Genomic DNA, 101,034 nt, shown 5'->3' with positions numbered 1-101,034 from the left:
TATTTTTATAATAAAGCGTGTATATTTTTATATGTTTGGAGCCATGACTGGTTTTTGATGTATGAGCGATCAATTATAATGAGGCTTATTAGCGCAGTCTGTGATTTATTTATTTTCTATCTTTTATGGGTATTCACAAATCCCATAGTATAAGACGTGCTGCTTTTTTTCTTATTAACTTAAAACAACTGTGTATTTATTTATTTAACCATTTATTGATAAGCGCCAGGATCATTAGTTTGTGGTTTGATCTGTAATAATGTATCACACGAAGGGAATTGATGGTACTTCAAAGATACATTTCTCCAGTTTACAGAAGAGTTGATTGTAGCGAAGGTGGTAGAGAACCTTTTGACATGTAGATGATGGGACTTTAGGGCCTGATTCAGAGCCGGACGCAAGTGGCTGCTCGTTCGCTCCGAGCGATGTTTGCCCAACTGCGCATGCGTACGGATCATAATACGCATGCCCGAACCAGTCAGTGCGGCTGAAAATTGTTTGTTCGCTATATTGCGAATGCCTGCTATTTTGAGTGACAGAATGAGGCGTTTGTGGGTGGTAACAGGGGAAGGTGCTTGAAAACGGGGAGTGGAGATCCGAACGCAGGCGTGCTTAAAGGTCAAAGCGGGCGTTTTATGGGTGTGCATAATTAATACAGCAGCATCACTGACCACGTCACTGAGTTATTTTATAGCCAGAACTGCTCGCAAATTTGTGGTAGCAAAAACCAACCACAAGAATAGCGAGCAGTTCATACCCTGGTCGATGTACTCGATTAATCTAATAAATAGCGGACATGACGTAGGATGCGAGCGGCCAGGGGGCGTAGTTTACCAAACAACGATCGCAAGTTTTGTTCGCTCGTTCAGACATAGAGGCGTGAACAGACCGCAAAGAGCGAACGGTTCATTTCAATAGCCACCCCCTTTTCCCGAACGACCGTCCGCAAATTGCGTCCGGCTCTGAATCAGGCCCTTAGATTGTTGGCAAAGATTAGAATGTCATCAAGATATACAACCATGCTCTTGTAGAGAATGTCATGAAAAATCTCATTGAGGATATGTTTTAATACGGCAGGAGCATTGCTTAACCCTGGGCATGACAAGGTATTCGAAGTGTCCATCCCTTGTGTTGAAAGCGGTCTTCCACTCCTCTCCTGCACATATCTGAATTAAATTCTATGTTCCTCTCAGATACAGTTTAGTGAAAATCGCTGCCTCTCTGACCCAGTCGAATAATTCTGTAATCAGTGGTATTGGGTAATGATTTTTAACTGTGATTTGATTCAGACCTCTGTAGTCGATGCAGGGTCGAAGACCCCCATCGTTTTTCTTGACAAAGAAAAAACCTGCACCAGCAGGAGAAGAGGATGGACAAATAAAGCCCTTTTTGAGATTTTCTTTGATGTACTCATTGTCTGGATTTCTGGAAGAGATAAAGGATAGGAGGAGTTTTTCTAAGAATTAAATCAATGGGGCAATGCACCATAATTTATAAAAATATCTGAGAAGTCTCTGTAAGGCAAGGGAGGAAGATCTTGAGTAGGAGTATCAGTAATCTGTAGTGGAAGTATATCTTGAAGCAGGCATCCCTGCTGGAAGAATCCCAAAAAATGATCTGTGAAGCATTCCAATCAAGGTGAAAATTGTGTTTATGAAGCCACTGAAGTCCTAACACCAGGGCATGAGAAGCTTTGTGTCACAAGCCGTGGCCGCATCTTGGACAACGGTGCTCCTGATGATTCTATTAGGCCTGTTGCTGGGAGACAGAGATGCCACGCTGTCAACTCATGAAGTCCTCCCATTTGGCTGTTACGTCATCTCTTCCAGGACTAGGATTGGTTCCTCTTCCTTTTTTCTTTTCTGCTGGTGCGTTGCTTGGGTGCTGGTCATAGCGTTTTACACATGTTTCCGGTTCCATAGAGTTGGTATCTCTCATTGTGATTGTCAGCATCTCCAGTCCCAAGTCTGTCGAGTTTCCTGTCGAATAACATCTCAGCAGCATTAACTGCACTGCAGCGTCTGAGGTTCCAGCAAAACATCGAGGCTATCTCCGCTGCAGAGTGCTTCCAGCCTTCCAAGCGCTGTGTCATATTCCGGCAGCACAGTGCGCACTGCTGCGTCCGAGGGTATCCAGCAGTACACCGCAATTTCCTCCGCAGTGTGTGTACACCTCATCTCTCCACTGCCACACCATTCGGGTGGCATTAACCTGTCACGGCTCTACCGACACATGAGACTGCTGGAGGGAGGCAGGCCTATTAGGCACAATAAACTGGGGTGGTCTTAGTAATGACCTTTTCCATGAAACTCAGTAGCACAGGATAAAAGTAAAATAGAATTTATTCACATAAGAATTATAAACACCAAGGTCTCAAATAAAGTCTCAAACAGCACAGAGGTTCACATATGCAATAACAGGGCCGGATTAAGGTCTGTGGGGGCCCCTGGGCAACGAACGTGTTTTGGACATTATACATACATATACACACACATATATATATATATATTATATATATATATATATATACCTGTACACATATAAATACATAAGTATATACACATATTCACACACATATATAGCGTTCCCGCTAGGCTGTTTTAGCGGGGCGCGGCGCCCTGCCCTCCTTCTGGAGGGCAAAAAGCACCCTGCCCTCCAGGAGGAGGGCAAAAAGCGCCCTGCCCTCACAGCCTGCGGGAGCCGTTCTCACCCACGGGACACAGTGTCTCGTGGGTGGAGAAACATACGGTGACCCTGTCACCACCGGAGAATAGACGCCGGGCGCATGCGCCCGGCATCTATTCTCCCTGTCTGCAGGGCTTGGGGGCTGCCCGGCATGTCCGTAAGTGCCGGGCACGCCCCCAAGAGAGACGAAAAGGGGACGCGTCTTATAGACAGGCCCCCTTTTCCGATGACCACGCCCCCTTCTCGGTCGCGCGCCCTCTCTAGCTCCGGCGCCATGCCTCCCGCCGGAGCTAGAGGGAACACTACATATATACTGTATATATACACATACCTGTACACATATAAATACATACATATTATATACACATATTCACACACATATAAACTGTATATATACATACACATACCTGTACACATATAAATACATACATAATATATACACATATTCACACACATATATACTGTATATATACATACACATACCTGTACACACATAAATACATACACATATGTATATATATATATATATATATATATATACGCACAGATAAACATGATCTGATCTTACATGATCTCGTGGTGTCAGCGGCAGCGGCGGGCCGGCAGCAACAGCAGGACTTGGACCACCAGATCACTGGCCCGATTCGCGGCTCTTTCAAAAGGGGGTGGAGCCTAATGTCGGGAGGGGCGGGGCTTAAAAGCGGGTCGTGCCGTGGCAGGCGACTGGAGTACATCAGAGGGATGTCTGTGGCAGGGGGCCGGGGACAGTGTGTGGGGGCCTCCAATGTGTGGGGGCCCCAGGACGACCGCCCCCTGTCGCCCCTCCTATAATCCGGCCCTGTGCAATAATATGTATAGGAGAGAATCCCCAAATATATATAAGCAGTCTTTAGTATATAAGAACTAACGTAGTAGGGAACCCCAAGTCCAGAATGAGGCTAACACCTCAGGATGACATTAAGGACCTTTGCCAGGGTAGAACCCTATAGTAATGCAAATCCGGAGCAGAGTGGGCCCTGCAGAATAATATAGTTCCGAGACAGGACCGAGCTCTGCGGTGCAGTGAGAGATGAAGCAAACTTGAGCCTTGTGGAGTAGTGAAGTCGGAGCAGGGTTAAGCCCTGTAAGACGATGAGATTCCTGGACAGCATTAAGCCCTGGTGCGTAGCTAGAGTTCGGAGCGGGGTTGAGCCCCGTGATACAGAGAGGATTGTAGCGGGTTTGAGTCCCGTGATGCGGAGAAGATTGTAGCGGGGTTGAGCCCCGTGGCGCGGAGAAGATTGTAGCAGGGTTGAGCCCCAGGATGCGGAGAACATTGCAGCGGAGTTGAGCCCCGTGATGCAGAGAAAATTGTAGCGGGGTTGAGCCCCGTGATGCGGAGAAGATTGTAGCGGGGTTGAGCCCCGTGATGCGGAGAAGATTGTAGCAGGGTTGAGCCCCGTGATGCGGAGAAGATTGTAGAAGGGTTGGGCCCTGTAGTGAGGCTAGGGTTCGGAGCGGGGTTGAGCCCCGTGATGCAGAGAAGACACTGTAACAGTGCAGTTAACAACTGTAACAAGGATGAGTTCAATATCCACAGGAACGGAAAGACAACAGGCAAAATAAATAGTGCAGCAAAATGGTGAAACTGCAGTGATGGAGCAATCAGCAATACTTAGGCAATAGGAATGCTGGGCCCTGTAGTGCAGCGGGTGACTGACATCAGAAGTTCATCTGGAATACAACAGAGTAAACAGCAATCCACAGGCACAGCGGGGATCTGGCAGGAGTCCAAGAAAATACCTGAAAGCAACTTTGCACAGACACTGAGACACAGTTAGTAACAGGCTTTATACTAGCGGTCTGTGATCCATAGGAAGTTTCAGAACATGTGACCCAAATGGAATCAGGTTTGAAATAATGGAATCCCACAACCTGACGACACCTGGGAAACAGATGATCAATTTAACACTCTATCCCCAGAATGAGAAGCATGCCAGCAAGCAGGATAGCTCCTCCAACGACCACAATGGAACTTTCGCAAAAGTAGTCTATCTTTATGTACTGAAATAGTCGCAGTCCTGACATAACCACAGTACAGCGTCTTCGGTCATCACAATTGCCGCATCATCCTGGATGCATTTACCACAGTGCTGCGTCTTCAGCCATCACATTTCTGCACCATTCCGTCGGCAATAACTGCAGTGCAACCTCTGAAATGGACTATATTGTTTACCATCTTGCCAAGCACCCTCAGCCTTCAAGGCTGCTCCGTGACCATCAGGTCACCATCTTGCCAAGCACCTCCAGCCCTCAAGGCTGCTCCATGACCATCAGGTCACCATCTTGCCAAGCACCTCCAGCCCTCAAGGCTGCTTCATGACCATCAGGTCACCATCTTGCCAAGTATCTCCAAGATATTAATTTCACTGATTTTTTTGAACACTAACACCATGAATTTACATTTCACCTCGCACTTTAGCCACAGTTATATTGACTTTCTAAATGTTACTTTGTCAGTTGTGTCTGATAGAATTGTCTCGACTCTCTACACTAAAAATGAAGACTGCAGCTCGTACCTTCATTATACTAGTGGATATTATCGCCCTTGGATCGATAATATCCTGAAGAGCCAAATGGGGAGAGTCAGGCGTAGTTGCAGTAGGGACGAAGATTATCATATACATGCTGACAAACTGACAAAAAATCTTTTGAAGAGAGGTTATCCTCTAGGTCTGTAAAGGCGGGTATCCACTACTAGATATACAAATGAGAGCACGATTATGACATTGCAATCGTGCTCTCGTTTGTATATCTAGTGATGCGCCTAGACTGAACGTTCACTCATTCAGTCCAGGCACATCCATCATCCCCGCACATGCTGAACCTGACGGGATCGTCAGGTTGACCAGCATTTACGGGCGCTGATAGATGTCGGAAGTGACCAGCGTGCATGCGCATTGCTGGTTGCTTCCGACCAAAACATGCTCGATGCATGCGCAATTTGCAAGCGATTGCCCGATAACGGCATCGTTGTCGTGCAATCGCTTGCAAAAATCACCTAGTGAATACCCCCCTTTAGACAATGCTAAGATTCATGCAGAACGTGTACATGAGTCCAAGTCAGCTATCATTGCCCCATGTGCCAGTCCGAATATTGAATTGACTGGAGCTTCAGACATTGAGGAGAATGATATGACAACTAAATCTATAAGATCAACTAATTCTACAAAAAAGGACACCTCTTTGTTATATATTTCTCAATATAATAATGAATCTAAAAGGATTAGGTCTATTATTAATAAAAACTATAAAATCTTACAATGTGATCCAGTCCTTTCACATGTTATTGCTCCGAAACTTAGCATTGTCTTTAAAAAGAGCAGAAACCTAAAAAGTTTTCTAGCCCCTAGTGCCTTTGTTAATGATAATAAAAACAACAAACAAGACATAGCAAGGACTGATAGTTGGCTTCCAACTAAACCAAAAGGGTGCTTTTCGTGCAATCATAATAGATGTCTTACATGTAAACATATCATCAATAAAGGCAAACAAGTTTCATCAACGAAGATGGGTTTTGCATTTGATATTAACAGTTTTATCAATTGTGAATCCAATTTCATGGTGTATGTATTGATCTGTGATTGTCCCATGCAATATGTGGGTCGCACTACAAGGACCATTAAAGAACGGTTTTGTGAACACCGACTCAATATATTCAAAGGTCTGGAGACACACAGTGTCTCCAGACACTTTTCTGAGGTCCATCAGAAAAATCCTGCCTGTCTAAAGATTATCGGGATAGAAACCATAGGTGTTATGATTAGAGGTGGTGACAGATTCAAAAGGTTATGTGAAGCTGAATCAAAATGGATCTTTCAGCTTCAAACGTTATCTCCAGATGGCCTCAATGAAGCACTGAAATTTCATGAATAGTTTTGTTTGGAGATGTGGGGAGGGTCGTCATAGCTCCATATGCTACTGTCTGGTCAATGGAGCGATCATGACCCCCTCCCCCCCCTTACCCTCCCAATTATCCTCATCAATTGAATTTTATTTCCTTATCTCTCTTTCTGGTCCTTACCTCAATAGGGATATCCTTGGTGACACTTTGTTTCTCTAGTCTACATTTGATGTGTAGTTATATACCATATGTCTATATTCCTCTAGAACCTGATGGTTGGAAAATGTCCTTGTTCCCTAAGTCTTGCTAGTTTTTCTATTAATTTATTTCTTTGTCTATTAATGTATTCCTATGTCTACAATCTCCTTTCACTTCTTAGATTGATTTTTGTAGCCCAATGTTGGCCAGTTTAATTCAATAAGTGTACTAGCTAGGGTTATAGACCCCTTTTCATTATATTGTCATTGAATGTGTCTGTAGTTAATAATATAACTATATAATATATGTTATTAGGTCTACATTTAAACATCTATTTCATACGTCTCTAATATGTGATTAGTCAATTTTATATAATGCTTTTTCAATACATAATATATAATCAACATTGATACTAATATTGACATATATATAATTATTCATCTAACTTTATGGTGGTAGATTGGTTTCATATTTATTAATATTAGAATTTAATGAGATTCCACAATAACCAATTTTTTCTATTCAAGTCTATTGACATATACAAATCATGTTATTTAATATAATTTAGTCTCTTTAATTATTTATATAACCAATAACCAATACTCTGACATTTCTATGTCATATTTTTGCTGGGACATCAGACTATAGCTAAATCAAATAAGTATATTTTTACTGTGTTTGTGTATAAAGGAATGATTTGTTTTTGGTTTGAATATCTGCTTAGATTGTGTTACAATATACATCTATTGCAATCAGAGGTTAAATGAGATCACTAACAGCTGAGTCTTAAGACAAGCCAATAATGAGTTAAATTAGATTAACTAAGTAATAATTTATGCTTGAGTGCTATTTAAACTGCCCACTAATGGAGGTGAGCAGTTCAGCTTGAAAAAGGCTACGGTTGGTAGTCGAAACGCGTTGCTGCTCCCCCAATTGTGAACCGGAGATCGACTTTGGGCTTGATATCTCACACTGATGACTACTTGCTTGGCTGACGGAGTAACGCTGCATATTCTATCCCTGCTGGTGATCCAAAGTGGCTAGGTGAATTGACACATGAGCTACTTTGATCTAGTGCCGATATATATGGTCAGTGTTTCCGGCTCCCTCCACGCTGTGCCACCCGTGCTGTCTCTTGGGCTATATGACGGTGACTGAGTGTTCTGCGGCTGACCATTACATGTGTGCCGCTGCCGCTTTCTGAGATAGGAACTGTGAAGTGTTCAGTGGCGGATAACACACTGGACTTTCCTTTCCCTGGTCTGAAGCACAGCCCTGATTATAGGGTGCTAAGTGAGTATCCACTCTCAACTATTTGCTGTAATCAGACACAATCACACGAGACTCTTATGCTCAGCAGTGGATATACAAACTTACAATCTCCCTTAGAAGACGGCACACTTTTTGCAATTTATTAATGCCGGGACATTTGTATCTAATCAGAAGTGAATTGTCACATATATATCGCCCTGAAAGGATCTCCGAGGTACCACCTAGAGTTACCAATTGGTATCAGTTAATTAGATGCACACTTCTCCACTGGATACATTTGTGGTTATATTAACTCTGGTGGACATTTTGTTATGTATTTTGATGATTTTTATTTAATATCTTCGTTTGCAACTACTTTTTAAGAGTCTGGTCAACTCTTATATAGTTGAATGCTTAAATTTTTTATGCTTAATCTGATTTACTGTATCAATTGTTTTTAATTGTTTATAATAATTTACTTTTGATGTGTATATGGGCATTTGCCTTGAATAAAATACATATGTACAATTTTTATGCATATTATGTGTGCTGTACTGGTGTCCCAGCTTAAATATTAAGGAGCAGTATTCATTTCCTAAGTATCTCCAAGCCCTCAAGGCTGTTCCGTGACCATCACGTCACTATCTTGTGAAGCACCTCCAGCTCTCAAAGCTGCTATGTGACCGCCAGATCTCCATCTTTGTCTAGCATCTACGAAGCTGGGTAATAACTGAACTATCTTTCTGAAGAAAATCTCCCTTGGATTCATTACACTTTGGTAATGATCAGGATATTCAAGAGTTCTAAATTTAACACCCCACCTTTAATTTCAATGGCAGAGTTTGATGGGTGATAACGTCTTCAGGAATTCGACTGCAATCTATAGCTGTGAGATATATGGGTTGAGGTAATGGCTCTGTAGAAAGGACTAACTCCAGGGGCTATATTTACTAATGTGTGGGTTATAGAAGTGGAGATGTTGTCCGTAGCAGCCAATCAGATTCTAGCTTTTATCTTCTTGAAGGTGCTAGATGAATGTTAAGTAGAATCTGATTAGTTGCTATGAGCAACATCTCCACTTCTAAAAACCTGCACTTTAGTAAATATACCCCCTGGACTAGAGATGATGTTATAAAAGTCCCAGCAGCCCGCCCAATAATTTAGGAGTGCAGAAAGAAACTTTGGATTTTGGAGATTATTCCAAAGTGACAGGAAATGTGCAATTCAATTTTTTTGTAGAAATGGCAGCTACTCTTAACATTCTCCTCTGCAAGTTAGGAGCAAGAGTTTCCAGTCCGTATGGTGCAGGTTTCAAGCAGATACCTTGGGGCTGCACAGTATATGCAGAGGTTCCCGTCAGCATCTCTGACCTTCCTCTGGAGTCAAACAATAGCACTTTATTTGCATTGGTTACTCTCTATGAGGAGAAGACTGCTGTGGTTGGGGAAGTTGGCGTGACTTGTAATGATCATTCCTCCCCATCTCTAGGGCTCGTTCCCAGAAACGTAAATTTACCTTTACATAAAGAAATCAGATCACTGAGTGTGGCAGGCAAATCACGGGTAGATAATTTATCCTTGTTTCTGTCGGATAGTCTACTCCAAAAGGCTGCGAATAAGGCTTCATCTTTCCATTTCAGTTTGGCGGCTAGAGTGTGAAAGTGAACAAGATATGGATCAGTACCCACGGTTCGAGGACCCTGTCATAACCGTAGAATCTTGGCTGAAGCAGACGTAGTTCTACCAGGCTCATTGAAGATCCACCAGAAGGTTGAAATAACGTCTGGATATGATGACAGTAGCGGATCACTTATCTCTGTCAGAAGTGTGAAGTTCAAGTGAATGCTTGCCCAGAGAGTAGTAAGATGATGTATGCTACTTTAGTTCTATCTGTGGAAAAGTTCCTAGGCTGTAATTCAAAGTGAATTTCACATTGGTTCAATAACCCCATGCATAACTTGAAATCTCCTTAAAATTACTCAGGAGTTGGGAGATGAAGACGAGATGCTGGCACAGGAATCAAAAACCAGAACACCTTGAGCAGACCCAGAAGATGATCCTGGACCACTAAGAGTTAGTTGGATATTATCCAATCATGAAGATAGCTCCAGAAGGAACTCCATAACCTGTCTGTGTAGACTCTTCATTCTCCAGATGAGTCACAAAGCTTTGCATGGAGCCTGCTCTTTGAGCTTGATCTCTACCTGAATCCATGAGTCCAGTACAAACTGTAGAACTATGGTTATCTCTGCTGGCAGAACTGAGGATTTTTCTGTTCCTCGAACTGGAGGTTACAGAATACTAGATGGTTTAATAAAGTTCCTTCGCATGAAGAAATGACTGAGATGAGGAGAGAGTATCCCAGGGGTTACATAAAACATTAGAATCGGGTAACCAGACTTGTACTAGTATGGCAACTAGTAACCGGACTGGGACCAGTGAAGCAACGGGAACTGGTAACCAGACTGGGACCGGTAAAGCAACAGGAACTGGTAACCTGGCCGAACCTGTATAACAAAAGATATCGGTAAAAGGACTGGGACCGTTATAACAACAGGAACTGGTAACCGGGCTAGGATCGGTATAGCAATAGGTATTTGTAACTGGGCTGGGACCGGTATAGCATTAGGTAACTGGGCAGCAACTTCTATGGCACTAGATAACCAAGCTGAGACTGGTATGGCACTACGTAACCCCGGCTGGGACTGGTATGGCACTAGGTACGGGCTGGGACTGGTATGTCACTAGGTAACTGGGCTGGGACCAGGTATGGCAATACGTAACCATGATGGGACCAGTAAGGCACTAGGTAACCGGGCTGGGAACGGTATAGCACTTGCAGGAACACTGAAGATACTGCAAACATTGCTGGACCAGAAATGGCACCTGGAACAAAGACATACTGGCAACTAGACAGCTCTCCAGGAACTGATTAGCTGCCGTAGTCGGGTGAAGCAAAAATGCACTGTGAATAGAGGAGTCACAGTCTGCTGACCATTTCCTTCATGGCGGCCCCCATACACCAGAGTCATTGGGAACTCAGGCGTGCCGACAGTTTGAGCTGAATTCTGCAGGAGGCAGCGTGGACCAGAGGACTTCAGGATGGATGGGGAGAGACAGCGCAAAGGTAAGTATCGGAGTTTACCTTTCTGGTGTATTTCTGGCGTGACTGGTGTGAGTGGGAGTACTTATTTAATAAATTACTTTTCCACAATATGTGTGTCCTGTTTTTTTTTCTTTTTAAAGGTGCACTGCTGGTTCCAGCAGGCGCTGATGTCAGGGCTTGCTGGTATTTGTGGTTTTTCCAAGAGCCGGCATAACCTGGCAGTCATTTAAATTGGGCATGACAGGGCAAGCTTCGACTAGTGCAACAGAAAAGAACAATACTGTCTCTATTATTACCAATATTTATTAACCCCAGATTCACCTCATTAGGGGTGTGGGGAATAGCACAAGAGCTCTTTGGTTTATTTATAGATATTGCTAATGTTTCTATATTTCAACCAAATTATATAGAGAAGGGTGCACAGATCCTAGGGATTTTTCGGTGGGTAAATAAGGTGGTTTTTATGCCTCTAATGAGGAGAAATTGGGATGGTGATTTTATTCTACAGTGTGAGTTTTTAGCAGTGTTGAGCTTAGTAAATCAGTTGGATACAATCTCTCATCATTCGTCACACACAGGAATAGCATCTACGCATGACACACATACAGAAACAATATGTACCTGAGGCACACACCCATACAGGAAAAATATACAGATGTGTCAATTTATAATGTAGCTAAAGTCGCAACAAATACTCCCTCTCGCTGTGCAAGATCCTCGGTGTCTCTGCCGCAAAGAGTGTCCTTTTCGCTGAAAATGTGCTTCTTATTCACAAATTTAATTACTGGAAACGACAAGATAGCATTGCTAGTGTAAGCAGACCACTGGAATGTGCGACAGTTGTGCATCTGTGTCTGATTTAGTCAGAATCTGTGCAAAAAAGGCTCTCATGCAAAAATCCGCAGCTTTACCTCACGCCATATGTAAAAACAATTCCTGTGCGGTTAAAGTTGCAGCCATAGCGTCTATGGTCTCTGGTACACTGTGTGTGGCTTTTCTCTCCGTTTGTGATGCAAATAAGATGCACAATTTAAAGAAAAGTACACTATGCTACTGATCTCATAGCGTCTCGGTCACGCCAGGTGTCTCACTCCATATGATCTAAATACGCTCATTGTATGAGAACACATCTGTATATGTGTGCAACACACATAAAGGAATAACATGTATAACACACGCAAACAGGAAAAAAATATATGCATGCCACACACTCAGCAGTAACATATACTGTATGTATCACACAGGAATAACATATATGCATGACATACACACAGGAATAACATGTACTCATCACACACAAGGGCTGATTCAGAGATGTATGCTAATGCCATCGCAGCTGCAATCTCATATGCAGCTGCTGTGCGAAAATATGCAAATGTCACAGGCACCGAATTGAGAAGCCCACCTGCGGCGTTGCACATCCAAGCATCTGCGTACAAAGTCGCAGCATCGATCATTCGATTATCGGTCTTCTGAGTAACAGATGCCGGAGACATTTGTATTGCATACAGGATAGTAGACACAGGCCCCGAAAATAGTTGCAACATGCCTGCGTTTTTTGAGCCACTCCCCATTACCTTTTCCAAATGCTGCATTAGTGTCAGTAAAAAGGCCTGTCACCTTCCCTCCTCTGATTAGCTGCCCGGTTGCAGCCTCTCGTCCATATACTGTATACCTACTTTTTATAACTCATGTCCGGGAAAAAGCCAGAGAGAAGTTGCTGCTGGCCAATCGGGGGGTGGGGGGTGTGAAGTCAGCACTTAGTGTCCTTAAGGCCTGCCCTTATCAAGGCATAATCCTGCAAATCTCGGGTCTAAGAAGAGGAGATGGAGTCAAAATTATGAGATTCACGTCTTATTGACCATGCATCCTCCTTACAAACCAGCAATTCCAGATATTACTCTCCTCATTCACTTCGGAAGTGGGCGGGTTGCAGGAGATCCACCCAGGGCCGTAACTAGGGTGGTATGACATGTGCCATGACACCGCAGGGCAGGGGGCACCATTCGGGCCTGTCACTTTTTTGTTTATAATCATTCTCACTTATAACTACCTCTTCTTTTATCTCAGGCATCTCCTGGCCGCCCCCCTGTCTTCTCCCTGGCTGACTCCCCCTCCATCTGGCCACCACCAAAACACCTTCTGTCACATTCTCTTTTATTTACACACACATTTCAAAATACAGTCATAACCAAGACTCAAACCCCACACCCATCACCTCTCACATGGTAGTCAGACACCTTACACATGGAGCTATCTGCTCCACAATTTCTGATCAGAAACTGGAAATTTTGGGGTTGATTCTTATGTCCATATTTGAAAAAAAAAGGGGGAGGGGGGCACTGATACTCTTTCTGGCCCAGGGCTCCAAAAAGTCTAGTTAAGGCTCTGGATCCACTCACTCTTCCAGGGTCCAGAGGACTACGCAAAAAATATTGTGTCTTCTGGACCTTCCAGAAGAGCATGTAAGTATGCTCTCCTCTCCACATCAGCAAACCGGAACTTGGGGAACACAAAGGAAAAAAAAACCCTGTAACAGCTAGTAACCTGGCAAATGACAGTGAAATACTAGTAAAATACTAAAGTTCAGTACGTAGCTCCGTAGGGATATGTACAAAAATCTGCAAGACCGGGGTTTGATGAAGTACCATTGCCAACATTTCCACCCTGTTGTGACTGCAACGTATCTCTCTGGTGACTAACTGAATTGACCACTATAAATTAAATGTGAATATTTTTTCTGTTGTAGTCAAAATATAATTAAACTAATACAAATAGATGACCTTAACTTGATATAATAAAAGCTGCAACTCTAATGTTAATTACGTAAAAGGGTCACATGGCAATCAGCGAATCAGAAATGCCTAGACAACACTGCTGATGGTCTAAATTATCATTGTGTCATTTTGCACCAACCCTCCAGTACCTGTAACATTAAACACTCACACACACTTTGACATGTAACTGACAACCAGCTAGCCTAACGATTGAGAAAACACGATATCGTACATACACACTAAACAATCATTGTACCAATCTGAAAGATATCTCTGTTCAGAGGATTGTGAGCTACCAATCATGTCTCTGTATACAGTATACTGTCAGATCATCCGTACACACTATACATTATTAACGACATATCTTCCAGATATATCTCATCTGCTGTATTACAGTATTTTATCTATACTAGCAGTCTTTTAAAGAATAATTGAATGAACACACTTTTAGAGATAATCAGGACAAAATATCGCTGATCGTCTCTATATCGTCTAGCACAGAGGTTCTCAAACTCGGTCCTCAGGACCCCACACAGTTCACATTTTATAGGTCACCCAGCAGGTGCACAGGTGTATTCATTACTGGCCGACACATTTTAAAAGCTCTGCAGATGGAGCTAATTATTTCAGTTGTGATTCTGTGAGGAAACCTGAAAAACATGCACTGTTTGGGGTCCCCAGGACCGAGTTTGAGAACCCAGTGTCAAACGCAGGATTTCTAGAGGGGGGTTTCCAAATGCTTGATTGTGATTGAGTGAGTGTGGCCAGTCCATGAAGAGGACATAATTAGTCATTATCCAGCTTTAATATGCATCATACAAAGTGTCTTGTATATCATAATTCCAACATATACAGGGCCAGCGATCACAGTAAACATTAAATGTGGCAGTAGGGCCATCCGGCCTGAGCTGAATGTTTTTATTTTAGATGTAGGCACCAGTCCAGAGCATTGGAGCCTGGGGCAGTAGCAAAAGAACCTAGCACTGCCCTGGACATATACAGTCAGGTCCATAAATATGGGGACATTGACAGAAATTTCATATTTTGTCCTCTATTCACCACCACAATGGCTTTGAAATGAAACAAACAAGATGTGATTTAACTGCAGACTTTCAGATTTCATTTGAGGGTAATTACATCCAAATCAGGTGAACGGTGTAGGAATTGCAACGGTTTCTATATGTGCCTCCCACTTTTTAAGGGGCCAAAATGGGACAAACTAAACAATCCTAAATCTAACTGTCACTTTTTAATACTTTGTTGCAAATCCTTTGCAGGCAATTACAGCCTGAAGTCTGGAACGCATACACATCACCAGACGCTGGGTTTCATCCATGGTGATGTTCTGCCAGGCCTCTACTGCAAATGTCTTCAGTTCCTGCTTGTTCTTGGGGCATTTTCCCTTCAGTTTTGTCTTCATCAAGTGAAATGCATGCTCAATCGGATTCAGGTCAGGGGATTGACTTGGCCATTGCATAACATTCCACTTTTTAGCCTTAAAAAACTCTTTGGTTGCTTTTGCAGTATGCTTCGGGTCATTGTCCATCTGCACTGTGAAGCGCCGTCCAATGAGTTCTGAAGCATTTGACTGAATATGAGCATATAATATTGCCCGAAACACTTCAGAATTCATTCTGCTGCTTTTGTCAGCAGTCACATCATCAATAAATACAAGGGAACCAGTTCCATTGGCAGCCATACATGCCCATGCCACGACACTACCACCACCATGCTTCACTGATGAGGTGGTATGTTTTGGATCATGAGCAGTTCCTTTCCTTCTCTTCTCTTCCCATCACTCTGGTACAAGTTGATCTTTGTCTCATCTGTCCATAGGATGTTGTTCCAGAACTGTAATGGCTTTTTTAGATGTTGTTTGGCAAACTCTAATCTGGTCTTCCTGTTTTTGTGGCTCACCAATGGTTTGCATCTTGTGGTGAACCCTCTATATTCACTCTTGTGAAGTCTTCTCTTGATTGTTGACTTTGACACATATACATCTACCTCCTGGAGAGTGTTCTTGATTTGTCCAACTGTTGTGAAGGGGTTTTTCTTCACCAGGGAAATAATTATTCTGTCATCCACCACAGTTATTTTCTGTGGCCTTCCAGGTCTTTTGGTGTTGCTGAGCTCCCCAGTGCGTTCTTTCTTTTTAAGAATGTTCCAGTTGATTTGGCCACAACTAAAGTTTTTGCTATCTCTCTGATGGGTTTGTTTTGATTTTTCAGCCTAATGATGACTTGCTTCACTGATAGTGACAGCTCTTTGGATCTCATATTGAGAGTTGACAGCAACTGATTCCAAATGCAAATGTCACACCTAGAATCAACTCCAGACCTTTTACCTGCTTAATTGATAATGAAATTACGAGGGAATAGCCCACACCTGTCCATGAAATAGCTTTTGAGTTGATAGTCCCATTACTTTTGGCCCCTTAAAAAGTGGGAGGCACATATCGAAACCGTTGTAATTCCTACACCGTTCACCCGATTTGGATGCAATTACCCTCAAATTAAATCTGAAAGTCTGCAGTTAAAGCACATCTTGTTTGTTTCATTTCAAAACCATTGTGGTGGTGAATAGAGGCCAAAATCTAAAAATTCTGTTGATGTCCCAATATTTATGCACCTGACTGTATGCACATATTGGTCTCCAGTGCATAAGGAGACCATATTATACATTATTATTAATTAAACCTATCGATGGTCTATAGCAGTGCACCCCTAACAGTGCATGTTTTCCAGTTCTCCTAGTTGGTGCACAGGTGTATTTATTACTGGCTGACACATGTTAAAAGATCCACAGGTGGTGCTGATTATTTAATTTGCGATCCTGAGAAGAACATGCAGCACTAGTAAAATTCTATTATATTACAATTTCTATTGTGTGATGGAGAGGGGGGGAGGTTCCAGGCAACCGGAAACCCCCCTGCTTTTGCCTATGGAACCTGTGGTCTAGTGCAGAGGTTCTCAAACTCGGTCCTCAGGACCCCACACAGTTCACGTTTTCCAGATCACCTAGCAGATGCACAGGTGTAGTCATTACTCAGCAACACATTTTAAAAGTTCCACCGGTGGAGCTAATTACAGGTATTTCACTTGTGATTCTGTGTGGAGACCTGAAAAACATGCACTGTTTGGGGTCCTGAGGACCGAGTTTGAGAACCTGTGGTCTAGTGTGTACTCAGCATTAGGATATGCAAGCCAATGACCAGTTTTATCTGCTCTCACCGCAACCGCGCAAATTCGGTTCTACAAGCAGCAGCTCAACATTTTGCAGTGGGAGTGGGTAAATTTTGGAAACATAGGTAATGCTTTGAAAAAGCCGGAAAGCATGTAAAGTGTATTGAAAAAGCCGGAAGTCTTATTAAATGCATTGAAAATGCTGGAAACCATAGTAAATTATTATTATCGTTTATTTATATGGCGCCACAAGTGTTCTGCAGCGCCTTACAAGGTACATAACCAAAAAGTGACTTACAGTAATATACAATACAATGAAGGACAAGCACATGGATAATTTACATTGATACATAGGTGGTAGGTGGCCATAACACCCACATAAGCAACAAAGTATAGGCACCAAGTGTTAGATGTCCTAGTGGTGAGTAAGAAGTAGATGAACATAAAGTAAGGAGAAGCACAAGAGGGTAGAGGGCCCTGCTCGCACGAGCTTACATTCTGAAGGGGAGGGGCAGACAGATGGGCATGATACAGATGGGGAAGACAGGGGGGAGGGAGCATGTAGTAGCAAGTTAGGATGACAGCTGGAAAGCATTGATGAAGTAGTGGGTCTTGAGAGCCCGTTTGAAGGATTGAAGAGAGGTGGAGAGTCTGATGGGGAGAGGGAGAGAGTTCCAGAGGTGGGGAGCAGCACGGGCAAAGTCTTGGAGGTGGGAGTGGGAGGAAGTAATCAGTTGGCATGAGAGGCGGTGTGCATTTGTTGAACGAAGAGTGCGGACAGGAAAGTGAAGGGAGATGAGGTCAGAGATGTAAATGGGAGAGGAGTGTGTGAGGGCTTTGTAAGCGAGTGTGAGAAGCTTGAATTGGGTTCTGAAGGGGAAGGGGAGCCAGTGGAGGGCTTGTAGGAGAGGGGAGGCAGATGTAGAGCATTTGGAGAGGAAGATAAGCCGTGCAGCAGCATTAAGGATAGACTGGAGAGGAGTGAGATGGGATTTGGGGAGGCCAGATAGGAGGAGGTTACAGTAATCCAATCTTGAGATGACCAGTGAGTGTATTAGGGTCTTAGTAGCATCCTGGGTGAGAAAGGGTCTGATCCTGGAAATATTTTTAAGATGGAAATGACAGGACTGTGAGAGGTTCTGGATATGTGGTTTAAAGGAGAGGGAGGAGTCCAGGATAACTCCAAGACAACGCACTTTGGGGCTAGAGGAGATAGTTGTGCCATCAATTGATAAAGAAATAGTGGGAGGTGAGGTTATGTGGGAGGGTGGGAAGATGATCATCTCAGTCTTAGACATATTAAGTTTAAGAAATCGATGGGACATCCAGGAAGATATAGCAGAAAGACAGTTGGAGATACGAGTGAGGAGAGAGGGAGAGAGGTCAGGGGAGGAAAGGTAGATCTGAGTGTCATCAGCATAGAGATGATAATGGAGGTCAAAAGAGCTGATGAGTTCACCTAGAGAGGATGTATAGAGGGAGAAAAGGAGTGGACCAAGAACAGAACCTTGGGGAACACCTACTGTGAGAGGATGTGGGGGGGGGAAGATATGCCATGAGAGGAGACAGAGACGGATCGATCAGAGAGGTAGGAGGATAGCCAGGAGAGGGCAGTGTCACGTAGACCAAGGGAGTGAAGGATTTGCAGCAGGGTGGTCCACAGTGTCGAAAGCAGCAGAAAGGTCAAGGAGAATGAGTAGAGAGTAGTGGCCTTTGGATTTGGCAGCAAGGAGGTCGTGGCTGACTTTAGTGAGGGCAGTTTCTGTGGAGTGGAGAGAACGGAAGCCAGACTGAAAAGGGTCAAGGAGGGAGTGGGAGGAAAGCTGGTAAGGCAGTTGTAAACAATACGCTCAAGGAGTTTGGATGCAAAAGGAAGGAGAGAGATGGGTAGGTAGTTGGCGAGAGTGTTAGGATCAAGAGTAGGTTTTTTAAGAATGGGGGAGACAAGGGCATGTTTGAATGCAGAAGGGACAGTGCCAGATGATAGGGAGAGATTGAGGAGGTGGGCAAGATGGGAACAGGCACAGGGAGAGAGGTAGCAGAGGAGACGTGAAGGGATAGGGTCAAGGGGGGAGGTGGAAGGGGGGGAGGACTGGATAAGGGCCATGACTTCCTCTCCAGACACAGGGGAGAAGGATGTAAGTGTAGGTAAAATGGAAGGGGAGGGATGACCCGGGAAAGGAGGAGGTGTAGTGATGGGGGACTGGTGGGATATGATATCCTGACGTATGGAGTCAATTTTAGATGTGAAGTAGGAAGCAAAGTCATGGGCAGAGAGCAAGGAGGGAAGGCGAGGAGGGGGTGGGCAGAGGAGGGAGTTCAGGGTGGTGAAGAGACGCTGTGGATTTGAGGACTGGGAGGAGATGAGGTGCTTGAAGTATGACTGTTTAGAGAGGGAAAGGGCAGCACTGTAGGATGAGAGCATAAATTTGAAATGGAGAAAATCTGCCTTAGAGTGTGATCTTCTCCACTGTCGCTCGGTGGTTCGGGAACACTTTTGTAGATATCTGGTGCATTTTGAATGCCAGGGTTGAAGTGTGGATCTGCGAGGGTGAGTAGTGATCGCCGAAGCAACAGAGTCCAGAGCAGAAGTAAGGGAGGTATTGTATAGGGAAGCAGCTTGTTCAGGGCATGAGAGAGAGAGCAAAGGAGACAGAAGCGAGTCAAGTAGGGAAGAAAAGGATACGGTGTCGATAGCCTCAATGTTACGCCTAGTGATAGTGGCCTTGGGAGGTAGCGGGCGGGAAGGGGAGAGGGATAAGTTAAAAGAGAGAAGGTGATGGTCAGAGAGGGGGAATGGGGAATTGGAATAATCAGAAATATCACAACGGTGAGTAAAGACCAGATCAAGCGAATGCCCATTCACATGAAAGGGTAAGGAGGTCCATTGTAAATGCATTGCAAATGTCAAAAACAAAACCGGAAACCATAGTAAAAGTATTGAAAAAGCTGGAAACCATATAGAGTGTATTGAAAGCCAGAAACTATAGTAAATATATTGAAAAAGCTGGAAAGCATGTAAAGTGTATTAAAAAAGCCAGAAATCTTATTAAATGCATTGAAAATGCTGAAAACCATGTAAAATGCATTGATAAAGCCGGAAACCATAGTAAAAGTATTGAAAAAGCTGGAAACCATATTACATGCATTGAAAAAGCTGGAAACCAGGTAAGATGTATAGAAAAAGCCAGAAACCATAGCAAATGTATTGAAAATGCTGGAAACCATGTCAAATGCAATGCATTTCACATGGTTTCCAGCATTTTCAATACATTTACTATGGTTTCTGGCTTTATCAACGAATTTAATGTATTGATAAAGCCAGAAACCATAGTAAATGTATTGAAAAAGCCAGAAACTATAGTAAATACTGTATATTGAAAAAGATGGAAACCATAGTAAACTTATTGAAGTGTTTACTATGGCTTCCGACTTATTCAATACATTTTAATATGATTTCCGGCTTTTCCAATAAATTTACTATGGATTTCTAGCTTTTTCATTACATTTACTATGGTTTCCAACTTTTTCAATACATTTACTATGATTTCAGGCTTTTTCAATACATTTACTATGGTTTCCGTGTTTTTCACTACCTCTACTATGGTTTCTATCTTTTTCAATACATGTAATATTATTTTCCGGCTTTTTCAATTCACTTTACATTGTTTCCGGCTTTTTCGATGCATTTACTATGTTTTCTCTGCTTTTGCTCTCTTCCTTTTGCGGCTCACGCTCATCACCATTGGTGTAGCTGTCACCTTTATAATTAAGGGGTTTGTGAACAGAGTAGCCCCTATCTGCCAAAGAAAATGAGGATAAACAGCATTGGGGGGGTTACATAGGCATTTCTCATTTCGGTGCACAGTACGTAAATGCTAAACATATTTCCATACATAAATATTGTGGCTCTAATTTAGAGTTTTATGTTTTTCAGGAAATTCATTTTGAAGCGCCAGCCACTCTGGCACATTAGCGCTTAACAAAAGGACCAGAGCATCAGGAAAGGAGGCTGTGTGGCTTTTCACCTGTTGTGGGGAACTAAAAGTGCCAGCATAACTTGTTATACAAAAACTTTAAAAATAATCCCATTAAAACAGTACAGCATGAAGTGATCTACCTCTATGCAAGATGAGAGCATTCAGAGGCGATAATGAAACAGTACTATACTGGCCTGGATGGGGTCCCGGCCGGGTGTATCCTGGTCTGGATACTAGCCCTTTGAGAGACCCCGCCCCCTTCCCCGTTGCTAAGGACGCTGAGCAGGAGAGGCCGCTGCACTGCGGCAACCACGCGCGGTGCAACCCAACCCTTCCGGACGTCACACAGCCTGCCCACACTATCTCATCTCTCTATATTGCCAGCGCATCCCTGTGTTTTCATTGGTCCACAGCCTAAGACTCTGCCAGCGGATTGGTTAGCTGTTTTACAGGTGTGGTAGAGCGAGGTAGGTTGTTAGATGAAAGACTGTATCACCCGGCTCCTTACTCTGTCCTGGGCTGTTCTGTCTGCGGGCTGTGACGATGACGGAGTCTCTCTATGGACAGTGAGTCTGCAGGTAATTGCTTAGGGGACGGCAGATTATATGTACTGTATACACTCAGTAGGAGTATACACATAGCAAGTACAGCCTGACATGTACAATGCATGCCTTATGCATCCATACAATACACCTGATAGGCATTATACAGCATGGCATATTCTATAATTAGACTAACGAATTAGTTTAATATAGGAAAAAGGCAACGCTATCTAGTATTGTGTCTGTATGCGTGTGAGTATGTATATGTGTGTGTATGTGTGTATATATATATATATATATATATATATATATATATGTATTGTGTCTAATTGGATTGACCCCAAAGTGATTATACAATCCAATAGCTGCACTTTACGGCGCCTGAATTTGCTCAAAACTAAACAAATTTGGGCTGGGAGCAGACTGCGAGGGCGCAAGATGCGGTGCCGTCGCCGTTGTTTTAACGCCGTGGCAATGGCAACTCGTACCCTTTGCGGCTAATTGGATTGGCCCCTTATGCCGTATACACTAGACAATAAGTTGGATGATATGAACGATAACGTTACTGTTTATTGCGTTCAATATCGTCCAGTGTGTATACATGACATTGTTGACGATGCGCTCTCCCGTGGATTGTTAATGATGTCTTTCAGTGTGTATGCTCAGTGTCGTTAATGACATTGAGCCTGGCATTACAAGGGGAACACTTATACCCCTTTTACACCGGAGCTAAAACCCGGGTTTTTGAAGGGTTAACCCGGGCAGCTCCCTGGTGTAAAAGGGCAGAGGGTTGGATCGCCGGGTCGAGTGACCCGGCAATCCAACCCTGGTAACTAGCAGGGTTTAACACGGGCGTAGCCCGTGAAAACCTCCCATGGGAACAGCGCACTCCGGGTCACGATGACCTGGAGTGCGCTGCTAGCCGGCCGATTGGTCCGGCTTCAGTGGCGCTTGGAGATTACGTCATCTCCAAGCGTCCACTTTCACTCCGCAAAAGCCGGGTTTATGCAGACCCGACTGCGGTGTGAGCGGCGCTGACTCGGGAATATCCCGAGTCAGCGCCGGCAAAATTCCGGGTCTGATCCGGATAGAAACTTTGTTCCAACTCCGGGTCAGACCCGGAATTTAGGTGGGAAAGGGGTATTAATGATATCGCTCATGGTGCATATCGTTAAGTGTGTATGTGGCTTAAGTGTGAAGAGTGTGCCTACATGCAGTTTATAGCCATGACAAAGCACCACCCAGAGAAAGGTGCACAGCATTCTGAAGGTATGTGGAAGTAAACCATACCCACTCTTCTACGGCTCTTATTGTGACACTATCAAGCTCCATTCACTTACATGTGCCATAATATTCCATATTTTTATTAGAATATAGTTGAAGTGGAGCTATTGTATATCCTTGTATTATCATTATGACAATAAGACACATTTGTATTCTTAGTGATGGAACTGGTTCATGTAAATGTGAGGAAATATTGTGAAGCTAGTCTAGCTTTATAATCATGACAGTGCACCATACAGAGTACATGACTAGTGCTATCTGCAAAATATGTAACTTAATAATGCACAATTCATTAATTGATGTTGGTTCATTAGTAGTATATTTACATGCTGCATATTTTAGGGAAATTATGTATGTATGTTATCTCTATATGCTGTGGACCTGATTCGGAGTTAAATAAATATACCACACTTGGGGATGTGGTATAAAAAAAACTGATTAATAGAATATTGACACCGACATAATGTCTACATTATCAATGTTTACATTCAGCATGTCGACAATGTGACTTTGCATCCATTTTGCGTAACGCTAACCGCAGCCTAATCCTAATCTAACCCAAACCTTAAAATCAGCTGTTGACATGTTAAATGAAAAATATGATCTGATGATGATTGGTAGCTGCTTCTGATTGTGAGGAAACCTGCGCTCACAGTGTGTATGGTGCTCTTACATGTGGAGGGGAGCAGCTGTGACAGAGCGATGTCCAGCCACTAGACATACTGTACAGCAGCATTTCTCAACTATTGTGCCGCAGCGGTCAGCTCAGCGCACTTGTACTGTAGTGTGTGTTATTCCTGTGGAGGCCAATGTAGTGTGTTTTATTCCTGTGGAGGCCAATGTAGTGTGTGTTATTCCTGTTAAGGCCAATGTAGTGTGTGTTATTCCTGTGGAAGCCAATGTAGTGTGTGTTATTCCTGTGGAGGCCAATGTAGTGTGTGTGTGTGTGTTATTCCTGTCGAGGCCAATGTAGTGTGTGTGTGTGTGTTATTCCTGTCGAGGCCAATGTAGTGTGTGTGTTATTCCTGTGGAGGCCAATGTAGTGTGTTTTATTCAAGTGGAGGCCAATGTAGTGTGTGTGTGTTATTCCTGTGGAGGCCAATGTAGTGTGTGTGTTATTTCTGTGGAGGCCAATGTAGTGTGTGTGTTATTCCTGTGGAGGCCAAAGTAGAGTGTGTGTTATTCCTGTGGAGGCCAATGCAGTGTGTGTGTGTTATTCCTGTGGAGGCCAAAGTAGTGTGTGTGTTATTCCTGTGGAGGCCAATGCAGTGTGTGTGTGTTATTCCTGTGGAGGCCAATGTAGTGTGTGTGTGTTATTCCTGTGGAGGCCAATGTAGTGTGTGTTATTCATGTGGAGGCCAATGTAGTGTGTGTGTTATTCCTGTGGAGGCCAATGTAGTGTGTGTGTGTTATTCCTGTGGAGGCCAATGTAGTGTGTGTTATTCCTGTGGAGGCCAATGTAGTGTGTGTGTTATTCCTGTGGAGGCCAATGTAGTGTGTGTGTGTTATTCCTGTGGAGGCCAATGTAGTGTGTGTGTGTTATTCCTGTGGAGGCCAATGTAGTGTGTGTTTATTCCTGTGGAGGCCAATGTAGTGTGTGTGTGTTATTCCTGTGGAGGCCAATGTAGTGTGTGTTTATTCCTGTGGAGGCCAATGGTGTGTGTGTTATTCCTGTGGAGGCCAATGTAGTGTGTTTTATTCCTGTGGAGGCCAATGTAGTGTGTGTGTGTGTGTGTGTTATTCCTGTGGAGGCCAATGGTGTGTGTGTGTTATTCCTGTGGAGGCCAATGGTGTGTGTGTTATTCCTGTGGAGGCCAATGTAGTGTGTGTGTTATTTCTGTGGAGGCCAATGTAGTGTGTGTGTTATTCCTGTGGAGGCCAATGCAGTGGGTGTGTGTGTTATTCCTGTGGAGGCCAATGTAGTGTGTGTGTTTTATTCAAGTGGAGGCCAATGTAGTGTGTGTGTGTTATTCCTGTGGAGGCCAATGTAGTGTGTGTTTATTCCTGTGGAGGCCAATGTAGTGTGTGTGTGTTATTCCTGTGGAGGCCAATGTAGTGTGTGTGTGTTATTCCTGTGGAGGCCAATGTAGTGTGTGTGTGTGTGTGTGTTATTCCTGTGGAGGCCAATGTAGTGTGTGTGTTATTCCTGTGGAGGCCAATGTAGTGTGTGTGTGTTATTCCTGTGGAGGCCAATGTAGTTTGTTTTATTCCTGTGGAGGCCAATGTAGTGTGTGTTTATTCCTGTGGAGGCCAATGGTGTGTGTGTGTTATTCCTGTGGAGGCCAATGTAGTGTGTGTGTGTTATTCCTGTGGAGGCCAATGTAGTGTGTGTGTTTTATTCCTGTGGAGGCCAATGTAGTTTGTTTTATTCAAGTGGAGGCCAATGTAGTGTGTGTGTGTTATTCCTGTGGAGGCCAATATAGTGTGTGTTTATTCCTGTGGAGGCCAATGTAGTGTGTGTGTGTGTTATTCCTGTGGAGGCCAATGTAGTGTGTGTTTATTCCTGTGGAGGACAATGTAATGTGTGTGTTATTCCTGTGGAGGCCAATGTAGTTTGTTTTATTCCTGTGGAGGCCAATGTAGTGTGTGTGTGTTATTTCTGTGGAGGCCAATGTAGTGTGTGTGTTATTCCTGTGGAGGCCAATGTAGTTTGTTTTATTCCTGTGGAGGCCAATGTAGTGTGTTTTATTCCTGTGGAGGCCAATGTAGTGTGTTTTATTCAAGTGGAGGCCAATGTAGTGTGTGTGTGTGTGTGTGTGTTATTCCTGTGGAGGCCAATGTAGTTTGTGTTATTCCTGTGGAGGCCAATGTAGTGTGTGTTATTCCTGTGGAGGCCAATGTAGTGTGTTTTATTCAAGTGGAGGCCAATGTGCGTGTATGTCATATTTGCTACTGTTGAAAAAGCATTTCAGGGAGATTGTGAAAGCACCACCTATGAGTGCGGTGGTAAAGTGGGCGTGTCCTGCTACATCTGAGAGGCGTGTCATAACATTGATTTACATCCACATGTAAATGAGCCCCAAAGCAGTTAGTAAGATCTACTTGTTGATGAAAATACACTGATACTTCTCAGAAAATACATGTAACCATAGGGATCATTGGGCCTGATTCAGAGCCGCTTCCAAAAAGCGTGCGCTCGCTCTGAATCAGGGCGTGTGTTTTTTTTTTTTTTTGTTGCGGCCTCTTGGTCGCTTGCATAGCTGTGGGTTACCACCCACAGCTTATGCGAGCGGCCATGATGATGGTCGCGATGGTCAAGACCATCGCAACCATTGGGCTTGCGACGAGACCCTTGCGGTAGGGTCTCGTTGCCGCAAGCCCCAGTGGACTTCCTGCACTATTAGAGCAGGAAGTCCACCTACTGACATCACTAGTGAATAAAACAAATCACAGGAATAAAACAAACTACATTGGCCTCCACAAGAATAACACACACACTACATTGGCCTCCACAGGAATAACACACACACTACATTGGCCTCCACAGGAATAACACACACACTACATTGGCCTCCACAGGAATAACACACACACTACATTGGCCTCCACAGGAATAACGCACACACACTACATTGGCCTCCACAGGAATAACACACACTACATTGGCCTCTACAGGAATAACACACACTACATTGGCCACCATCGACCCGCTTGCGAGCGGGTCTGAATCGGGCCCATTGTGCCTTATACCCAATGCAGGGAATTATACTAATTATCCCATTTGGATGTATATATCTCTGTTTTTTCTTTTATATAACAGTGTCATAAGGGGGGTAAGGTGAAATCAGAGAGATTGGTAGACTCTTCAGGGAGGCAGGGAGATTGCTGCTATTTCAGGGAGTCTCCCTGACAATGAGGGAGAGTTGGCATGTTTTTTATGTGGGAGCCAATGTGTATGTTTTTTCATTGGTGATGTACACCGCATCGCCGGATAATGTGCCTTTGCAATTTTAAAATCTTGTGTAGAGTGCCTCAAGTTGAAAAGGTTGAAAATCACTGCTGTACAGTTATGGAGGCACTTACAGTGCTCACACTCAAATATCGTGTACAGAATGGACAAACAATGTTACATCAATTTAACTTGTATCAAACAGAGGAGCTATAGAACAGTGAAACTAATGCTGGGTACACACTGGCAGATATGTTGGCCGTCCTTCCGTCCACTTGCTGCAGAGGAAGCTGACACCACGACGCTACCCATGGCCACCGGGACCAGTGATGGTTGTTCATTGTGTATAAACAACCATCATATGCAGAAATATCTTTTAGGTGTGTACCCAGCTTTAATTGTATTTATTTATACAATGTATTATGTTAGTGTCAGAGTAGCCAGTGACCTGAGTACATACCTAACAGATATATCTGCAGATGATGGTTGTTCATACACACTAAACAACCATCATCTGCCAAGGGTCCCGCTGGCCGGGGGTCGCGTTGCGCTCCCCGCCTGTAAACACAGCACAATGTGCAGATAGATCTGCAGATATATCTGCCATCGGCTGTTCTGCACAGCCGACGCAATATGTATGTGAATGAAGTGGTTCACAGACATATCGTCTGTACAGCATTCAAATGAATATTTTTCAATGCGCTCTACATGGTTTACAGCATTTTCAATACATTTACTATGGTTTCAGGCTTTCAATACACTCTACATGGTTTACAGCATTTTCAATACATTCACTATGGTTTCCGGCTTTCAATACGCTCTACATGGTTTCCGGCTTTTTCTATACATCTTACATGGTTTCCAGTTTTTTCAATGCATTTAATATGTTTTCCAGCTTTTTCAATACTTTTACTATGGTTTCCGGTTTTGTTTCCGACATTTTCAATGCATTTACTATGGTTTCCAGTATTTTCAATGCATTTACTATGGTTTCCGGCTTTCAATACGCTCTACATGGTTTCCGGCTTTTTCTATACATCTTACATGGTTTCCAGTTTTTTCAATGCATTTAATATGTTTTCCAGCTTTTTCAATACTTTTACTATGGTTTCCGGTTTTGTTTCCGACATTTTCAATGCATTTACTATGGTTTCCAGTATTTTCAATGCATTTAATAAGACTTACGAAGGTAAGTAACGGGGTTAGGGTTAGGCACTAAGGCGGGAGGGTTAGGTTTAAGGTACGGGGAGGAGCTGGTTAAGTTTAGGCACCAGGAAAGGAGGGTTAGGGTTAGGGAGAGGGGAATGGTTAAGATACTGACCGACAAGTGTTGGTATCCTAACCCTGTTGGGATGCTGGCTTTGGGCTTCTGACCTCTGGGATCCCGAGCGCCGACATCCCATACCCAACTCATGTATCTTCATATGGCATGATGTCACATGGTGTGGAGGAGACACTGGGCCTGATTCAGAGCCGGTCGCTATTTGCAGTCGTTTGTTCAAAAAAAAGGGGTGGCTATTCAAATGAACCGTTCGCTCTTTGTGGTCTGTTCACGCCTCTAGGTCTGAACGAGCGAACAAAACTTGCGGTCGTTTTTTGGGAAACTACGCCCCCTGGCCGCTCGCATCCTACGTCATGTCCGCTATTTATTAGATTAATCGAGTACATCGACCAGGGTATGAGCTGCTCGCTATTCTTGTGGTTGGTTTTTGCTACCACAATTTTGCGAGCAGTTCTGACTATAAAATTACCCAGTGACGTGCTCAATGACGCTGCTGTTTTAATTATACACACCCATAAAACGCCCGTTTTGACCTTTAAGCACGCCTGCGATCGGATCTCCACTCCCCGTTTTCAAGCACCTTCCCCTGTTACCACCCACATACGCCTCTTTCTGACACTCAAATTATCAGGCATTCGCTATTTTGCGAGCACTTGAATTTCGACCGCACTGACTGGTTCACGCATGCGTATAACGATCCATACGCATGCGCAGTTGGGCAAACATCGCTCGGAGTGAACGAGCGGCCGCTTACGAGCGGCTCTGAATCAGGCCCACTATGTGGTGCAAGGAGGGGTTATGAAGCTTTCCACTGCCATTTATATTATTGCTTGGAATTCCCACACCTCTTGTCCATATGGGCGGATAGGCATGGTAAAGTGTGGTGGCAGCCCTGTAGGGTTTTAATGGGCAGGACTTTGGATGACGGTAAAAACATTTTCCTGCCTCCACGGGTCCTGTTGGTGGTGGGCTTGCTGCTCCACCCACTCCTTTATTAATCCGACCCTGCTAAAGAGGCAGAATATAATATGCATCTTTGTAATTGACTTATTAACCTGTTAGTAGGCTGTTAACAGAGTGGTTCCAAACTGTCTTAAATCACGGCACCCTAGAGTATCAGCATTTTTTTCACGGCACCCTAGACCCAAAGGCCCCTATTTAACAACGAAAGCAAATACCGACAGTTTTTCATTTAGTATAACTGTGAAACTAACGAAAACTCCACTGGTACTTACCAATACTTACAGCGAGGTCCCGCAAAGTCCTCCTCCTCGGCGAGGTCCTCCGCTTGGCTGCTGCTAGCCTAACACTGCCTGCACCAGGCGCCGATGTAATGCGCATGCGCAACGGTCCGTCTGTGGATGTGCATGACACGGGGACCCGGCAGTGCCTGGAAGGCTTCGCTGTTGCCGTAAAGGCACCACTGGGTTTCCATTGCCAGAAATGGGGTGCGCATCGCTCTCACCATCTAAAAGATGGTGAGAGCGATGCTTGACAGCTGCAATCTTAGGTTACTGCTGTTTGTTAAATCCTGAAAGGGTGGCATAACCCCTTTAGCAAGCGCTAAAAGGGTTATGCTTCCTTGTTAAATAGGGATTAAAGTTTCTTAGAGAGAAATTTAGCAAACATATTAAATTAGGTAAATTGCTCTTACCTGTCATTCTTGGGTTCAGTAATGTAGTGGTGGACTGAGTTGTGCTTCTGTTTGTCAACAAGTTTTGATGGTTGGCTGCCACCACCACTGGTTTGCCTATCGCAGAGGTTCCCAAACTCTCAAGGCACCCTAATGGTCCAGGTTTTAATGATGTACATAATTGAGCACAGATGGTTAAATAAAATTGATTGTACTAATCAAGTCACCTGTGACCAAGCACAGTTATTCTTAAATCCTGGACTGTTATGGTGTCTTGAGGACAGAGTTTGGGAACCTCTGGCTCATATCATTGACTCTAAATAATTTGATTTGGCTTGTTTGTTTTTTTTGTTTTCTTCTCAGCTGTTCCTCCTTTTTTCTTTTCTTTTTCTCTTCGCACTGGTGTGATTGGTCGTAAAGGAGCCTTTTCCTCTTACGACATTTAATATATTTGTTTCTAATGGTTCTCCTCGATTACTTTCTCTCTTTCTCTCTACTACTTGTTTATTTCTTTCTCTCTATATAATATCAAAATATTGTACAGATATGTTTTGTTTGCATTGTTTCTTGTCTGTTTACGCTCTCTGGTCTACCCCCTTGAACCCCAAGTGCACAGGATGTGCTGTTTCTATGGTGCAACTACTTTGGCCTGTGGATCAGACGCAGTTCCCTTTCTACCCTCTATCCTTTACTAACAACCTTCCCTTTGTCCCTTTCACTCTACTGTTTCTCCCCAGTTGGCTATGGGTGTCTCCCGAGTGGGCAATCACAATATATGAGCTCCGTCTGAGACTTTCCCAATGTCCCTGAAACTAATTTCCCTTAATGTAAACAGCCTAAACTCTCCCCATAAGCGCTCTATGGCCCTTCAGTATCTTAAGCGATGACGCATTCATATAGCACTGCTACAGGAGACTCACTTTTTGAAAACTTATCCACAGTTAATGAATAAAACTTTTCCTCACGCCTATTTTGTGTGTACTGACCATAAATCCAAAGGAGTTGCTATCCTCATTCATCAGTCCTCCCCATTCATTGTAGAAACCTCGCACATTGACCCCCAGGGTCGCTATCTCTTCCTTGTAGGTTCTAGTGGTAGCGTCCCAGTGACGATTGCAAATATTTATGCTCCCAATGCCTCCATGGTCTTTTCTAAGCTGTTTAAAATTGCGAGAGGCAGAGTAATAATTGGTGGAGATTTTAACGCGATCCTCTCCTCTCATATGGAGAGGTCCCACTGGATCCTCTCCTACTCAACTTAGGGAATCAAATAAATTAGCCTCGCTCCTTAAATTATACAACCTGTATGACTCTTGGAGGGTTCTGTATCCGTCAGCTCGCGAATACTCGCATTACTCTCACTCACATAAGGTTTTCTCTCGAATAGATCTCTTTTTGGTGGATCATTCCACAACTCCCATTCTACAGGGTTCGGAGATCTCCCCGGTCTCCTGGTCCGATCGCTCGGCGGTTTTGCTGGATCTAGAGTTCCCCTCCATTTGTCCCCATCAGTTTAAGTGGAGAATGGACGACTTTCTTACTTTTCCTACGCTCAGATGTTCATACCCAAATCCTTCAGGCAATCACTGATTTTAATCAACATAATGACCCTGACAACACTTCACATGCGATTAATTGGGAAGCACTAAAAGCTTCACTCCGGGGCCATTTCCTTCAAATCTCTTCCACCTGTAGAAAAGTGGAAAGAAAGGAAATTTATAGCTTAGAAGCTAAAATCTCGGTCTTGACTGAGAAGTGCCAGAGGTTCCCTAAAGATAAATTCTTCGCCAACTTCGTTCTTGTAGAGCCCAACTGAGCCAACTTCTCTCATCAAAGGCGTCCCGTACTCTCAAATGGCTACAACAAAGATTCTACGAGCATGGAGATAAGGCAGGGATTTTACGAGCAAGGATTTTAGCTCGTAAGCTTCAAACTAAGCGCACCAAGAATAGGATCCTAAAAATTCTTGACCCTGCAGGTTGGCCTCAATATGATCCAAAATCCATTGATAATATTTTTAGGGATTTTTACTCTTCGCTTTATTCTCTTCAAGATCGAGATCTCCCTCTTCTCTCTCTACAGCCACTAGTACCTATCTTGCTTCTTGTAAATTGCCTCGTTTATCCCCGTCACAGTTATCTGCCCTCAATGAAGACTTCACTTATGATGAACTGGAACTAGTGGTTAAGTCTATGAAGTCCTCTTCTGCCCCTGGTCCGGATGGGTTTCCTGCGTCCTTCTATAAGAAATTTCTTCCCTCCCTCTCCCCTCTGTTGTTAAACCTTTATAATTCTATACTAACAGGTCGGAAGTTTGACGAGGCCACCACCAGGGCTGAAATAGTGGTTATCCATAAAGAAGGTAGAGACCCCGACTCGTGCGCTAGCTACAGACCAATATCCCTTCTGAATGTTGATCTGAAAATTTTTGCTAAGCTCCTGGCCTCTCGTCGCGCTCTGGTTATTCCCTCCCTGGTCCACCGTGATCAAGTGGGATTTATTCCCGGCCGACAGGCCTTTGATAATACCCGGAAGGTCATCGACCTCATTAATTTTGTCAATACCAAGTCGGTTTCTGCCCTGGTGGTGGCCTTAGATGCTGAGAAGGCCTTTGACAGGGTTGATTGGACCTTCTTGAGATCCACTCTTCAAGCATTTAGTTTCAGTGGCAACTTTATAAATGGTGTCGCCTCTCTAGATTTTAATCCCTCTGCTTTGGTCCTGGCCAACGGCTTTGCTTCTTCTCCGTTCAGTATTTTAAATGGCAATGATAGAACGTTTGCCTTGATTCAGAGTCGTCCTGCTATGACTCCTTAATGGAATAATAGGGACTTTGGGCCTGGACTTGATCCTAAATCTTTCACTCCTTGGATGGCCAATAATGTAAAATTTTTGAGAGATATTGCTCCTGTTTGCTCGTTTCCCGAGTTCTCCAATCTACAAGACAGATTGGGAATTCCGACAAGATACTTCTACCAATATCTTCAACTGTGTCATCTTTTTACCACAGTAATCGGTTCAGGGTCACACCCATCTTATTCTCTTTTAGAGTCCCTCTGTTTACTCCACTCCGGCTCTAAAGGGCCTATCTCCACTTTCTATAACCTACTCTTAGGTCATAATCATCCCCTAAAGGAGCCACACGAAACAGCCTGGGAGAGAGACATGGGAGTGTCCTTGGATCCTAAACATTGGATCAAGATCCGCGAGCTGACGGCGAAGTCTTCCATATGTGTCAGATTTAAGGAAAACACATACAAGAGAATGTACAGGTGGTATCTGGTCCCTACACGAATTCGGGCTATTTTCCCTCAGTCCTCAGATAGGTGCTGGAGGGGCTGTGGAGGAGAGGGGACCCTGGCTCACATTTGGTGGCATTGCCCTAAAATTAAAGGCTATTGGGAGAGAGTGCATCGGTTGATTCTACAGGTCACAAATGTCTCCATTCCCCCGTGCTTATCCTTTTCTCTCCTCCTGCGACCTGACGGTAGCGGTGACAGACTCACCCAATCCCTTGTTAGGCACATTCTCAATGCCGCTAATTGTGCGATTGCATCGTCTTGGAAAAAACTGGACTGTCCGTCCATGGCTACCCTGCAGGGCTCGATCTGGCTTACATATAACCTAGAATATATCACTAGTCAACTTCATGAAAATGTTTCTAAGTTTTCGGAGACTTGGGCTCCGTGGCTAGCCTATCAGGAGAGGCATTCCTAGCCTAATATGACCTCTCGGAGGTGACTCCCCATGCCAACTCTTCCCTTCCTGCCCCTTACCCCCCCTGCTGTTCCTTACTAACACTCCCTCGCGTCCCCCCCTCTTTGTTCCCCTTTGTCTTTCTTTCTTCCTTTTCGTTTCTGATAGTGATATTGCTTATCACCTATAAAATAAACGGGGCTTGATTCATTCTATAATTGCGAAGCCTATCTGGGTTCTTGTTATTTCTCATATGGCTAGGAATATTGTTTCTTTTTGTGTCATTTGACTCTTCTATGCCAATGTATAAGCAGATGTGTTTTACTTGTTGTACCCTGAAAATTCCAATAAAATTATTAAAAAAAAATAAAAATTGATTTGGTACTGGACCAATAGCCCAAGGCACTCATGGCAACATCCACTGATAGGCTGAGAGCAAACCTTTCCATAAAAAACGTCTGTCTCTTAGCCAATAAGCGATTGCTATTCAAAGACTGCCCAGTGAAATGAGTGACAGGGGAGGCCGTTTGTAGGTGGTAACAGGGGCAGGACACTAATAACAGGGGAGTGGAGGTGCGAACGCAGGCGTGCCTGAGTGTTTCAATGCCGTTTTAAAGGCGTGCATAATTAACATAGCCAAAGTGGGCGGGCTAATGCCTTCCCGAGCGAGCGCCTGCCATGGTGTCACTTTGCCATCGGGCCACTTGCGAGCGGCTCTGAATCAGGTCCTATGTCATTGAAAGAAAGGGACTGAGCACAGCCAAGTAGGTGGTAAGTATAAAGTGTGTATTTGTGTTTTTTTTTATTTCATAAAATGAATAAAGGATTAAACCATCTTGGGCCATATTTATCATCACTTAATTTCTACAAAAGTAAGTGAAAATCAACATTAGAAGTAGAAATTAAGTATTGGGACCTTTCCTCATAAAGGTAACACAGGAGATATCACTGATATCTCCTGCTTACTTTTAAGTTCCGATCTGTCCTGCTGCCCTCATGCATTAGTACGGGGACCTAAATTTATTAAGCTCCGAAATTACAGTACTATATTTTCGGAGCTTGACTGCGGGAATATTCGCCATCTTCAGATAGCGTTTGCTCCTGCACCTCCGCTCCTTCCCTATGGAAAAGAGTCCCGGGTTGTAAAGAGGCCATTGCGCGCCCGTGTGAATAGTTATAGTCAGCCTCGGCAGTGCTAATTTTCACTGATATGAAAGTAGCGGTAAAATTATTTGTGGAGACAAGTGATTTTCATATCAGTTGTCTCTGTGCCGGAATAGTGATGAAATGACCCAGCTCCCTCCGCGAGTAAGAATGTTAATTACTGGGGTCTGCCCCTTGGTGTGTGTGTCCTGTCGTTATTGTAACATTTTCTTCACAGGAGGACTACAGGTGACAGTAGGCCCTTAATATCCGGGCATGCTGGCACTTGTTGTTCCACAAGTGCTAGCATTCTGGGGCAGGCTGGCTGTGACCTGTAGTCCCACTGGTAAGAACAATATTAAAATCTATTTTTAAACCATTAACCCTGCACCCACTACCTTCAGGGGTGTGGGGAATAGCCCTAGGCTTTCAATACAGGGCTGGTAGATTCTCTGGTCCTCTGGAGGGGGGACCCCAATTTATTGTTGGGGTGCCGACTTTCCGAGGACCAGATTCCGGCTGGTTTTACATGCGATGTGTTTACAAGATGCGAGTTTTGTCCATTGCATTGCACACATAACTTGCACAAGTACGGTGGCCTAATATCATGCATTTTCCTGTGCACACCTATTAAGGTGTAAGGTTGAATGGATGATGTAGCGGCATTACATCTCATGCGTCCTTATATTTTAGAAGGAACAGAATCTATATTGGTCCTAAACCATGTACGGGGAATGTCACCAGGTCTTCCCAAGTGTCTTTTTAAGATAGGTGCTAACTCTACCACATGACAAGATGCTGCCTGCTGTCAGCACTGAAGATGCTGATGAGAAACATTATTTAAACACAGTTTCACTGAGAGAAGCAGATTAACAGCAGAGGAACGTATCATCCACTCTGCCATGCAGGGCCGTAGCGAGGTCGGTGCAGGCGGTCTTGTTGCCCTGGGGGTGGCACAACCGCTGCTACAGCCAATGATGTTTCTTCCAGCCCGCAGTATAAACCGATGATAGATAGGCAGCGTGCTCTGCTCCCCTCCTCTTGTTTAGGGAGGTACAGTCAGTGGCGAATTCGACTAAAAACTACAACATTATAACGTCTCATCCAAGAGAGAAATTCAACAAAAGGATCGGCAAAGAGGAATCAGTGCCAACCCGGCTAGCCTGAGCCCCAATCAGAGAGAAGAAAGAAAAGGAAAGATATAAGAACGGAAGTAGGAAGAAGAAGGCATATGTGGTGTAGCATGTAAGAAAAATAAATAAAGGAGCTGGTGGCCAAGGCAAAAAAATTATTTTAATATATATTTTATGGGTCTCCATATGCGTGGTGTAAAGTACTTTGGGCATTGGACAGCCGGGTTCGCATATAGGTGATGGAAAACAGTTATGACATCAGACAGCTGGGTCCCGATGTGCGTTGGAGAAAATATGAGCGGCGGCACAAAGGGCAGTTGGGGTTTCTCATTATCCACCATGCAAGGCATGAGTGATGGAACGTATGCGCACAGGGCAGCTTAGATAATTCCTCGCCATATTCATAGCCCATAATGCAGATTACGCAGGAGTCAGTTGTTTCACCTCCTGCGTATTGGTGACGTGGCAGTCTGTCTCTTTGTCTTACTTGGATAAAGTACTGTTGCTGATGGGGTGGCTGTCTTGGACCTGTGATGTCATTTGGTCTCGGTGGTACAGTATTCTCTGATCCCTGAGTACGTAGAGGACTCCGAGATGGAATACTCTCCTCTCTTACTCTCCTTCGAGAGCTCAGTGTTCTACGAGTCCCTTCTCTGTCTATTATCGTGTTCTATGTCTCCTGCAAGATGTCTTCTGCGATCTGATTTGTGATCGGAACAGATTCGTCTAAAAATATATGTTATATTGTAACTATAATAATTACCCATAGATAACATGGAAAAATAAATTAATGTTGATCAAGAACATGAGCTGTAGCAATAATAATTTGATTTATTACCTGTTAATAGTGTTAAGGAGAAATTTGGTTCCGTATGATGCGATACCAGACATCACTGTGATGTTTGGCTGCGCACATTACCATCTAAAATTTGCTAACTTTCCTGTACACCACTATATTATATAAAGCTAAGCTAATGTGCAGATAACTCTAACTACCATCCATGTGACACACAGAATGACATGTCTTAGTTTGATTATATTGCCCCACACATTTTACTTACCTAGATCATCATATCCACTCCATCCTCTGTGATCCTCCATAAGCCTCTATAATTCTCTCCTACTCATTTTGCTTTAAAAACAATTGTTTTGAAACAACAAAGGCAAATTCCAGCAGCCAGTTCTGGAACTGAAGAAATGCCACTGATGGTCCTGTGCTCTGGTGTTTTATACCTGCCCATATGCCATTATGATGTCATAATGGGTGACCCCCACCTGACCATAGTGACATCACTGCAGGCAAGATGGAGAAACCAGCTCTTTCTGTATTTCAATGAATTTATTTATTCGTAATTAACAATTATTTATATAGCACATGAAGTTTCTGCAGCGCTTTCAATAGAACGGACTATTGCTGCTGATTAGTGTACATATTATTTCCACAATCTTTACAACAAAGCTCAACCTACTACCCCAGTGGTTCCCAACATTTTTCTGTTCTTGGCAGCCATACTGTATGTATATACAGTTTGTATGTGTATGTATATATATATATATACATATACATATATATATATATATATATATATATATATATATAGATACACACACACTCTGCCACTAAACAAGCTGACTGCCTGTAGTGTAGAAAAAAAACAGTCTCCCAGTTTTCCTCAGGGGAGACAGTTGAAACGATAGTCGGGCTACTGATAGCTGATGCTGCATGTTCTTTTCTTGTACATGTGAATAAACCTGTGGATTCTTCATCTAAACGTGACTGCTGTTTTTTTCTACACTACAGGCTGTCAGCTTTATTAGTGGCAGAGTGTTTATATGATTTTTTTCTGTACCAGGCACCCCCCTGCTGTTAACTCCATTAGAGTGCCATCTCTTATGTTCTGTATATATATAGTAACACGACCGGATTAGGGGTCCCTCTCCGGGGGTAGATGGACTCCCTCTTCACACACACTGCAGCCGGAAAAATAGTACACCAGTCTGGGGTCTCGTACTAGCTGGTCGGTACCAGTCTTTATTGTGCAACATTAAAGGAAAACAAAACATAAAAGTAAACGCTAGCCCATCTGGGTGCTAACTAGACAAGAGGTTCCCTCTCTAAAGAAATAGTGGGGCCTACTGCCTCCACCATCAACACAAGCGTATGCACAAGACTTACAGGTAGTTTTCACCAAGTGTCTCTGAGCCAGCCAGTCTGCTTGCTCTCCCAGGTATGAGACACTAGCTTACAATCACACACAGCCTATATTAGTTCCAGGTGCAGACCCTAATGAGCCTGCTAACAGGCCAAAACCTGGAGTGGCCTGTGGATGGAGCCCTCCCTCTCCTCACATCCACACCCCCAAGACCCAAAACCGGCTTTTCAAAATGCTGACACTCAAATCCGCTTCACTGCAGACTTTTCTCCTGGGGTTTTTTAGAACACATAGGTCAAAAACCTAGGACAAATGTATCTACCACTGACCACTTTACCAGTGTTCCTATCACAATATATATAGGTTTTAGGCAGGTGTGGAAAAAATGCTGCAAAGTAAGAATGCTTTAAAAAATAGAAGTGTTACTATTTTCTGTGACCACCCTTTGCCTTCAAAACCACATCAATTCTTCTAGGTACACTTTCACACAGTTTTTGAAGGAACTTGGCAGGGAGTTTGTTCCAAACATCTTGGAGAACTAACCTTCTGTGGATATAGGCTTGCTCTAATCCTTCTGTCTCTTCATGGAATCCCAGACAGACTCGATGATGTTGAGATCAGGGCTCTGCGGGTGCCGGAATGGGTATGTAATACCGGCAGTCGTGATGCCTCCTGTCAACATAATGACAGCTACATCCCGATGGTCGGTATTCTGACAGGGGTTGCGTAAGTATACCTACCCAACCCATTCTCACCCTAACCTTCCCTTCTTGTAGCCTAACCATAACCCTCCCCACCCCGCACTCTAACCTTCCCCGTTAATGCCTAAACCTAAGTCTCCCCACTTAGTGCCTAACCCCCCCCCAGTGGTGCCTAACACTAGCCTCCCCCCCAAAACCTAGCACTATCCCCACTATGCTTCCTAAAAACCTAACCCTCCCCCCTCCCCTGTGGCTAACAGCTAAGGCCGCCCCGACTTGCCTCATTCTGGTTGGCGTCTGTCTGTATTCCGGTGTTGGGATTAAAATAGGTGTCAGTATTTGGACACTTATCCATCCGCCGCTCTGCTAACTACATCCCGTGGGGGCCATATCATCACTTCCAGGACTCCTTGTTCTCTTTTATGCTGAAGCTAGTTCTTAATGTCATTGGCTGTATGTTTGGGGTCGTTGTCCTGCTGCAGAATAAATTTGGAGCCAATCAGACGCCTCCCTGGTGGTATTGCATGATGGATAAATATCTGCCTGTATTTCTCAGCATTGAGCACACCATTAATCCTGCTCAAATCCCCAACTCCATTTGCAGAAATGCAGCCCCAAACTTGCAAGGAACCTCCACCATGCTTCATTGTTGCCTGCAGACACTCATTATTGTACCGCTCTCCAGCCCTTCGGCGAACAAACTGCCTTCTGTTACAGCCAAATATTTTAAATGTTGACTCCATCAGTCCAGAGCACCTGCTGCCATTTTTCTGCATCCCAGTTCCTATATTTTTGTGCATAGTTGAGTTGCTTGGCCTTGTTTCCATGTCGAAGATATGGCTTTTTGGCCACAATTCTTCCATGAAGACCACTTCTGGCCAGACTTCTCAACAGTAGATGGGTGTACCTGGGTCCCACTGGTTTCTGCCAGTTCTGAGCTGATTTTCACTACTGAACATCTTCCATTTTCGAAGGGAAGTAAGCATGATGTGTTTACATCTGATGCACTAAGTTTCCTTGGCCGATCACCATGTCTACGGTCCTCAGAGTTGCCCATTTCTTTGTGTTTCTTCAAAAGAGCTTGAACAGCACCTTTTGAAACCCCAGTCTGCTTTGAAATCTTTACCTGGGAGAGACCTTGCTGATGCACTATAACTATCTTGTGCCTTGTTACTGTGCTCTGTCTTGCCATGGTATATGACACAGATCCACCTAACACAGATCTTCACCCCTCACACAGATTCATCCCTTACACAGATCTCTACCTAGCACAGAAGATCCCCTCCCACATATCTCCCATTAGCACAGAAGAACACCACTCACACAAACATCCTCCTAGGACAGAAGACCACACCTAGCACAGATCTTCCCCAATGCAGATGATCTCCCCCCTAGCACAGAATATCCCACTCCACTCGCTGCACAGATCTCCTCCCTCACACTACTCTCCCATCAAAAATGTCTCTTTCCAACCTTGCTATCTTTTCCAAATTGCCTGTTGCTGGGTCTGAATATCTTCAGTCTGGTCTGTTGTCACAGTGATAGAAGAGGAGGTGAACAGGACCACCAGGGAGGCAGAGGCGGTACCACGGGGGAAGAGAAGGCCACCACCATGGAAGAAGAGGAGAGGGGGACCACCAGGGAGGCAGAGGCGGTACCACAGTGGAGCAGGAGGCAGGGGTTGTGCATTTTAGTAATAGGCTGCATGGCCCCTGCACTGCACAGTAGTGGAGGTGTAATGTGCAGTCTTTTAAGTTAAGGTTAAAGACCCAGGACCAGGAGTGACAACAGGCCAGAACAAAGATATTCAGACCCAGCAACAAGTAAGTTGGAAAGGAGGGGGCCATGCAGCCTATTTGCATAGCCCCTGTCCTGTCCGGCCGCCGCTCCTCTGACCTATTTCAGACTGGCCTCTCCGTTTCAGCACCTATGGCTATCGATAATTTTATGTAAAGTAGTAGATAAATGACAGCTGGAATCTGATTAGTTGCTATGGGTAACACATCCCTGGGTGTATCCACACAGGGATGGCCCTCGCCGGCCGAGGGGGGCGCCGTTGCCACCCGACATCATTAACAAATGATGGTCTCCTGTTGGCTCTGCGCAGTGTGCCACAGACAGCTGTCATTAGTTAATGATCCCTGGCTGTCATTAGTTAATGTTCCCTGGCTTCCTTCGGTCTCCTCTGCTCTTATCAGTGTCCTCCATTGATTGTTAATGTGTATCAGGCTTCTTATATGTCCCTTTATATCAGAAACATTTAAAATTAGAGAGACTAATTTTTTTTTTTCTTCAAATATATCTCTTCTCCCACAATACCCACCACATACCAATCACCACTCACTAATTCCCATATGTCAACCTTGCAGGAAAAGAGTGTAAGCACCACATCAACCACAATGCTCTATTCGCAAGATAATTTGCATATATGCAAATTATCTTGCCCACAATGTTTGTTATTTGTTATTGATGCCCTCTTTTCCTGTATTGTTGACATATAGAAATGAATAAACAGTGCTTGCATGTAGTAAGTGTTATAACTGAAAAAATATAAATATATATATATATATATATATATATATATTGTCTCCCTATTTCTACAGGCGTGTAAGTTGAACTACCCCCAGTGTAAGTACTAATAAATTTATCTTTTCCCAAGTATGGGGAATTGACCATGATCTTTATAGATTGTGGATACTCAGGTGTCAGGATTAAGATATAATCCTTATGGGCTGTTTTTATTATTGTGTGTGAGATAGCAATGGACCCATGTGGGCGGTTTTACCAGTGAATTATATGGCAGAGTTCAAAAAGCATATTGCAGTGTACAGGCCAATTTGAATATATGTAAATTATTTTACCCATAATGCATGTTTGTTTTTAATGCTATGTTTTCAAGCTTTTCCTGTGTATTTTGGCATTAGTAAATAGTGGTTTGCAATAGAGTAAGTTCTATAAAAGATATATATATTAAAAAGAGAAAAAAATACATATTCTCCCTATTTCTACAGGTGTCTGAATTAAACTACCCCCAGTGTGTGTTATTTTATTTTTTCAAGTAGAAGCAGTCATTGGAGGGGGGCGCCAGTCCCTTAGTTTGCCAGGAGCGCTTGGACCCCAAGTTACACCCCTGCATCCACATGTTCTTTTTGCAAGGTTTGATAACGCTTCTGCAGCCTTTTTACACAGTCTGTTGTGGAGCAGAGATTTTCCGCTCTCTCATACAGTAAGAAGTACATTAATTTTGTGAGTGATAGACGGAGGCTTTGTCGAATCTTATTTTAGTGTTAACAGCTGAAATTGGGTGATTCAGCGGTGGACGCATGGAATTTGCCTTTGTACGTAAATATATATATATATATATATATTATGCAATTAGCAAAGTTGCGGCACTCCTGGCATAGAGAAAAATCTCAAGCACAACGGAAATGCATCAATGTTTCCATATATTCTCATATTGGGCCTGATTCAGAGCCGCTCGTAAGTGGCCGCTCGTTCGCTCCGAGCAATGTTCGCACAACTGCGCATGCGTCAGGGTCGTAATGCGCATGCGCCAACAAGTCAGTGCGATCGGAAATCGAGCGCTCGCAAAATAGCGAGTGCCTGCTAATTTGAGTGACAGGATGAGGCGTTTGTGGGTGGTAACAGAGGAAGGTGCTTGAAAACGGGGAGTGGATATCCGAACGCAGGCGTGCCAAACGGTCGAAACGGGCGGTTTAATGGGGTGCATAATTAACAAAGCAGTGTCATCGACCACGTCACTTGGTTGTTTCTTAGCCTGATCTGTTCGCATGATTGCGGTAGGATAAACCTACCACAAGCACTGCGTGCAGTTCAGATGCCTTTCGATGTACTCGATTAATCTAATAAATAGCGGAGATGACGTATGATGCGAGCGGCCAGGGGGCGTCTTTACAAAATAGCGACATAGACATAGAGGCGTCAACAGACCACAAAGAGCGAGTGCTCAATTTAAATAGCCGGCCCCTTTTTCTGAACGAGCGAGCGCAAATAGCGTGCGGCTCTGAATCAGGCCCATTGTCTTCAGGATAACAAAGAAAACAGTGTACATACCTTTTATAACAAGTCCACCACATGCAAAACACCGGAGGGGAGGGGAGGAGAGCGTGTCCATCGTGCATCCGCCCAACATTAGTGACGTCAGTAAACCGAGACGCTCACATAGTACTAGTAGTGATATCCCATCACCAAGGCAACAGTGTATACAAATACTGCGCAAATATACAACTGCACTATATTTTCCAAAGAACATGAGCACAATAGGATTGAGAAAACATAAAAGGATGGAATAAAGCCTTGCCCTAATAGTAATGTAAACAGTTTTGATACAATATACACTGGCGTAACTACCGTAGGTAGCAGCCGTGGGATGCAATCGGGAAGCCGGCTGACATTATACTGACATTATACCCGACTGTCATATCCCAGCGAGGGTGAAATGACCGGCGTCTAGATGTAGACGCCGCTCATTTCCCCGATGCCGGGAAATCGGCGCCCGGCGGTTCCCGATCGAAGGGATGCCGGGCGCCGCGAGTGGACAGCCGCGCGCGGGGGGGGGGGAGGCTTTTGGTTTATGACTCCTCCGGGGGGGACTTAGGGTTAGGCACCCCCCCGGGAGGTTAGGGTTAGGCTAGGGGGAGGGAGGGTTAGGGTTAGGCACCCCGCGGGACTTAGGAGTAGGCTGCGGGGAAGGGGGGGCTTAGGTTTAGGCACTTAGAGGGGGAATTAGGGTTAGGCACCCCTAAGGAAGGGTTAGGGTTAGGGGCGTAGGTTAGGTTAGTTAATACTTACCTAGGGATGATTGGGAGTTCCAGCGCTGTTGGGCTGCCGCTGCCGGGATCTGTTCCACTGTCGGCCTGACGCTGCCGGGAGTCGAACTGCCGGCCGTGCCCCCAGCAGCCGTACCCCCTGCATTACGCCAGTGTATAGGGTACTGTAACATAAATACATTGGATGCTATTTATACATGATGAGTACATCAGTACGGAGTAAGCCTAATATTTATTCACATCCCAGAGTAAATGAATTGCGTCGCGTGAATTTCATCTGCATTGAAGACCTTTACCATAAATGAAAGTAATAAACTGTCACATTCACGCATGGGTTCTTTTACTATGATGCTTTTCAACTGAAGGCTGCTGAACTATAGAAAAACAAATTACCATTTTAATCAATCCAGCAGCTTTCGGGCGTCTATGTGTACTTGTGTTTCCTGCATTGCAGCTCTGTTGGCAACTAAAGGGTTTTACAAGTCTGGCAGCATTGGCGTTATTCAGTCACACCAGCAGTGCCATCCTGTCACTACATTATATATGAGCTCTAATTAGAATTAAACAGTTTCTGCCCTTTTTCACAGACCAAGCTTGCAGAGGCAGAGCTTATTTCATTGGCTGAAGCAGTTCATCCTCTCCTGCCTGCAGCACCAAGCACTGAGCCTCACATCCTTCCACCGGCTCACTGCAGGGGCATTGTGCCATCAGGCTTCGTGCAACACCGCGCCTGCTATTCTGCACAGGTAACCTCTGGTAGGAAACTATATACTACTGTTGTTGATGATGATGATGATTATTATTATTATTATGAAAGAAATAAGGTAATACTAATAGTTTTTATTGTTCTTTATGTGTTTTTTATTATCTTAAGCTACCACCAGACAAGATGAGTCGAGGATATTCAGAAAACAATAATTTCCCCTACGACAATAACCAGATGGTTTTGGATATGATTCTGTATTCGCTGGTGGGTGTCCCTCAGCCCATTAATTGGGACAGTGTTGCGAGGCTAGTTCCAGGATATACATCAAAAGAGGTAATTTTGTTACAGTCGTGGAATGGTTTATCCATAAACCACTTATCCTGAAAATTCCAGACACTGCATCAGGGGTCTTCAACCTTTAAGACCGTGTGGGCCACATTAAAAAATTAATCGAAGCCCGAGGGCCACTAAGCTATACTGCAGTATTTAGAGACTGCTCCCTCCTCACACAATTATGTCCCATAACTGCCCCCTCCTAAAATTTTAATTAGTGTCCAGAATGGACCCCTTCCTCCCACAATTATAATTATTTAGTAAAGTAAATGATAGCGCCAATAGGCCTATCCCGGACACAAGAGACACATACGTCAACTTTATATAGATATATACATTCATTGCACTGTGTATAGTAAATATAGTTATATTCTAAAAAGACAATCAATAAGCAAATGTTCAACACATATATATGGCCTACATGTGGAAAATAATACTCATAATAAAATAGGATAAAAAGAAAGAACGATCTCAAATAAGTTCACAATCTTTTTCCAAATTGTATATGAGAAGAACCAACTGTATGCTCCAATAATTATGCAGATTAAACCGTTTATTAGTGTCAGTCAATCCTTGGGTGAAGATATGTTAGAAAATGTCATGCACAGTACGCAACAATCGTCCGTCTGCGTACGCTTTAGCAATAGCGATCCTTACTGAATTTATCTTCCCCTTTGATATAGCCATTGTCTTGTAATACGCCCTATCGATGACTGAGGTGAAACTGTAACTGAGTGTTTTACCGATTTTGAGAGGTTTTTGTTTTTCAATACTATATAGATTTCCATTTGCTCAACTTGTACATGACCAAGGAGTAGGGTTGGACTGGCCTGGCTGGGAACCGGGTAAATCCCGGTGGGCCTCCCTGCTATGGAGCTTCGACCACTAGGAAGGACAGGCTGGTAACTGGACGCTATGAGACTGCCTTGGCCCAGACATGCTGTGTCTGTATACACACGGCTGCTGTGCTGCCCAGTGACCTGTATCTCTGAGGAGTTTCCTGACTTGTGCAGGAACTCCTCAGCAGTGGGCCTGATTCACTACATTTTGCTATTCTGCTTATACGCACGCAACTGCTTTGCTAATATCAGTGGTGATATTTTAATGATTGCATTCACATTGCGTACGCTGCCTGACCTAAGGATGCCCACTCACACCCATATACTTGATATAGTGAAACAATCGGTAACATCGAGTAACATTGGACAGTTAGAGTATCCCAGACCTCACTCAGGAATTGCTTACTTATGCGCACGCTATGACGCCTCAGGCGGCATCTGGTATCGCAGTGGATAATTTATGCACGCCCCTGCAACAGGGTTAAAACGTACTGGCATGCCTGTGTTCGCCCGACCACCCCCCAGTCACCACCCACAAACGGCACTTCCTGTCATTCACTCTGCTCTGGGTCTGCGTAGCCTATGCAATTCTGTTTGCAATTGCTAGTACACGCACTGCGATGCATGCGCAGAATGCAACAATCGACCGATTGTGTGCGTCTTTGCGACTGCAATCCTGATGAATCGGGCCCAGTGCTCGCTGTGCTCCGATTGGCTGAGTGACACATCACCACAGACACTTAGCCAGTCGGAGCACAGACACGCCCCCACATAAACTGACTGCCATGTGAAAGACACACAGAGTGTATGTGTGTGTGTGCACTGTGTGAGAAAAAGAGGCCCAGTCTAAGTGTGTGTGTGAGTGAGAGAGAGACACACACACAGAGGACCTGATTCAGATCCGCTCGCTAGATGTGGCCGCTCGCTCCCAGCGTATGGAATTTCAGCTAAGTGATGTCAAGGCAGCCGCTCACACGGCAAGGTATAAGGACGCCCACTATGTCTTGGTCGAGCGATCACTTTGTGTTTACAGACGCCCACCAGCCTGTCTGTAGCCGCCCACTAGCGTACGTCATCTCCAGGAAGTATATACAACCATCGGTACATCAGGTTCCATCGGATCTGACCGCAGCGCTTGCGGATGACTGTACCCTACCGCAAGCACTGCGAGCACTTCAGTGTATTATTCAACCAGGTGACGTGTACTATGACGCTGCCTGTTAATTATGCACGCCCCAGAAACGGCATGAAAACACTCTGGCACACCTGCATCTGCAACTCCACTCCCCCGTTACTACTGGCCTGCCCCTGTTACCACCCACAAACTGCCTCTCCTGTCACTCATTCCACTGGGCTGTCTTTGCAGGGCGAGCAAGCACGTTCCGATCGCTCATAGTAGTTTGCGCACTGCAAACTACACGCATGCGCACATTAGTGAACATCTTCTGCAGCGAGCGGCCGCTTGCTAGCGAGCAGGTCTGAATCAGGTCCAGAGTGTGAGTGAGTGTGTGTGCATTGTGTAAGAAAATGAGGCACAGTGTGAGTGTGTGTGTTAGAGAGAGAGGCGCACAGTCTGTGTGTGTTTGAGAGACGTACAGAGAGGTACCTTGACGCATGTGCAGTGGTGAAAAAAAAACTTTTCATTTGCAAAAACATTGGCATAGTGTACAGTTCTGAATCAGGCCCTTAATTTCTTCAGTGCAGGGTTGTTCTCTGGTGAGCACACATGATCATCAGAGAGTAACTTCTCAGGGGTCAAAAAATGCTACTACTGACACTCTGAGTGCCAGGATGGGGGATAGGGCACTTTTTTAATGGTTTTTTTTCCTGGTTTCTAAAAAGTTTTGCAATGCTAGTCCTATAAGGGGCAGAGATGAATAACATCATCTCTGTTCTAACATGATGACATCATTAATCCCTGCCCATCCCAAGTCTGGGTTTCACTCGTCCTTGGCAGCAAAGGGGTTAAAAGTCCTCATTTGCTTCTTTTCATTGGCACTCTCTATAAGACTGTATGGAAAAAAAAAATCCACTTTCAGTGTTTTGCAAGATGGCAGTGGGCAGGCATTTAAAATGCTGGTGGACACAATGAAGAGCATTCCAGTTAGATGAGGTGGGCATCTCTGCCACCCTAATCTCCGCCATTGCATCCTGTACACTCTGGCACTGAGTCTACCCTTTCTAATTGTCGCTATAGGAGAGGCTAAATGAGTTAGGCTGACAGTGGTCAGTTAAAGCTAAAAGTCTTGTCTTTCAAAGAATCAATCATTGTGATACTCCAGGAGATGGCTTTTTAAGTGAACCACAATGACCACTCCTGGGGCTTATTGACAGCCTGCCTCCGGCCACTGCAGGTAGCATTTGTAGTGAAAGGTGAAGTCATTTTACAAACAGATGACAGTTAGGAGCTGATTGTCTGGAGCACCATTATCATACGGAATGAGTTTTAAAACCTGTTGCATACGATAAAACTCAATGACAAATGGGCCCCTTAGTCTGGCTGCGGGTGCTGAAGCTTCCCGCAGCCTAACCGGGTGCTGGCCACTTTATAGGCCAGGAATCTATGTCCGCCAACGCAGACCCTGGGCTCGTCCCTCCTGGAAATCGGGGATGACCCCTGTTTACGGGAATGGTGCCCAGCCACACTCCTTGCTCCACCTCCAAAACTCAGCAGCATGTCCATTACAAGTTCTGCACAGGCACAGAATGAGTCCTGCGCAGACCCAGAAATATTGGAGATGTACTCTTATCATCTGATGAACATACATCTCTGCATCAGGCCCTATGTCCCTTAATCATAGTATTATGCTTAGTCTCACACCATTCTACAACTGATGCAGCTGTTTTTGGAATGATAATCGACCCCTGGTGCTGCTTACACACTCTGAGATTATTGGACCGAGCAGCTGAAAATCGGCTATTCGCCCAGATTATTGCACAGTGTGTACCTAGTGTTAGATCTATACAAAATCTCTTTGACTTAATTGTATTAGTTTAAATGAAGAATAGATTACAACCACCAAATATAATATTCCAGGACCTATTTATTAAGCAATTCTGCCCTTAAAATCTGTGGAAACTGATGTTTCCCACTGGCGTCACTAGGAGGGTGCGGGCCGCACTGGGTGACACCATCCGAGGCGGTGACACCAAAATAGCAGAGCTGCTGTGCTATTTTGGTGTCACCCCTTCGGATGGTGTCACCGTGACATGGAGAGAGGCAGGGAGAGATTGTGGGCTTCCCCAGCAGCTGCAGGAGCGCTGGGGAAGCCCACTGTGTGCAGAGAACGGGAGGCGGTAACGCCCCCAATATCGGCACACATACGGGGGCGTGGCTTCACGAGTCGTGGCCACGGCCCTTTTAGCAAAGTCACACCCCTTTCGAGCCTAAGGCGCGCGCGCACAGCAATTAAGCCTTGCTGCACCGGGTGTCACAAAGGTAAGTGACGCCTCTGATGTTTACACATGATCAAAGGCAGCATTAATCTTATATATGTATTGCAACCTTTACTGCATTGCACATGCAAAGCTAGAAAGCTGCACATGCGCAGTAGTCGCTCGATGTCCATAGGTAGAAATAAAGTGATTGCATATTCCTGACCGCTGAGATGGGCTCTTATTATAGCCTGTGTCCCAGTGGTTTAAATATATACATCTCAGAAGGAAAAGAACCCTTATTGCCGCGATATGCCCCGATAGATATTTTTTTTATTCGGGGACTGGCCACACATTATAATAAATATGCCCCTCTGTGTCTTAATGGGTTCTGCGCAGCCCTGGAAACATCAGAGATGTACATTCATCATCTGTTGAACATACATCTCTGCATCAGGCCCTATGTCCCTTAATCATAGTATTATGCTCAGTCTCGCACCATTCTACAACTTTGGGAGACATCTTTTGTTTGTTTAGTTCTGCAGAGCATTCTGGTAAGGAGTCATTGGAATCTGACATCTTCGGCCTTGCAGGTGGCTGGCTTCCTTAGTGCTCAGCGTGTGAGTCAGTAGAGCCAAAGTGCCAATGACACAATAAACCATCTGTGCAACACAATGTAAACTATTTAAATGACCACTAAACTGCAAAATTAAAATTTCCACATACAGCCATGGAGGCAAAATACATTGTTCAGGGCTAGTGGTATTATGTACACTCCATCAGAGACAGATGAAGCTTCTATCACATCCTCAGGACGTGTCCTGATGAGATCTAATATGGATCGGAAATCCAAAAATTCAGTAATTTGCATTACTGTGACATCACTGGCCTTGCCTCAGGAATCATCCTATCACCACAGTGCATTTCTGCACAGCTGTCACTCATACTCTGCCTGCTGGACTAGAGAAGCACCTCCCTTCTAACAAAGCAAACGGCTCTTCAAGAACGATTACTTATCAGCATATTTAGTCAAATTTAAGTATGCTAGCTCTATCACCACAGTGGATAGCATTTCTGTCTCACAGGGCTAGCGTCATAGGTTTGACTCCAACAAGGGCCCTATCTGTATTGAATATATTTGATTTCTCTTTTATTTTGCATGGGTTTCCTCCGGCTGCTCTGGTTTTTCACAGACATATCGCTGGTACACACTGGCTGAGGGATCACCCGATATATTGGCCGATCAATTGATTGGCCAATATATCTGCCAATGCTTACCCAGCATTAGACTCAGGCCCAATGTGGGAGCAGTTACAGCCAACTTGCATTCAACTTTGCATTGGCACCGAGGTGAGCAAAGGTAACATGTCTATGGACTGTCATTGAGGTGCTTATAATTTATCTGCCTACTGACTCATCCAGATACGTCTGCGTCCCCGATAGAGTATAAAATGTGAAGAGAAATAGAACATTTGTGTATATTTCTAACCTGTGATAGTATCTGAATTTACAGTGTGCCAAGAGATTTGAAGAACTAAAAAGCAGTGGGGCATCGCCTGTTGACAACCAGTATAATCCATTGTTGGCAGCAGGAGGAATTCCTCTGGATAGCCTGGCTATGTACATCAAATCTTCCCTGCTTGATCCAGCAGATGACCCTGAGGAGGTAGCAGAAGGACAATGCACCACCTCTACCACAGGTATATTGCATTAGGTCTTCTATGTTTATGTGAAGTACATCTCAGTATCCGTAACTGTGGTTGTCAGTCATATCATCAAGTAGTCCAAAACGGATCCAAAACAAATAGAACAGTCGGCGCTCACAGATGAGGAAATGTTAATAGACCACTAGCTGCTCTCTCTGGAAGTATCCCCACTTCCTAAACAGATATAAACAATAGGATAAAGCGCTCTGTGGTAATGGATCTGATGTATAAATGCCAACAAGGTATTAAACCATAAATTATCTATAGTCCCATCTATTAAATATGTAGGTATTGATGACAAACTGGTTAGCAAAAACTTGAGGCTGTGTGTTCAGTACCGGAATACTTTTGATAAGGGATGTCGTAGTGATATATGACTCTCCACATATGTATAGCACAGTCTGATCTTACTAACAAACTGGTGGACAATAACTTGAGGCTGGGTGTTCAGGACTGAAGCCCTATGAATATGAAAGTCTAGTGTGGCATAAATACCACTAATGTCATAATTAATGTGTGTCTCTCCAACTGAATATGACACAATAATCAACAAATATCATGCATCCCAGGTGGGCAAAAACTGTCGGCAGGGTGTTCAGACTCGTAGTACCTTGTAGTACTAAGGTGATTACAAATAGGCAAAAACTGTAGGCAGGATGTTGCATAGAAAATGAACCATAACCAGGATACGTATAAACGTGACCTCTTCTGCTCTCTCCATCCCAGGAAAGGAACGTAGTATCAGTGACATGTGACACTAGAATTGCAGTAGCTTTAGGTGAGGAATGTTTGCTTACCTGACCATGAAGTCTGCTGGTCCTGTGCCAATCTGTGTCCGCAATCACTGTGTGTGAGTGTGCATGGGGAAGCTATATTGCTAAATAATGACTGACCGTCAAATAATATAACACTGTTTATTTAAACAGTATTGAGAAGATACAAAATACCAGAAAATACCCTTCAAACAGGGATTGAAATTAAAAGTACATGGATGATAACATAAATGTCCCAACGCGTTTCATCTCATCAAGAGACTTTATCAAGGGCCCTTGTCACTCTGATACTACGTTCCTTTCCTGAGGTGGAGAGAGCAGTGGAGGAGAAGAGGTCACGTTTATACGTATCCTGGTTATGGTTCATTTTCTATGTAACATCCTGCCTACAGTTTTTGCCTATTTGTAATCACCTTAGTACTACAAGGTACTACAATTCTGAACACCCTGCCGACAGTTTTTGCCCACCTGGGATGCATGATATTTGTTGATTATTGTGTCATATTCAGTTGGAGAGACACACATTAATTATGACATTAGTGGTATTTATGCCACACTAGACTTTCATATTCATAGGGCTTCAGTCCTGAACACCCAGCCTCAAGTTATTGTCCGCCAGTTTGTTAGTAAGATCAGACTGTGCTATACATATGTGGAGAGTCATATGTCAATACGACATCTCTTATCAAAAGTATTCCGGCACTGAACACACAGCCTCAAGTTTTTGCTACCCAGTTTGTCATCAATACCTACATATTTAATAGATGGGACTATAGATAATTTATGGTTTAATACCTTGTTGGCATTTATACATCAGATCCATTACCACAGAGCGCTTTATCCTATTGTTTAAGTCCAAAACGGATGCCTTAAAATGTTATGACGGGCATCACTTTATGAAAAACTAAGGGCCTGATTCAGGAAGGATCACAGATGCGATGGCGGCAGCAAACGCATACGCAGTTCTGCGGTGAACTTATGTAAATGACTACGATCGCAATGTCGCTGCAGCACAACATAAAGACATCCACTTCCCTCTACTCACATCCGTAATACCTTACAAGTCTGCGTAAACATCGGTATCATCGAGTAACCATCGCAGCCTCACACACAATTAAGGCAGGTCAGACCTTACACAGAAATTACTAAACTTCCTGTACAACCAGAGCTCACACTGCATATGCTGACGCTGTGGCTAATTTATGCACGCCCCTGTAACGGCTTTGAATAACACTGGCACACCTGCGTTTCTCCGTCCCCGCCCCCAAAATCACCATCTCAAAACGGCACTTCCTGACAATCACTCTGCGATGGGTCTGCGTAGTTACTGCGATCGCAGTCCCTATCGCAGTGGCTGGTTCGCACATCGCGATGCATACTCATGCGCAGAAGGCAACAATCGACCGGGTGCATTTTTGAATGTGCGATCCTTGCTGAATCAGGCCCTAAGGGCCTGATTCAGAGCCGCTCGTAAGCGGCCGCTCGTGCGCACTGAGCGATGTTTGCACAACTGCGCATGCGTACGGATTGTAATACGCATGCGCGAACCAGTCAGTGCGGCCGAAACTCGTTTGTTCGCAAAATAGTGAATGTCTGCTATTTTAAGTGACAGGAGGAGGAGTATGTGGGTGGTAACAGGGGAAGGGGCTTGAAAACGGGGAGTGGAATTCAGAACGCAGGCGTGCTTAAAGGTCAAAACGGGCGTTTTATGGGTGTGCATAATTAATACAGCAGCGTCAGCGACCAGGTCACTTGGTTTTTTTTTACTCAGAACTACTCGCAAAATAGCGGTTGAAAAAACCAACCACAAGAATAGCGAGCAGTTCATACGCTGTTCGATGTACTCGATTAATCTAATAAATAGCGGACATGACGTATGATGCGAGCGGCCAGGGGGGCGTATTTTTCAAAATTTCGACCGCAAGTTTTGCTTGCTCGTTCAGACTTAGAGGCGTGAACAGACCGCAAATGCGAACGGTTCATTTAAATAGCCACCCCTTTTTTTTTAAACGAACGACCGCAAATAGCGAGCGGCTCTGAATCAGGCCCTAATCAGCAGTACTTCAAACCGTTTTAACATCTCAGTCTATATGCATCAGTTGCTGCCATATAAATCTTCAAAGCAAGGGGATAAAATAAATGCTCCTTAAAATGATACAGATAGAATAATAAAAAATGTATATAAATATTGTGAATTTAAATGATACCATTAGCAGAGGCTGCACATAAAAGAGGTTTCTATGAAATTGTCTTCTCAAAGCGACTTGAAAGAATTACAGCATCTCCTCCACTGGCTATTAGTTGTATCAATGACTCTGTGATAGATATCGCCAATCGTTTTTAAAACAACAATGTTATTAAAGGCAAAACCCAGATTTTGAGTGTGCACACTAGTGATTTATTATTTATAAATGAACTATCGGCAGAAATGTTGGAGCGATGATCGGAAATGCATACTGTACTATATGTATTGGTTAATTGTTTTGAAGAAATGTAGTGCAGCAGGTAAGATTCAATCATCTGATCCAGCTGGTTTTGGAATGATAATCGACCCATGGTGCTACTTAGATTATTGGACCAAGCAGCTGAAAATCGGCTAATCGACCTGATTATTGCACAGTGTGTACCTAGCGTTAGATCTGTACAAAATCGCTTTGACTTAATTGTATTAGTTTAAATGAAAATTACAACCACCAAATATAATATTCCAGGACCTATTTATTAATCAATTCTGCCCTTAAAATATGTGGAAACTGATGTTTCCACATGATCAAAGGCAGCATTAATCTTATATATGTATTGCAACCTTTACTGCATTGCACATGCAAAGCTAGAAAGCCGCACATGCGCAGTAGTCGCTCGATGTCCATAGGTAGAAATAAAGTGATTGCATATTCCTGACCGCTTAGATGGCCTCTTATTATAGCCTGTGTCCCAGTGATTTACATCTATACATCTCAGAAGAAAAAGAACCCATTATTACGATGATAAACACTTTTATTATTCGGGGACTGGCCACACATTATAGTAAATATGCCCCTCTGTGTCTTAATGTGTGTGTGTGTATATATATATATATATATATATATATATATATATATATATATAAACATATATATAAAATAAATAAAACAAAATATAAAAAATAAAATAGTAAAAATATATATAGATATAAATGCTGGAACCTGTGGCTCCATTCCATATGTTCTCTCCTTTCCCTTACAGTATATGGCATACTTTATTGCTTCAAGAATAGCATTTAAATAATGAAGATTTTTTTTTTTTTGGTCTTGAAGGAAGATCGAGTGCTGTTTCATCAAGGAACTGTTCTGCAGAAAATGACAAATCCCCATCCTCAGCGGGAGGAGAAAATAAGGAAGGAAATCAGGGGTAAGGGAATATTCTGCAATGCCACATGATGCTGTAGAATACTTGGGGAAGGATGGGTTCTAGTCAATGAAGATATTAGCACATGTGATCGGATTGTTATAAATACCTATGGATAACCGCTAGCAAGCCCTGGGGCAGAGGAACTCATTCAGAGCCACTCGCTTGTTCGCGGCCGATGATAAGCGACCGCACATGCATATGCTTCATTCTGCGTGTGCGCAGACTACTCAGAGCAATCGGAATCCGCTCGCTCGCCCAGCAAAGACAGCCCAGTGTAATGAGTGACAGGCGAGGCCGTTTGTGGGTGGTAACAGGGGCAGGACTCTAATAACAGGGGAGTGGAAATGTGAACGTAGGCGTGCCTCAGTGTTTCAACACCGTTTCAGAGGCGTGCATAAGTAACAGCCAGCGTCATAGTACACGTCACATGCCTGTTTTTTACACTGAAGTCCTCGCAGTGCTTGCAGTAGGGTAAGGCAACCTCAAGCGCTGCGATCGCCTCCGATTGTCCTCGATGTACCAATGTTTTAATACACTTCCTGGAGATGACGTATGCTAGTGGGCGTCTCTACATAAGCTAAAGGGCGTCTTTAGCGACAAAGTGATCGCACGCCAAAACAAAGTGGGCGTGCTTATGCCTTTCCAAGCGAGTGCCTGCCATGCTGTCACTTAGCCGAATTTGCATACGCTGGGTGCGAGCGATCGCATCTAGCGAGCGGCTCTGAATGAGCTCCAGATTCCGATGTGGACGGTATTGCACAGTTGCAAGGATACTGTTGGGCAATACCGTCCAAATAAAATTAAAATGCATTAGAAGGTGTCTGTTGGAAATATGTTATCCCAGTACAGCGTCCGTAGACGTTGCTTTGGTCACCAAAGCTCACTCTGCCGGCCCGTTGGAAACTCTCAGCCAGGTCCAGAAAGTCTGCGTTGACCACGCAGACCTTGGGCAATTTCACACCTATAAAACGGGGGGGGGGGGCGACATGCACCCATTTTGTACAGCGGTCTTGGTTTGCCGCCCACTCTCAGTTGCCCAAATGCCGCAGTATGTCAATCGTGGAAGACTTCAAGCCATGGATGTCAATCAAGGGGAAACTGCGAGCCATCATGCAGGACCCTTTCCGCACATGCGCAGACCCCCGAACCTCGGATATGTACGTAAAACATCAGGTGTACGTACATATCAGAATCGGGCCCCCAGTCTGTAAAGTATATCATAGAATAAATGTGCAATCACATAGAGTACCATTTAGGCACACGTGTTACAATCTGTTTTGAACCGATTGTTTGTTTTTCATGACATCATAAATCAAAAAGGAGTAATTGCTTCATGCATAACACATTACAATTTTGATTTACTAGATCAAAGATATTGTCAGTGTGTGCCCAGGTTTCAGATGGTTAAACTTTAATCATACAATAACAGTATACACAATCTAATTTAGCTTCACTGTGATGCTTTTGTATTAACATTTTCTACTGCTCCATTAAAAACTACTGTACATATGATAATCCATACTCTAAAGACCCATTTCTACTGTCCACATAAATTAGTATCCGCTTTAATAATGCAATAGTACCATCAGATGCATGGAAGCTCTAGTGTGGATTGATTCCTCTTTGAAATTGCACAGGTTTTGCCCTTTCTAATAAAGAATGTGTTAGGACTATTGAGTCCCTAAAGTGGACTATGGCCCTGATTCAGAGCCGGACGCTCTTTCAGAGCGCTCGCTCTGAATCAGGGCGTTTTTTTGTTTGTTTTTGTTTCGGCCTCCTGGCTGCTCGCATAGCTGTGGGTCACCACCCACAGCTTATGCGAGCGGCCAGGTGATGGTCGCGACCATCGGGGCTTGCGACAAGACCCTTATGGTAGGGTCTCGTTCCTGCAAGCCCCAGTGAGCTTCCGGCTCTAAATAGAGCCGGAAGCTCACCACTGACATCACTGGTGATGTCAGTGGTGCCTCCCACAAATGTCAGGCGTTCGGGAACGCCTCCATTTGTGTAGCCACCATAACTAACCCTCCTCCAAAACGGGGCGAGCTGTCAATCAAAATCGACAGCCGCCCCTTTTTGGTGCGAGACCCGTAGCGACAGACCGCCCGTCGCTGGCCGGGTCTCGCGCATGCGCAGTGGGGGACCATTGACCCACTTGCAAGCGCTGTGCGCTCGCGAGTGGGTCTGAATCAGGCCCTATATACATAGACTCAGGAAAATTGCATTTTAAAAGGGTTCACATATTCTGTGGTGTATCCCTGCAATATTTCTATATATGATTCAAATTTAATGGATGATTCATAATTTGAAAGATTAAAAAAAACACATAATGTAAATACCTCTTACTTTAATGATAAAATACAGCTAAAGTAATAACACAGTAAAATATACTTTATAGAAACTAATTACAGAGAAATATACTGTACTTACCACATTCTCCTTCTCCAGGCCAAATATGGTCATTCATGTATGTGACGAAGCCAAGAACCTGAGAGAAGACTTTGTGTGCCCGCGAGATGTGCTGATCTCGGAGATGAAATACTTTGCAGAATATCTAACTACAGATGCGCAGCGATGGGAGGAAGTGGACATCTCTGTCCACTGTGACGTTCACATCTTTAACTGGCTAATAAAATACGTCAAGCGGAATTCAAATGACACTGACAAGCAGGACCTACCAAAACTGGGTAGGTATATAGGTTTTCAATCATTCTGGCTGCTTTTCTTTTCTTTCAACGTATTTAGAAAGAAAAATACAAAATCATTTAACCGTCTGCATATCTTTTACTTTCTCTGGTCCAGCGACCACAAGATTCCTGCTGCTTGGCTGACTCTTGGAGGACTTTATATCCCACGGTTCTTAACTACTCTTTTTGCTCTCACCCGCACAACACTTCTTCCCATCTAGATTATCTATTTCTCAGCCATAGACCTCTTCAGATGCTCGCTGATGCTTCTATTGGACCGATAACTTTGTCAGATCACACTCCAGTCTCATTGACCTTGACCCTCCCACATTCTTCTTCTAAGCAATGGACATGGCGACTTAATGAGTCCCTTCTACAAGATGTTTACTGTAAGACCGAACTTGAATGTCTTAAATTCCTATCTGGGAGGCTCATGAATGCGTCATCCGAGGCAAGCTCATTCATTTAGGCTCATATCTTAAAAAACAAAAATCTACGTGAATCTCGGCCTTACTAGAGCAAATTCAATCACTCGAGGCGTCTCATAAGTTGACCATGTCTGGAGATGATTACTATAAGTTGTCGGAAGCACACAATGCTCTTAGTAAAGTACTTTTGGACAATATTAAACTGTCTGTAAGCAAATGCAAGAGTCGCTTCTATCAATAGGAGACAAACCGGGAAAACTTTTGACTCTGGCCCTGAGAGCTCAGCGAGCATCTGAATTCATTCACACACTTAAAGACAGTTCAGGTACATCTCATTTTGAGACCTCCAAACTTGCCTCCTGTTTCCAGCAATATTATTCTTCCCTCTACAACTTGACAGATCTTTCCTCTGGTAGACCTACTCTCTCTACTTCGCAAGACGCATTGGATTATCTCTCTTCTATTTCCTTCTCCACTATATCCCCTTCTGATAGACTCGATCTTGCAAGAGTTAGAGATGGCTATATCCTCCTCACCTGCTGGCAAAAACCCTGCAAGAGTTAGAGATGGCTATATCCTCCTCACCTGCTGGCAAAAGCCCAGGCCGTGACTGCTTGACAATAGACCTTTAAAGACAAATTAGCCCCTATGATGCTAAGTGCTTTTAACACTGTTTCTGCGGAATCCCAATTTTCGAAACAATTTATGGAGACTCACATTTCTGTTATTCCTAAAGCAGGTAAAGACCCCTCACTGTGCCTGAGCTACAGACCCATATCTGTACTAAATGTTGACCTTAAATTGTATGCCAAACTAATAGCCAACCAGTTACATTCCCTTCTTCCCCAGCTGATCCACAATGACCAGGTGAGATTTGTTAGAGGTCGTGAGGCATGTGACAATAGCACAAAAATCCTCCAACTTGGTTCATTTTGCCACCTCAGACAAAAACTCAAATTATCTTACTCTCTACCGACGCAGAAAAAGCATTTGATAGAATCAGTTGGTCTTTTATGAGGTCTGTGCTCGTTCACATGGGATTGGGTCCTCTTGCTCTCCATAGGATTTTAGCCTGTACTCTTGTCCCTCGGTGAGAGTAAAAGTCAATGGCGTTCTATCTGAAACCTTTTCCATAACTAATGACACGTGGCAAGGCTGCCCTTTATTGCCGTTGATCTTTGTTCTCTGCTTGGAGGCACTAGCACGATCCATACGAGCCAACCCCCATATCTCTGGTATTCTAGTGGGCAGTATGGAATACAAATTAGCTTTATTTGCAGACGATCCACTAGCTACGGTGACATCCCTGATACATTTAATGCGTGAGTTTGAACAGTTTGGGAAATTAACTCATTTCAAGATTAATTTTTCAATATCTTGGGATCTAAACCTGTCTGTACGCTCCTACCTCCATGATTGCAGGTCTACAAACTGCTTTCCCATTCTCCAGGCATCCCTCCCATATCACCTACCTAGGGGTTAAAATAACCAGAAACTTGTCACAACTTTCTGCTACTAATTTCTCCACTCTTCTCTCCTCTGTTCGGTTGGATTAGTCCCACTGGCATTTGAAGCAACTTTCTTGGCTTGGGAAAATCAATTTGGTAAAAAATGAATACGCTTCCCAAATTGCTTTACCTCTTTAAACTCTACCCATTCTGATACCTGATTCTTGTTTTCGATCTCTGAATTTATTGATTCAGCAATTTATCTTGGCCCTGGAAAAGGCCTTGGATTAGACGTGATCTTTTATCGAAGCCAAAACAATTGGGAGGTCTCCAACTTCTGGATATGAAATCTTATTATCATGCTGTACACCTTAATAGATTCCTTGAGTGGACTAGATATTATTATTATTATTATCCTTTATTTATATGGCGCCACAAGTGTTCCGCAGCGCCTTACATAGTACATAGAACATAGAACTAATAGGTGAACAAGAAACAAGTAACATACAGTACATTACAGTACAGGACAAGAACACGACTTATATACATTGCTGAAATAGTGATTAAAGCACTCACAATAAGCTGCCGGGAATTGGCGGTCCCGTGTTAGGTGCCCTAATGGGGAGTAGAGAGTAGAAGAACATGTAAAGAGAAGCACATGAAGGAAGAGGTCCCTGCTCGTGAGAGCTTACATTCTAAGATATAGAGAGGTTAAGCAATGGGTTGCTCTTGAAGGCTGCTTCATGAAACTTTCTCCTGAAATTACGCCTTGGCTACCTTCCTTCCCTAAACTAAACATGCTTCATCCGGCTATATCCCCTTCTCATTCTATTTGGAAGTCCCTACGCTGTCTATCACACATCTCCACACGCTTTGGCCCTCATACTTCTTTTCTGGCTAATCCTGATTTTCCCCCTGTATTAATCTTTTGCATTTTCCTACTTGGGTGCTTGAGGGTCTCTTCAGAGTCGGCCAGTTGGTGAATGCGTGGGGTGTTAAGCGATTTGCTGAACTCCAAGAAAAATGGACAATCCCACATTCTGACTTCTGGAAATTCCTTCAGGTTCGCCATTTCCTGACCTCTGCAGATAGATTAGGGCTATCTAAGAGAGACACTTCATTTGAGAGACTCTGTGTCTCTCCAACTGCTCCTTCACACACAATTTCTGTTTATACCAGCTTCTTTTAACCAATCAAGCCTCTCCTATCCCCCCATGGGCCAAAAAATGGGAATCAGACCTGGGTGTTTCCTTCACAGAACAAGAATGGCAGACTATATTTCTTAAAACCCAGTGTAGCTCTGTTTGCACAATTGTTAAGGAAACTCAATATAAGATTTTAATGCAGTGGTATAGATACCCTTCCCTACTCCATACCATGTTCCCAACTATATCTGGCTCTTGTTGGAGATGTCTTTCAGATCCTGGGTCTTTACGACATATATGGTGGGACTGCCCTTGATTATCTAAATTTTGGTCTGAGGTTATCTCCATTTCGCAAAAATATTTTAGCCTCCCCCGTCCCTACTGATCCTGCATTTTGGCTGCTTAATCATTCACATACCTCATTGGGGTCCTTCAAGAAATCCTTGCTACGCCATCTTAGCAATGCGGCCAGGGCAGTTATTCCATTACTTTGGAAGTCCCGCAACCCTCCCACCCGTAAAGATTGTTTCCAGGGGATCGATTATTACATGTCCATGGAAGACCTCTTAAGCTTTTCTACTAATAGGTCCTCCACTTTCACCGTCATTTGGTTCCCATGGCTGGAATATAAGTCTACTATGGAATTTAAAAACTGTCTTCTACCCATCATCCCACATAATATATTTTGACTTCATTTTACTTTGCCAATATCAGTTTACCCCACATACGGTGACCTTACCTTCCTCCCCCCTCTGTCCCACAACCCCTAGTTCTTTTATTTTTCTCTGTTCTGCCATTTTTATGTTTGTCTGTATATTTTAGTGTTTTATTACACAAATGTAATTGTATAGGATCCCAATTTCTATACATGTTTGCTATGTTATCTGTTTTGATATGGATATGTTTGTATTACATTGCTTCTGTATATCTGTTCATTTGGAACCTTTTAATAAATACAGAATGCACAAAAAAAAAAATTTGCTGCTGCTAGCAACGGAATTCATATGACTTTTTTAGGGACCAAATATTTGCTACCAAGATCATTAAACAAGTAAAGAAAAATTTGAATAATAAGGATTACTCAAAATTTCTAAATATAAGCCTCTTTAATTACAGAACCCGGAAACGTTATTTCAATTCTGATCTCCTCTGAGTTTTTAAAGATGGATTCATTAGTGAGTATATCAAAGCTGGTTTCTGGTTTGGGATGCAGAATAGTGGGTCAGTGATATAAATACCCGCCAAAATATATATTAATGTTACCATATGGATTACTTAATTGACATTTTAATTTCCCCCGCTACAGTTTATAATTTTTTTTTTTTAGTTTATTTTTTTCCCCAGTTTAATGCTTGTTGATTTTGTGACTTCTTAAAGTGAAACCTGTAATGCCGTCTTTGTGTGCAAAATAATGTTTTACTTTTTTAAATTCTATTATATGGATATAGGAATAATGTTTTTTTCCTTTTTTTCCCCCTTTTAAATAGGTACAAGAATGTATTGACTACTGTCACAGAAACATGAGTGCCATTGTTGCCACACCATGCAATATGAACTGCATCAATGCAAACCTCTTAACAAGGATTGCTGATCTCTTTACACATAATGAGGCAGATGATATAAAGGACAGGAAAGACAAATTTAAGAGGTACATTCCAAATATATATACAATAATAAAAATAATAAAATATTCTAAAATTCTGGCCTTACGATTGGACAATGTATTACCTCAACTTATACATAACAACCAGATGGGGTTTATTCCAGGCACACAAGCACGAGATAACACAAGACGCATTATTAGCCTTATACATTCGATAAACCTTCGGCGTACTCCTGTTCTTTTGCTTTCTCTGGACGCAGAGAAGGCGTTTTATAGGATTAGTTGGCCCTTTATGTTTGTGACTACACCATTTCGGGCTCGGTGGCATCTTCCTCACTAGGATTCAAGCCTTGTACTCTGGTCCATCAGCAAAGGTTTCTGTAAACGGACTAGCTTCAGACCCACTGGAGATTACAAATGGCACCAGACAAAGGTGCCCTCTGTCGCCCCTGGTTTTTGCCTTGATCATTGAACCTCTGGCGGCATTTATCCGCGCCTCCAGGGATATCTCGGGGATTGGTGTTGGTGGATCCGAGTATAAGATCTCGTTATTTGTCGATGACGTTTTGCTCTCCCTCTCTTCTCCCCACACTTCTCTGCCAAATTTGTTCCAAATTCCCAATGCCTATGGTCGCCTGTCGGACTATAAAATCAATTGGTCCAAAACTGAAGCCTTGCCTCTTCACATTACTGTGGCCTGCTTATCACTATTACAAAATAATTACAAATTCTCTTGGCGGCCTAATAAGATCCATTACCTGGGCATCTTCATTACAAACCATTATAGTACTCTGTATCAAGAGAACTTCCTACCCTTGATATCATCCATCAAAGCGGACCTGCACAGGTGGCAATCTCTTATCATCTCTTGGTTGGGTCGAATAGTGGTCCTTAAAATGAATATACTCCCACGCCTTTTATACCTGTTTCAAACTTTACCGGTTAGAGTTCCTGACTCAGCTTTAACTCGGTTAAATACCTGGTTTCTCCATTTTGTGTGGAGGAATAAAGTGCCCAGAACAGAATTTTCGATTTTGCGGAGACCCGTGGTGGGAGGGGTTTCCCGGACATTCATTTATACTATTACGCCTCCCACTAGAGTCAAGCTTGTGCCTGGTTCGCCCCCTCCTCCACTCTTAGGTGGCTCCAACTAAAGACGGATCTCAGTCATGCTACCTCACTGGCCGCTCAACTACTACTTCCCTCCAAGTCCAGATTGCCTTACATTGGTTTACATCCTGTCCTTAATTTTACTTGTCAGATCTGGGACTATTGTGCCCGCTGCTTCAAACTCCTCTCGTCTCCCTCTTCCCTTATCCTTTTATGGGATAATCCTGCCTTTCCACCAGGCCAGTCCACAGTACATGCAAGCCCCTGGGTCAGCAGAAATATCAGCTTTGTTATAGATATCATGGATAATGGTATATCTATGTTGCTACCGGGTATTGTGTCTAAATTTGACTTCCCTGAGGTGAACCCTTTCCTATGTTTTAAACTAAGACATTTTGTATCCTCTTTATCTAGCCCCACATCACTTAACTCCCTATCAAACTTAGAATCTCTATGCTGTCGTAGTCCCCTAGCTCAGGGCATTATATCTACTATATATTCTCTCCTCCTATTGTGTGTGCAGTCTCCTTCACCATCGTTTGAACCTCAGTGGGAAAGAGACCTGGGCCCACCACCTGATGGGCAGACATGGTCTGATATTTATATATCTGTTTCAAAGTCATCTATTTCGACCTTGGTGAAGGAGAACGCCTATAAGATCTTTTACTGCTGGTACCTGGTCCCTACTAGGTTGCATAAGATGTTTCCTTCTGTTTCCCCTCAGTGCTGGAGAGGATGCGGTGCCCTAGGTTCCTTTATTCATATATGGTTGACATGTCCCAAAATAGCGCTTTATTGGGACATGATTGCAAATCTTTTAAGTAAAGTTATCAATGTTCCTATAATTAAGGATCCCTGGTCTTTTCTCTTGGATCTTCCATTTGAATCTCTAGATATGGTATCCAGTAAACTGATGGTTCAGATATTGAACGCTGTCAGATGTCTCGTTGCATTATATTGAAAACGTGTAGATACTCCTTCTCTAGGTCTAGTTATTGATACAATCTGGTACCTGGCGAGTATGGAGAAAATTACAGCATATCTTAATAATAGATCCTCTAATTTCTTACAGATCTTAAATCCTTGGTATAACGATCATAGTCTTTCACATAGTTCCCCTTCATTAGGTGGCCTTTAAGCCCTTCTGTTCTGACCATTTGCTTTTATTGACTCATTTGTATTTTCATGGGATGTGTTTTTTACAGACACTTTGATAACTATTACCATTTATCGATACTCCGAGTTCTAATATCTTGATTTTTGTCGAGAGATTATACCAGTGAGGTCTCTCCTCTCTCCCCCCTACCCCTTCTCTTTCCCCTCACCATGCCTTTATCCGTTTCTTCCCTTTCTCCCTTCACTTATCCTTCATTCTTCTTTCTACAGTACTTCTTCTTTTCTCTTCTCTTTTATTTTTGTCCCTGTAGCTAATTTTGTACAGTTGTTTATAATATATTGACACAATATATATGTTTATAGGTGTTTAGCATATTTTTCAGACGTGTATTTGGCTCACAATGCTTTCTTTTTCTCATCTCAAAGCTAATGTTGTGGATGTCTTATACATTTAAAATGAAAATAAACTATTTAAAAAAAAATAGTAATAATAGAAGTAAGTAATATACTTTAATCTTGGGAATACAACAAAATTAGAATCTTGTAACTTGTAAACTGCCACACTGTCCACCGAGGCTCACGCGATCGTTCTTGGTCATGTCGGCTGTCCTGTTCGGTCGCCCACTGAGAGTGAGTGCAGCGGCGTTCAGTACAATGTTGCCAGATGAAGGGGTTTTCTCCAAATTTGGAGGTTTTAAAGGCCTTGGAGAGAGTTTTTGAGATAACTTTCTTTGGGGGTATTTTTGGGGAGCAAAATATATATTTCTACTTCAGGGTCCATAGGGGGTCCACAGGGTTGACCTTGGGGGTATAGCTGGATCTGGATCCACGGGCACCACGCAGTTAAAGCTTTGCTGCTCCCAGGATACACTTGGGTCCGTCCTCCTCTATACCCCGCCCCCGACCACAGGCACCTCAGTTTTAGTTGGTGCCCGGCCGGAGTCGGATCACCCTGGGCAGGGGGGCTGCATAAGCAGCCCCTAAGCTTTAATTAAATTTTTTTGCAAAGAAGAAGATTTTATTATTTTATTTTTTACTATCTTCAGAGCGGCAGCATAAGACTGTCCATCTGGACGTCCATGCTGCCGCTCCAACAGCCCCGCTGGCTCTGCAACGCCAGTACTGATCTGGGGATCGCAGTGGGACCCCGGAGTCAGTACTAGCGTGGCTCCGGGAGCTCCCACTGACTGCTGCCGGATTCTACGGGGCCAGGTAAGCCGCGTGTAGCGCTTCGCGCTGCACGCGGGGGGGAAAATGCAGTCTTTCAGCCGCCGGTCTCTGGGGACAGACCGGCGGCGCTAGTAGCGGCGGCGGGCTCCCCCTCTTCAGGATTGCCCCGCGTGACCGCTGGCCTCGGGGTGTAAGTACCGGCGGGGAACCGGCTTCCCCGGGGGTTTAGAACTAGCAGGGGAGGCAGCCTTCCCTGCTTTAGTGGCTCCTCCCCTCAGCCCAGCGCGCCTTCTCTCATGTGTGCTGGCGTCGCTGGGCTGTTATCTCCTGGCCACTCCTCCTCAGTGCTCTCCGGCGGCCATCTTCCAGGCAGCATCGCAGAGCTCCCAGGCGGATACAGTGGACCAGTCCCCCTGCGTACCTCTCCCCCTGCAAAGGACAGTGTTCGCAGCGCTATAGCCCTCCCAGACACTGAAGCTGGGAGGTTGATTGTAGCTGAAGGTGCAGTGAGTATAACTTCCTGCATGGTATGTGACTATTGCTAGTGCTGCTGTCTGTGCTTTTTCTACTTACTGTCAGCTTTTTACCTATCCCTTTCCTTCTCCTACGGCCCGCAGGTGCATGGGGGAGGGGTGTTCTTTCTGTATACCTCACTTATATAGATCTACGTATTTGTGAGGTCCGTCACATACTGCGGTGTGCTACTCAGTACCAGATTGTGGGCTGTTTGTGTTGCATACTTGGGAGTGCGCAGGTGTTATACGCCTTTACCTCTTTTCGGTGATACATTTTTTATTGCAAAAGTTTTGTGTCATGTCTGATGAGGAGAAGGAGCACTCCGTGGCTCCTGTGTTGTTTTCCTGCCGACGCTGTTCGGCAGGGGTTGACGGGGCGGATTTGTCTCAGGACGGTCTGTGCGGACGGTGCCGGCTGGTACCTGGTCCCTCTAGACCTCCAGTGGCGCAGGATCCTCCGTGGGCGATGTTTACACAAGTGCTGGCGTCGATCGCGGACCGGCTGGCGGTCCAGACTGCGGGCCCTTCTAGGGCGTTGCCCCAGCCTACCATCCCCCGTTCCCCGGGCGTGACGCATCTGGTGCAGTCTCCTCCCGGGTCTCAGACTGTGGGTCCTTATGCGGGTTTGCCTGTGTACGTGCAATCTCCCACGGTACCACAGCAGTCGATGGTACCGTTTCAGGGGTATCCTCAAACGGTACCCCCTCCCTGGGTGGATGTCCTCTCCAGCTCTGTTCAGAGCCTGGCGGCTTCGTCATCGGCCTTTCAAACTATGTTGCACAGTGATTGGCCACCAAGGACGTCCAAGCGAACCGTTTCGGCTTCATTGGCGGCACAGTTTACAGACACGGACGTGTCTTCGGATGACGGGGAGATCCATGAAGACTCTGACTCGGATGCTGGGGCCCAGGAGGTGGAGGCTAAGTCCTCCATTAATGTACCGGCATTGGTTAGGGCGGTGCGGGCCATCCTTCATATAGAGGAGGATGCGCCGGCTCCCAGGTCGAAGTACCCTAATTTTAAGAAGGCCAAGGTAGCTTCGACGGTTTTTCCCCTGTCTGACCAGTTAACGGATCATATGGCAGGGGCCTGGCAGTTGCCCAGCAAGAGGTTCCAACCGCAGAAACGGTTGGCTTCAAACTATCCTTTTCCTGAGGCTCATTGCAGGAAGTGGGAAACTCCGCCTGCCGTGGATTCCCACGTTACCCACTTAATTAAAAGCGCTACGCTGCCTTTGCCGTCGATCTCGTCCCTGAAAGATCCCACGGACAGGAAAGTGGAGACTTGTTTAAAGTCTATCTACTCTCTCTCGGGGGCGGTTGCCCGTCCGTTCATGGCCATCTCTTGGCTGGCTAAGGCCATCGAGAGCTGGGCCAACGCTTTGGAGGATACCTTTCCGGAAGATGCTTCGGAGATCCAGAGAGCGTTGATAGGACAAATGAGGGATGCGGCTTCCTACATTGGGGAAGCATCGTTAGATGCAAGCCTGCTGACCTCTCGGGTGTCGGCTGCAACGGTGTCGGCGCGTCGGTCTTGGAGAGCTGACACAGACTCCAAAAAGGGACTGAGGCCTTACCTTTTAATGGGGAGTTGCTTTTTGGTCCAGACTTGGACAAAATTGTGGATACTCAGGCTAAGTCTAAATCAGCCTTCCTCCCTTCGGCTTCTGCACCTACCAAAGTACGGAGCTCTGCCTTTCGGTCCTTTCGGGTTCAGGGCAAGGCCAAAGGTCAGTCCTTCCCGAGGCAATCGGCAACCAAGGCCGCTTCTAAGCCCAAGAAGCAGTCCTGGAGTGCCAGGCGCCCTTCTTCAAGCAGGAGGATAAACCTTCTGCCTGATGGGACGGGCCTCCCTCTGGGGGACCCCAGAGTGGGAGGCCGACTTCTTCTATTTGCCCAGTGCTGGCACAATACCACCACGGATGCCTGGGTTCGAGAAGTGGTCTCCCAGGGGTACGTCCTGTCTTTTCGGCACAGACCGCCCCATCAGTTTTTCTGCACGAGTCCTTCTCAGGATACGACCAAGACTTTACAGATTCAGGAAGCTATAGAGTCCTTGCTGAAAGCAGGGGTCATTGTTCCCGTTCCTCAATTACAATGAGGGACGGGGTACTATTCTTCTCTGTTTCTGGTGCAGAAACCCAATGGTTCTCATCGCCCTATCCTCAACTTGAAGTCTCTGAACAAATTCCTCAGAGTTCCCAAGTTCAGGATGGAAACGTTACATTCCATCATTCTGGCGATGGAACCGGGGGATTACATGGTGTCCCTGGCTATTCAGGACGCCTACCTCCATGTTCCGATAGCACCTTCACACCAGCGGTATCTGAGGTTCGCTATCCTTCAACATCATTTTCAGTTCCGGGCGCTACCCTTTGGCCTCTCCACGGCACCGAGGGTGTTCACGAAGATTATGGCGGTCATGGCCGCACATTTTCGGAACCAGAATGTACGGCTGCTGCCGTATCTGGACGATCTCCTGTTGCTGGCGAGCTCCCCGGAGGTACTGCTTCAACATCTCCACCTGACGATCGCTTGCCTGCAAGCGCACGGGTGGCTGATAAATTGAAAAAAGTCCTCCCTGATTCCATCACAGCGGATGGTTCATTTGGGAGCCCTGCTGGATTCTCGTCAGCAACGGATTTTCCTGTCTCTGGAGAAGGTCTCCTCCCTGCAGCTGCGGATACACAGTTGCCTGAGCAGTTGCCGCCTGTCGGTCCATTCGGCTATGAGAGTTCTGGGGTCCATGGTGTCGACATTCGACATGGTGGAATTTGCCCAGTTCCATTCCCGGCCCCTGCAGGGGCTGATTCTATCGGAATGGAACGGGTTACCTCACCGGATCCGCTCTGAGATGCTGGTGTTATCCCCGGAGGTTCGGCAGTCTTTGGCTTGGTGGCTTCAGACAGCGCATCTGGTCGAGGGGCGCCCCTTTTGGATCCCGGACTGGGTCCTGCTCACGACGGATGCCAGTCTCCGGGGTTGGGGGGCATTGACCGGCTCATTATCGCTTCAGGGTCGTTGGTCCGCGGAAGAAGCACTTCTCCCCATTAACATCCTGGAACTGCAGGCAGTATACAGGGCCCTGCAGTCGTCCGACCCCGCTCTTCACGGAAGGGCGGTTCAGGTGCAGTCCGACAACGCCACCACGGTGGCGTACATCAACCACCAAGGGGGAACTCGCAGTCGGACAGCAATGTCGGAGGTGTCTCGCATTCTTGCTTGGGCGGAGTGTCACATTCCAGCGATCTCGGCAGTCTTCATTCCCGGAGTCCTCAATTGGGAGGCGGACTTCCTCAGCCGTCACGACGTGCATCCCGGGGAATGGTCACTTCACCCAGAGGTGTTTCAGCTACTCGTGGACAGGTGGGGGCTGCCGGAGCTGGACTTGATGGCCTCCCATCACAATCACAAGTTGCCCGTTTACGGGTCAAGGACAAGAGACGCAGGCGCCTGTCTGGTAGACGCGCTGTCGGTGAAATGGACGTTTCACCTGGCGTATCTGTTTCCTCCGATATCCCTGCTTCCTCAGGTTCTGTGGAAATTCAAGCAGGACAGCGGCACGCTCGTGCTGGTAGCTCAGGCGTGGCCCAGTCGTCCTTGGTACTCCGATCTGAGGTGCCTCTCCATCGACGCTCCGTACCTTCTCCCTCAGCATCGGGACCTGTTGTCTCAAGGGCCCTGCCTTTACCCGGATCTGGGTCGGCTGTCTTTGACGGCGTGGCTCTTGAGACAGCCGTCTTGAGGTCTAGGGGTTTCTCCAGTTCGGTCATTGGTACCATGCTTAGGGCACGCAAGCCTGCTTCCGCGCGGATTTACCACAGGGTGTGGCGCACTTATTTTTAGTGGTGTGAATCCAGAAACTATGATCCGCAGTTGTTCCGGGTCTCCAGAATCTTGGAGTTTCTTCAATCGGGTTTGGACCTCGGCTTACTCCTGGCCTCTCTGAAGGTTCATGTGTCTGCTTTGTCCGTGTGGTTTCAGCGATGGATTGCTACACTGCCAGATGTTCACACCTTTTTCCAAGGTGTTCTCAGGATCCAGCCTCCCATCGTGCCTCCGGTGGCTCCTTGGGACTTGGCGGTGGTACTGGGGGTCTTGCAGGGTCCTCCTTTTGAGCCGCTTGAGTCGGTAGAGCTCAAGTGGCTGACGTTTAAGACCATTTTTCTCCTGGCAATTGCTTCTGCCAGGAGGGTGTCAGAATTGGGGGCGCTTTCCTGTCGCCCTCCTTTTCTGATTTTTCACCAGGACAGAGCGGTGCTCCGCACTCGTCCTGAGTTTTTGCCCAAAGTGGTCTCAAAGTTCCACATTAATCAGGAACTTGTTGTGCCAGCTTTTCAGTCACCTGATCTTTCAGCTGGTGAGGCTTCCTTAGATGTAGTTCGGGCACTTAGAATCTATGTGGACCAGACTGCTTCGGTTAGGAAGTCGGATTCTTTGTTTGTCCTCTTCGGTTTTCACAAGAGGGGTTGGCCTGCCAACAAGCAAACGTTAGCCCGTTGGCTTCGTTCCGTTATTTGTGAGGCTTATGCACAGGAGGGTTTATCTGTGCCAGCCTCTGTTAAGGCTCATTCCACTCATTCTGTGGGTCCCTCTTGGGCTGCTAGACGTGGCACCTCCGCTGTTCAGCTGTGTAAGGCGGCCACTTGGTCTTCAATTCAAACGTTTTTGAGGTTCTATGCGTTTGATACCTTCGCCTCTCAGGATGCATCCTTTGGGCGCCGGGTACTCCTTTCAGCACAGGAGCGTCCCCGCCCTTAGTTGAACTGCTTTGGGACATCCCCAAGGTCAACCCTGTGGACCCTGAAGTAGAAAACAAGAGATATGGTAAGAACTTACCTTTGTTATCTCTGTTTCTACGAAGTTCATAGGGTCCACAGGGCGCCCGCCCTGACGCACCTCACTTCAAATGGGCTGTGTGGCTGGTCACCGGTTTTCCGTCTCCCATTTCTGTGAGTATGGTTTCTTGTGTGTTCCAGTCTTCCTTCTCTCTGTTTAGTCTCCTCCTCCGGCCTTAGCTGCTTACCAACTGAGGTGCCTGTGGTCGGGGGCGGGGTATAGAGGAGGACGGACCCAAGTGCATCCTGGGAGCAGCAAAGCTTTAACTGCGTGGTGCCCGTGGATCCAGATCCAGCTATACCCCAAGGTCAACCCTGTGGACCCTATGGACTTCGTAGAAATAGAGATAACAAAGGTAAGTTCTTACCATATCTCTTGTTATATAGGGACACCAAAATCTTTTAACTGCTTAGGGCCTCTAAAGGTCCTAATCCAGCCCTGCAGAGCAGTTTTAGTATTTGAGAACGCCATGGTCATGGTAAAACAGCAGTGCATGATCAGTTCTAAGGTACATTTGACTAGGGTCAAAGCACATGCTTTTTTTTAATCATTGTTCTCCATCTCCTACATGTCTGTGTGTTCCTAGTTCTTAGTGGGTCACTTCCCACTGTTCTTTCCAGTTTGATTATCATGATGTTCACTACAGTGGAATATATCAGAAGAGACTTTTCCACTTGTGTCAGTGAACCACATTTGTGGGAGAGTCCAGCGATGTTACTCCGCCATCCTGCACCCAGATTTGATCTTAGTAGAGTAGACCTGCTGTGCTTTCAGAAGAGATTATACTAAAGTCGTGCTATCCCACGGTGTCCCCTCTCTGCTGGAGATGTTTTGCACATCTGGTGGGATTGTTCACTAATTGTCCCCTTTTGGGTAGGGATAATAGCCTTGGCTTCGGAGATATTGGGTTACTCTGTATCATCTGGTCCGGACTTCTGGCTGCTCTCTCATACATCCGACCCGATTTCTCTTTATAAAAAGTCCCTTCTTCGACATATTAATAATGCTGCTAGGGCGGTACTCCCAGTTTGCTGGCGCTCTCGGATCCCTCCGACAGTGTGGGATTGTTGTCAACGCCTTGACTTTTACATGACCATGGATGATGTCCTTTACTCAGCTCCTGAGAAACATTCTGAGTTTATTGCTATGTGGTCCAGCTGGATTGATTTTAAATCCTCAGCCTCATATGCAGCCCTCATTCCACAACCTTAATTTCTAAATATTTCTGGTGCTCTGGTTTAGAGTTCGGTACACCCAGTGTATATTTGCCCTCTCCCTCCCCCTCGTCCCCCTCTTTATCTTTCCCTCTCTATTATTTTTCTTCCCCATCTTTTTTCTTTTCCTTATTTTTCTGATTATTTTATAGTGAAGTACGCTATACTATATTATCTTAGCTTTGGTTCCTGGTTTTTGTATGTCTAAGTATGGAGCTGTGTTATTGTGCTTTTTCATGTACTATAATGTGTTTTGTATTGATTCTTTTTTGCTGCAAAAGTATGTCTTGTGCTTTGAAAATTAAGAAATTAAAGAATTAATAAAAAAAAAAAAAAAAAAAAAAGAATTTATACAGCAAACTTGCTTTAAATGTTGCTGATGTGACTATACTGAAACTGAAAAGGGATTTGGGCTACCTCCACCCTGTCACATTATTTACGGCCACCTGCCAGGAGACATTGAAACAGTTGTTATTCCTGAGCAAAGTGACTTTGTGTGATTTTCAGCCTTTGATTTTGGTGGCCATAATAATTTGACCACTCAGTGTATATTGGCTATTATAAGCATATTTTACAAATACAGTAGATAAAATATACTTAAAAATTAAATGCTTAGTTTTTCAGGCTTTTTGTTAGTTACAGACATCTTAAATGGAGATAACAAAACAGGTATTGCGGTGTCAACAATAATAGGCTTCCCATACAAAGACATGCAGTGTTACTGACCAGGTTTACTGGTGGTGATCGCAGTGTTATCACTAGCATAAATGTTTTGTTGTATAGAGCGAAACATGAAGAGCCCTTAGGTGTTTTTTAAGGTGCCTTCCACTATGGTCAGAGCACATTCATTTTCATCTCTTGCTTGTCCAATTGTCTCAAATGAAGCGGGCAGGGACAGAGCAACCGATAAATACTTTCTCTTTCTGAAATCTAGGACGGTCCTGGGAAAATCAGAACTGGTGAGGCCTGATCCAGTGATGGACGCTGCAAATTTGTACGCAGTCGCTGTGATAAAATATGCAAATGTCGCAGCCACCAGGATTTGCTTTCAGACGCCCACCAACGGCTTCACAAATACAAGCAACTGCGTACAAAGGCGGCATCGGTCTCAGATCAGTCGATAATCGGCTTTCTGAGTTACCCTTTGTTCACACAGACTGGCCGTCGCAACTGAGACGGGATCGCAGTCGCAGGCAGAGACGCCCCTGAAAACGCCGTGCTTGAGTCGTCACCTCCCTGTTGCTGCCCACAAACAGTCCCTGTCAATTACTGTGAGAATAAATCCTTACTGCGAGCGACATCGGTAATGAAACTTGACGCATGCTCAGATGCAGGCACAGATCACTGATAATCGCTCAACTGCTTACACATGGGCTTTTCGTCCATCTCTGAATGGGGCCCAAAGTCCATACATCCAATGTTTTATTCAGAAATAATAGTGGGATCCTCCCATGAGGATCCTGTGGGCTTCACCCTTCTAAATTGCATTGAAATAAAGTATATATGGTTTACATCATTCTATTATTGTTAAGCGATGTAAATATCTTCGTTATGTGTAGTTGTGTTTTCATTTTATTTGTCTAGCGGCAGTCTCTATGCACTTAGTGCTCTGTCATTTATTGTTTTGTAGCAAAATATTCTGCAAGAAAATTGAAAGACTGTTTGATCCTGAATATAAAAACCCAGATTCTCCAGCAACTGCTGCCACACTATACAGGTAAAAGCTTATGGAAAATACAAATACCAGATCCCATTCTTTAAACATAAGATAAGATATGTAGATGAGATGTGTAAATATCTCTTCTAGATGCTGTTTGTGTAAGAAGCTGCTGACTAAGGAAGTAGAGCAGAAGATTGCCTGTCTACCTGGGAAAATCAACATCGACCAGTATGGAAATATTGTTTTCTTTCACATACGGTATGTTCATTTGAATTTTAGATTTCTATTTTCTCTCCAGTGACTTACAATGTCAGAATAACATAAGCTACAGTTTGCAGCATGTGAACTGGTGTATTGCAATCTGCTACAGAAGGGCTCATTGCTTGTCTATTCTGTATATGGCTATGAAGTGTAAACAGACAAGTGATATAAAATTAATTCAATATTCGTCACAAAAAGGGGGCCGGCTGCGGAAGTAGATGGGTGCTCTCAAGGATGCAGGGTGCTGTTCCAGGTACTGCACAAGCTGGAGAAGGGTGCCACTGATGAGGCGATGGTGTTTCCTCCCACAGCTTTGTACCCTGGATGGCGGCACCATTCACACACCCCTCTCCACTGCCCTGCTGGCATGGACATAAACATAGGGGCATTTTCAGTTGGCTGCAAACCCAGTTTTTTTTAGCACTGCTCATGCACAACAAAAATTCTGTATCCTTCTGTCTATATTACACTTTCTGCATATCACTGACTTGTGTCTCCTGAGACAAGTGACATTATATCTTATAAACGCCGATTGCTGCATTCTGTGCATACTACACAGCAGGGGCTGGCTGGCAACTTTTAGCCTGGGGGGCAAATGCATGCAGGCGGCCCTGGCAGAGGAGTAGCGTGCAGCCAGGGTGCCCCGATGAACGTGCATTCTACGGCGCCCCCCCCCCCAAGTGTTTCAGGGAGGAGGCGGGTCAATATGGGATTAATGTAAAGCAAAAATAAAGATTAAGGGCAGCCCGGAGTCGTAGTACGCAAATGCAGTGCCCCCCTGTGCCCCAGGAGAGGACCCCCTTATGCAGGCCTCCAGTAGTGACCCCAGTAGTGATCCCCCCTATGCGGTGCCCCTTATACAGTGCCCCCAGTAGTGGTCCCCCCTGTGCAGTACCTCTTGTGCCCCCAGTAGTAATCCCCTTATATAGTGCCTCCAATAGTGGTACCCTCTATGCAGTACCCCTTAATATAGTGCCCCCAGTAGCAGTCCACTCCCCATGCAGTGCCCCCAATAGTGATAACCCTTATGCAGTGCCCCTTAAATAGTGGCCCTAGTTGTAGTCTCCCCCCTATGCAGTACCCCTAGTATTGCCCTTTATATAGAGCCCCCAGCAGTGGTCCCTCGATGCAGTGCCCCCAGTGGTAGTCCCCTCCCCCCTATGTAGTGCCCCTAGTAGTAGTCCCCTCCTCCCTAAGCAGTGCCCCTAGTAGTAGTCCCCTCCCCTTGTAGTGCCCGTAGTAGTAGTCCCCCCCCTTGTAGTGCCCCCAGTAGTAGTAGTCCCCAGTAGTAGTAGCCCCCCCTTGTAGTGCCCCCAGTAGTAGTAGTCCCCCCCCTTTGTAGTGCCCCCAGTAGTGGTCTCCCCCTTGTAGTGCCTGCCCCCCCCCCCCCTAGTAGACACACGTAATAAAAAAAATAAAATACCTGAATCCCCGCTCCCGCCGCCGCCGCCATCCGTTCCTCCGTCTGTCCTGAGTGTCCTCCCGAGCTGGGCTGCTCTGCATTATGGGAGAGACGTCATGACGCCTCTCCCATTGCCCACTGCGGGAGCCGGAAGATGGAGCGGCTCCTGCAGTGGGCTCAGCAGCAGCTAATGAGAGTCTGTCAAACTCTCATTGGCTGCTGATCAAAACAAACACACAGCTGCCGGAGTCGGCGGCTGAGTATTAGTCAGTGTAGCGCTGACCGAACTCCGTCCGGTCAGTGCTACACGCGCGGTGCAGCCTGTGTCACAGAGACACAGACTGCCCGAGGCCCGGGGGGCACACGGCACCCGGCCCCCCGGCCCAGCCCACCACTGCTTCACAGTGCGCGGGCGCGAAGACCTCACTGCGATCGGACTGGCACTGGCACGACTGCGTTTTGCCAACCACCCCTCACTGCGTAGATCGCAGTGACTACGCAGACCCATTGCAGAGAGATTGACAGGAAGTGACCGTTTTGGGGGTGGTGACGTGGGGGGTGGTCGGCAAAACGCAGGCGTGCCAGTGCGTTTGAACTCTGTTGCAGGGACTACGCAGCTTGGGATTTCACTGCGTGCAATGAGGTTAGCAATTCCTGAGTAAGGTCAGACCTTGTGCAAGTGTGCGTGAGGCTGCGATTGTACTTTTTTTTTCCGATGGTTTCGTAGACTTGCAAAGTATTAGGGATGTGTGTATGGTAAAGCGGGCGTCCTTATGTCAGACTGCAACGGCATTGCGATTGCAATTATTAGCATATTTTTGCAGTGAAACTGCGTGTGTAATCGCTACTGCAATCGCAATAATGATCTGTACCGAATCAGGCCGTGTCAGATTTGACTGGACAGGTAATGTGCTTAGCCTTCCTCCTGGCCTTTTCTTTTATCCATTATTCCTTAGAAATATACACAAATAGCAAGGCCATAGCGCTGCTTTAGTGTATAATCTTTATTGTAAAACAATATACCACATTGATTGAATATAATTCAGCATATAAAATACCATAGTAGAACCCTAATGCGTTTCAGCTCCAAATGGATTCAACCCACTATTACTATCTGGTAAGAGGCAATTTTATTTACGGGTACTCTACCCCTGGTGCAAAGTTCCCTGCTGATTATTAACAGCTAAATGTTTGCAGTCTGTGACAACTACGTCATTTAAAATAGCGTGTTCTTTATAAGTGATAGAAGCACTAGTGCTCATAGCCTGGTTGTGGGTGAATGAACAGTGTGGTGTCCCCTCACAAAATCTGCAGTTAGTACCAGGCTATTGCAGGCTTGGTTGGTCTCGCTATAAGGGTCACATTACCCTATTATAATGTGCCTGCTCAGCACAGGGTTAAATTTCCTAGGCAAGCCTGCCCTGCAAAAAGAAAAATATGCAACCCACAACAAGGAAAAAGCCCTGTGCTGAAAAGCAACATGGTTCTTCCGAACACCCAAATCCGGTGGGTGTTATTATTATAAAAAGTAAAAAATGTAAGAAATCTGCATTTTTGTATGTAGTATTGTTGGTCCCAGCAAGCATAAACAACTTGTGTAAGCTGGTGCTTGTAGAACCTGTAATAAAAGAAACAATGTAAAAAAAAACTGTGCAGAAGAATTTATGTATAACTCCTCCCCATACTGAGCAAAGTGTGGCTATGTCACATAGTGACCAGAGGGGGCAGCACACTATGGGTTTTCCTGTCATTTAGGGTCATTCAGACCCGCTCGCGAGCGGCAGTACGCTCGCAAGCGGGTCGATGTTCCCCACTGCGCATGCGCACGACGGAGGGAGCTCCGTCATGCGCATGCGCGAGACCCGGGGAGCGACAGGCTTTCCATCGCTCCGGGTCTCGCACCAAAGGGGGCGTGCTGTCGATGTTGATTGACAGCACGCCCCCTTTGGTGGGCGTGCCTGCCAGACAGGCGTTCCCATGGGAACGCCTACCGTCTGAAGCCGGCCCCACTGACATCACTAGTGATGTCAGTGGGAGTGATTTTGGCTCTGATAGAGCCAAAATCACTACAGGGCTTGTGGCAGGGAGACCCTACCGCAGGGTCTCCGTCGCAAGTCCGATGGTCGCGATGGTCAAGACTATCGCGACCATCTTTTTGGCCGCTCGCATATGCTGTGGGTGATCACCCACAGCTATACGAGCGGCCAGGAGGCCGCTCCATTTTCATGGAGGAGGGCCCTGATTCAGAGCGAGCGCTCTGGTCAGAGCGTTCAGCTCTGAATCAGGCCCATAGTGTGATCAGCCCAGCCTGTCACAGCCTGGTGCTGGTTTATCATAGGATCCCGCACTCTTCATCTCTTTACAACATGCTTTGAGCACTGGTGCTTAGAAGAATTTTATGGGGGGCAGTTACTTAACCATTTTTCTTTTTAAACAGGCATTTATTTCCATGCATGTAACTCTGGATCTGGTCTTGTATGTTAACTTACCATTTCCTTGATGATGTATTTGCTTTTCGCCCTCATAATGTGCACTGACTTTGCAGAGACAAAACATGGGACGTTCATGAATACCTGACAGGTTTATACGAGGAACTGAAGTCATGGAGAGATGTATATTGGCATTTATGGGGGACTATAAATTGGCTTACCTGTTCCAGATGTAAACAAGTGAGTGTTAAGAGCTGAATAACCTAGAGGGTCACAGGTTCGTTACCAATGGGTTTTATAAAAGTTCATCACATGTAGATAAAAGTAACTAAAGCTTCACCAATATTAACCGCAAAATATGCAGTGGTGCAATACACTTATTATGTGCACAAATTCCCTTTATTATTCATAATGCGAGGACCACACCTTCACTACGCATGTTGATCTTTATGGGGCATATCAGAGATATCTGCTGCGATCCCCTCTATAGTACAGTAGAAGGATCCCTAATATTTGCACTTATCCCCAAAAATGGGTGTTTTCGGGGGAATAACTCAAATATTATTTGATAAATAGACACCTAAATAACTCAGCTTGAAAATGTGCCTGGCAAGAATGTATACTGAAAGACCATACCGTTACCATTTCTCTAATACTGCCCATCCATTACACGATGCGGGGACGATGGCACGATTACAACGCCGTCGTCTCCCGCGGGTTGAAGTGCATACACTGAACGTTCAGACTTTCATTGTATGCAGATCAATCATCCCCGAACATGGCAACTTGACGGCAGTCGTCAGGTTGACAGTCATGTTCGGGCGATGATTGTAGGTAAAAACGTTTTTAACCTCTTACTGTCCGATTTGCAGCCGATTACCAAGCGATGGAGCGATAACGACCGTCGTTATCGCTCCATCGCTAGGTTTAATCGCCAAGTGGATGGGCAGCATTAGACTACAGCTCAATTTAATTTAATTTGTGTTAAATAAATCATGAATGGCCATTTGTGGTTGTTTGTGCTACATGTGTGACTTTTGTCTGTTTGATTATTATTTAATAATAATACAAACAAATATTTAGGATCACCAGAAGTAGCAATTTATTCCATAAAATGTTAAACATGAAGATTTTTCTTGGTAGTACAAAAATGCCTACCAGATGGTAAATTAGGTGAGGCATATTACAAAAGAAATAAATCTCAACTTTGGTCAGTACACAGTGATTCTCCCAATACTAAAATATGCCTACCAGATAATGAAGGAAACAAAGCTCATCACAAAGATATGAGTCCCGGTAACTCTGTGTTGCTGGGATACAGTAGGCTTCCCGGTGTATAAGCGCAATGTATCCTGGGAGTCCTGCAGTTGACGTGTTTCTGTGCAGTCTTAGTCAAACCATTTCATGCTTTAACATATTATGGAATAAATTGCTACCTCTATGTTTATCAGTATTGCGCTCATAGGCAAACGCAGGGGGGGTTTCCGTCTACATGGAAACCCCCCTCCCCAGCCCACACCATGACCACAATAGAAATAGTAATATAAAAGATTGTTACTAGTGCTGCATGTTCTTCTCAGTATCACAAATGAAATAATTAGCACCACCTGTGGATCTTTCAACATGTATCAGCCATTAATAAATAACCTGTGCACCAACTAGAAGATCTGGAAAACATGCACTGTTAGAGATGCACTGCTATAGAGCCCAATATGTACATATACAGTATGTCCAGGGCAGTGCTAGGTTCTTCTTCTGTTCTTCCAGGCTCCAGAACTTGCTCCAATAGTCTGGAATGGTGCCCACATCTAAAATAAATACTTTCAGCTCAGGCAGGATGGCCTACTGATGCATCTAATGGCTTACTGTGATTGCTGATCCTGTATATGCTTGGAATTAATACACACAATACATTTTGTATGATGCTTATTAAAGCTGTTTAAGTACTAATTCTGCCCTCTTAATTGACAGGCTACACTCGTTCTAAAATTAAGCATTTGGAAACCCCCCTCTGGAAATCCTGCGTTTGCCACTGGCGCTAGATATATTTTATTCTTTTAATATGCGTGAGTTATTACCTTCAACCAGCGGAAAGAAAGTGTTACCTTCCAATGGGATGATGAGCACGACTTAACTCTACTTTAATTATAGCATTCGAATGGGGGATTTGGTGACCATATATTCTGTCATTTTCAAGGGAAGATAGCACCTCACACTTTCCACTTGGTGTAACTAATGGTTACTCGCTACACTATAGATATTATATTCCAATTTCTCATGTGCTGCACCATTTGAGGAAACATCATAACAGGAGGAGCACCAGTCTAGGAAATGATACTGTTTTGCTGGATTATAATTAAACAATGCCTTTTCCTGTATAAAATGCACCTGTAAAGTACAAAAGGCCTTTATTGAAAGAATAGATTGATGTCTGATTTCCACATATAAAAATGCTGTGGGGAAAGAGTTGCCTATGATTTCTTTGTACATTGCATTTCCAGACGTTCCTTTGCAATGAGTTGTCACATTGCCAGTATCACCCTGAGCCAGCCGTGTATGCAAATGCAGCAAGTCCTCTGAATTCCCCGGGTACTGGAGTCTATCCCTGCTGTAACCAAAAAGTCCTCAGGTTTGACCCCGCGCAGCTTCCCAAGGTTAGAATCTGTACAGTACAGATGTTTGTCATGTGTGTTCACCATGGTGATCGTGATATGTAGAAAACCAGTTGGTTCACAGTTAAATTAATGGGAATATGGGTCATATTTATATTAATAGAAATGGCAAGGTATGTAGGGGGTTATTTACTTACTTTTAGTGAATTCTTTTCATTGAACTATTTTACAGTAAGATGTTCACAGACTGAACCATTGTGTGTGTCGGGCATCCAGGCTCGGTCTGGATATTATAGGTATGGAAGGATCTTCCTGCAGGTCCCAAGTCTATGAGCCCCTATACCATGCTGAATAGAAGGAAAGCATTAGGAAATGTCTTTTATTACCCACTGATGTCATAAAATCATTTACAACATAAATCAAAATTGCATTACTGTATGTGTATTCAATAATATATTGTGTGTTTGCATTATCTATACTACTTTTATATAATTTGGTTTATATATTATGTATACTTTCAATAATGGACGTTTCCCTTTGAGAAATTTTGTTATATCCCCAACTTGTCCTTGTTGCTATTGCAGAAATATACCTCTGCTGGCAAATTAAACTCACTATAGTTAGGAAACAACCATTATCTTTTTTCATAACTACAGATAATTTTATAAATAGCAGGCATAAACAATAATGTATTTTTTCTCCAATAGATGATACACTATGTAGACAAAAGTGATTGGACACCCATGCGCAAGTGAAATGCGTACCATAGATACCATTGGACACGAGTTCCAAATGGCCACTAGTGTGGCGGTATCAACAAGAAAGGGAGGCCCATGCACTTGCAGGGGGGTCCATGCACATTCGAGGGAGGCCCATGCACTTTGGAGGGGGGTCCATGCACTTTGGAGGGAGGCCCATGCACTTGCAGTTCTACAGAAACAACAAATGTTTTTATCAGGACGGCAATGCCCCCTATCATGTTTCCAGGACTGGACTGGTATACAGAAAATTTGGTAACCCGGATGGACTGACCAGCTCAGAGTCCAGATCTTAACCCCAATGAGAACCTCTGGGATGAATTGGAGCGACTGGAGCGTTCTAGGACGACTCGACCTGCTTCAGTGTCACAGTTGGTCACTGTACTTAAGGCGGAATAGCAGAACATTCCGCCTGCTGTTGTCCAGGAACTTGTGGACAGTAATTACTGTACGTGGTGAACCTACAAAGTACTGATGTCATTAAAATTGTGTTAATCTATTTGCTGTCAGTGTCCAATCACTTTTGTCTACATAGTGTATTTCAAAGCATGAAATAAATGTAGGCGGTAAAGTAGGTGACCATATTTGGAGAAAAAACCTTATATTTTCCTCCCCATTAATTAAATAGGGTCTCTCCAAGGACCCTTACCTGCCAATCTGTCCAGTCCTATGGAATAGAGCTGTACAGATGAATAGGTTGGGACAGGTGGTCTCTTCCTATGCCACTAGCTGCAGCAGATCCCTGCACATAAACAGCTTGGTGTATGTTATGAAGAGGGTATCGGGGGGATGAGTATTTGATACATGAGATGCAAATTATTAAATAGTGGAGGGGTGTGTAGCAATCTTTAATTGTACAATGTTAAATACTAATTTACATATTCTACAGAAATAACACAATGCTGCATATTTACAGTTTAACATAAGTACAGAGCTGGGATGCCAGGGATACTGCGACATTGTGATTTACAGTCCATTAATAACTTCTCTGCTGTGTTCTCATTTCAAAAAGGGGAAAGTCTGCCTGCGAGATCAGCCAGGATGCAGTGTTCATGTTTAGTATTATATACAGTATACTTCTGTAATATCATTGCCATGGTTTATGTTGTTGGAGAGTGTGCTGGAAGGTCATACTGTAGTTTCTCTTCAGAGTTAGACTTATTACAGCTCAGGATGTGGGAGTTTGGATGTACCCCAAGTTTATTTCGACATTTATTCCTTTGCTAAACACTTACCAGGTCTGTGTTACCAGGCATAACAGGCCTCTCCTTTTCTGTCCTCCAGGGCTGTAAGGTGCGGGACCATGTTCTAGGTGTGCCAGCAGGAGGAGATGCATCAGATAGTCCTTCTAGCGTTCTTCTCACCGATCTCCTGATGAGACGGGACATTGTAGTTGTGCCTTTCTCTAAAGACTTGAATGGGTAAGAAACTGTATCCAGTAAAAAATAAGTTGTTACATTGAGTAGAATTACATCACAGTGACTATAACAACTATTTCTGTGTACTACAGCGACTGTGGAATTAGCCTAAGTCAAGATAAAAGTCTTGAATGTGATGTCCAGGTAGAAGCGAGCACTCTGTGTGGCCAGAAAGCTGGGGAGATAAATGCTGTGAGTTATCTTCATTTTCTCTTGTACTATAGTATGACGGAGGTAATGAACAGATTGTTAATCAGAATGTCCATATTACCAATAAAAACAGACATTATTTGGAGACATTATGGGCAATTTGCAGTCTGCAGTGCATTGAGAACTGCCATGATTATGTTGCTTTATTGAAGTCCATTTGTGCACAGAGGGCCTGATTCATCACGGATCACAACTGCAACAGCGTACGCAGAACGGCCGATGGTTCGTATGCACCGCAGTGCGTGATTTATCATTGCGATCGCACTGCGATCACCTACGCAGACACAAAGCCAACGCAAATCGAGGGACGGGACGTCAGCGTTTGGGGTGGTGACGGGGAAGTGGTTGGAGAAACGCAGGCGTGTCTGTCCATTTGAACGGCGTTACTTGGGCGTGCATAAATTAGCTACTGCGACAACATACGCAGCTTGAGTACTCACTGCGTGCAATGAGGTTAGCAATTTCTGAGTAAGGTCAGACCTGCTGTAATTCTGCATGAGGGGTATTACAGATGTGAGATAGCTGTAGTGGACGGCTCTATGCTGGCTGTGTGATGGCTTTGCGATTGCATTCATTAGCATTTTTACGCAGCAGACCTGGGTGCGTAATCGCAGCTGCGATCGCAATAGCGTTCCATAGTGAATCAGGCCCAGAGACCTCTCTTTTTGTAAATGGTTGCTGTGTTCCAGCGTGACTTAGGCTGCCTGATAAATATAGCAGTATGATACTAGCATATCCATTGCTCCCGAGAATCTGAATTTGGCGCAGATACAGTATACATCTATATCACTGATGCTATTAGTGGCTTTACAAAGCCACTAATAGCATCAGTACAAATGTGGGCATTCTTATTGGCCACACAATACATTTGTATTGTCTCTGTCTCTAGTAATCCTGAAAGCGATTAATATATTGTAGATATTTTCATGTTCCATGTATCTGTCACTTGAAGTACAGTACATTTAAAGAATAGATTGAGCCATGTGTATTTTTTTAATTATTATCATTGCCAGAGAGATCCACAGGGATCCAGAGTTCCATACAGTGAGAATTACAGATCATATATAAAATATAGGTATTCAAAGGTAGATCAAATATAACCAGATGTGAGCGCAAAGCATACGCAAGGCACTGCTTGTCAGAGAGCTTACAGTCTAGTGAGAGAAGGGCAGAGCTGGAACAATAAGAGTAAAGGTGCGTACACAGACGATATTTTGCACGATTCGCACAATTTTGATGTATCGGAACGACAAATCCTGTAAAATATTTCCAAATCGTGAGTGTCTTCTCACAATGCTGATGTGCGTACCCGCGGGTCGTACATCGCATCTTCAGATCTTGCCAACAGCAGGCAAGATCTGCCAATCTCGTACACGACGCCCTGAAATCGTTATGGACGCACAATAGATCGTTGGTTAGATTGGACACTTTTTAGCACCATATTGTGTCCTGGAGTGCCGGGGAGCTCCCGTAGAGAGTTCAGGCGATATCGCATTGTGAGCACATTGTCTAGTGTGTATGCACCTTAAGGCTGGCTCAGTGGAGATTGGGATGAGAGGAAGAGTGTATCAGTGTAAGCAGCATAGGTGGGAGTTGAGCAGGTAACCAGCCAGAAGTTAGTTTCTTTATTACACAGCTGTCACATGTGTTTTGGGTGTAATAGATGTGAAAAAGACGCTTGACACAAGCCAAGTCACGCCCCATGGCGTATTGAATGAGGACACATCTGTATCTGTTGTGGAATATCTTGTTAACGTGTTGCTTTTACATTTGTTTCCTCTATAAGCATAAAATAAGTGTTCTTAGCTCAATCATATGGCTGTTACTATTGCTGATGTATTAGTAGAGACTGGTATACGTTCTGTAAAAGTATATAGCACGTGATGTGTACAATGCCACAGATGTTCAATGTTTGCTGACTTAACATTTCTTTGAATTTTTTTTTTTAATTCTAAACTTAATTTCTTCCCTTTTACCTTTTATAAAAAAAAACATCTATTATTAGTTCTGTATACTTCCCAGTATAAAGTAGTATAAATAGTTTGTCTGAACGTGAGAATTAAAGATAAAAGAGACATTACTATGCATAGTGTATTTATTAAAGTTGCTCGTGGTGCGTACACACGTAACAATTTTTTTAATGATTTAACTATAACAACGTCGTAATCGTTCAAAAAATCGTTCAGTTTCTGAGTTATAACGATGAACGAAAATCGTTCAAGCGCGCTCTCCGTTTGTAGTTCATTTCAGACTGTCCAACATAACGATTTTCATTAAGGGAAGGAACTTTTTTCGTTCATCGTTGTAAAAATCGTTCATTACACTTCAAAAAATCGTTCAATCTTCAAGGGAAAATCGGACAGATAATTGTTGGTTACAAAATCGTTACGCATGTATGCAGCTTAACCCATAGGCTATTGTGTGTGTCCTTACTATCTTATCCTTTGTCTTTGCTCTTGTTTCCCTTTTTGTTGGTTAGTTTCTTTCATTAAAAAACTTCAGTCTTCAGCTGGTAAGTAACATACAGAAATATATAGTGGTCCTGTCTATGTGTAGTTGAACTGTTCACATTCTGCTTTTTTCTCTCTCTCTCTCTCTCTCTCTCTCTCTCTCTCTCTCTCTCTCTCTCTCTCTCTCTCTCTCTCCTTATATGTGTGTGTATGTATATGTGTGTGTGTGTGTGTGTGTGTATATATATATATATATATATATATATATATATATATATGTGTGTGTTTGTGTGTATGCATGGGCGTAACTACCTCATACCATAGGTGCAAGGGGTGCAGAGCTTAGGGGGCCCATCTTACTTGTCAAAGTTACATATATTATATACATGTTTCACCATATACAGTACCACCGTATGTATGTATGTATGTATATATGAGTTACCTCCGCTCTGCCCGCCACCATACCCCGTTCCACTAGAATTATCTCTGTTCAAATTGTCTATTGTGGGCCTGATTCACTAATTGCAACTGCAATTACGCACGCAATCGTCCGTATGCATCGCAGTGCACATGTGCAATATAGCTATTGCGATTGGGACTGCAACTGCAGAGGCTACGCAGACCCCTCTCAGAGTGATTGACAGGAAGTGGTGACGGGGGGGTGGATGGGTAAACACAGGCGTGCCATTGCGTTCAAACGCCATTGCAGGGGCGTGCATTAATTAGCCACTGCGATGCCATATGCAGTGTGAGGTCTCATAGCATGCGTGGTTGTTAGAACTTTCTGAGTAAGGTTAGGGCTTGTGCTAGTGTGCGTGAGGCTGTGATGGTACTCTATTGTACCGATGGTTTCGCTATTCTGTATTACGGATGTGTGCAATGTAAAGTGGACATCCTTAGATAGTGCTGAGTTTGCATTGCGAACGCAATGTATTAGCATGCTATCGCAGTTGAACTGCGTACATACGCAATATTGCGATCTATAGTGATTCAGGCCCTGTGTGTGAGGGGGACGACTTGGTGGTTTAGAAATATAATTTTATCTACTTTATTTCCATTTTTTATAGTGATATTGTCTCTCTTGAAATCGTATAACTGGTCTCTGAGATGCAAAAGCTTAAATCTTGTGACACTTTCTATGATAGAAGTTTCTGGAGTAATCCAAATGATTGTGAACAAATGCTCTTTCTTGGTTGAGATGCCTACTGGTGTCACATTACCTCTAATTACCATGTTTAAGGTACCACAGCATGTAGCTAGTGTGGCATCAAGGATTTATGCTACTTCAAAAAAAAGTTGATTATGTGTAGATAGGTGCGCAAGTCATTTAAAGTCATAGGGGTCAATCCAATTGAACGCAAAGGCCGCACCTTAAGGCAGCCCGAACTCGCATAAAAGTGCTCACAGCCCCATAGGACACCAAGCAAAATGTGAATATGGGCTCAGAGCAGGCCACGAAGGGTGCGAGGTGCAGAGCCATTGCCGGCATTTTAACACCATTGCTACAGCAACTTCGCATGTAATTGGCTTGACCCCCATGAGCTCCATGTGTAGTAACAGCCTGCTGACTCGGAAGGGGTAGGCATGGGCTTGAAGCTTCAAGAGTTAAATTACCGAACTTTGTAAAAACTTCGGCTCAGAACCTTTGATGATAGGAAACCATCAGCCGCCCACCATCGATTGGCACCACCTCTTTAGCATGGGCCCCTACCACTACATTCCCCCGGTGAACCATTCATGCCCCAGTCCGACACTGGCACTGAATAATGAAATCAGATTAAAGACAGAATAATGCCAGAAAGAGTTGGCGTGCATGGAGGTTTAGCCCAATCAGACATATTGCATCCATGACATACTTGCATATTTAATGGACAGGAATAATTAATGATCATTGTGTTCCATAATATTGTAACAGTCATTTAAAGCAGAAATGCACATAAATATAATACGTATATAAAGATTACCTTATATCAGACATGTATCGTTGTGACGATAACTAAGGGCAGCAACCAGCACCTCTGATATATTTATAAATACATATTGTGTTCCAGAAGCAGCAGTCACTGCTTTCAGAAGAGGAAGACTACACAACGGGATCTGAGGTGACAGAAGATGAGGTTGGAGATGAGGAAGAGGTGTCCAAAAAACAAGGTATCCTTTTTCATCCACATCACAAATGCAGGTTGCATTTTTATGTAGTGCACATGGATGTGTGTTCAATGCTAAAGGAGGCCCTCACTGAACTTGAATCTGGCCGAAACCATTATCTTTTTATTTGATACTCCATTCAAATATTCGCCATCCAGGACTATGTAACAGGACCTTCATCAAGTTTAGGGGGTAAATTTACTAAGATGAGAGTTTTTAGAAGTGGAGATGTTGCCCATAGCAACCAATCACATTCTAATTAACATTTAACTAGCACCTTCTAGAAGATAATAGCTAGAATCTTATTGGTTGCTATGGGCAATATCTCCATTTCTAAAAACTCTCATCTTAGTAAATTTACCCTTAGGAGTGTAGCTGTGCACAGGGTCAGAATGCGCCTAGTGCTGGCCCCGGTTCTGAACATATGACGTCACAACGAAGGTGATTGCCCAGACCGGCTTAAGGATTCTCTGCAGCTTACCGCCGGGACCAGGAAGAAATTGAGCATTCTAGGTGGTAGCTCTCTAGGCTGCAGAATGCTCTTCCTGGCACCCTGCATCTCAAATACAGGTACCACGTGGCAACGACAGTGCTGCCAACCCCTAGTTATGGCCCTGGCTATTCATAATGTACCCAGTGTAGTAGAAACGCATGAGGCAGGTCAGCTGGAGCTAGACAAGAGACCAGCTACTTATATAGGACAGAGACCCAGGCCAGTAAGTAGCATATCAAATATGCTTTGCGGCAGCAGCTGGCATAGTTCTGTTCACACCAGGATTCCAGTTACAAAATGAAAAGCCCTTCTAGGAATGTAGTTAGTCTGATCATCATTTCGTTAGTTTATCTTCTATAAAATTATTAAAAGAAAACTATATGTAAGCAATCAATTACACTAAAATATATATGGCCAAACTGAAGCCAATCTAACCGCCTTTGGTGGAAAATGTTCATCCAAAAGCCATCCAATTGCAGCCGATTAAAGTGTATTTATGTGACTATAGGCCAATGATATGACAGAACACATATATCCCATCCATATGCTCTGTTAGACTAATTGTGTGTGTGTGTAGTGAATGCTCATTTATCTGTGTACTGTGTGACATACATGTGTGGGTATCATTAAGTTCAATTACACCATAAATCTAGAAAAATGAGAAATGGGACAGTAGCTTCCATTGACAGATCTGACTAGATCATAAGTTATTTACAGGTTCTGTCATGGAATTTTATACACACACATGTATTTATGTGCATGTATGTGTGTGTGTGTGTGTGTGTGTATATATATATATATATATATATATATATAAATATAACCTATAATATATGTATTTTTGTTTAGCAGGTAGAAAAGAAAAACTGAAGAAGTCCAATAGACAGACAAAAAAACAAATTTCTTCACCAAGCATCCATAAAAAAGAGAGACAACAAGAAAAGGTAAATACTCTCTAACTCTCCTGAATTTATATGTGGTTCTAAGTCAATTAATTAGCTACACATACACCTAACCATGTATATCCAGTAAGCTAATTAGTGCTGTAAAACACTGTCCAACTCTTCTAGTATTGTAGAGTTAGGGAGCTTTTTCTGATGTGTGATGTTAATTTCTCCCAACTCCATTGGATTTCACTCGCTTGTTGTAAAACTGGGCATTCATTATGCAATTGCTACTAAACAGAATATCGACGGAATAGGCCAATAATCGCATTGTACATGTCTGCGGCTGATAAGCAATGATCGGACAGTCAGAAAAAAAATTCTGACTGATCCGATCATTGGTCGGTTACATGAGGCAGTGTATGCACCGCCTCAGCCAATTGCCCGACAATGCCCCAGTTCCTTCACGGGAGGAAGCCAGATATTGTGGGCCATACACTGATATATCTCAGCCCTCTGACTCTTTAGGATCAGTGGTTGAGTATCTCCCAAACTCCACAGTTGTCTGGTGAGGAACAATTCCAGCCATACTCTTCTAGGAGATATTGGTCTATTTTTAGGGAAGTGGAATTAACTTTGCTTGTTCAATCTTTGTTGATCTGTTTTTTTTTTTTCTTCAAATAAATGAATGTAACAAACCCATTGGTTACAACATAAAGTTTAGCTATGCTCCACCATGGACATTTGCCGGTGGACCCTCAGACCTGCAAACCTAGGCACAGTTTGGTATTCTGGGGTCGGTTCCAAGGACCTGAGATTTTCAGGCTAGGAGAAAACATAGGAGAAAAGCAGTGCGTTTCCCCGTCTTTTGTGGATCATTGAGCCACAGGAGCACTATTGCGTTTATTTAATAGAAAGTGAAAACAATTGACCGTTTTAGCGCAAAATTTGAATGTTCAGAGTAGAATTATATTAATAAAACCACATTTATATATAAGACAGACAACCTCATATACACAATTTGTAGTCATTTAGTGGCTCCTGACAGGGAACATTGTTGGCTTAAGAACAGTATTAGGGAGGGAAAATTGCCGTTGCAATGGCATAGAAACGCTGGCAGCGGCTCCTCCTCTCAACCTCCTTGTGGTCTGATCTCGCCACAGACTCACAGATTTTTGTACGCGGCCCTATGGGGCTGAGAACAAACATCAGCGAATCCAGAGCTAACGTAAGTACGAGCTAATTGACCCTTTAGAATTACTCCATCATAAACTTACAAACCAAGGACTTAATATTAAGTCCAGGAACTGTCTGTCCTATTTTATCACCAACCAAAACTCAGGATGTCCAGCTTCAGAGAAGTAAGAGCATACGGTGCTCCGTGATACGTCCAATCTTTGTAAATAATTACGTGTCATTTCTGTAGTCCAACGTCTCCAAGAAAATGACTGGTTTTCCTTTAAATCATGCTGGAAAAAAGTACTTAGTTTTAATCCTTTGAATAATCTAATAAACCAACAAGATTTATGTTTTTATTTTAGATTCCATGTTGTTGTTTTTTACTATTACCTAACTATAAACTAGCAAAAAATAAACAGATCGCCGTGCCAATAAAGCACAATCATGGTGATGTAGTGCTAAAGCAATCATTATTATTATTATTATTATTATAGTTTAATGCTATTTTTTTCCTTATTTCCATGAACAGTCATCCCGAGACTCCTCCCCATTTACGTAAGTTATTTATAGCATCTCTCCTGTCTCATATGATGTCCTCAAAGGCTTGTTTTATAAATGCATTGTTAATGTTTTAACAGAGTGAGTGTTCAGAGAAGTAAATGGGACGCATCTCGCTCTTTGAGGTTTAACCAAGATGCTCAGAGAGAAGAAGGTAGGTGACACTATCATTTATTTCTCTATTACAGTAAGTGCTTCAGATGATGTATCTTTATACACTACAGACTATGTCTCCTCATACCCCCTTGGCACTGATTTGGTTTAGGATTTGTCTCGCTTTTCCTTGCAATGCAGAGGAGAGGTGGACTGTGGTCTGCACTCTCCAGTGCCCTCTAGCTACAATAGCATGCTAAGTTACTCTCTGTCCTGCTGTCACCTTTCCATTTACTAGATGAATTTTGGGTTCCTGTCGCCATTTGTTTCATAAGTAACTAAGCCTAACCAATTATAAGATAAACGATCTTGGTTATTTTAATAGTGCAGTTAATACATTTACCTTTTGAGCTGGGTTCATGAATGCCCACCAGAGCTGGGTCCATGAATGCCCACCAGCATCACTACAGGTGTGTGTAGCCGTGACTATTGAGAGCTACAGCCTTCATGTTGGGTGTGTGAAATGAGAAGCACTTAGGAGGGATGAGACACACATAATCTAGGTACTTGCGCATGCGTGTTCTCTAGCTGCAGTAATCTAACCTGATTCCAACTTTGTATCCCTACAGTATGTATGAGTAGGTAACCAATTCAGCTTATTTTAGGAACCTCTTTCAGACATAGGGCCTGATGCCGAGCTGGAAGTACAATGAGCATACCTACAAAAAAGCATTTATGGAAAAAAAAAAATCAGTATATTTGCTTATATGCCACTGCATCTTGCACATGGTCTTGTTTGTTACTACTCATGATCATCAGTGTGCACCTACCCTGTACTAAATACAAACAATATGCCTCCAAATAGGTGTATTTTTGCTTACATCCAGCACTGCATAGAACATACCCTAACTGCACATTGCCTTTGTGAGATCGCCCTATTGCAACCCAGTTCTGTATACACATTCAACTCTGCATCAGCCCAATAATATAAATAGGAACCTAGAGACACAGAAACTGGGTACTTCTCACAATCTGGGTACTTTTCAAAATCACAGTCTGGAGTAAGCATTGAAAATAATTTAAGTGATGTGTTCTTTAAAATAATAAACAGTGATTTTCTTTTAGGACATAGCATAAAGTGTAGTGTCCAGTCTTTGTTGGGTTAAGCAGTGGTAGGCAACCTGTGGCACTCCAGCTGCTGTGGCACTCCTGACAGCATGTCCTGTCACAGTTTTAGCATGCCCTTTCTCCCCTCCTCAGTCTCCCTTCCAACCCTCTGCTTCTATCTCCCACCTTTCATGTTCCCCCATTCTCAACCACCTTCCTCCCTCCATGGCCTTGCTACCCCACCACTAAGCCCCACTCCCTCCTGTCTCTTCCTGTCACCTCCAGGGCTGCCAAGAGAAATCCAGGGGCCCGGTACAGCAACTTCCCGGGGGCCCCCACTGGAGGGGAGTGTGACCACAGCATGTTGGATGCACCTCTTTGTGGGTGTCTCTAGCATGTGAGAAGCACCCACTAACAGGTGCATGGCACAGCTCCCAGCAGCTGTCACAAACTGTAAAGGGGCATCCGATAATGTAAAGTTAATTAATGAAAGTCTCATAAGCAAGTATAGCATGTCTAATAATCACCATCCTCACAATGTTAGTGAAGTTGCTAGTCCTCTTCTGTTTCAATACACCAAACTACAGAATATTTTGTTACCTAGGAGACTGCCAGGAAATATGATGCCCCAATAAGAAGCACTGTGCCCTGCAGAGTATTATTCATAACAGCTTTCAGCAAAATAATGTAGATATAATGTGCTGGACAGAGTTGGCTGGATGTATGTCTATAGTAATACACATGGTTCCAATGTACATATAATTTTGAATCTTACATTTATATGCCTTATTTTGCCTGTTCTTAGAATTAAAAAAATATTAAATTCTGATTGATTTCTAAATCTTCTACACAACAAAAGGCAAACATCAATCAAAGCAACTAAAATGTTGATGTCCTTTTGTTGCAGACCAGAGAAGGATGACGGAAATCACAGGTCACCTGATCAAAATACGACTAGGAGACCTTGAACGGGTAAAAGCCAAAGATGGGAAGGAAGTAAGTAGAACTGATCTAAAAGGTTGTTCCACATATATTGTTATAGAGAATAAAATACAATAATAAGCCCCTCTCCCCTGCATTGCCCTCCTGATGAGTCTAGCAAAGTCAAATAAAATACATAAAACATTTTTTTTATTTCTAAGGGTTCAAAAACGTGTCTGAACAAGCGCCATTAAATCTGATTTATTGCTTTATGGCAGTATGTAACCACTCCAAAGTACCACGAACAGCCCTTACCACCAATTGTACTCTGTGTAAGGAGTACGACATGGTTTGTCACAGATGGACATCCGGCAGTAATTCTTTAATTTAAATTAAACAATGGTTATAATCATCTTTCACTGGTCATTTTATTTTATTAAATCAAAATAATGACTGACCTGATGAGGAGAACTACATGTTCATGATTTAAAAAAATAATTTACAGGCCAGTACAATTCAGTGTGCTACAATAACACAGTACTGTACATTGTACAGGATGATCATTATACCAATAGAGGGTGCTGCTACAATATAAAAATAGATTCTAGGATATTTAAAATAAAAATTAAAATACATTTTTTTAATACAAAATAGTGAGTGTAAGTTAAAGTTGAACTTGTTTCAATTCATTACCTTACACTCATCATTTATAGAAGCTATTTAGAAGCCAATAGTGGGTGTTACTGTAAAACAATACAGGATGATAATGATCATTGTCCAACTACAGTATTTTACAGGGTCACAACATATATTTAAATAGTCACAAACAGCAACATTTACTGACCTGTTAATTGCAAATTCAAATAAACGAGTCGAACATGATGAGGTGCAGCAAGTACTCATGATTCTGCTGTTTAACTAAGAGTAGTTTTGATGTCCTAATATGGACACTATACAGTGCACCTCATTTACTAAGCACACAGTGGGGCTCATGTAGGCTTGGCAGTATTTGGTCTATATCACAAGTGTAAAATGCTCCTCCCAGATAAATGCACGTTACTTACATTGCAGAGCTGTCCTCATAGCAAGGCGGTGCAGCTCAGCAAGGGTGCAAGGGTGACACATGGACCTGGATTACATATTAGTATATGTGCTTGGTTTACGCCAGTAGATGTGGCTTGACAGTGGTAGAAGAAATTACAGACCACAATTCATACACAATTTATTCTATGTCTGTATAAATAATAAAGTGACATGTAAAAGGCAATTAAAACTATTCGCAACTACAAAATGAAAGGACTAATTAAGGTCAAATTAATACAAACATCCATTGTCTTCCCCTTTAATAGATGAAATAGAATCTGCTTTCGTGCTGCAGACTGATTACAAATATCAATGTAACAATGTGAATAGATTGCACAGTCATACTAGTGGCCACGTCATCATCATCATTAGTTTCTATTTTTCTCCATGGGTTGAACGTCTGCAAGTGATCCGCCACGTGACAGGTGCATACTTTTCTTTAGGGTGGTCCGCATTTTACACCAACACGACCTCGTACTTTTCTAACGCTTAGAGGCCCCCTCCATCTTCCAACGCTTTGCTAAATGAAAGTTGTGAGTGCAAGGAAAAAATAGGACGGATAGGTGAGAATATTTGGTGCGCATGCGTAGCAGAAAACATGTCAACATGCAAGGAAAAATAGACCAAATTGCATTTTTGTACAACTGTACATGAGCCCCCGCACAGAGCAAAAAAAAACCTTGGCTTGCAGTGTTTGTGTAGATGGTCCCACCTGTCACTGCTGTCAGGAGGCTCCTCCACAAGCTACAAGTTATAGGAATTTGGCGAGAGTTGGACAGATTCGAAGAAGCACACTGTGAGCAAAGGTAACACTTCTTCATTCTTTAGAACCATCTCTTTCATTAAACAAAACTTCTCAGTTTTCCTCCTAAAATACTGCTTATTTCATCTTGATTGGTGGCTCACATTAATAATGAGATAGTTGACACCTGGAGTGCATTATTACATGTGGCACTATTCTGTGTCTGTACAACCGAATTGCATAAAATGCACGCCAATAAAAGTAAAAATGTTGAAAAAAATCATCAAAAGTTGATGATTGGAGATGGCTGTGAGCCCTTCCGTTTACCAAGGAACACCACTAAATGTGCACCCTGTATTATATTTCAATAATCTTGCTCCACAAAATGTAATCTAATTTTTGCACTGCTCTGCAAAACTAGTCACACCATTGTGCCTAATCTGTACGTAGCAAGGTGCCCTCATTCCACGTAAGTCCTACCAGCAACCGCTGCAAACTTCTGCCTCACCGCAAATGCCTCCATCCTGCTCTGGAAACCACTACACTTTTCTGGATATCTAGGAGCACCTATGCAAATAATGGAGCAAAACACCACCAGAGAGGATATGAAGCTAATAAGTTTGTACAAGCGCCTCGCTCAGCCGCCAGTCTTCTCTCTCATGGTGTCTTCATGCCCTCTCTCTAAGCTATAGGCAACACTATCCATACCTACTGTATTAAATGGTCAAAGAGGGGGGATGTAACGATGTAACATTTATTTTCACATTTTGCAGCTTGGTGGTAATCAATGTAGATCACTATAAATAGCACTATGGCTTGGATTTAGTGTAGGTGACCAGCAGAGATTTTGGAGCCAATGGAACAGTTTTATGTACCTAAATTTCCCTGTCATTATATAATTATATATATATGTGTGTGTATATATATATATATATATATATATATATATATATATATATATATACAAAATATAAAATGTGTGTATGTATATATATATATATATATATATATATATATTTATATATATACATACATATACAGTCAGGTCCATAAATATTGGGACATTGACAGAATTTTCAGATTTTGGCCTCTATTCACCACCACAATGGTTTTGAAATGAAACAAACAAGATGTGCTTTAACTGCAGACTTTCAGATTTAATTTGAGGGTAATTACATCCAAATCGGGTGAACAGTGTAGGAATTACAACAGTTTCAATATGTGCCTCCCACTTTTTAAGGGGCCAAAAGTAATGGGACTATCAACTCAAAAGCTATTCCATGGACAGGTGTGGGCTATTCCCTTGTTATTTAATTATCAATTAAGCAGGTGAAAGGTCTGGAGTTGATTCTAGGTGTGACATTTGCCTTTGGAATCAGTTGCTGTCAACTCTCAATATGAGATCCAAAGACCTGTCACTATCAGTGAAGCAAGCCATCATTAGGCTGAAAAATCAAAACAAACCCATCAGAGAGATAGCAAAAACATTAGGTGTGGCCAAATCAACTGTTTGGAACATTCTTAAAAAGAAAGAACACACCGGAGAGCTCAGCAACACCAAAAGACCTGGAATGTGTAATTCCTACACCGTTCACGTGATTTGGATGTAATTACCCTCAAATTAAATCTGAAAGTCTGCAGTTAAATCACATCTTGATTGTTTCATTTCAAAGCCATTGTGATGGTGAATAGAGGACAAAATATGAAAATTCTGTCAATGTCCCAATATTTATGGACCTGACTGTATATAAAAACAAAACAGTTGGGAAGTGTGCAACTAATTATTAATAATATAGTTACTATTGAAATGTATTCCTCTGAGGGAATAAAGCTACAGAAGTATTCTTATTAGAAAAAAAATAACTTTACAAATATATGCATGATTTAATTTAAACAGTTATATTTTCAGTAAACTTTTAGGTAAAGTTTCAAAAATTAAATCTGTTTAACGTAGAATGTTACAGTACTTACATGGGATGTAGAATGTCACTTATATGGGATCCAGTGACCCACCTGTTATGCCCCCTGATATCTGCTTGCCTGAGATGAGACTGCCTCGGTAGGATTAAGTATAGTCCCCGATATCTGCTCCATTCATGCAGATAGTGAGATGCTATTAAGCTGGGACTTGGGCAGTTTTTTTTTTAATGTAGCCTTACAATCTGCTTAACATACGGAAATTGTAATCCATTATGATCATGTTTTTTCATGTAACTTAGCATGCAGGTGGAATTTACTCCAGACTCGAAGCTCAAATCAAAGCCTCTGCTCAATCCAATACTCGGCATAGTAATACTGAAAAAAACCCCAGGTAATATATGTGCTTATCTATATCTTACTCTATATTTAGTTGTTCAGCTCTATACAGTACTTAAATAAATATCAAGTGTCAATAAAAGTAATAATAATAAAATGTTTGGTTATATATAATGTAAGTACTGTATTCCTCCTCATTCAATTTGTAGAGTGAAAAATGGAGGCGAGCCGGTTCCTTACATAATGAAGTATGAGTGGTGCCCCTTATGCAGTGCCCCTATGCAATGCCCCAGTATTAGTGCCACAGTAATAATGCCCCCAGTACTAGTGCCCCTAATAGTAATGCCCCCTAGAAGTAGTGCCCCCAATAGTAATACCCCTAGTAATAGTGCCCCTAATGATAATGCCCCCTAGTAGTAGTGCCTATAACATAAATGCCCCCAAATAGTAGTGCCCCTAATAGTAATGCCCCCTAGTAGTAGTGCCCCTAATAGTAATGCCCCCTAGTAGTAGTGCCCCCAGTAGTGAAGCTGCTTACAAAAAAAAAAATACTACTACTTACCTTAAACCCCGCTCCCGCGTCTGCTGCCTCCGGTCTGCCCGGCTGCTCTTCTGTCTGAACTATGGGAGAGATGTCATGATGTCTATCCCATGGTGCACTGCACTTACTGCAGGAGCCGGAAGCCGGAGCTCAGGAGTGAGGTCCAGCCTCCGGCAGGTGGTGCAGGTAGGGAGCCGGGCACCCGCTGGTAACAAATCAAAACCGTGGGCCACGGGTTGAAGAGCCCTGATCTAGGGTGTCTGTTAGTTTATTACATTTAATGTCTTTTATAACCCATAGTGAACAATATCCAGTAAAAATTGCCTTTATAGCCCCATCCTGAGGTGCTAAGAAAGACCAAGCTTAAATTGAGTCAATTAGCACAACACATGGTAGAAATTCTACCTAGCTCCCGGCGCTCATACAAATTAAAATTATGATCGGCCTAAAAAACCAGCAGCAAGTGTGTGAAGTTTGGTGCTAACTGCAATATAGATAAATCGTTTATAAAAAGTAAAAATGACACTGCCCAAGGTTCTAGTCTAAATTAGCCACGAAAAGCTGAGATCGGCGAAAAACGAGATGTTTTCGCCTCACTCAAGTGTTTTGAGGCAAAGTTTTCGCCTGCTTACTCGATGCGCACACCCGCTTTTTGCCCTATTCGATTGTAAAACAGGCGAAAACGTATATGGGAGAATGCATGGAATAGCGGAACCGGCAAAAAGGTCAGTTTATTGGGGGGAAATCAGTCTGTACCCCCAATAAAGCCTAACTCGCCCGGGAAATCAATACAGAAGTGTATTATTAGCCATAATAAAAGTAATTAAGGATCTTATTTTGCGTCAAAAGGGCAGTTTTATGAATATTTGCATAAGTGTGGAAAAATGATATTAAGCAATGTCTTTTATGAAAAAGAATTGCTGTAGTTAAATTGGGGATACATGTAAATGGATATTAGTATATTTTGGGGTTTGTAAAGTGTAGAAAAAATAAATGTTAAAAATATACCTGCTGCAGCCGGTATGCAGTCGGGAAGCCGGCGGACCTAATCCCGACAGCCAGCTTCCTGACTGCTTTATCCCGGCGAGGGTTAAATGACAGGCGTCTAAATCTAGACGCCTGTCATTTTACCGACGCCAGGAGACCGGCGCCTGGCATCCCGATCGAAGTGATGCTGGGCACCGAGCGCGGACAGCCGCCGGGGGGGGTAGGTTTAGGGCTTCCGAGGGGGACTTAAGGTTAGGCATCCCCCCAGGAGGTTAGGGTTAGGCTAGGGGGAGGGAGGTTAGGTTTGGGCACTTGGGGGGGGGGGGGATGTTAGGGTTAGGAAGCCCTAAGGGAGGGTTTAGGGTTAGGTGGTTAGAAATAGGTTAGTGAATACTTACCTTCGACGATCAGGATTTCCTCCTCTGCCGGGATGCCGCTGTCGGGATTCCAACCGCCAGGCAGGGGTAAATCATACTGATTCCCTGCAGCTGCTGCAATCCTAAAAGCACCTGTCCCATCCATACTGCACCCCAAAGTACCCGTCCCAGTACTTAAGCCCCATTTTACAGCACTTTTTACATTTTCGCCCCAAAAATGCCATGTCTTTTTTTGGGGTGGATTAAGATAATTTTTTTATTTTTTTTTGCCTAATTAGCCATTAGGGGGGTGTCCAAAGGGAACCAAGTCGCCCTATTTTTTACCCCAAATTATGGATTTTGCACTTCTTTTCTCCTGCCTTTTGGTGGAGAAACTTTTTCGCCTGTTTGTGCCTATGGAGTTTTCGCCTAGGCGAAAACATCCTGGAATTGAATATGGCGATACTTTGAAAACAGGTGAAAACCGTGTATCCTCAAACTTGCTTTTCGTCTCTAATTGAATACGTCAGAATAAAAGTGGGAGGCTACAAACAAGTACCAATAAATAAGTCAACTTTATATAAAAATAAACACACTGTGATATATGAATTAATACCGAAATGGTACCAAACAGAGATACATAATAGCAATATAAAAAAACACAATGTAATAATGATATAATGTTGCTTTTTAAAAACCGGTTCCTCATGGACCAAAACTTTAGATTCCTGCACAAGTTCCAATATATGCGTGTTCTCACCAACATGCTTTGTAAATATCCAGGATCTGTTGACCTCCAATATCATCTCGAAGCTGTTGATACTCAAATCTACCTTTCCACCCCTTACCTCTCCCCCTCTCTCCTCATCCGTATCTCCAACAGTCTCTCTGCTATCTCTTCCTGGATTTCCCAGCACCTTGTTAAACTTAACATGTCTAAGACTGAGCTGATCATCTTCCCACCCTCTTCCATTACCTCACTTTTCGCAATTTCATTATTGATGGCCAACTATCTCCTCTAGCCCCAAAGTGCACTAGTTATCCTAGACGCCTCCCTCTCCTTTAAACCACACATTCAGCATCTCTCGCAGTCCTGCGGTTTCCATCTCAAAAATATTTCCAGGATTAGACCCTTCCTCACCCTGGATGCTACTAAAACCCTCATCCACTCCTTGGTCATCTCCAGATTGGACTACTGTAACCTTCTCCTAGCTGGCCTCCCAGACTCCCACCTCTCTCCACTACAATCTGTCCTCAGTGCTGCTGCTCGGCTAATCTTCCTTTCCATACGTTCTACATCTGCTTCCCCTCTCCTTAAAGCCCTTCACTGGCTCCCTTTCCCCTTCAGATGCCAATTCAAGGTTCTTACACTCACCTACAAAGCTCTCACACATTCCTCTCCCACTTAAATCTTTGACCTCATCTCCCTTCACACTCCAGCCCATCCACTTCGCTCAACAAATGCATGCCGCCTCTCTTGCCAACTCATTACTTCCTCCCACTCCCGCCTCCAAGATTTTGCCCGTGCTGCTCCCTACCTTTGGAAATCCCTCTCCCTCTCCCTATCAGACTCTCCACCTCTCTGCAAATCTTCAAACGGGCTCTCAAGACCCACTACTTCATCAAGGCCTTCCAGCTCTCATCCTAACCCACTTCATGCTCTTTCCTCCCTACCTACCCCATCTGTGTCACGCCTGTCTGTCTGCCCCTCCCCTTTAGAATGTAAAGCTCTCTGTAATTTACTGGTTTCTTGTTCACGTATTAGTTTATGTACTCTGTAAGGTGCTGCGGAACACTTGTGGAGCCATATAAATAAAGGATAATAATAATATATAAGTTCATACAAGTAGCAGCCAGGGTGCCTTTCTGTCTGGTTGCACTAACCTAGGGAGATGGAGACTAAATAATTTTAATGACGGAAAAACACATGCATACGTCACTGTCCACAGTGAGTGAGAGGTTTGGCGAGGGTGTCTCTAAAGATCATCCATAGACTCCCGCTAAGCAGTGCCCCATGTGACACAGTTACAGTACCAGGCTCAAAGTATTTCTCAGACACGGGCGCTGCAGTGTCTTCAGTTATTGATACATTTATACACAATACAGTTGTTTGATTTATGTCATTTTATTTTTACAGGTCAAAACCTCGTTTTGGCGCAGGACGGCCAACGTAAACATGGATAGTGTATGACTTGTATGTATAGTGCTAAAATTTGTTTGGGATTGATGATTTGTCCATAAGTACAATATAATTATTCATAGTTTTAACTCTTGCTTGGCAAGTTTTTGCTTTCTGAAAGCTGCTCAGGTGTATTAGTTTAGCTGTAAATGCTCTTTTTAATTAAACTCATTTTAAAAAAATTTTGTGGAGTCAATTTTTGTTTCGAAGTAAAAAAAAAATTGTTGAAAGCTATTATTTTATGAATGAATTAATCTTTGTTGTACAGTTCTTGGTGCTATTTGGATAGATTTCCCAATTTCCCCAACAATTTTGAATTTTGAAGATAAAATTTACAACAAGTTAAGGGGTCTATTACTAAGTAGTGTTAGGAGACAGATTGATAAGTGATAAGGTGCCAGCAAATCAGCTCCCAACTGTCATCTCACAGGCTGTGTTTTAAAAATGACAGTTGGGATCTGATTGGCTGGCACCTTATCACTTTTCACTGTCTCCTAACACTGCTTAGTAAATAGACCACTAAATATCTGATGCAAACATTGGTTGGTCTAAGTAAATTTAGCTAGTAGACATCATCTGCCCCCACACACAAAACACATCATTTGGCT

At 43.8% G+C, this 101,034-nt stretch overlaps 1 protein-coding gene across 4 annotated transcripts; it reads left to right on the top strand.

Moving 5' to 3' along the window:
- Window positions 1-21,453: 21,453 nt before the first annotated feature.
- SANBR (SANT and BTB domain regulator of CSR) lies at window positions 21,454-100,574 on the top strand. Of its 4 annotated transcripts, none has more exons than XM_088477552.1 (22): window positions 21,454-21,639; window positions 43,894-44,052; window positions 44,181-44,345; window positions 50,073-50,259; window positions 54,335-54,428; window positions 56,874-57,112; window positions 61,250-61,308; window positions 61,621-61,781; window positions 73,330-73,416; window positions 73,507-73,617; window positions 77,568-77,691; window positions 79,953-80,105; window positions 82,106-82,242; window positions 82,332-82,431; window positions 84,929-84,961; window positions 86,951-87,050; window positions 88,393-88,484; window positions 90,133-90,158; window positions 90,242-90,315; window positions 92,269-92,357; window positions 96,327-96,418; window positions 100,385-100,574. In XM_088477552.1, exons 1-22 carry the CDS (start codon window positions 21,541-21,543, stop codon window positions 100,419-100,421), a joined length of 2,418 nt encoding a protein of 805 aa, XP_088333678.1. In that variant the 5' UTR covers window positions 21,454-21,540; the 3' UTR covers window positions 100,422-100,574. The 4 variants fall into 4 exon arrangements, with proteins under 4 accessions (XP_088333678.1, XP_088333677.1, XP_088333679.1 ...); XM_088477551.1 differs by having other exon boundaries at window positions 21,455-21,639; window positions 88,390-88,484; XM_088477553.1 differs by lacking the exon at window positions 84,929-84,961 and having other exon boundaries at window positions 21,455-21,639; window positions 88,390-88,484.
- Window positions 100,575-101,034: the final 460 nt, after the last annotated feature.

Source organism: Taudactylus pleione, unplaced genomic scaffold (assembly GCF_031769625.1).
Source record: "Taudactylus pleione unplaced genomic scaffold, aTauple2 ptg000201l, whole genome shotgun sequence".
Taxonomy (NCBI): domain Eukaryota; kingdom Metazoa; phylum Chordata; class Amphibia; order Anura; family Myobatrachidae; genus Taudactylus; species Taudactylus pleione.
The sequence above is the reverse complement of the archived record's forward strand: the minus strand, read 5'-3'. Positions and strand labels throughout refer to the sequence as shown.

What these genes read in the sequence shown, in the direction of transcription:
- SANBR (XM_088477551.1), top strand. Translation starts at nt 21,541, where the DNA reads ATGAAAGACTGTATCACCCGGCTCCTTACTCTGTCCTGGGCTGTTCTG. An exon ending in ATGCACCACCTCTACCACAG is followed by an intron (nt 50,260 to 54,334) that starts GTATATTGCATT and finishes TTGGTCTTGAAG; the next exon opens with GAAGATCGAGTGCTGTTTCA. An exon ending in AATACTGAAAAAAACCCCAG is followed by an intron (nt 96,419 to 100,384) that starts GTAATATATGTG and finishes TTATTTTTACAG; the next exon opens with GTCAAAACCTCGTTTTGGCG.